The 125,703-nt window shown below is 40.4% G+C and overlaps 2 protein-coding genes and 1 long non-coding RNA gene across 5 annotated transcripts; 1 reads left to right on the top strand and 2 right to left on the bottom strand.

Moving 5' to 3' along the window:
* Positions 1-53,796: 53,796 nt before the first annotated feature.
* On the bottom strand, positions 53,797-56,750 carry LOC120230330 (cytochrome c). 3 transcript variants are annotated; one of them, XM_039229896.1, is made up of 3 exons: positions 56,518-56,750; positions 55,174-55,350; positions 53,797-55,060 (listed from the first exon to the last, which is right to left on the bottom strand). In XM_039229896.1, exons 2-3 carry the CDS (start codon positions 55,340-55,342, stop codon positions 54,912-54,914), a joined length of 318 nt encoding a protein of 105 aa, XP_039085827.1. In that variant the 5' UTR covers positions 55,343-55,350; positions 56,518-56,750; the 3' UTR covers positions 53,797-54,911. The 3 variants fall into 3 exon arrangements, with proteins under 3 accessions (XP_039085827.1, XP_039085828.1, XP_039085829.1); XM_039229897.1 differs by having other exon boundaries at positions 56,429-56,521; XM_039229898.1 differs by lacking the exon at positions 56,518-56,750 and adding an exon at positions 56,325-56,408.
* A 7,477-nt stretch (positions 56,751-64,227) lies between these two features.
* Positions 64,228-106,620, bottom strand: CUNH7orf31 (chromosome unknown C7orf31 homolog). The gene is made up of 10 exons (XM_039229895.1): positions 106,451-106,620; positions 105,623-105,775; positions 94,810-94,986; positions 84,366-84,437; positions 82,288-82,317; positions 79,053-79,234; positions 75,419-75,507; positions 69,073-69,247; positions 68,692-68,783; positions 64,228-65,269 (listed from the first exon to the last, which is right to left on the bottom strand). Exons 2-10 carry the CDS (start codon positions 105,754-105,756, stop codon positions 64,451-64,453), a joined length of 1,770 nt encoding a protein of 589 aa, XP_039085826.1. The 5' UTR covers positions 105,757-105,775; positions 106,451-106,620; the 3' UTR covers positions 64,228-64,450.
* Positions 106,621-110,862: 4,242 nt separating this feature from the next.
* Positions 110,863-112,911, top strand: LOC120230331. The gene is made up of 2 exons (XR_005527978.1): positions 110,863-111,194; positions 112,764-112,911. It is a non-coding gene; the product is annotated as an uncharacterized LOC120230331 (long non-coding RNA).
* The last annotated feature ends 12,792 nt before the right edge of the window (positions 112,912-125,703 follow it).

The raw sequence follows: 125,703 nt of genomic DNA on the forward strand, positions 1-125,703 counted from the left end.
GAATAGATTGTTTGTCTAAATGTCAAAGGACTCTCTATAATTTTTGTAAATATTCCTCATGCCCAGAAAACAGCAGTTGGTTGGAGACTTTGTAATTCACAATTGCCTCTGTCACTCTAGATATAGCTTAAATCTTTGATTATACTCAGTTCCATACATTTCTGTATACTGTCTTATAGTATATGTTCCAATCATTTCATTTAAATATTTAAGCTGGAGTCCCCCAAATATGGTAATTTCCTGGAGAAAAGGATTCTTGAATCTGTATGTAGACAAAATAAAACCCAGGCACCCACCTGGCTCTGTCTCAACAGGGAGTTGCAGACTGATTCCAGCAGTCAAGAGTAATTATGAGTAATTCCAATCTTACTGGCAACTCTCAAATATCGTTAAAGTGGATCCAAATCATAGCCTATGGTGACAGTTCTCCAAATGTTCTTTCCCTAGTCACCTGCATTACCTATCCTTCTCAAAGTCTGGCTAAGTGCCGTCCTCCCTGGAGCTCTCTCTAGTCTCTTCCTTTCCAAAGCCAATCCCCATCCTTGCTTCTCTGTTCTTCCCAGTGGATTGCCCCCAAGCCACACTTTGGAACCCTAGAGTAGGGAGCAGACAAAGAAGGACACAATCCCATCAGACAACACCAGAATAAACCTAGCAGGAGGGGAGAAGGCATGAGAGAAGGGACAAAACCTAGATAGTTCTGCTTAATATATATTTTTGGTGCATGTTAAATAAACCTACCATGACTATATTTTTCAGATGGACAAATTATATGCACAGTCTACAAGTGGCCAGCATAGTGAAGTTGAGATTATTTTGGAAAATCAAGGGAGAGGTCTTTTGTGGTCTGTTTCTTAAGAAGAGGAAGAAAGTAACGTTTATTGAGTGCAAGATACTGTGGAATGACCCTTTCACATGTGATTTTGTTCGGCGGGCATGGCCCCCCTGAGAAGAACATTTTATATGTGAGAAATGTAATGGACATCTCTGGTGTATCTGTCCATCTATCTCCTAAGGAGTCCTGTGCTCTCCAGGGATTGTCCTGTCAAATTACCCGTCCACAAAGGGACTGGCTTCTCTGGCCAGCACGGACTGGACCAGAGGTCTGAGCATATGACACAAAGCGGGCCAATGAGATATTCTCTTGCAGAAATTTGGAATTGCGATTCAGAGAAGGAATTGGAACTTGTAAGACAATTAACTCTCTCCGAGTGGTTCCTGGTGCCTAGAGAATCATGTTTGGAGGATTGCTGTGGTGGCTCAGGTGGCGTGTTGAGAATTCATAGTCAACTCTAGAAGCTGGGAGAAAGTTCACGCCCCTGCTTACAAAGGGTGAGAGAGATGGAGAAGTCTGGTGGAGGTGAGGTGGGTGGGGAAGGGGAAACTCCGGGGCAAACTTGATGATGTGTAGGGACAAAAGAGAGGAGCCCTTGATTTGCATGCTGCTGGGAAGCTTTGGGAACATAGAGATTTGCTGGGTAGTGTACAGGGTGACCCCTTCTCTCTCCTTCCCTTGAACTCCACAGTACAAGTGGTTGATTTCCAGACAGCAGGTTGTTTTCCGGAGCGGTGCGCAGTTCGGTGTCAGGGGTGGGACAGGAACAGGGCATGGAGAGGGGACAGATGGCATTTGGGCTGAGTGGTAAACTCAGGGCTGTGGAAGGGCCATGTGGAGAGCCAGGAACGGGTAAAGCCGGATTGCAGAGAGAGAGGAAATCTGACAGGAAAAGAGAAATAAAGGTGAGTAACAGAGCAAAAGACTTGCTTTGTGGTGGTGTTTCTTTAGTCCCAGGTCTTGGTTCGAATTACTTCCTGCCCTTGCCTTCTGGGTGACATATTGTGTACTTATTATAAAAAATATTTTTTTAGTTCAGCCTAGCTCAAAGTTAGGTACTGCTGTGGCCAAAAATCTTCATAATTACAAGGAATCTATGGTTGCTAATGATTAAATTGGTTGAGAAAAGTCCTGTGGCTACTTAGTGGTAGGGGGTGGGGTTCAGAACCCCCGGGGCACTCTCCCCTCACACTCTGCTGAGTGACACTGGCCAGATCATTATCCCACAAATGAAACAAGCTCACACCCAGCCTGGTGGGGTCCCTTCCCCCTGCCCAGAACAGGCTTAAAGGCCACTCCCTCATCTCATTTAGGTCTCAATTCAAGTGTCATTTACAGATACCTACCCTAACAACCTCACCTAAAATAGTCACTCTCCCGGCCCTTGCTCTGTGTTATTGTGATTTTTTTTTCACTAACGCTCATCACTACCTGAATTTATGTTACATAGTTATTTCTCTATCTGCCCGCACCAGAATCTCTTGGAGCTGGGATCAACTTAGGTTCACTGCCATGTTTTCAGTGTGCTGACTAGAAGAGTATTTGACTTACAGAAGGCACCCAACAAATACTTGTTGAACCAGTTCATTAAACTCTGTGATCTGTTTGGGGCGCCCAGGTATTGGTTAAGTGTTCAACTCTTGATTTCCACTAAGGTCATGATCTCACCATTCATGGGATCGAGCCCCATGTTGGGCTCTGTGTTGACAGTGTGGAGCCTACTTGGGATATTCTCTCTCTCTCTCTGTCCCTCCCCCACCCCCACTCTCTCTCAAAAATAAATAAACATTAAAAAAAACTATTCCAATCCGTTTCTGACTTCCATTCTATTTTCATGGCCTCATAGTGCATGATACATACATTTTTAGAACCACTCAGAAAACCTCTGCTGGATTAAGGATGACACTCATGTCTGAAGGACATAGTGAAAGTTGACTCATCATCACAAAGGGAAGTGCTGGCTATTTGCAGGGACTGAAGGGACAAGGGAAGCTGAGGCAGCATGCTCTGGCCCAGCATTTACATGAACCAAAATGAAAGCTGATAAATTCATCTCCAGTTGTTGTCTCCTACTTCGTTCCCTGGCCTGGGCAAACAAAGCTCCAATGACAGTAAAAATACTCTTGTTCCCATGGTACCACATGTTAAATTGCAAATGACATCTACTTTGCTCTTGGGTTAATGTTATTGTCTGGGTCCATTCCCTAAGCTTGTTCACAGTTATCATTCTCACTGTCCTGAGTGCATGTGTCAACCTGAGACAGGTTCTGGCTTGCTGAGGGTACCCTGTCCCTCCAGGAGGAAAGCTCCTGGGGACTTACTTGGAAGCCAAGGGAGGAGGCAGAGGAAATAGCCATGCTCTCTTTCATCCAAGCCTCTCCACGTTCTTTCAGTGTATCACTCTGAAATCACACTATCAAACAGGGAGTCACTTGGTTATGGCTTGTAGATCTTGTCCCCCACCCCTAACACATAATGGTGGCTCCTAACTTGTTAAGCTAACACATGTGTTGTTTAATCTGTTGATTAATTTGTACCTGTACATTACTGTTAATGACCCTAATGTCTTCACTTTCACAGCATTTAATAAGTAAGATATTCACCATGATTAAATAAATGGCTGGTTTGGGTTCTTCAGCTAGTTAGTGTGGCAAGGCCAGAATTCAAACTCAGACTTCTAGACTCTAAGATCAGGGCTCCCTCCACTGCACCTGCCTTTCTACCTTTACATTCAAAGGATGGTGTTGCTATAAAAATTATTTTCATAACTATGTTGTATTGCTAAAAAAAAAAGCAGAGTTCTTAAAGGCCACAAATTCAGAGAAATCTAAAGATAAATCAGCAGCCTATAAAAGACAGTTGATAGCTTTTATTTGGTAAATTACAACACTAAGTCAGACATTTCCCCAAGTTCGAGTGATAGCTCATTTCTCCTGAGAGCTGAGACTCATGCAAGGAAAAGATGGGGCTCAGATTTGCAAATCCCAGATTTGCCTGGGAGGCAGTGCCTGGAGACTTCTTAACTAGCAGCGTGGAGTCAAAGTCACCAACTGGTTCAGCTCCACGAATAGCAAAGGGCACTTGGCTCCTTAACTAATTCCTAACCAAAATTAAAAACCTGGCATTGGAATGGCTGGGCAGATGTCATTACTTTACCAGACTCCTCATAGAAAATGAAGTGGTGAATTCAGTAATGCTTTACCTAATTCCAGCAACTTTAAAGATGTTAATAATTAATTCCAGTGTTCCCTCCCTTCCACCACTCACTCATGCCAGACAAAGGGGAGTTAATGTTTGCTCAAACTATCCAGATAATTGCTTATTCTTTCCACTTGCCTGAGCATGTTCTAAAAGCATAGATATCAATTACCACCAGGAAGTGGTTTTCCCCCTACCTCTTTGTTTTATCATTTTTTAAAAGTGTAATGTGATCGGAGGGGTAGTCCAGTGCCCAGAGGCTGAGACGTGTAAACAGATGGGATGGCAGAAGGAGAAGGACCCCGACTGTATATGGAGATCTTTAGGTGAGAGAAAGGGTTTACAGGAAAGAAAGACAGCAGGAACAAATGTCCTTACACTTTGCCTTTAATTAATTAATTAATTTATTTTTATTTTAGAGAGAGAGATTGGATCTTAAGCAGGCTTCATGCTCAGTACAGAGCCCAAATAGAGAAACAAAAAGCCAAGATAAAACCACACACTACGGCTTACTTTTCTCACAAATGAGCTGGGCCTTATTCATAACAGTAGAGCGTCAAAGTAGTTGCCTGCGCTATGACATGAGGTGGGCCAGTGACAAAGAATCATAGGTATGATTCTCTATTTTGAAGTCTTAACTTCATGTCTAGACACATGTTCAGGGTTTTGAGACTCTGGACTCTATATCCTGGTAGATGAAGGAGTCTGTATTCTGATAGACGATCAGAAATAAAGGAAGAAATGGACAAAGAGACAGTAATACAAGGGGTCATGATGAAGTTGGAATGTAGACCTCTAGGGACATGATCAGAATGATTAAAAATCAGCAGGCAACTCATAGGGAGGATGAACAATGATATCTTGTTATTTTGCCAGGAAGAGCCTACACAAACAAAAAACCTATGAACTACGAATACTGTATATCACTAAAGAAATAGTAAGATAAGGAAAATCTCAGAATAAGGCCAGGTCTTTAGATTGGATACATTTAGACTGAATACATTGAGATACAATAAAACTAACTATGCTGTCTGATTTTTCTCCTTTCGCTACAAAGCTGCACTTGGTAACTACCAGATTTTGTGACCCCTGAACCTCTTCCTATTCCCAAGATTCTATGATCCTGCTCTATTTTGTAAAGCAGTTTGTTTTCTATAGAAGGTGCCAGGTGATTGACTTGCCATCGATCACCACTAAAGAACCCTATTGGCAGAGGGAAAATTGCTCTTTCAAAGGAAAGAGGAAAGGTAGTGGCCACACCCTCATCCCCTGCAGACCCCTTCAGCGTGTCTGTGCCAAATGGGCGTAACTTCCTTTGGGTGCAGTTCTTTGGACCACACTGAGCACCTGACCCCTGTGTAATCAATGTCCAAGTTCGTCAGAAGCTTGAGGTCAGCCCCGGTGCAAGAAACATTGCCTAAATAAGGATGGCAATGGCTCCATAGCCTCTCATTCTTTTTGAGAATTTGACTATGGGATACATGTGGAGAGCATTTAGTTTCCAATTGTTTAGTGCGGCACTGTTGTGAAGGTGAAGATTTCCTGATGCCAAGGGAGGTAGCAACTCTCTGAGTGGCTCACATCTGCAGTGTGGCTTTGTGAGTGGTTCCTGAAAGCCTAATCTCGAGCTTACTTTTCCCCTCCCAATGACTTGATAAGTGTAATGTCTGCAGTAAGCCCTTTCCTGCTTGAACTGGTTGGAGTGGATTCTGTTCTCTGAAATGAGCCCTGACTGATACAAATGTAATTTCTGCATTAAAGGCATTGCAGCCTTTCGGGAAGAGAGGCGTGTGAACAAGTCTCTGAGGATATTGCTCTTATTCAGGTGCATACAGAGTACACTGGATGTGTAGAAGAGCAAATATCTAAACTTGAGGGTGCAAAGGAATGATTCACTGAAGACAGAACTGAAATCTGAAACATCCAGGAGGTTAGCAGAAGCACAAGAAAAGGAGGGCATGGCAGACCAAGGAAATGGCAAAGATACAGATGAGAGTGTCGAGTTAGTTGGGTTGAGGGGCAAGGACAATGAGAGAAGAGGCTGGTCTGGTTGCAGATGCATGTGTGTTAGAGATATAAGAAACTATAGACCTGTTCTAGTATAATCTAGAACATAGATTTTATTTTACATATCCAAAAACTGAAGCCAGAGAGGTGACATTGACTAGCTCAAGACAAAACACTGGCTTCAATGGCCACGCTAGAGCACATGCTAGAGTCTTCTGAACTCCCAGGTCAGTGTCCTCCCAGGTATTACGGCGTAGACTCCTAAATATATTGTGCAGTGGTGAGTGTTATAAACAACAGAACAGAGAAAGTGGTCCAAGAGCTGAGAAAGGTGAGGCTGTTTAGAAGCCCCTGTGAGTACTGTGAGTCAAAGCAGCAAGAATTCTCTGAGTTCACTCTTTCGTGTGGCAGATAGCCCATCGCAGGAGACTCTTGGGGCACATTCCTGTCAATCAGCCCTTTGCCTAATGTATGCTTCCGGTGGTCTGTCTAGGTCAGTCATCATGGCCGTTCCGTAAACCAAAGATGCCTTGGTACCCTGATCACTGGACATAAAGGAAGAAGAAGGGAGAAGGCTGACTGTCAGTAGAATCACTTAGATCTGTGCTCAAAGCTGCTTTTGGAAAAACATTGTGGGGATTATCCTCTCTCCTTCATCCTTCACATCCAAAAGTCATTTATCAATGTCTTCAACATCCATCCAACCATCCATCTGTCCAACCTTCCATCCCTTCATCTATCCACCCACCTGTTCTTCCCACCACTTATCTGCTCAGATTTCTATGTGTCTATTTATTCATATATCTACAGCTATAATGTCACATCCTCACCTAGTGCTTCTCCTATGTCAGGCAGTGCATTTTATGTGAATCAACTCACTTCCTGTAATCTTCACATCCCTGTGATGTATTTTTTTAAATAAATTTATTTATTTTGAGAGAGAGAGAGAGAGAGAGAGAGAGAGAGAATGAGTCCAGGAAAAGCAGAGAGAGAGGGAGAGAGACAGTTCCAAGCAGGCTTTGCACTGTCAGTGCAGAGCCTGATGCGGGGCTCAAACTCACAAACCATGAGATCATGACCTGAGCCAAAATCAGGAGTTGGTTGCTTAACTAACTGGGCCACCCAGGCACCCATGTGATGTATTGTTTTTATCTCCATTTTACAGATAGGAAATTAGACACAGAAAGATTAAGTAACTGGCCAAGGTCACACAACTCCTATCTGTCTACCTTCCTTAGTGTTTACATCCCTTCTCTTTCCTTGAAGGGTGAATCATCCCCGTGATGACAGAGTTTGTTGCTTTTATTTCTCAGTTACCTCTCCACCTGTCTCCTTCCACATCAGTTCGGGCTTCCTCCCCAGTCACCTGGCCAGCTCTTGATTTGGGATGATTACAATAGTGTTCCTGCGAGTCACTCTGACTCCAACCTCCACTTCCTCTCCCTCCACACTTTACATGTTTCCAGGGCACAGGTAGAGTGATCTTTGTAAACAGTGTTTCTCCAGGGAGCTGTTCTGAGCATCAAGGATGTCTGGCAGGTCTGGCCTTGGACCACTGTTAGCAGAGGCACCCCTCAGTCATTGTGAGAAAGGAAATGCCCCTACATGTTCAGACATCAGTGTTGGGAACCTCTGTTAAAAACCCTACGTAAGATCATCTCTCTTAAACATACTTAAAACCCTAAGGTGGGTTTTAACAAACAAGTATTAAATAAATATTTGTTAATCCCTTCCTATGCCAAGCACTGGGCTAGGTGGTGGGATGATATCAGTGAACAGCCAGTCACGGCCCCATCCTCATTAAGCACACTATCTAGAAGGGATGTCAGATGTTGAACAAATACTCACAGATGAGTTCAATGTGGCACAGAGGTGCAGCTGGTGGGGGTGAGGGGGCACTGAAAGCCTGAAGAGTCAGGAAAGAACCCCTGAATGATCTAAGATTTAAGCTACAACCCAAAGGGCAAGTAGGAGGTACGGGGCACAGCGGGCATCAGGGACAGGTAAGCGTTCTGGGTAGAAGACCCGCATGGGCATAGTTCTCAAGGAAGAGAAAGGCATGTTGAGTCCTGCAACCAAAAGTCTGGCGAGGCCAGGGAAGAGCAGTTTGGTGAGATCATTTGCCAATGTGGAGATAAACAATAGATTCAGTGTTTGACCCAATGACTTAGAGGCACCAAATGCTACCTACGAGATGGGAAGGAGATAGATGGGTAAAGGACAAGGAAGGAATTGTTTTATTTATACATTCATTTGTTGCATTTTTAAATTTATTTGAGTGGAGCAAAGTACAGTAAAACCTTGGATTGCGAGTAACTTGTTCTTCGAGTGTCCCACAAGACAAACAAACACTTGTAGTAGATTTTAACTTGATAAATGAGCAATGTCTTGCGATATGTGTAGTATGTGACACCAAATGTCACATGATCACAACTGAGCCAATGGTTCTTCTCTCTTTCTCATTCTCTCTCCCTCTCTCTCTCTCTCTCTCTCTTTGTGGGATTGTGGGTGATCATCTCTAATACTCGAACGCTTGGTTTCAGGCCACAGTGTTTGGCAGAAATTAGTGATTTTTCAGGATGTCAGATGCCAAAATACACAACTGGCACTAGTGTATTTTTTGTCACTTTAAAGAACCTATGGACAGTCCTTTGCTTTTCCATACAAGAGTAAACTTAAGAATGCTTTACTTCATTCTAGGTCAGGTTGCCTGCAGATATAGACCCTTTCTTCTGCTGCCTTATTGCCAGTTACATTAAATACAGTATATGACAAGAGCTTGTGAATACTGAACTGTAGTCAACATCTGTGTGACATACAATGACCCTCATGCAGAAAAAGATTCCATTGAGTCAAAAGATAGCAGTGATTCTGTTAGTTTAGTGATAGTCAAAGGTGTCCTATACAATAACCCTCCTCTCTCTTGTCTCCCTCACACCAGCCACGAAGGTTTTCAAAGGTAAGTGCAGGTTAATTTATTTTTCTTTATATTTTGTATTTTCTGTATTATTTCCTACTATATTACAGTACTGAAATCATTTTTATATGAATATTTTTGGATTGTGGAACAAATCATCTGAGTTTCCATTATTTCTTATGGGGAAATTTGCTTTGATATACAAGTGCTTTGGATTACAAGCATGTTTCCGGAATGAATTATGCTTACAAAACCAAGGCTTTACTGTACTTCCTTTCTGCTCCCAGCCATCTGCCTTTTGTCCAAGGAGAGTGCAGTCAAACTCAGATGGGTGCCTAGAAGTGGGGGAGATAGAGACAGCATGTTTCCGGTAAGAGGAGAGAAACCAGAAAAGAGGAGGAGGGTACAGACACAGGAGAGGGGGAGTCACTAGGGGTTCTGCTGGATGGGAGACTGAGAGCAGCAATCTCAGTGATGCCTCAGGTCCTTACAGGCTCCTAGGGACAGAACTGGTGGGAAAGTCTTATCACAGAAATGAATTGTGCCAATTATTCAATTACCTGCACTTATAAAAATTGGTGTGATGCTTGGTACCTGCAAGAGGAGACCCAGGGAAGCTGTAATTCAAAACTGAGCTAGATTAGCTGAGCCCTTTGATGAGAATCTCATTGACCTCTCCCTTCATTTAGCTGACCTCTGGCCATCCCTTAAGTCTCCTTTTAGGAAAATTGATTTCAGCTTCACATAATTATGCAGAGGGTATCAACATGTTAGACGCTGAATTCTTTTTTTTTTTTTTAAGATTTTATTTTTTAAGTAATCACACCCAGCATGAGGCTCAGACTCATGACCTTGGGATTAAAAGCCATATGTTTTTCCAATTGAGCCAGCCAGGTGCCTCAACTCCGATTTCTTTTTAAAAAGGGAAAGACAGGGCACCTGGGTGGCTCAGGTCATGATCTCATGGTTCATGGGTTCAAGTCCTGTGTTGGGCTCTGTGCTGACAGCATGGAGCCTGGAGCCAGCTTTGGATCCTGTGTCTTCCTGTTGCTCTCTGCCCCTCCCTCACTCACCCTGTCTCTCTCTCACAAATAAATAAATATTTTAAAAAAGAAAAAGGGAAAGACAGTAGCTTCTTTATATCTCATGGCCCTTTGGCTTATCTACCTTTTATAAAGCTTATCATATTATACTGATTTCTCTTTTCATGTTATCATTCCTGCTATTCTGCAAATTTTCCAAGAGCATCCTTATGTTCTCAGTGCCTACCACAGGGCCACTTATAGTGACAAAATACCACTGTTTAGTCAAATTATTTAATGAATATGTGAAATGTATTTAAGGGGAGGAAAAAAAAACCCAGTGTGTAAATATTGGCTATAACTATATATTGGGAAGCATGTGTCTTTAGCAAAATATCAGAAGAGCACATGGAGTTAATTCATAAAAAAATGAAATGTATTGTGGGGGGTTCCCTCATAAAGTTATGTCCATTAGGAATTTTTAAAACTTTTTCTTTTGAGGAGCGCCTGGGTGGCTCAGTCAGTTAAGGGTCCGACTCTTGGTTTTGGTTTAGGGTGTGATCTCATGGTTTGTGAGTTCAAGCCCCATGTTGGGCTCTGTGCTGACAGCATGGAGTTTGCCTGGGATTCTGTTTCCCTATCTCTGCCTCTCCCCTACTCACTCTCTTTCAAAATAAGCAAACTTAATTTTTTTTCTTTTGAATAACTTGAAACACAAAGTTGTCCACAAAGGGGGCACCTGAGTGGCTCAGGTGGTTAAGTATCTGACTTTGGCTCAGGTCACAATCTCTCAGTTTGTGGATTGGAGCGGGGCTCTATGCTGACCAGTCGGAGCCTGGACCCTGCTTCGGATTCTGTGTCTCCCTCTGTCTCTGCCCCTTCCCCACTCACGCTTTCTCACTCTCTCAGAAATAAACATTGAAAACAAACAACTTAAAAGTTGCCCCAAAAGTGCAGAGAGTTCACATATAGCATTCAAACTGCTTCCCCACTGTTATCATCTTATATAACCTTAGTACTTATATAAAAATCAGAAAATTAGCATTATTATAAAACTGTTAATTAAATTAGACACAGTTTTGAATTCTACCCACTTCCTCCCTAATTTCTTTTTTCTGTCCCAGAACCCAATCCATGATCCACATCACATTTAATTGTCATGTTTCCTGATTTCCTCCAATCTGTGCTCATTCCATAGACTTTCATGACCTTTACACTTTTGAAAAGTACTGGTCAGTGATTTTGTGGAATGGCCCTCATTTGGGGTTTGTCTGATGTTTAATAGATTGAGATTCTACACTTGGGGGAGGAATCTCACAGAAGTGTTGTCTTTCGTATCCTCCGGTAGGCACGTGGTGAGCTTTCGATAACATTTGACTAGAACTTGGACTCAGTGTGCTAATACTGCTTCCATCACCCCAGACCTCCTGGTTGGTGGCAGTATATGTCCGTCAGTGAAACAAAAGAAACAAACCATTACTTTTAAGAGCTGTTCAGGGGCAGCTGGGTGGCTCAGTCGGTTAAGTGTCTGACTCTTCATTGCAGCTCAGGTCTTGATCTCAGGGTTGTAAGTCCAAGACGTGTGTTTGGCTCCTCATTAGATGAAGCCTTACTGGAAAAAAAAAAAAAAAAAAAAAAAAAAGCAAAAGCTGCTCAAATGACAAATTCTTAAGGAAAAAAACAACAACTAATAACTATGTGGAAAATAGCCAACCTGAACTTAGTGGTGGAAGTATAGTTAGTGATGAGGCATAGAGACCATGCAGCAGCGAAGTTCTGGAAGCCACAGAGGACAAGAGGCTGATTAAGAAGCTACCAATCTATGCTAGTTCTCCCCAGACAGGGACAGAGTTAAATTGGGGTGAAAGGTTTTGGGGGCATAGGAAAATAATCACTTACTGCTTTCAGTGGAATTCTTAGGGTCAGAAACCTATTCTTTGGAGGAAGGAAAGGATTAGCAGCTGGCTATTCTTTCTCCTTGAGAAGCCATTGGAAAGAAAGAGAGGGAAAAGAAAATAAAGGCTGATAGAGTTTGATGGAGTTGACTCTATCAACTCTCCTTGTGAAATTCTAACGATATGCCTCCTGGAAAGGAAACTAATGGGTAGTTAGTCATAGGAGAGCCCTTATCTATGAAAACTTTTCAGCAGGATGTACTTGGTCAGTCTAGGGTGGCTTATGGTAAACACACCTGGAGTCTAAGAATTTATGGGACATCGCTCCCTGGAAAATGACCTGGAAGCGATGTAACTATGTGAGTATTGCACGGAGGTATTTCATGACCCATGTTATTCTTTTTGCTGTAGTGATGACAACGGCATCACTTGGAGATCTCCTATGTTAAATCTGGGCCAGAGAAAATTCTAATATAGTAAGAGAGGACCCACAGGGCAGCTTTCATGGACCGAAGGTCTCCAGGATTCACCTGTACCTCATAATTACTGGTACTCTTGAAATTATTAGTAACTATTATTACTGGGCAAGATATCTATCTTCTGTGAGTTTGACTTGATAATCTGACCCTTTGTGTTGTCTTATCTTGAATATCCAAGTGTTATACACAGTTTATATTTTCTTTATTTCCCTTAGTTTTTAGAAATCTCACTTTAGGTGAGATATTTATAAAATCCTTGTGCCTGATACATAGTAAAGTACTCAATACTATTAGTTTATCCTCCTTCTTTTTTAATGTTTATTTATTTTTGAGAGAGAGAGAGACAGAGCACGAGCAGGGGAGGGGCAGAGACAGAGAGGGAGACACAGAATCAGAAGCAGGCTCCAGGCTCTGAGCTGTCAGCACAGAGCCTGATGTTGAGGCTCGAACTCACAAACTGAGATCATGACCTGAGTGGAAGTTGGACGCTTAAGTGACTGAGCCACCCACATGCCCCTAGTTTATCCTCTTTCTTGTTCTTCAGATGTGTAGGCTTGTCTCAGTTACACTGATGGAAAACAGGAGAGGGCACCGTGTGGTAGTGGCATGTGGGACAGAGTTGAAAGATTTCACAAGTACAAATGCTCAAGATGAAGGACCTGTTGAATACCTATACAGCCTTCCTTTCCTTTTTGGAGATTTTTCTCTAACAGGAGCTCTTCACTTGTTCCTAGAGGAGCTCCAAAAAGAAGCCCCGGGAACACTCATGGTAAGGCCATAAAGGTCATGAGTGCTCATGGCTCACTCAAGGTCAGGGCTCACTCAAGCAGTATGCCTTTCCTGTTAATGCCTCTCACTGTGGAGTACAGCTCTCAGGTCCACAAGCTCAGATACCTGATTTGTTAGTGCCTCAAAAGAAAATCCATCTTTTACAGACAGACTCACATCAACTAAACTCACGCAAGCTAAAGCATACAAATGTAAGCATGTTCTTATTTATATGAAAGATACAGGGAACAGCAGACATCTGTATCCTCTGGCTGGCATATTCTCTATAAGCAATCTATTTGGAAAACCATAGTAGAATCAGAAGGTCACTTGGTGAGCAGGCATTCATTCTGAAAAATTTATTTAGTGCCTTTTAGGGGGACCAGAAAGCTTTGGGAACAGAGGTTACAAGCGTCAACAATATTTACAGATCCCCGCCCATGGAGGGGGTACATTCCTAAGAGGAGCCGAGAAACAAGTAAACAATGGTTAAAACTATCCCCAGATAGAGATAAGTACTATAAAGAAAATAAAACAAGATGAGGAGATAAGGTGTACTGGGTGACATGGGAAGGCATGTTAGCTGGGAAAGCAAGACAAGAAAAAGCCAGCCACGTGAGCTGGGGCTGGGGAAACAGTGCCAAGGTCCTGGTGCAGACGGAGTTGGCAAGTTTGAGGAACAGAGAGAAGGCCAGTGTGGCTATAGGAAAGTGAGCAAGGAGCAGAGTGGTGGTGACAAAGTAGAGAAGGAAAGTGGAGCTGAGTTCTCACAGGGCTCCGAGGGCTACGATTAGGAGTTAGAGCACTGTTCTCTCTGCCGTTGGAAGCAACTAGATGACTTCAGGCAGAGGACTGACTTTATAAAGGATCCTACAGCAGGGGGGCGGACAACAGATGGGAGGGCAGAAAGGAAGCAGGGAGACCAGTTAGGAGGCCACTGTAGTGGTCCTGATGGGAGATGATGGGGTTTGGGAAAGAGCCACGGTGAAGACCAGAAGATTTGAAAAACATTTTGGGGGTGCTGCTGATGGGGCTCCTTGACTGGAGGTGTAGGAAAAGGAAAAATCAAATATGCCTCCTGGGCTTGGATAGTCAGACAAAGGGTATTAATGGCACATGTTGTGACTAGTGTAGATACCTGTCCGTATTAGCCTGCTGAATCCTTCTTTATGCCTGCCTTCAAGACCAGAGAGATGAGCCAAGACTGTTGTTTTCCAGGCACAAGGGGGTGATGGGCACTGCTTGTGCTGCCTTCTGATCCTCTTTCACTGTGCATCCATCCAATCCATCCGACCAGTATTTATTAAACACTTCCTGCATGGCTAACACTGCTTTAGGTCTTGGGACTGAAGCAGGAAGGAAATAACACCAGCAAATATCAATAGTTTGTTGGGAGAGTTTGTGCTCTTTGGAAGAAAGTCACTCGCCATTCCTCCCTTCTCCCTCTTTCTTACAGCCTCCCCACTGAGCTATAAAGCTTTCTTGGGTCAGCCCTCCCCCAACCCACCCTCCCATCCAACCTTTCCACCTCACTCCATCCTCAGCAGGCTTATGCAGTCAGTTTCCCCAAGACCTTCTGTGGGACTTCCCCACCTCCAGCTGGGGTCACTCAACTCTCATGTCTTCCCAATCTAACCTGGCAAACCACAGATGGGTCATCTTGCAGATGAAGTGAGGGTGGGTTTTCTTCAGACACAATCTAAGGGATGAGCTGAGAGACTGCAGGAAGCAGCTGAAATCACCATGAGTTCAGGAAACCAAGGGAATCCTAAAATACCTTTATCTCTGTGTCCTTAAAAAGTCTGTCTCTCTCCAGGTGCCTGGGTAGCCCAGTCAGTTGAGGATCTGACTTCAGCTCAGGTCATGATTTTACGGTTTGTCAGTTCGAGCCCCGGCTCAAGCTCACTGCTATCAGTGCAGAGCCTGCTTTAGATTCTCTGTCCCCCTCTCTCTCTCTGCCCTTCCCCCACTCTCAAAAATGAATAAATATTAAGGAAAAAAGAAGCCCACCTCTCTCATTATCTCCTGCATCCCATCAGAGCAGTGATTGGTACTGACCAGACCTCAGCTTATTTATAGAATGGTCTCTTCCGGACACTTGTCCCTGCCCTCTCCTCATTCTTTATAAGAACAAATCACTTTATATTTCTACAACATTTTTCAAGTTGAAACATGCTTTACCTATTTGACAAAATGTCACTTCATTTTTAAATGACCTTGGGGAAGCAGACAGTGCAGATATCAACGTGCCTGTCCTCTGAACATGCAAATGGCTTGTCTGATGTGGCCTTTCAGTCTGGTGTTATTATGACTGTGGTCACATTACCCCTTTGCTTAAAGCTTTAAAAACAATGTGTTCTTTAGTAATCGCTATACCTCTATTAACATACATATATGTGCTCTATCTAAATATGGAAAATGCCCATAATCTGAATGTGTGTTGCCCATGCTTGCTTTTCTCAAAGATACATTCCTGGAAACTATCTGATAAAGCTGATCCAAGTTTCCCGTAGAAAAATGTAATCTCTGAGAATTATGTTGCCAATGACCCAGTATCAGCTGAATCACAGATTAGAATCAGAGTGCGTTGGAAAAGCAGTGTGCTATCTATTAGAAACTTCTAAAGCAATCTGATTTACCACTTAAAGTGGTAAATAATGGAATTTTAGAATGAGAAGGAACTGTGAGGTCATCTAACACAGTTCATTTATTTTGCAGATAAGGACCCTAAGACCCAAGAGGCAAAATGAACCCCACAAGGTCGTATATACATACATACATACATATACATGTACATACATGTATACATATATATATATATATATATATATATATATATATATATATATAAAAAGTCAGAAGGAAGCTTCTGGCTCTTACCTGGAGATTTTCCCACCACTCCATTTAGTGGTCCCCTTTTAAAAGTCCCAATTTTACCAGCACTGATTATTCGAAGAATCCCTGTGTGAGGGGTGAGGGTGGGGATAGGGAATGAGGGTAGGGTTCTTCTTTCAACTCCTGGGTGTGTTTTTTTTTTTTTCAAATCTTGAGATATAAATTGTATACAGAGGTTTTAAGCAAATGGATTGATGAATTTTGACAAATGCACATACCTTAAAAGTCATATCTCGTGGGGCGCCTGGGTGGCTTAGTCGGTTAAGCGTCCGACTTTCGCTTAGGTCATGATCTCGCGGTTCGTGGGTTCGAGCCCCGCGTCGGGCTCTGTGCTGACTGCCAGCTCAGAGCCTGGAGCCTGTTTCAGCCTGTGACTCCCTCTCTCTCTGACCCTCCCCTGCTCACGCTGTCTCTCTCTCTCCTAGAAATAAATAAAACATTAAAAAAAAAGTCATATCTCGCAGTCGAATTGATGGGTAATAGGGTAGATGCATAATTTTATGAGAGTTCCAGCTTCTCCACATCCTTACCAACACTTGTACACTCAGTATTTTAAATTTTAACCAATCTAGAAGCTGTATATATCTGCTTGCTACACTTTTAATTCTATTTACATTACACTTTTAATTTCTATTTACCTGATGATTAATAAAGTCGTCCATCTTATTATGACCAATGTATGTCATATTATGACAATGTATGTACTATTAAGCATACATAGAATAATTTATAAATTCAACCAAATGAATAAACAAACTAAAGACTGATAATTTTGTTAGTTTCCTTAGACTTAAGGGCTTCTGCAGGAAAATTAGGGTATTCTGGTTTTCTATGCATGAACTCTTCAGGCAAGATTCAACAGATGATTTCTTTCCTGTCGAACAAATTATTTGTAGCAAGCAGATATATTCAGGAGTGTGCCATTAGTGATTCTTTCTAAAGTGGTTGTCCTAGCAATTAAATATTTAATGATTTCAATAAGGGCATTAGTTATAAAAATTTAAGAGGGCATAAGTGGAGTATAGGGAACATGTGGCCTTTGAAGTCATAGAGAATTATATCTTGATCCTGACTCAGGTTTTGTTTTTCTCACCTGTAAAATGGAGACAAAAATACCTACCACATCAGTTTTTTATTGATGCTCTAACAAATTACACAAATGTGGTTGCTTTAAAACAAACAAATTTACTTATCTAGAGGGCAGAAGTCCCACATGGGTCTCACTAAGTTAAAATCAAGATGGCAGCAGGGCTGCCATCCCCCTGGGTCTCCTTGCCTTTTCCAGCTTCTTGAGGCTGCCTACCTTCCTTGGCTGCTGGCCCCTTCCATTTTCATTCATGGCTTAACACGTGTTTCCCCAGGTCAGGATCCTGAGAGAACAATGGCTACCATAATAGCAACCAAAGGGCCTTTCTCTGGGGAAGCCCCAGCCTGCAGAATTTTAGGACCTCCAAACTACACTCCCATCCCCACAAGAGCCTGTCAGTGCCAATGGAGACACAGGGCAACGCACAAGCTATCCCTGCTGCAGACTACATTTCTAACTGCTGCTCCCCAGCTGTGGCCCCTGCCTGTGCTCCCTGGCAAGCAGCACCTCCCTCTCCCTTCTGCTGACATGCTGGCAGGCTCAGCAAAGCTGGTGACATTAGGGCCAAGTCCTGAGCCAAGCCACAGTCAGACCCATGAACACCTACCTTCTCCAGGTCTCCACCTGTTACCTGCTGGGGCCCCAGGAAGGGGTTTACACCATCTCTGCTCCTGCCCACACGCCAGTTCTGTAGGGTTGTGTGGCCCACCCAGGCCTGGTGCCTCCTGAGTTCCCTGAAGCCATGCCTCACTATCGTTCCACTCCTCTGACCACACTGCGTGAGTCTCCAGAGCACCATTTGTACCCCCAAGGCTGCACATGTGCATGTCAATGACAACAACATTCCAACAGGGGGCAGCGTGGAGCCTTGAGGAAGGGATGCTTTTTGTTTTTGAGTATAGTGGCAGGGGTACAACATACTGATTCAACATCTTTATACATCATGCTATGCTTATGAGTGTAGCTGCCATCTATCACCAGGCAGCGCCACTACAATACCAACTAGGGACATCCTGGAACATGAGAGGCAAATTCAGTCCAGTGGATCCTGTGCTTTCTATTCCTGATATCAGCCCAAAGGCTGGGGAGAGCAAGTGCTAGCTAGCATCAAAAAGCATGAAGGTGCCCAGCATGCCCTCCCACCCAGGTTAAAGGAGAGGAGTGCCCTTGCTCTGCCGCCCCTCCAAGGATCATCAACCCCTTTTTGTCCCTGGAGAAGAAGGCCTGTGTCTGGAATGCAGGTGGAATGACTGCCTCACATTCTCCCTTTATGCCTGCCCCCAGCTGCTGCAGGTGCTACCTCTCAGATGTATGGGGGTCAGGGGTTGGTTTCCTTTGCCCATGTAGCAGAAATTTCTCCTTTTCTGCTCCGTGACTCCATAAGGCATTACAAACAAGGGGTGCCTATCCAGGTCTTAAAGAGTGACATTCAAGGGCCCCTTAGGTGGTCTGGAAGGTGCTCAGAGTGAAACCAGAGGCGTGAGAAAGCTCAGGCTGTCTGTTTGGAGAGAATGAGTCACACTGAGCAGAGGGAGTGAAATATTAAACAGTTTAGCCCAGAGCACTCTGATAGTTTAAATGCCAGTCACTGCCCCAGGAAGCAGGGCTGCACCATGTGGGGTGGCAGGAAGTCGCAGACACTAAGGCTTAGGTGACCAGGGCCAAGAAGACTGTCACCACAGAGATAACAAGTTGTCGGTGGCCCGTTATGTCAATTAGTGGTTGTGTGGGTTGGTGGAACAGGTGACACCAGTGGAAGACGATTTCTGAGAAGGACACAGTGTCTGTGGGCAATGAGCTGGTTAGTGACTGCTAAAGAAATCAGCGATGAAGTTAAGGGTGAAATTAATGATGAACTGACCATGAGTGGCAAGTCAGCAAACATCAGCAGAGATTTCCACAATGGAAAAACTTTCCAGACCCTCTTCCTCCTTTCTTCCCAAGACTAGGAGTGGATGAAGGGGCATATGTGCACACAGTGCATATGCATGCGCATACTCACTGAAAGTGAGGGTTCCATGGGATTCTTCAATCTTATGTCATCGACACTGTCGTCAGAGAGCACTTTTAGGAAGATGCCTGTGTTCTCCATTTCCGAGCTTCTATAGAATGGAGCAAGTCTCAGCTAGCCACCGCTTTCCAACCACTGCTTTCTGGAAAGATTAATAGTTCTAACAGTGATATAACAAAGTATAATAGTGGTAATAGTGATATAATAATATCATCTGACTGCACTCTAAAACCTTTCCTATGCATTATCCCACCTGAAGCTATCAGTATTAGGGTGCTGTGGAGAAAAGCAAATAAAAGTGTTGCAAAGTACTTTGTAAATAATTAAATATCTGTCATTCATCCCAGTAGTATTCTTTTTTTTTTTTTACAATAGCTTTTACATTTAAAAAAATACCATGAACTACTTAGGGGTAAATCTCACAAAATACGCACAAGATGTATATTCCGAAGATTATAATATTGTTAAGATAAACTGATAAAACCTAAATAAATGAAGACACTATATCTGAGCTTTGAAATACTCATCAGTGCTAACATACCATTTCTCTACGTGTTGATTGAGGGTTTCAGTGGAATCCCAAGCAAAATCTACAAATTGATTCCAAAAGTTATATGGAATTGCACAGGATCTAGAAAAACAAAAAACAACTTTGGAAAAAATAAGGTTGAAGAAGTCCGATGTTCTTTTTTTTTTTAATAGTTTATTGTCAAGTTGGTTTACATATAACACCCAGTGCTCATCCCCACAAGTGCCCTCCTCCATGCCCATCACTCCCCTTTCCCTCTCCCCCCACCTCCATCAGCCCCCAGTTTGTTCTCAGTATTCAAGAGTCTCTCATGGTTTGCCTCCCTTCCTCTCCCCCACTATTTTTCCCCTTCTTCTCCCCCACAGTCCTCTGTTAACTTCCTCCTAATCCACCTATATGTGCAAACATATGGTATCTGTTCTTCTCTGCCTTACAGAACACCCTCAAGTTCCATCCACGTTGCTACAAATGGCCAGATTTCATTCTTTCTCATTGCCCTGATGTTCTGATTTGAAGCCATAACGTCAGGCTACAGTTCTGGAGATAGTGCTTTTCCGGCATCTGCTTTCATCCCTAAGAGGAAAGGAGCCTTAGGCAATGTTAAGGGCTTTCACCATAAATAAGCCAGCTTAAAATCTGTTAACATCAGTCCTCCCTTTAAATTGTCCTGCCTTTTAAAAATGTTGCTGTGCTAAACCAAAAGGAGTAGAGGAAAGGTTTCAAAGCAAGTGGATAGAAAAGGCTTCAAACAGGCTCCTTAGCCAGGAACAGAGTGCAAGATTAACATTTAATTGCACCAACTCCTTCACAAAGTCATTTTATGACATTGGCTTTTTTCTTGACCTTTTAGCCAATACACAGAGTCATGCTTCTCCTGGGGGGACCCACGCCCACCTCACCTCAGGCCATCTCACCCTTTGGTAGGAAACTTTACCCTGGAGATATTTTTTTCCATTACCCTTTTAACAACGGTGTAATTAGCACATAATCTAAAAGGTTAAGAACCACCTACATCTTGATTTACTTGTTATCCAAAAGAATAAGCCAGGTACAATAGTTAATTTTTGTTGCTTGCCTTCAGGCTCTGAGATAATTCCACTTACCTTAAAGTTATGCATTTGCAGGTTAGTGGTGGCCCCCTGTCTTTAAACAAGTAAAGGTAGTTTGTACTTTTTGTCATTTTGCTTTTTGGCTGATTTGATATTTGCCTAAAAACCACTGATGTTTACATAATAATGGGCAAATTCCCTTACCCACAGGAATGTTACATATATGAAATGGGTTGACTTGAGGATGAAAAGAGAGAAAGGATTCCCCTAACTGTGGACCCCAAGTTGCAGAGGTCAAGGTAAGAGGGGTAGGACTTTCCGGGGCTGTAGTCAGTAACCTTCCGTGGACCCAGGCGCTTTGGCCCTGATGGGATGTCTCTGGGCAAAATGTGTGTGTTTACACCTAAAGAGATATGTCGTTAAAGGGCTATCGTGTTGGCCTGAAGCACCCATAGTGACCCAGGACCCACAGGCATGATGATGATGAGCAGTTATGAGCTCATCGGTGGTTCTAACTCATTAAAGCCTTTTACTTGGGTAGCCGGATATCATATCAGACTATACTGTAAACAGATATCAGTGGTGGAATCTGCCCAAATCACCACAGATGATTGGACAGTGGCTGGAAAGAGGGTATCAGATGACTGGCTGGCCCATTTATGTTAAAAAAAAATTTTTTTTTAAATCTTATACATTTTTGAGAGAGAGCGTGAGCAAGACAGAGAGTGAGTGGGGAAGGGGCAGAGAGAGGGAGACACAGAATCTGAAGTGGGTTCCAGGCTCTGAGCTGTCAGCAGAGCCTGATGGCCCCATGTGGGACTTGAACTCATGAACTGTATGATCATGACCTGAGCCAAAGTCGGACGCTTAACCTACTGAGCAACCCAGGGGCCCCTGGCTGGCCCATTTATAGGGATCATTTTTATTCTGGACAGGAAGCTTAGAAAATGTTTGGGGTGACAATTTAGGGATATTATTAGTGAGTTTGTAAATCATACCAAAAATGGTTGTGAATTTATAGGAAAATCAATTACAATTGTTTCCAACTGACTATTAGCAATAACTAAATATTTAAATGCAATACATTTCTTTGATTTTGTGAGGATGTTTGGTAAGATGCTATCATAACTGTGGATGTTGGCTGTTGGAAGTGTCAGTGTCAGAGAGGATTTAAGTGTTGGAAGCATCTGGGGTGCCTGGCTGGCTCAGCCAGTAGAACATGAGACTGTTGATTTTGGGCTTGTGAGTTTGAGCTCCACGTTGGGTACAGAGATGACTTAAAAAATATATTTAAAAAATAAGTAAATAGTTGGAAGCATTTGTGTGTGGCACTGAGAGTACATGGGGAATACATGACATGGCTGGCTGGCTTCTGTGGCTCAGGCACAATACAGGTCACCAGCAGGCAATGTTCTGGTTAATGCTCTAGATCGATATATCCTGGCAAAGCCGATTCCAGCAGTCTGTCCCCACTTATAGCCAGCTGCCCTTCCATCCATTGTTGTAGTAAATATCTACTGAGTGGCCTTTCTATCTCAGCTATTGGTCTGGGTGCTGGAGAGAGAGCACTCAGCAAAGTCCTAACCTCATGTACCTTTTTTTTTGTAGCAGAACAGAGAGTAAACAAATATGTCAACATATAACCTAATGTCAGGAGGTGATGGGTGCTCTGAAGAGAAATAAAGCAGGGCAGTGGGGAGAGGCATGTCATCTTAGATAGTATGATCAGGGGAGGCCTCCCTCATGAGGTCACCTGGAGGTCAGGTCCTGAAGTGGGAAGAGGACTCTAAGTGTATGTGGTCAATGAAAAGTCCAGTAGTGGCTCCTGAAGCTGTCAGAAAACCCCTGTGACATGAGGGAGGGGACTATATGAAGGAGCCCTAGGAGCTTCAGTGGAAGAGAGAACCAGGAGTGAGGTCAGGGAGACCTAGGCAGGCCATGGTAAGACATTGGATGTCATCTTCAGTGGAATGCAAGCCACTGAACTTTTTATTGGGGGAGAGACCCAATCAAATGTACTTTGTTAAATCGGTTTTCTGGGAAAAGTTCCCTTTGTTTGCCATGCAAAAAATGGCTTGCAGGTGGTGGGTAAGGTCAGAGCAGCTGGGCCATTCCTACTTGTAAGATGGTAGTGGCATGTTTCGTGGAGGTGTGATAGTGGAGATGGTGAGAAGTGATCTGTTTTGAAGCTGAAGCCAGTAGAGTTGTTGGGTTGGGTTGGATTGGATTGGATGATGGAATGTGAGAGAAAAGAGCACAGAATGACCCTACTGTGTTTGACCTGAGCAACTGGGTAAATAGAGATGCTTTTCACTAAAATGAGTAAGACTTGAGAAGGAGCAGCTTTGAAGGGAAAGGTAAGAGCTAGTTATCGATAGGCTAAGCTTGAAACACCTGTTCAATGACAAAGTGGGAATGTCAAACAAGCAGCTAGATATGGAGGAGGGGGCTGAGGGAGAGGTCAGGGATAACATATTAATTTGGGACTTATAGAGTATAGATGGTATCCAAAGCCACTGTGCTGGATGAGATCACTGGGGGAGAGGGCACAGCTAGAGAAGATGTCCATGGCCCAGCACTCCCCAGTGAGGGATCATGGAGACAAGGGGGAGTCAGCTAAGACTAAGAACAAGAAGCCAGGGAGGTCAGAGGCAAGTCAGGAGAGTGCAACCTGGAGATGAGAGGGTTTCAGTAGGAACTGGAGTGTGATCAACCCTGACCAAGTACAATCAGGATCGATGAGGACTGTGAGTCAACTGAACATTGGCAAAAGAGGGTTTTTCAGGCTACACAGTGGGTATAAACATCATGGGGAAAAAATGGGAGAAAATAGAGACTGTGAATATAATAAACTCTTGAATTTTCCTCTGAATAGGAGCAGAGAAATCAGACAGAAACTGGAGGTGATGTGGGTCCAAGGGAGGACTTTTTTAAAAATGGAAGATATTGTAGCATGTTTGTTTGCTGATTTGGATGATTCAGTAGAACAGAAAAAAATGTGATGACGCAAGAGTCCAAATGAATCCCAAAACAAATAACCCAGTTACTCAAAGCTTTTGGATTCCAAGATGTATGCTCCCTTCCTTCTCCATCTGCTTCACTAACACCAGGAGTATAAATTGGTAAGGGTCCCAGATCTAGAGCAGGTAGATGGTAATCATAGGTAATACATGTACTCAAATGTTCAGATTTCTCTTGTAAGTTATAACCTTATTATATCTTGACATTTAGTAACAGAATTATACATTTATGTTTACATTCTTCAATCTGTTCCTTTTAAAAAAAATCTCTTAAAACAACAAGAAAAACAGTGAATTGGACCCTTGTGGGTGGATAACTCAGGTTTCAATAGCGACACCTAGTGGCAATAAATAGCGCTAGCTGAAAAGAATTGAATTCCTGACAGGCAATTTTCCATTTTTTTCTTCCTCAAGTGATAGTAACTGAGACGGACCCTTTGTATTGAATAAACATCCATAAAGTTTCTTGAAGTTGTCTTAAAGGGAAATTCCCAGAGAAGGGAAAAAGCCACTTACCTTGTGAATAGGATGGCGGTGGGGGTTCAGAGTCGTAATTTAATTAAGTAATAAGAACAAACTCTTCTGAGTTTAAATGCTCTTTGAGTAATTTGGGGTATTGGGGTCTCCCCTGACCTGAATTTTTAAGGAGTAATTTGGGCTGTTATGTACAATTGATATGCTAGGAGGGTTCGAATAGACTCTGGTCCATAGAAGAAGGTCTAAAGTTATACTGAACTATGGAGTAGAGGCATAGCAGGTGTTCATTTCTGATGAATTTTGGTTGGCTCTTCATTTACAGCTCCTCTCAAGAATGTAGAGGAGTGCCACAGTCAATTTTAAAGGCAGGGTTAAATTTCATCTTTTTTGCCATTTGCTTGGTGCTGCAGAATGTCCTCAGATACGAGAGCTCATGCAATTTCATTAGTGCCACAGACACATCATATTGTGAGTCTTTATTTTAAATAATGAAATGAATAAACTGCGCAAATAGATGAAAACATCCAAAATGATAAAGGGAGAAACTCACACAGCTGAAAAAATGTTTCTACCCTGAAGTATTTACCATAATAATATCATAAAAGACCATGACACATATGGGAACATTACAGGGATTAGGAGATGAGTAAAATTCATGGGTTGGATATCAACTTCTCATTTGGATTCTGAGGCAAAAGAAGAACATGAGGCAGAGTGCTGGTAACTCTCTAGATTTGCAATAGTTTGGTTTTCAAGTACTTTGTGAAAACAGATTGCTTCCCATTCTAATCCGGCCTGGTATGTGTTTTTGTACTAGTTTCATTCTTGGCATTTTTAGTATGTAGGGGAAAATTTGTGTTTCATTGGAAATTGTATGTTGTTTATACTCTAGAGGATATCCCTCTGGCTGTTAAGGGATTCTGATGACATGGAAGCCATTTTGTAACTTTGTAAATTGTAGATTACTGACAGTAATAATGCAGCAGGAATGCAGAATAATTCTTGTGTATACATATGCAAATTCTGTTCTGTTTAGTAGAGGCTCAATGGACTTTCTGCTCCTACAGCGAAAGGGGTCAGCTTTGCCTCTATACGTATATTCGTTTCAATATTCCTGCTCTTTAAATATTTCATTAAAAAGTTTCTTTTAATGTTTATTTATTTTTGAGAGAGAGAGAGATAGAGCATGAGCAGGGGAGGGGCAGAGAGAGAGGGAGCAGCATAATCCGAAGCACGCTCCAGGCTCTGAGCTGTCAGCATGGAGCCTGGCTCAGGGCTCAAACTCACAAACTGTGAGATCATGACCCAAGCCAAAGCCCTATGGTTAACTGACTGAGCTACCCAGGCATCCCTAAATATATAAATTTTTTTTAACTTCTCTCTTAAACTCATTGTAAGACTCTTACCAGTTTCATGAATAAAATCAACACATTTTCACTGCATATCTATATTTATTGTCATGATTCTGCCCTATTTTGAAAATTGTCTGTTGAAATGATCACTTTTGAAGTTACCAAATTATTTTGAAAATAGTATTTTTGAAAATTATCACTTTTTCCATCTTTAAAAAAAATCTTATGTTGCCTTGATTTTATATTGCCTTACTATATTTTATATAGATTTTAAGTTGCCTTAAATCCTTTCTGAAATAAGTTGGGGTATAAATGAATAAAGAGTAAGCGCTTAAAAATCAAAATGTTTAGGTGATCTCTAAAGTTCCTTCCTTGATATTCTATTCATCTGGGAAAAAGAAGTTCAGAGTAAACCTTTTTTTCTGATACAGTTTTTCTTTTGTTGTAGTAAAATATATGTATAACATACAATTTACCATTTTTTAAGGCATAGGCTTTTCTTGAAAGAGAGAGAGCCAGTGAGCACTGGGGAGGAACAGAGAGAATCTTAAGCAGACTCTATGCCCAGCACAGAGCCAGGGGTGGAGTTTGATCTTAAGATCCTGAGATCATGACTTGAGTCGAAACTATGAGTCAGCCTCTTAACCGACTGAGCCACTCAGGCACCCCTTAAGGCATATGCCTTTAAAAAAGGAGGGTATGAGAGTTCCCTGAGAAAATAAAATTGATCCAGGAAACAGTGGTGTATTAGCCATGTGCCAAGTTCAGAATTTGAACCCTGCTGATTTGCCATTGTGTGCTCCACCAGTCCATTTTCATTATTTGGAACAAAGGACGTTAATAACATGTTGCAATTGGGTAGATAGAGCGTGGGTTACCGTACTTCCTATTGTCACTGTTGGAAACTACAAATGCTTGACTTAAATAAGTTTTTGAAAACAAAATTCAGCGATGAAGTTTCCTGTAATGACCATGCTACCTGTGACAATTGTTAGGCAGGGAAAAAGCAATCTGAGTACTCACTGTCATGCAGGATACTTGTGAGTAGAATTATATCCCAGTATATGCTTACTGTTGGTTTTGCTTTAGGAAGTTGGAAAAAATGAGGGAAGGACTCGTTTACAATTGACCAGGGTTTTTAATCATCGTGTAACTCAAGACAGAAAAAATGTCTTTGTGGTTTTATAAAAGACTCTGTGTTATATGATCTGTCAAAATTGAAAGTGCTTTCATTGCCTGGGACAGGCCCTTCATCATTGTTGTCATCATTGTCATTATTGATGAAGAAACTGAAGACACAGGATGGACAAAAGGATGCTACTATCCCTCTTGTCCTTGATGAAATACAAGACCAGACATTACCCCAAGCACATCTGCCCTGTTATTGCACTTCTGCCTGAAGGAGCATGTCATAATTATTCAAATAGTCCAGAGAACCAGGATCCCGGAAAATGGGGTGGATCATGAAGGGCTGGTGCTGTCCCCACTCCAGGCCACTGAATCTCACTGAACCTGAGCAGGTGGCTGTCCCCAAAAGAGAAGTTGTTCTGAATGCTTTCATTTCTTTCTTTGGGACAGAAACTGTGAACTAGAAGAGACACTCAGTCATAACTCTCAGAGATAAGGATGGATGAAATTTTTTTCCTTAATGGAAATATTTTCTTGTTTTTTTAAAAAAAATGTTAATGTTTTATTTATTTCTGAGAGAGAGAGAGACAGCATGAGCAGGGGAGGGTCAGAGAGAGAAGGAGAAACAGAATCTGAAACAGGCTCCAGGCTCTGAGCTGGCTGTTAGCACAGAGCCTGATGCGGGGCTCGAACCCACGAACCGTGAGATCGTGACCTAAGCCGAAGTCAGAAGCTTAACCGACTGAGCCACCCAGGTGCCCCAATGGAAATATTTTTAAAATAACCAGCACAATATTTTTATAGAGATGTTCTTCATAGGAAAATTGCAAACATTACAAATACCTTTCTGAAGAACAAACTCATAGTCTGTGTTTTGGGAAGTGCAAACTAATGTTGACAATACTTCCCCTGAGAAAAATACGTAACACTGAAGAAACTTCTCATTTGACCTATCATATAATAATATGTACATAATGTATTTGTATACCTCCATTTTTCTTACATAAATCATTTCCATAAAGGATCATTTGTGATTTGGGATTTCCTTTCTTGAAATAGGACCTGAGCTGAGCAGGCTCTATATCATGTCCAATACAATATTTTTTAGTGGCTCAGTTTTATCACCGTAGGATAAGAATTCTATCCCAAAGAAGCAACTTTAAAAATGAGAAAGTTTATGCACTAAGGTGTTCTATGTGTCACCATCCATATTAATGAAAGAAATATTAATGTAGCTTAAGTAAAAAGTAGCATTTACCTATTCAAGAAAATACTAAAGTCTTATTAGAAATGCTTACAATTATATATAATGTAATAGAAAGTGCTTATTAGAAAACAAGTGTAAAGGGTGTTTAGTTATAAAAACTAATATTTGCTCATTAAAAGTCCAAAAGCCAAATGTATAAAAACACATAAATCCTTTCCAACTTTTCTCCATTCTTCATACCTGAAGTAACTGAAGTTAATAGTTTATGTGTAACCTTATAAATATCCACAAACAAGTATAGGTGACTTCGTGGTTTGATATTTACAAATATAGGATTATAGTGTACATGTCGTTCAGCGATTTGTTTTTTCACTTAATAATATTTCATATATATCTCTCCAGGTCAACGGATATATTTGGATATAAGTTTACTTGTTTTTTTAAAAATTTTTTAATGTTTTATTTATTTCCGAGAGAGGGAGAGAGAGACAGCATGAGCAGGGGAGGGTCAGAGAGAGAGAGAGACACAGAATCTGAAGCAGGCTCCAGGCTCTGACCTAGCTGTCAGCACAGAGCCCGACATAGGGCTTGAACCCACGAACTGTGAGATCATGACCTGAGCCGAAGTCGGACACAACCTACTGAGCCACCCAGGCGCCCCTAAGTTTACTTGTTATATCAAACAGATTACAAAATACAGAACCTTAAATGAGACAGAGGTTTATATATCTGTGATGGTTAATTTTCTGTATCAATCTGACTGGACTAACACAGCTATTATAACTATGCTTCATGAGCATAAATATGAGATAAAGGTAAACATACTGGAAATGAATGGAAAGGTAAAAGTCCTCAGCAGAGATATACAAACTATATAAACTTTAGAACTAAAAACTATAGTATCTGAAATAAAAAATTCACTGGATAAAAAAATTCACTGGACGTTTAATGTCAGGATAAAGAAAAGAACCCGCAAACTTGAAAGTACATCAACAGAAATTATCTACTCTAAAGAGCAGAGAAAAAAAAGATTGGGAAAAATAAAAACCAGGTTCAGAAACCTGTCAAAAGGTTGAACAACACATTTCACTGAAGTCCCAGAAGAAGAGGTGAAAAAGTTGGCTTAGACAAAAATTTTAAGGAAAAAGATGGCTGAAAACTTCTCAGAGTTTAGTGAAAGCCATAAATTTAGAGGTTTAATAAGTTGAGCCATCCCCAAACAGGATCATTCCTAGATACTTCATAGTCAAATTTCCACAAAAAAAGAAAAAAAATCTTAAGAGCAGCTAGAGAAAAAGGACACATTATGTATGGGGTGGGTGGGTGGTGGGTGGAGGGATCACTATGGAATTCTCATCAGAAACCACAAAGTTTTTCTCCTCAGAAACCACAGACAATAGAGGAACATATTTAAAGTGGTAACAGAAAAGAATTGTCAATCTAGAATTGTATAGCCTGACAAAATTACCTTCCAGAATGAAGATGAAATAAAAGATATTCTTGAAGGAGGAGAATGAATGGACTTTTGGCCCTACTCTGAAAGACATGTGGGGGCATCTGGGTGGCTCAGTTGGTTAAGCTTCCAACTCTTGATTTCAGCTTGGGTCATGATCTCACAGTTTGTGAGATCAAGCCCAGCATCCGCCTCTGCACTGACAGTGTGGAGCCTGCTTGGGATTCTCTCTTTCCCTCTCTCTCTGCCTCTCGCTACCTGCTCAAAATAAATAAATAAATAACTTTTTAAAACAATTGAAGTCATACAAAGTGTGCTCTCTGAGCAAAATGGAATTAAGCTAGAAATCAATAAGAGAAAGATGTCTGGAAGTCCAAATATCTATAAATTAAAATTTAATAAATATCTCCTGAGTGTTTCACCAAAGCTTTAGCAAAGCAAATCCCCGTGTATGAGAGTGTTTGTTCCCTGGAGAGAACTTCTTTTTTCAAAGGTGGTTTGCAGGACAAATGAGATTCAGGACTAATCTCTGGTACAAATACCTTAGAAGAGGAGTATATTAATAGAAATAGCATGGCATCTGGGACACTTGTGTGACATCAAGAAAAACACTTTACCTCTTTCTCACTTCCCTGTAGCAGAGTCACTACAGAACTCTAGAGTCTGAATATTGGTCTTCCAATTCTGATGTCATCACTTACTCATGTGTGATCCTAGGCAAATTAATTAACTTCCCTGTGCTTCAGTTTCACCACCTGTGTAATAATAATAATAACACTAATAATAATTCAGGTCAGTATATGTGGTGGTTTGTCTGGGACAGTTCCCTTATGTTTGTTTTTCACCTATAATTAGTAATAGTGTCCTGGTGTTGGTAGTAAATTACATGCTCACTGCAATAACAGTACCTGTATATCACCGAGTTGTTGAGAGGGTTGAATTTGTTATTATGCATGGCATTTTAGAATGGTGCAGGCAGTCAGGCTCATATCCATTCCTCCAGTATATTTGAGTGCCTGCTGTGGTCCAGGTGCTTTTCTAGATACTAGGCTATAATGCAGATACTGCATTCAGAGTCTGGAGCCTGGCATAGGGATTAAGAGCACAGACTGTGATGCTAGATTACCTGACTATGAATCCTTGCTCTACTCTCTATTAGCTGTGTGACTTTGAGCAAGTAATTTTAGTGTACACCTGACATGGGCTGTTACAAAGTTTGAAATGGGTTAATAGTTGCAAAGCATTTAGATCAATAGCTGTTAGATGGTCAGTGCTATATAAATATTTGTTAAATAGAACTTATATTCCAAATGTTAGGAAGATTTAATGCACTAGTATATGCAATGTTTATATGCATTTATACTGGATATTTACCTTTTATTACTACAGTTATCCATTCTGGTGTTTTTCTCAAAACAAAGGAAACCTCTAAAGGTGAACTGATGGCTCCTCCACTTTTAGACAGTAGACTTCAAGGAACTCGTAGAAGACTTTTTTTTTCTAGCTTAAAAAAATACAGTCGTGTTTGTATTCTCGCAATAACCACAGTATTATTAATATGGCTTTTATAGGCTCAAAGACCTTCCAAGGTCACAGAGCATTGCGTCTTTTGATCAAGACTTTGGACAAGCTATTAAGGTGAATGTTGCTATTTCAATGTTTCTAGAGGACAGCAAGCAAGCTTCTCAATGAGTCCAGAACAAGTTCAAGTAACACATTATCAAAACCAACATGAAGAAGCTAGATTGTTCTGTTATCAGAGATAGAAAAGCTGTAATAATGAAACCTTCATTCAAACACAGGCAGTCTAGCTCCAGAGAACACGTACACACATTGCAGCAATAGGAAGGGAAGAGATCCTAGAGTTGACTATAAATACAATAGTCAGCCCTTACCTTTCATGGGGTGGGATAACACAGCCTCCCAAGCGTGCCCTGCAGTCTAACTGTATCTGCCGCAGTGTTTAAGGACCCTTCCCACCCACCAGCTCCCTAGCTTTGATGGATTTTCTCCATCACTGTTTCCAACATCCATACGCACAGAAGGTAGTTTATTTTCTGTTAAGAGACTCCAAATATTTCCAATGGCTAATGCTTGTGGGTCTAATTCAGGATTTGCTGGCTGAAACCCAACTACAATGACATTTATATGCCATAATATACGCAACCGATGCACTCAGCAATGCTCCCTCCTCACCCCCAGCCTCCTGGAATGTGCAAAATGTGCTTGTTAAGTATCATAATCCTTTTTACTTGGAGTGTCTTTTCTCCTGGAGCCCTGCAAGTGCTCTCTGCTAATGGCCTATTTTTAAGGATCTCCTTGAGACAGAAAATGGCACCCAGGCCTTAAATCTAATAGAATCAGAGCCTGTCCCCATTTTCAACATTTCTAATATGCTCAGAAAGAGGCCCTGAAACATGGACTCCTTTACCTCTGGTTTCTCATGGGCCTTAGGGAAGTCCTGATTTGGAAGACGTACCTTTCACTTAAGCTTAAGCTGCTTTTGCTGATGACATCTGACCGTGAGCTGCTGTTCAGTGTCCCCGAAGTGGGCCATCAGCTTTTGACTCATGTCCTAGGCTTCTCTGGATAAATGTGTGGTTTTTCGTGGCTCTAAACGGAGAAGAATAAAAAGCGTAGACTAAAAATTTCAGAATTGTAAAGAAAGGGAAGAATCAGACATTTTTCTCTTCAAATACTAATCATTTTAGATGTGTAATTTTAATGATGCATTTCTCCTGCTTTACAGTTCTTGCAAGGAAGTCTTCCTTTCCTTTCTTCATTCTATTCCTGGACTCCCTTCCAGCTATTAGCTAAAGCCAGAGGTGAAGCCCCATTGAGTAAAACTGCCAGGAATCCTATGATTCACTCAGTGGGTGTTTCTGAATAGTTAATCTTGTGGTGGGTGTTATTTTTACTACCGGTTATGAGTCTCAGACTCTTGAAATGCCAGGCAAAAGCATTTGAGAGAGGAGACAAAGGATAAAAGGACGAAGAATCTGAGAAGATGTGCTTTTTCCCCAGAAGCCCTTTCTGTCTTCACATCACGGGGAATAGCAGAATCATCAAAAACCCATTTATAATTAGTGGTAGTGAAAACAGGAGCTTTGGGGAATATCAGTCCTGAACAATGTCAAGAGCAGCAAATCCTTTTTTTGTTTGTTTGTTTTTTGAAGTAGGCTTCACGCCCAGCATGGAGCCCAATGTGGGGCTTGAACTCATGACCATGAGATCAAGACCTGAGCTGAGATCAAGAGTCAACCTGAGCTGAGATCAAGTTGGATGCTTAACCAACTGAGCTATGTAGGCATCCTAAGTGTGGCAAATCTTGATAAATTTTGCAAAAGATACAGGATTTTAAAGAGTTGAAATACAGAATGTCATACATTAGTTGCTAAACTCATGTGGCTCTACGTAAGGTAATTTTTAAAAATGAATGTTATAATGTTGTAAGAGAAAATTCCCCTTAAAAAGAATTGATAGATAGATAGATAGATAGATAGGAATGATCTTTTATTCTGGAAATTGCCAGAGCCACATGTCAGTGATCTACGTCACACTGATTAATGCCTGATGAATGAGAGAAATTCAAGAGTGAGGTATTCAGTGTTGTCAGTGAACTGGCCACATTGGTCTCAAGGATTTTCCCCAGGCGGTTAAATTCTTACTGTCACCAAATGTAGCCACCAAGAAGAAACTTGTACTATCTCTGTGCTTTACCAGGGGCAGAGGACCCAATAAGAGTAGTTGTCCCCAGTTATCTGAAACTAGAATGTTCTTATGAAAATTTCCTAAAGTGGTAATGGCATAAAATGAGGAGGCAATTACCTACCATTAATCTATATGGAAACTTTATTAAGCATTCCCAGACCAAAAACATAACCTCTCTTAGGCTTCTCTAATAACTTAGGATGCATCTTGCTAACAGATGCACAAAGTACATCAAGATAAAGCACAGATGCTCACAGACACAGTTCAAAGCCAGGCGGCTTGCTGCTGAGATGTAGCTCCCAGGGAAGGAGCTTGGCGGGGCGACTCTCACTGCCTCTACAAGCCTCACTACAAAACAAATGCCAAATACTATTTTCACTTTTCACCCGTTTTCCTAAAAGCAAAAATCCTCTCAAGATTACTTTTGGTTAGAGAAAACCTTCCTTCTGTAGCTCTTTCATAAAAGGGGTGTCATGTGCATTCCCGAACAGTGGAAGGGACCTGTGTTAGAGCCGGGGCAGGAGCTATGCGTGAAAGGGCTTGTTTGTGAGCTAGCATGTGAACTCACAACAGAAGCCTCCTCTGAGTTATTTATTAGGCTCGTCTTCCTCCTCAGCTCCCGCACATCCAGGGATGCAACTTGGTTTTCTCCCTTTTTGCAGTGAAATCCATCCAATTTGCCACGGGGTATTTATTCATTCTGCATTTGCTGCTCAAATGCAGGCAAATCAGCCCATTTACCTGCTCTAAAAATACTGTGATTTAAGGTTATGCTAATAGAACATATGACTCTCTGGAGCTTCCTGGCATTCAGAAGCGGAGGAACAAGTCATGCCATACTTAATAATCAGGTTTTTATTATATAGCTCTGTACTAGCTTTGGCAGTACATTTATTAAGTAATTTTTACCAGCATCATATTAATTGGCAAGCAGCCTTGTTTGGTGGGGAAGACATGTTTTCGAGTAAAGCACAGCTGTATTTTAACTCTACTCAGCAACTCTGGGACCTCCAGAGAGGAACACTTTGCCCCTCTAACCTATGTTCCTCAGTAGAAAATATAAGTGATGCTACCCAGCTATGGAGGAGTGAAAGCGATACCATATTCAAGTTCTTGGTAGAGTGGCTGGTCCGAGGAACACACTTTGAGAACCAGAGCCTAGTGCCTACTGTATTTTGTTTTTTTAAACAGGACGATAAAACTTCTATTCACACTGATGGCTCCTGCTTTTATTTTTCTAACACTACCAGAATTTAAAAATTCTGTCTTGACAAAAATCTCCTGTCTTCAGTTACTAAGGTTTTTTTTCTCTGTTATGAATGGAATTTTTATAAATTTTATAAATTGCATTTCTTCATGTAGCAATACAATTGATTTGTGTGGATTTCTCTTATATTCTGGAAATCTCACTAATTTTAATTTCCTGCATTTTGTTGTTGTGCTTGTTAACTTGCTTAAGTATACAAATCATTGTGTAACAGGTACATTAGCTGAAAGCAAGTACAATCAGAAAACAATTTTATTCTTTCTCCCACTACCTGTTAAATCACACTCTTTCCTTCTGCCTCTGGACAAAATCTGTGATAGGTCTCATGATTTCTCTGGTCCATCTTTGGTTATTAAAAATCTTTTGATATTAAAAGTCCTTAACAGTTGTTTGGGTTTGGCTCCAAATCTATCAAATCTCAGGCAAGCCCGAGTGCCCGAGCGGGCTCCTGTAGCGCCCCCTGCTGGGCCGGGTGTGACTTCTTTAATTTCTGCATCTCGGGGACAGTGGAGGGTCCTAGGAGAAGGGTCATTGGTTTCTGTGTGTGTGTGTGCATGTGCATTAGAGACTGTAGGCTGGAAACTTTACCTTCTGGTATATGACTACTTATATATTTTGATGATTGGTTCAGCCCTACTGGTATAGATTGGCTTGGGATCATCCTCATTCATTTTTTTTTTTTTAATTTTTTAAATGTTTTTATTCATTTCTAGGAGATAGAGAGACAGCGTGAGCAGGGGAAGGCCAGAGAGAGAGGGAGTCACAGACTGAAACAGTCTCCAGGCTCTGAGCTGGCAGTCAGCACAGAGCCCGACGCGGGGCTCGAACCCACGAACCGTGAGATCATGACCCAAGCGAAAGTCGGACGCTTAACCGACTAAGCCACCCAGGCGCCCCGGGATCATCCTTATTCTTAAGTAATAACAAATTGACTGGTCACGTCCAACGCCAAGTCACTGATTAAAATTTTATCTCATATAGGGGCGCCTGGCTCAGTAGGTAGAGCATGTGACACTTGATCTCAGCTCATGAGTTCAAGATCTACATTGGGCATGGAGCTGACTTAATTAAAACAAAAACCAAACCAACAAACAAACAAAACTTTTATCTCATATATTAGCCACAATGCTAAATTTCATTTTAATATTAAAGCCTTTCCTCTACCCCAGATGAGGAAAGATGGGAAAATCAGCTTCTCTCTTTCCTTGACTGTACTTTCTGCTTCCCTCTTTTCCAGGCACCAGGATGTCTCTGGCACCTCCACGGGTGACGGGAGCGGGGGGGGGGGGGGGGGTGGCTGGGAGACAACTGATAAGAGCCAGGAAAGGTGCAAATTCATAGGCACAAATGTAATCTGGTGCTGGTGTCTTTGATGTTGGCAGTACAGAATACTGTCTGTAAAAAGTAGATAGCTACTGCCTATATTTCTAAGACTAACAAATCAGAGTGTATGTTAATAGGGGCTATAGTTATGATACAAGTGGCAGGCAGGATCAAGTGTCGATACTGCCACCAACTGGGCACAGAATGTAAGGCAGCACTTTCTCGGAGCAAACTGAACAATAGTTTATGCTTTTAAGGAAAGACCAGTAAAGAAGAATCGTTAAGGCAACATGTATACACCTTTTTTTTTTTTTTATATTTTATTTATTTCTAGGAGAGAGAGAGAGACAGGGTGAGCAGGGGAGGGTCAGAGAGAGAGAGTCACAGACTCTGAAACAGGCTCCAGGCTCTGAGCTGGCAGTCAGCACACAGCCCGACGCGGGGCTCGAACCCACAAACCGCGAGATCATGACCTGAGCGAAAGTCGGACGCTTAACCGACTAAGCCACCCGGGCGCCCCTGTATACACCTTTTAAAAGCAGTTTGGTAAAAAGATGGAGAGAGAATAAAAAGTAGCTAAAATATGTGTATATATATTTACAATAATCTTCACTGATCAAACCACATTACCAAGAAATGCAAAACATATAGAAAAAAGAGAAGAAAACAGAATCCCTTCACCCTAAAACAAATATGGTTAAAATTTTGGTGTATTTTTTTTTTTAGTATTTTTCCTGTCACAATAATAATTACTAGGTAGGGGCGCCTGGCTGGCTCAGTCCTAGAGCATGTGACTCTTGATCTTGGGGTTGTGAGTTCAAGCCTCACATGGAGTGTGTAGATTACTTAAAAATAAAATCTTTTTTAAAAATTACTAAGGGGGTGCCTGGGTGGTTCAGTCGGTTAAGCGTCCAACTTCGGTTCAGGGCATGATCTTGTGGTTCGTGGGTTCCAGCTCTGCGTTAGGCTCTGTGCTGACAGCTAGCTCAGAGCCTGGAGCCTGTTTCAGATTCTGTATCTCCCTCTCTCTCTGACCCTCCCCTGCTCATGCTGTCTCTCTCTCTCTCGGAAATAAATAAAACATTAAAAAAAATTGTTTTTCATTAAAAAAATTACTAGGGTGCCTCAGTGGCTCAGTCGATTAAGTGTCTGACTCTTGATTTTGGCTTAGGCAGGTCATGATCCCATGGATCGTGGGTTTGAGCCTTGCATCAAGGGTTGTTCAGAGCCTTCTTGGGATTCTCTCTGTCTCCCTGCTCATGTGCTCACTCTCTCTCTCAAAATAACTAAACTTAAAAAATTACTAGGTGATATTTAGCAAGCTCATACTATATGCCAAATACATTTTAAAATGTTTTAAAAATATTCTCTCACCAGATGAATAATAAAATGGGGTGTATACAACAATAGAATATAACTCAGCCTTAAAAAGGAAAGAAGTTCTGACACATGCTATATCATGGATGGACCCTGAAAACACTATGCTAAGTGAAATAACCAGACACAAAAGGATAAATGATCGAATGATTCCATTTATGTGAGGTACCTAGAATAGGCAAATTCATAGTGACAGGGAGTAGAATAGAGGTTGCCAGGGGCTAGGGGACTGGTTTCTGATGGGAGCACTAAGACAGTTTTGGGAAGAGGTAATGGTGATGGCCACGCAATATTGTGAATGTACTTAGTGCCACTCAATATTTTAAACATGATTAAAGGGTAAATTTTACATTATGTATATTTAACCACCAAAGTATGTTCTCATTCAAATCTCCTAACAATCCTACAAGTTATACAATAGATGGATTCGACTCAGGCAATCTGACTACAGATGTCATGTTTTTTCCCCATATTTTTAAAAAGAGAGAGAACAGTATAAAGGAACCTCTGCGTACACATCACCCGGCTTTAACAGTTACCTGCTTACGGCCAATCTTGTTTGGTCTGTTCCCCACGCACTCTCTGTCCTACACCTATGCTATGTTGATGCAAATCCAGACATCATACCATTTAATCTGCAAATACTTCAATAATTTTTATTTTATTTTTAATTTCAAAATTTGTTAAATTTGGATTATTTTTAAATGTTTATTTATTTTTGAGAGAGAGAACGTGAGTGGGGTAGAGGGAGAGGGGGCCACGGAATCCAAAGCAGGCTCCAGGCTCTGAGCTGTTAGCACAGAGCCCGATACAGGGTTTGAACTCATGGTTCGTGACATCATGACCTGAAGTGAAGTCAGATGCTTAACCAACTGAGCCACCCAGGTGCCCCTCCAATTGCCTTATAAATTAGGACCCAAATAAGACCCACATATCACAATTGGTTGAGGTTTCTAACTTTTCTAACAGTAACAGTAAGTTCTCCATCTTTTGTCATTGTTCTTACATTATTTTGTTGTTGTTGGTTGGCTATTGTTTTTGTCTGTGATGTGTGTCATTTGTTCTGTGGTTTCCCATAGTTTGGATTTTGCTCATGGCATCTTTTGGAGTGACTGAATGTGCTCCTTTGTCCCCTGTATTTCCCATAAACTGATGGTGGGATCTGGAGGCTTCCCCAGTTTCAGGGCCTGCTGTTTTGGCAAGAAGTCATAGGTAGTGCTCTAAACTCTCATCAGGAGGCACAGAATATCCAGACATCTGTTGCATTTTTGTGCTGTTAGCTGTCATTAATAATTACTGTCCAGACCATTAATTCACTGAGGATTAGGAAATGATGGTGTTCTCTCTTAATGTATTAGCTAGAATACTTTTATAAAGGAAAATGTTCCGGGGCACCTGGGTGGCTCAGTTGGTTGAATGCCCAGCTCTGGGTTTTGGCTCAGGTCATGATATCATGGTTCCTGAGTTCGAGCTCCACGTTGGGCTCTGTGCTGGCAAGTGTGGAGCTTGCTTGGAATTCTCTCTCTCTCTCTGCCCCTCTCCCACTCATTCTCTCTCTGCCCCTCTCCCACTCATTCTCTCTCTCTCTCTGTCTCTCTCAAAATAAATAATAAAAATTTTTAAAAGAAATAAAGGGACCCCCTGGATATCTCAGTCAGTTAAACGTCTGACTTTGGCTCAGGTCATGATCTCGCTGTCTGTGAGTTCAAGCCCCATAGCAGGCTCTGTGCTGACAGCACGGAGCCTGGAGCCTGCTTCAGATTCTGTGTATCCCTCTCTCTCTGCTCCACCCCTGCTCATACTCTGTCTCTTTCTTGCTCAAAAATAAAGACTAAAAAAAAATAAAGAAAAATTTTCCTTTACCAACTTTTTGGTTACCAAGGTCCAGTTTGTAAAGGAAGGGCAGGGTGAATACCTGATCATTACCAGTCCTTAAAACGGTGTCAGTTTCTTGACAGAGAGCTTTGTTTTTCTTAATATCATTTTGAGCTTATGTACTTAAACATATTTGATGCATTTCAATCTGTTGTAGTTACCGTGGTAGGCCATGTCCCATGGCCATGCCCCGATCCCAGGAACCTGTGGACATGTTCCATTACATGGCAAAGATAAGTGAAAGTAGCAAATGGAATCAAGGCTGCTAACCAGTTGACCTTAAAATAGGGAGATATCCTGGCTTACTTGGGTGGACCCAATGTACTCACAAGGGTCCTTAAAAGTAGAAGAGAGAGGCAGAAAGAGGAAGTCAAGGGTCATGAGATGTGAGGGCTCTTCCGTTGCTAGTTTTGAAAATGGAGGAAGGTGGTCATGAGTCAAGGACTGCAGGCAGTCCCTTTGCATTCCTGGGAACATCATGCTGGAAAAGGCAAGGAAACAGATTTTCCCCTAAAACTTCCAGAAAGGAATGTGGTCTTGCTGACACCTTGATTTTAGCTCAGTGAGACCCAGGTTGGCCTTCTAACCTATAGATCTGCAACTTTGTGTTGTGTCAAGCAACTAAATTGTGGTAATTTGTTATAGGGACAATAGAGAACCAGTACAGTTACCATCCTTATTGATGCTCATATTGAGTCATCTTTGGCCAGTGCTTCTAAATCCTTGAGTCTTCTTGCTTTCTGGAATGACAAGGTCTTCCCGGTCCACCTACTGGTATTGCTCTTGGAATTTGACTTCTATCTAAATTTATCTTGCTCTCTTGACTGTAACCAGTGATTTTCAATCCGGAAAGTCCAGTCCTTACCATTTGTGTCTTTCCTGAAGAACTTGATACTTTTCATTTCTTTCCATCTATCCTCCCCTATGATATCACCACAGAATCCTGTTCCATGCTCTTTTTGGGTCTTACTTCCTAACCGCCTAAGGCTGTCCTCAGGCCTCATTTCTTCTTTCTCCACACTGGTGCTAAGTCATCCCATCCATACAGTAATCTCCGCCCATTCCCCATGCCAGTCGTTCCTAAAACTGTATTTCTCTCCCTCATCTCTCTTGGTACCAATACAGGACCCCATTTCCAACTGCTCGTTGTTGATAGTAATCACCCATACAAACAGTCAGCACCTCAAATTCATGGCAAAACCTTTACTACCATTGCTCCCCTCTTCTCTTTTCCATTTCTGCTAACGGTTCTCTCTGACACTCAGATTCAAATTCAGGGTGCTGTTTTAAAATCTTCCTTGTCCTACGACCCTTCTAAAATAAGAAATACAACTACTGCCTAATAATTATAATATTTTCACTTTTGTGAAGTAAGAATTTTTAAAATTTTGTCCTTGAGTGTCCATTTATGGACAAAGACACACCCCCACCCCATGAGAAGCCAAATAATCATCAGAGATTGCTTTGTAAGCATGGAGAGCATGGGATTAGATGGGATTAGATGGGATTAGATGGGAGAGCATAGGGATTAGATGGTTTGAAGAGTTAATGGTGTCCAGCTAGGATGGTGTCAGTAATGTGGGTCTTCTATGGAATTGCAACCTTTGAAGTTTTTGCTAAGCATCCCTCTTTACTGAAAAAGCTTAGAGGACTTCGGCCAATGTTTCTGCAACTTTTCTGTGCCCCCATGCCTGACCAACCTTCTTTTGATTTCCTTAGAAATACTAGCATCTTCAATTTGGTGGCAGGTGAATCTTTCAAGCATATAAAATCACAAAATTAACTGAGATGGGTATCTGCTAAACTAGAAGTAGACATAGCTGTAAGTCTCTGTTTATTTCATATAACCTTTAAGAAATATCACTTGAGACCTACTATTTATATGCATGCCATGATGGTAGATGTGGGCCTTAGTGGCCTGTACATCATTGTGGAGCTCAGCGCCCTCTTGTGTTCACTAGAATGTCGAGCACAGCGGCTCTCCAGGATTTGCCAATCTATTTTGAACCACATCTCCTAGCTTATGGGGAATGTCTGAATGTGTCTGTCAGTTCTTTTGTTGGTTTTTAAAAGAAAAATTTAAGGCAGGGCTTGAACTCACAATCCTGAAATCAATACTTGAGCTGAGATCAAGAGTCAGATGCTTAACGGATGGAGCCACCCAGACATCCCTATGTACACAGAGCCAGCTCTAGGAAAAACTGAGGACGTGAAATTCTTCAGCTCCTTTATTTTCTCTTTCATCCTATTCTCTCTCCAACACTTTCCTTTCCCCCATTTTATAGCCTTCAGAGCTCCCAGACCGTATTTGATCCTGTAACTTATTAAGTCATCTGAATTTATGTATTTTTATGCTTCCAAGAAATATTTTCATATATTGGGCATCAAATTATGTTGTATAGATAGATAGATGGAACCAAAGGGAACTCAGTCAGCTGCATCAGATAATGGAGAGCACTGGGTGATGAGGAAGAGGGGAGCTGGGAGGCAGTTCTAATTCTGTGACCCCCAATAATGCCCTGTATTATGAAAGAGTCTGGAAAATAACTAAACACAGATGGGTGGAATGATTAGACTTTAACAGCCAAGGGCTTCAAACCTCCATGCCTATACTCACCAGCTGTGCAAACTTAAGACAAATTATTTAACTTTCCTGAACTTGAATTTTCTAATCTGTAAAACAGTAATAATAATACCTACCTCACAGGACTGTTAGGAGGACTAAATGAATAATGTATGCAGCATATTAATAGTATACAAAATGTGCATAAAAATTCATATTGAATGAAAGAAAACATGCATAAGCCAAATATAACAGTCAAAGCCAAATCAGGACAATGTGAAATTACATATTTTTGTAAAGATGTGCCCTGAGTGATTCAGAGAGAGAAAAGAACTCTTTTAAATGACTCTGATGAATGATTATTTAAAAATTAAGTGCCATGGTTCTATGCTCCAATGGGAAAAGCGTTTAACCTCAGAAATGAGCTGGCTTTTTAGCCAAAGGCATGGAACTAACCATGAAGAAAGGGAAAGAGTCACAAACTCTTCCAGAATCTCAAAATGGCAATGACAGCTACAAATTAATGAATAGGACATTCATACCCTAGCTCAATGTTAAGTCTCAAACAAATATCCAGGATACACTAAACAGGATTAAATTATACACAGTCATGGAATTCTTCTGGTTCTCCCTTCAGATAACTTTAAAAAAATATTTATTTTGAACCCTGTGACAAGCCAGTCACAGGGCCTGGCAGGCCCATTACCACCTTGAGAATCTTGAGCCAACTAAAGGGTTCCTTGCTAGACTGTTTTTGGATTACGAGAAGACCACCAATTAGGACAGAGGTGGGCACCTGGAAACCTACGAAGTGGCTTGGTTTAAAAAGCTCCACTTATCAGGGATAATTAATAAAGTAATTGGATTTTCTCCCTCAGGTAGTTGAATGGGAAAGAGCTAGTTGATAACAGGTGTAGGCAAGACATAAAAGAGAAGCAGTCTAACACAGGAGTCATATTGGTGGCAGCATGCTAGGTTAAAAATACATCAACTCCTGCTGGAGGAGCAAACATGCTAATCTGGCCCCCAGAGCTGCCTTAGACTGTGAATGGTGCTGTTCTTAGAAGCTGGTACGATCGCAGCCTCCTTCATTGCAGTGAGTTTTTTTCCCCTATTACCTGAGATAGTGTGAGACCTCTGGTTCATGTAATCGAAGAAGAGTAATCAGCAGCAGCGTGGGGATTAAAATTAAAGGAGACAGTTTCTGCCATCATAGAACTTTAATTGTAGTTGGGGGCGTGGGGGCACCTGGGTGGCTCAACGGTTAAGAGTCCGACTTCAGTTCAAGTCATGATCTCACGGTTTGTGTGTTCGAGCTCCACATCGGGCTCTGTGCTGACAGCTCAGAGCCTGGAGTCTGCTTCAGATTCTGTCTCTCCCTCTCTCTCTCTCTACCCCTACCCACTCATGCTCTGTCTCTGTCTCAAAAATAAAAGCAAAAAAAAATTGTAGTTGGGAAGATCATGCATATTAATTCATGGAACATTTGTTTCCTACTGTTGAATTATATATAAATACACACACATATTATATATATTATTATATATATTATATATAATATATATACACATTTTAAAGTTTATTTAATTTTGAGGGAGGGGGGCAGAGAGAGAGACAGACACAGAATCTGAAGCAGGATCCAGGCTCTGACCTGTCAGCACAGAGCCTCATGAGGGGCTCGAACCCACAAACAGTGAGATCATGCCCTGAGCCTAAGTTGGACACTTAACCGACTGAACCACCCAGGTGCACCTGTCAAGTAGTATATTAAGTGCTAGGGATACAAAGATAAGTAGAACACAGGCCCTCTGCTCCAGAGGCTCAGAGACTCCGGTGGGAAATGGACAGTGTGAAGGGGATGTCCAGCATGCAAACAGAATGGGGAGGTGCAAGTCACCAATGTGCCATGAATCTGGATTTTTTTCAGAGATAACAAAAAGCTTTCAATCTTCTTTGTGTGTGCCACTGACTAGTACTTAGGCGTAATATTCTTCAATTTTGTGATCAGCGTCTAAAAATGTTCTGTGTGTCATTGCATTTTAACTATTCAGTCAAGGTGATGGACTGTTCTGAGTCACCCACAGTCTCACTTGGGGGTGATCATGATTACTAGACTGGGTTGAGGTTAGAAACTGCATGTGGCATCAAACACTGAGAATTAGAGGTCAGGGGGCAGAACTGCATTGGAAAGAGTAAGGGCTTTGGACTCAGAGACTTGAATCTGAATATTAGTTCTATCACTTATTAATGAACAATGTAACACCTCTCAGCTTCATCTCCTGATAGAGAGTACTCAGTAATTCCCCACCCTGCATGGGACTGTTGTGTTAAATGAGACCAAGCACAGAAAACACCCACACGTATGCAACCTGAGAACAAAATATCAGAACTATAAAATAGCTAGTGTTAGTGTTTTCAATCAAGATCTTTGACCCTGCCTACCAAAGTAGTCACATATTGACTCCTTTATAATTAATAGAAGAGAATACAACCTACAAGAGGGCTATTATTAAAGCTTTTATTTCAGGAATAATTTGAAAAACAGAAGGCAATGTATCTACAAATGTCAAAATGAGCCTTCTTTCATGCCTGATTTGGATCTGGCAAAGCACTTACCCAAGAATTATCAACAAGGAGACAGGAGGATTTAGAAAGCAGGCAATCCTGCTTTTCAGAAAAAAACAAAGAAAACCTAAGTGTTATTCACTCTGGCCTGGGATGCAGAGTGAAGCACCTGGGGCTTGGTGGGTGGGAACTAAACCGGGGTGAGATACTGTTAGATTGTGGGGAAAGAGAGAGAATGTCAGCCTCTGTCTTTAAAGCAGGGCTTGGATGCCAGCAGGCAAGTTCTTTACTGGGGCGGGTCACAGGACAGAGAGAGCCTGGGGAAGCAGCTGAGGAGGCCTGGAAGGCACCTCTCTCTCACACGTGGAGCTGTAATTAAGTAGACTGCAGTTATACTGTTTGAAGATAATGAAGAAGCAATCAGGTCTTGGAAAGATAAACTCTGGGAGAAGGGAGAATTTCAGATACAGGTAAACCCACAGTGTGTAGCTGCATTTTCCTTTTGGGCAATTACTCATTCTGAGTCAAAAAGCCCAAGAATCCAGGGGAAGGGCTTGGGCAGAGGGTTTCTACTAAAAGGCAGAGAAAGTCTTCAGTGATGAAGAAACAAAAAGTAGAGAACAGAAGGGTGAATGTCAGTAAAAACGGGCAAAATGTGTACCCAACACCCTGCCCTTAACACATCTGCCAAATTTTCAAGCTGACCAAAGCTAAGAAGCCAAGGAGACAACGAAGAGCACAATGGAGTTTGTATGTCTGTTCAAGACTCACCTTGGGATGAGCCCAGTCAACCCCCAGGCTCTGCTGGAACCAACTCTACTCTCAATCTTAGCCAAAAAGCTGAGATGTGATCTTCTGGAACCCTACAAGGCTACACTTTAACAGCTGGGTTGAACCAGATGTAGGTAGATAAAGCCTTTCCAGATTTTCAGCCTAGCCTTGAGCCAACTCAGTCTCTAAATGGATCAAGATAATCAGCCTCCTTGCAAAGAAAGGGTGAACTTCGAGAGGAAGATATTACCAGAGCCCACTAGAATTTTTAATACTCCATGTTAGTATTCAATTAAAAATTACTTGGCATGCTCAGAGAAAGGTCAAAAGGACTGAAAACTGAGAGGGGAAAAAAAAGACAATAGATCTATAAGTGACCCAGATATTGACACTATTGGTCAAGGACTCTGTAAGTCTTACAATTAACAACAACAACAAAAAGGCATACCTTGAAAATATAAAGTGAACATTTCAATAAAGTGAAATTTATAATAAAGCAAGTCAAATGGGTGTTTGGTTTCTTAGTGTATATACAAGTTATGTTTACATTATACTGTAGTCTATCAAGTGTGAAATAACATTAAGTCTAAAAAATATGTGTATGCTTTAATTAAAAATACTTTATTGCTGGGGTGCCTGGCTGGCTGGCTCAGTCGATTAAGTGTCTGACCTGGGCTCAGGTCATGATCTTGCAGTCTGTGGGTTCGAGCCCCGCCTCGTGCTGTGTGCTGACAGCATGCAGCCTGGACCCTGCTTTGGATTCTGTTTTCCTGTCTCTATGCCCCTTCCCTGCTTGTGCTGTTTCTCTCTCTCTCAAAAATAAACATTTTTTAAAAAACTATAAAAAATACTTTATTGGTAAAAAAAAATGTTAACCATCACCTGAGGTCTCAGTGAGTTGTAATGCTTTTGCTGGTGGAAGGTCTTGCCTCAATGTTGATGGCTGCTGTCTGATGGGGTAATAGTTGCTGAAGGTCAGATGGCTGAACAATTTTTCTTTTTTTTTAAGTTTATTTATTTATTCTGAGAGAGAGGGAGAGCATGAGCAGGGGAGGGGCAGAGAAAGAGGGAAAGAGAGAATCCCAAGAAGGTTCTGTGCTGTTCAGTACAGGGCCCGACGCGGGGCTTGAGCCCAGTAACAGTGAGATCATTACTTGAGGCAAAATTAACAGGGGGACGCTTAACTGACTGAGCCACCCAAGTGCCCTGCTATATCAATTTCTTAAAATAAGACAACAGTGAGGTTTGCTGCATCAACTGACTCTTCCTTTCATGAAAGATTTCTCTGTAGCATGTGATGCTGTTTAATGGCATTTTACCCCCTGTAAAATTGTAGAACTTTCTTAAAAAAATTTTTTTAATGTTTATTTTTGAGACAGAGAGAGAGAGACAGAGAGAGAGAGAGCGAGCAGGGGAGGGGCAGAGAGAGAGGGACACAGAAACCAAAGCAGGCTCCGGGCTCTAAGCTGTCAGCACAGAGCCCAATGTGGGGCTTGAACTCACGAAGTATGAGGTCATGACTTAAGCTGAAGTCGTACACTTAACCAACTGAGCCATCTAGGCGCCCCTAAATTTGTAAATTGGAGTCAATCCTCTCAAACCCTCCCGCTGCTTATCAGCTTAAGTTCATGTAACATTCTAAACGCTTTGTTGTCATTTCAACCATCTTCACAGCATTTGCACCAGAAGTAGATTCCATCTCAAGCAACCACTTTCTTTGCTCATCTGTAAGAAGCAACTCCTTGTCTTTTCCTTTGCATTCACAACTTGGCTATTTGGTGTAAGAGATCTAGCTTTTGGCCTAGCTCAGCTCTTGAGATGCACCTTCCTAACTAAGCTCAGTCATTCCTAGCTTTTGATTTAAAGTGAGAGACGTGAGATGCCTCCTTTCACTTGAACACCTAGAGTCCATTGTAGGGTTATTAATTGGCCTAATTTCAATACTGCTGTCTCAAGGAATAAGGGGCCAAAGAAGGGGAGAGACAAAGGAACAACTGGTGGAGCAATCAGAGTACACACATTTATCAATAAGTTCTATATCTTCTATGGGTGTGGTTTCTGGGGCCCCAAAACAATTATAATAGTAACATCAAAGATCACTGATCACAGATCACTGTAACTAATATAATATGATAAAAATTTGCAATATTGCATGATATACCAAAATGTGATAGACATAAAGTGAGCAAATGCTATTGCAAAGATTGTGCCAATGGAGTTGCTTGATGCAGGGTTGCCACAAACCTTCAATTTTTTTTAAATGTTTATTATTTTTGAGAAAGACAGAGCACAAGTGGGGGAGGGGCACAGAGACAGGGAGACACAGAATCTGAAGCAGGTTCCAGGCTCCGAGCTGTCAGCACAGAGCTCTACATGGGACTAGAACTCATGGATCCTGAGATCATGACCTGAGCCAAAGTCTGTTGCTCAACCTGAGTCACCTAGGTGCCCCACAAACTTTCACTTTGTAAAAAAAATGTAGTGTTTGTAAAGTGCAATAGAATGAGATATTCCTGTAGATTTCACTAGGGAATTGGAAATTATAATGATCATGATTGGAGTTTAATATGTGAGGCAGGGAGACTAGTTTTAAGACTACAGAAGGCTTTCTCAACCTTCTCAATACAGAAGGCTCTATTCACATTTTGGGCCAGGGATTTTTGTGGTGGGGGCTGTTCTGTGTACTGTATGTTCAGTAGCATCGTTGGCCTATACCCACTAGATGCCAGCCGACAGCACTCCTACACAGTGGTAACAACCAAAGATGTCTCCATCTCTGGAGACAAAAACATCCCCCTCCCCTCCTCAAGGTGGCAAATTCACCCCCAGCAGAGAACCATTGTGCTACTTTAATAGTACAAATGGAAGATAGTGCAGACAAATTAGGAACTGATTTGAGTAATATACAGAAATGAAAATACAAGGTGGTAAGTGAAGGATGGTAGAGTGGGAAAACTGTAGGCTATACGACTGATTTCATATATTTCATAATTTAGATTATATAATAATCATGATAGGAAATAGAAAAGGATTGGGTTTGGGGGAAAAGTTATTGAATTTATTTTGGGATATGTCAAGTTTGAGGTGCCTGTTTATCAGTTTCCTACTGCCACTGTAATAAATTATCTCAAACTTTATTATCTTACAGTTCTGGAGGTCAAAATTCCAAAATGGGTCTCAGTGGGCTAAAATCAAAGTGTTGAAAGGGCTGTTTCCTTCTGGAGATTCCAAAGGGGAAACCATTCCTTGTTTCTTCCAGCTTCTAGAGACTGCCAGCATTCCCTGGTTTGTGGCCACATAACTTCAATCTCTGTTTCCATTGTCACATTGCCTTCCTCTCTAACTCATCAAGCCTACCCAAATAATTCAGGATAAATTCTTCATCTCAAGATCCTTGACTACATTTGTCAAGTTCATTTCACTGTATAAGGTAGCATTCATAGGTTCTACGGCTTAGGGCATGGACATGTTTAGGTGGCCTTTATTCATACTACCACTGTGCCTAGGGGGTAAACCAAATAAAGATGTCTAAAAGGCAGTTGAGTATATGGGTTTTGAGCTCAAGAGGGATTTGGACTTCACAGATTTCATAGATGAAGATAAAAAGTCACTGGCATGTGTGTGGATACGCTGGGGGCGGGGGGTGGGTAGGTAAGGAATATAAAGAAAAAATATCAAAGGCACAACTGTGGGAGCACTAATATTGCATAAGGGGTGGGCATTAGTTAGGATTAAAATCAGCTGCATACAACAGAAATGGAAATAACAATGGCTTAAATAAGAAGGAAGTTTATCAAACTATTAAAGAAGCCTGGGTTAGTGTGGCAGCTTGACCACATCACCAATGTGCTAGTTTCTTCTTTCTGCTCTGCCATCCTAAGGTGTATGGCTTCCATTTTCAATGGTGCAATGTAGTTCAAAATGGCTGCCCGACTTCTGCCATCCTATCTAGTTTCTAGACAGGAAGAGAAGGGGTAAAAGGGCAGTCCTTCTAGCTGAGTCAGATCTTTCTAAAAAAAGGTTTCCTGTTAAGACCCACCCAAATGACTTCCACTTGACCCACTGACTGCACCCAGGGAAGTTGGAGTATAAAATTTTATAGGTATATTACCATCCTAAAAAAAAAAAAGTCAAGGTTCTGGTCCTAAAAATGCAGGAGAGAATGGGTATCAAGTACATATAGAGTAGGCTCTTTGAGAATGGACAAAAACAAAACCCCAAATACCCAAAAAACTCTACAAATGAGGCTGAGAAGGAATGATCAATAAAAGAACAAAGGAACCAATGGTGGGGAATTTGGAGCTGTGTCCTGAAGGGCAGTTCCTTGTCAAAAAGTTGTTGGATTCAGAAACTGCCCCTGTATGAAGGCCAAGGGGATAGGCATTGGCTGTCCACTTTGAAAATATATTCTGCTGGAGAACCAGCATCGGTAAAGGGGACTTCTCCAGCTTAGGTCTATTAGAAAATTTCACACCTTGCCTGAATTCTTTTGTATCTTCTAATAGAGGCCTTGGTTGTGAACTGCCTGATCAACTTCAGGACGGAGAATAGGAGGAGAGCTACCAGAATTTTCAGGCAGGTTATCTACAATAAGAATATGGCATATGGAGGCTACATTTTGTTTTATTATGCTATAAAAGAGTACTGGAGTCTTTACCTGACCTTGATTTACAATAATAATAATAAAAAAAAAAAGACCCTCCTTCCTTACATTATCTTGAGAGATACCACGTTGGGAAGGGGCAAATAGGCAGGCCCTTCTGGTTTTTCCACTAAGCGTTGGTTCTCCAAAATCCCTTTCCCCTTAATATTATGTACATACCAAGAAACTAAGTATCTTAACCTACACTGACTCAGGAGACTCACAAATTAAAAGTTGTTCCCACAGATCTCTTCCCATACTATCTCTAACCTGGGCACCTAAATGTTTGTTGTTTGGTTAGAACAGCGATGTGTTTTTATATCACACATGCCCCATCCAAGATTTATACAAGGCGTTGGTTTCCATTATCAACATTCTTTAAAAGTACAACTATGGAATATTGTTCAAGACACGTTAGCAACCAGTGTACCAAGACAGGACAGAAGCACTAGTTTCTCAGACGTGGGCCTTGCAGGTGGTACCCTACTATGACCTGGATTAAGCCTCCAGATAAATCCTGGGAGGTGCAACAATGGAGGGCTGGAGTCAGCCTACTCAACATTACCCTCTAAACTGCCTTTAATGCACATAGTCCCATCTTGATGTCTCCTATCTTGTTGAGATTACTTTTAATGCGTCAGAAGCTGGCCAGAACCAGCATAATCCCAGTAAATAGAGTATTAACTATGTCTTTGTTAGGTTACTGGAAAAACTAGACACACAAGAGTGTATGAAAATTAAGTGCCCATTTAACCTTTTGACCACATGTCTCAGACCTCTTGGAAAAGCTCTCAAGGTAAATGGAGTTGGATATTGTACTTCATGGATTCTAAGTCCTGGTCACTAATGAGACATCACCTGGTGAGTTATTAGAATTAGGGTCAGAGTTATGAATACAAATCTCTAACTCTAGGCACTTCTGTTCCATTAGATCACTTCAGTTAGAAGACTCATCTTGGTCCCCCTTCCATGCAATCTGTCCAGCTGTTAATTATACTGCCCACCTAATTCAAAACTAGCTAACATTGGAGTGTTTAGAGTGCAAGGCAATATCCCAAGCACATTTTCTTGTTTAACCCTTACAACCCTCAGGGATAATGTAATTAATGCCAGTTTACAGACTTAAGGCACAAGTGTTACTGTACAGGATTCCATCAATGTCAACAGAGGGCTCAGATCCTTGGGCTGTCTTCTTCCAACACTCACCAGTAAAAAGTATAAAAAATTTCATCTGACAACATGATATGCCCTAACTCAGGGCTGGTGACTTAGAAAACCTGTAGATTTCCCTTTTTATTCCTAAATTGTTTAGATTTCTAAAAAAAAATTTCTTGGTCCAGATGTATTGCCCATGCCCAGCTACATTTTCATTAAACTGAGTAAGAAAAGCTGTACCTTCCAGAACTCAGTGTTACTTGTTGTGTTGGATTGTAGCTCCCAATGTGAAGTTCCTGCTCTGAAATGAAAGCAAGCATTTAGCTCTTCAAATTTCTATGGAAGATGGAGACAGAAGAAGGTTGGGAATGGGTGTTACACGGACCATGCTGGAGTAAGTTTAACATGGGGAGCTTCTCTTGATGTGATTGTGAACATTCTGAATCATCTGAATAAGAACATGGCTAAAGGTGTGGGTGGAGGACAACAAAACCCTCCCTTGTAGCCAGGAAATAAAGAACAGATATCTGAAATGGGAGGGAAGGCCATCCACTGTGCGAACAGGGGAGAGGGGAGAGATAAGCTTGAGGAGCATGATTTTGTAAATTAACCGCAAAGGAACAGTTATAAAAGAACAGTTGCATAGGGTTTTTGCTACTCCTGTTGAATCAGGGATGTGTTTACAGTGGTGCCAATCAGCAGATGTGTGTGATTTTCTTTGATAATGCTCAGATCAGATGTGGAAGTAGAGAAAGCAGAGAGCTGGGCTGCTTTCAGGCTGGTTATGTGCAAAACAAATACCACAAAAAGCAACAGATGACAAAGGTATTGAATGCAAGCAATGCAGTGATTGAAAAGATACACTGAGGGGCACCTGGGTGACTCAGTCGGTTAAGCATCCGACTTTGGCTCAGGTCATGATCTCATGGTTCGTGGGTTTGAGCCCTGCATCAGGCTCTGTGTTGACTGCCAGCTCAGAGCCTGGAGACTGTTTCAGATTCTGTGTCTTCCTCTCTCAGAAATAAAAACATTTAAAAAATACACTGAAAAGCTGGCTAAGGAAGGAAACCACAAGGGAATGATCAGGGAGTGGGATTTTGAGGAGTTCAAGGAAACAGAGATAAGAGAGACATTAAGTAGTATGAGGTTGTATAATGGGATTTCAAATTTCAGAAGTGGAGAAGTTCTGAATCAATGATAAGTTGTAACTATGAGAAAGTAGCACTGAGAAGTTAAAATCAAGTAAAAAGTTTTCCATGGAGGAGGGCACTTGTGAGGATGAGCACTGGGTGTTATATGGAAACCAACTTGACAATAAACTATTTGTAAAAAAATAAAATAAAATCAAGTAAAAAGTTTTGAGGTTATAGTGGCAATAAGGACAGGTCATTAATTCACTTTTCTGTAGCCATTACCAGTATAATTTTTTTCTTCAAAAGAGTTGGGTTGGAGCACGTAAATTCTCAGCAAATGTAGTGAAGGTCCAGGAGTACAGGAAACAGTCCACAAAGATGTCCTCAATCTCACACAGGTAGTTCTGTCTGTGAGGGTTAAGTGTAATGATCTGGAAGGTGACAAGACCAGTGATCTCTGCTGTGGACAGTGTGAAAAAACAAGCAGGCTCCAGCTGTGTGGGCTGCAGAGGTTTAGAGGTCCGGAGAATGTGGTTTTTAGTAAGAAAAGAAGTGTGAGTTCTGGAAAGAGGCTAATAGATGACTTGGTTTATATGGAGTTTTAGAAGACACTATAAAAAGGCAGGGTCAGTTTATGCGATCCTACTCCAAGGCAATGACTCTGTGACTTCTGACAGCAACAACTTCTCTGAGCCTGTTTACTTAGATACAAAATAGAGACAATAATTGTTCCATATAACTTACAAGGTACTGAAATCTGAATTATGGGGCTAGAATTTGGGCAAAATATCATGCAAAGAATGTATGTGTTACCAACAGATACAGCTACATGTGCATATTCTGTGATGCCTGTGTTTTATTCCACATTGAGTGTGAAACCTAAACCAAGGGAGATTAAAATAAGAGCAGTCAAATGTTGTCAAAAGTCTTCATCATCAAAGCTATTTGATCATCAAAGCTATTTGAGAATAGAAAGACATGACAATTAGGTCACTGTTAACATTGGAAGAAGTTAATTTTCACTGTGACTTTCAAGGAATTTTACATGAGCGTATAATGAAAAGTACTCTGGTGCTCACCAGTCAAGAGCTTTCACAGATGGCAATGTTCAACAAGTTCTTACAAGGTAGCCATTTATGGCTATTTGTAAATTTAGCCATATTTCAAGGGCTTAATTGCCACGTGATTACTGGCTACCAAGTTGGATAGCACAAGTACAATCCATCATCACAGAAAATTCTATAGGACAGTGCTGTTCTAGAAAATCCACAGCGGATTTTCTAGATGGAACTTGGAAGAAAAACCCCTTAAAAAGCATCTGGCTCTCAGGGTGCCTGGGTGGCTCAGCTGGTTGAGCGTCTGACCGGAATTTGGCTTAGGTCATGATCTCACGTTTTGCAGAATGCAGCCTCGTGTCAGGTTCTGCACTGACAGGGCAAAGCCTACTTGGGATTCTCTTTCCCCCTCTCAAAATAAAGTGTTTTTATCCTATTTATTTCTGAGAGCATATAAACCTCCTAAGTGGGAATTTCTTTTGAGTTAGTTGTAGGATCGTTTATGTTATGTATCAATCACCAGAGGTACTTACTGAGTATAACTGGCCTATAACACAGCAGGTTCAGTTGATGTCAGAGGCACAGAAGTAAATCAGCTCCCTAGACTCCATGTCTTCCCACATTGATCTAGAATTCTTACAAGCTAAATGGCTACACTGTTTCTGAATACCACTAACTTTTGCAGTTACCAAGTTATAAAGGTGGTTACCTCTGAATTACAGCAGGCCTTCTTTTGCATTCCCAAATTGTTTCTGCAGGTTTCCCAACTTCTTTGCTTACTTATATTTCTCCAATGATGAAAGATTAAATTACAAATAGCTTTGCCAGGCCTAACAGGCTATCTAATCGTCCCCATCATCTCTGAAATCATTGACAGGGCCTCTTCCCTTTCTCCTTATTTGTCCCCAGAGATAGCTTATCAGTTTCTTTCACTGAGAATTTCACCATCCATAAAATCATCCAGGGCCTCTCTAAATGTTATAGCACGGACCATGTATGAAATAACTTGCACAAAAATTATACAATCATATGCCACAGAACTTTGACCAGAAGCATGTTGTTTTATCTACGTTTGGTATAAACTCTCCAGGGTTCATTCTGGCCAAAGAAACTCTAAGGATGAATTACTGAAGTGTTGTTCTAGTTTAGGCTGTCCTAGAGGGATAAGTATACAATCCAGTACTATGACTAGTAACACTGCTCCGTCAGTACTTAGGACTGTTGTACTTAAATTTTGGCATCAATCATTAAATCAAGCACATTAGAAAAATCATGATCTGTGATTTTGTTTTTAATTTTCTTAAGCCTTATCACATAATTTAAAAATCTGTGATGATATATCTCCTTTACTTTAACCCCTCTAAAGAGTTGGCAAAAGCACCATTACCAATCATACATATATGGTAAATCCACAGTTGTATTTGTGAATAGCTGTTGAGAAGACAATCTTGAATGATAACTTCGTAAAGAATTCACAAGCCAAATCTGCTTCTATAACCTATCACACTGAATTTTAAAAGCATCTGACCTTACAGATCATCTGTAAAATGTGAGAAGTGTTAATATTCTTTATTTAATTTTATACATAAACCACACTAAAATGCCTTTCATTAAGCAAAAGGCAACATTTAAATGCAGGGAATTTTAATTAAATTGGCATAGTTAAGACTAAAAAGATAAAGTGGACGTTGCCAGCTTATCTTCAGCCCTTGCCTTTAACAGGCTAACAAATACAACTTGAAACACAGCTGATGTCTTGCTGTTCTGATATAATGGATTTCCTCAGTATTTAAATATATTAATATAACCAGTTATATAAATCTAAATATAAAACCAATCTCCTATATAAGTTTAGACATGGCATTTACCATCTCTGAAAAGCTTAACATCTAATCAATTCCAATCATATTTTTTGAAGGGGAAAACAGTGACAGCACTTGCTGAACCAGAATTACTATCAAAGTTCAAAAAGCCAATCATATTCATTTAACCACAAGCCAATCTCATTTAAATCAGAACTGTCCAAAATATTCTATCAGCCATTCATGATCTGAATTCTGGTGTATGAGATCAATTTAAATATGGTACACATAAAAAAGTCGTGAGACATTTTTGTTTTGTAATAAATAAGGCAACAGCCAACTATTACTCGTTAGTAGCTTTTTTGAGATAAGCTATCAAGTCTGCCCTTTCCCCTGCCTTCTTAATGCCAGCGAAGATCATTTTTGTTCCTGGGATGTACTTCTTGGGATTCTCCAAATACTCCATCAGTGTCTCCTCTCCCCAGGTGATGCCTAAACAAGGAGGAATGTATTGTTAAGTATTTCACACTCCTGATAAGGGTTTTACCATTGGTTATAGTCATGCAATTTGTGCTTCTGTCATTTTACAACTGTCCCCGCCTTACCTTTGTTCTTGTTGGCATCCGTGTAAGAAAATCCAGGGGCTTGACCCGTCTTTCGCCCAAATAAACCATGGAGATTTGGCCCCGTCTTGTGTTTGCCTCCCTTTTCCACGGTATGGCACTGGGCACACTTCTGAACAAAAATCTTCTTGCCTTTCTCAACATCACCCATTTTTAAATCTAAAAATGAAAGACTCAATTTATTACTTATTTCCTTCAAGTAAAAGTCCCATGGAAATCAGTGGTCACTCTAGTGACTTACTCATCCACTGCGAATCTATGATAGGATATTAAGCATCCAGATAAATCCTGTTTTCTTATTAGTACACTTGCAAGACTCTTCAGTACCAAAAACACTAGTTGGAAGGAGAACTTCCTTAAAAGCACATCTACGCTTGTCTAAGTGACAGAATTAAAACCCAAGTAAGCAAAGTGGGAACCTAGTTCAAATCCATTTCGAAAGTTGAGGTCAAGGTCACAAAAAGTCACAAATCTAAATTGAAAACCATGATTATATTAAACTCAAACTACGGAAATTTCAACTTTTAAGAAAGCCTAATTATTTATTTATACCACATTTCTAAGTCACGTCTCAGAGAGATCAAAATATACTAAGAAAGAAAGAAAGAAAGAAAGAAAGAAAGAAAGAAAGGAAGAAAGAAAGAAAGAAAGAAAGAAAGAAAGAAAGAAAGAAAGAAAGAAATCATGGTTGATCCTGCCTGCTCAGATCACTATAAACTGCTTTGCTGTTGTGAGTGGGAGGGCAGAAGGGGGCTTAGCGGTCTCGCAGGGACCCTCGCTGTGAGATCTCTGGAAGCGACCACGAGGTCACCTAATCAGGTCGGTTTCAAGGAGACTGATGAAACCTACCTTCCCGAGATGCTTAGGCAAGTTAAGGGGAGAAGCGACAGGTAACCAAAAAGGAAAATGACCCCTTTCTGGAGGAGCAGCAGTTTTTCCTCTCCTTAAAGGAGCACGTGAGGCGCTGCGCACCGACCCTCCCATTCCCGCCCTCATCTCCTGTCGGTCGCTTCTACATCCCTACAGCCCCGACTACAAGAGCTGGGGTCAGTAAGATCCCCAACCAAGTCGCCTACGGCTCTTCAGGGTCCTGACCGAGACCGTCCCCCCAATTAATTGGGGCTCCGCCCCACCTCACGCCGTAGCCCACGGGGTTCTGGCTGGTTAAAGTCCGGGGTCTTCACTCCCAGGCCTGCTAGCCCCGCGTGGGCCCCACTGGCAGGACCCGGGCACTGACCTCAGGCAAGCCCGCATACCCGCCAACACAACCGCGTGCCCCTACGGCTGCGCTTCCCGCCCGCTTCGGCCCCCCCGCTTTGCGCTCACCGCTCTTTGGTCGCGCGCGAAGCGAAGGTGCCCGCTCCCAAGCCGGACGTCCAGCTCTCTCAGTCCAAGGACACGCCGGTCCGCGCCTAAGTACCGGTGTTGGTGCAACCGAACTCGTTTCGCCCCCTCGCGGCGCGAGTGCGGCTGTGCCGCCTGATACGCAGTGACGTCACCGCATCTCATTGGCTTCAGTTTCCGGGGCCTGCGCCAACGACCTGCGCGTATGCCGGCTAGCAGGGTAGGGTGCAGCGCGCGAGTGCCCTTCTGCTCGCGGCCTCTCTTGCCGGCAGTTACGACAGGCCACTGGATGTACGACACCGAGGAGGTGCCGGACAGGGCTGACGTCACTGTGCGGCCTTTGTGTGCATGCGTGTGCCCCCGGGGAGGGTGGAGCGGAGTCGCGTGGTGGACTGAGGGCGTTATCCTGCTAAGGTAACTGCTCCGGTGCTCGTTGACGTAATGCGCCTAGAGGGGGGCGTTTTGCCTGCCCAGAGGGGAACGCCCCATCTCTGTAGTACGTAAAGGTCTCCTGGCTACCGTGTCTTCAGCTGGCGACCTTTACCCAGCTACTGTCGTGGTTCCACGGCTGGCGCCAGCCGCACCCACAACGGATAGCCTGGAACCAGGAGATACAAGAGTTGGACCTGAGCTCTTGACGTGTTCTTGTTTCGCCTCCATTCTGATACTTTGAGCCCTTTCAGAACGCCCCTTGATGGATGCCCCAAGGCTGAGGAATGGGGGCAGGTGCAGCAGCTGCGGCAAAAACTAGATTGTAGCCCTGGCCCCTCACCTGCCTGCTTGCTCTCTGCCGACACCCGTCTCTCCCTTGCGTCTATGTACAGCCCAAGGAACTGTGCTGCACATTATGTGCAGGCAACAATAGGACACATTTTTACATGGTTAGAGAATTCTTGGAAATCTAGAGAGGATTCGCATCTCATTTAACCTAGGATTGAATGTCACGTTCAAGTAAGATATGGGGTTGAGATCCCATTAGAAATACAGGTTTGATAACCTAGTTTCCAGTTATACTTTACCTCTCGAACCAGCTCCCCTTCCTGACATGCTCAGTTTTGTCACTGGAAAGTTTCTTCTTGACTCTCGTGGCCCCCTAATTCAGACCCCGAGTTCTGAATGAATTTTTCCTCCTTTCTCATATTCTAGTACTGCCACATTCATTCAGTCAGGTGTTTATTGAACAGACATTAAGTACCCGGCGTAAATCACTGAGGATTCTTTTTCTTGTGGCACTTACGTTCTGGCAATCTTCTTCCTGCTCCCAATGTAAGCAATAGATGCTAGATTACCTCACACTCCTTCCAAACCACTGGTACTGTGGTTTCTGCCCCAGAGCACCCATCTCCCTATAGGACTGGATTATTATTATTTTTTTTATTGTTTTCCGTGTCCTGACTTCCAGTTCCCCTTTCTCACATTGCACACACTACTGCCACAGAAGTGTGCTGTGAAATGGCAAAAATCACATTCAAGATCTTTTGTGGCTTTTGAAGGGACCATTTAGGTTTATTCCTGAAGTAGGGTCACTTGGCTAACCAAATACTTATTACTTACTTTAAATAGTCTTCTTTTTCCTTAAAAATTTTATTTTTAATCTCTACACCCAGATTTTAATCTCTACACAACCCCGAGATCAAAGGTCACATGCTCTGCCAGGTGAGCCTGTCATGCGCCTCATGGCTAACCAAGTTTTTAGAAGACCAAACTTAGCCAACACCTTGCAAATTTAGCTTGTTCATTTGAAGCCAAGTAATGATAGTGTCACCCATATTCCTCAAAGGAATATCTGGTTCTCAAATAAGTATAGTCCTATCAAAATCTGTTTTGTTCATGACATCAGAAGTTGTTCTGTAGTCTTTGTTCGTAGAGGCATTGACTCATGGCAAATATTGTGCTGATACTGCAGATCAAATAGATGTAGCATTAAATCATTTGGCCAAATGAATTGATTGACGTCATTTAAAATTTATTCCCATGAAGGGGAGATTAGAAAACAAAGTTCTTAGTACTTTTAATTAAGGACATTGTAGATAGTCTTGTTTTTGAAAGTAATGGGAAGATGAGGAAAAAGAACAACAAAGTAAACACTTGGCTGTAGTAAAGCAGATATCATAAATTATGTGTTATATAATATCTATGTATTTAGGTTTGGAAGAGACTCCTAGTATGTACAATTCACTCAGGATACCTGAGAGAATTAGTTGGGAACAATAACATTTTACAGTTGTTCTCTTTTATATTCATATGTTATATCTGTCCCATCTACCTCCGTCTTACCCAGTAGGATCATAGTGGCTGGTAAGGAGTATAACTATTACAAAATAGATGCCTTAGATTTTTTTCTTCCAACAATAGAATGGATGCCATACTTTTAAAGTCTCTTCTGATGAAAAAGATCTAATAAAATCCCACCCTTCTGCCAATCAAAACATATAGAAGTCACAAGAAAGAAAGGGCAATCTCCTGGTTGAAGGCAGGGGTGGGGTGGGGAACAAGAAAAGCAGTGTGATAAGCTTAAGCTCACTTTAGGACCGCCTTAAGACCTTTGCTGAAGTAAAAGAGCTTTAGGAGCAGCTCAGCAGAATGAAAGTAAAGCTCATAAATTTGACACTAGGGAGATGGAGAGGTAAGGTTGGCTGAGACCCCTGCAAAATGATGAAACACACCTGAAGGATAAAATACAATTTGCTTCCTGGAAAAGGGAAGCACCAGGTTAGTCTTTTTTTTATTTTTTTATTTTTTTTTTAATTTTTTATTTCTAGGAGAGAGAGAGAGAGAGACAGCGTGAGCAGGGGAGGGTCAGAGAGAGAGGGAGACACAGACTCCGAAATAGGCTCCAGGCTCTGAGCTGGCAGTCAGCACAGAGCCCGACGCGGGGCTCGAACCCACGAACCGCGAGATCATGACCTTAGCGAAAGCCGGACGCTCAACCGACTAAGCCACCCAGGCGCCCCAAGGAAGCACCAGGTTAGTCTTGTCTGACTTGGCCTTAAGTACTGAATGGGAGGAAAAAGTATCCTCTGAGGATTCATAACCACAGGTTGGCCCTCATGCAGATTTGATTTTACTCTACCTGCATGGTTTGAGAAACCTCTAGCTGACAAATTAATACAGTAGTTGCGGATGAGCAGTGTGTTCTGGTGTCTCGCAGAAGAAAACAAATCTGCAGAGGAATATTTTAACCCAGGCCCTCGGGACTCCCATACTCCTAAGAAGTGGCAAGCATGAGATCATTATGAAAAGCAGCAAAGAGCAAAGTTACACCACAGTGTTGGAACTATTAGGTATCATTGGGGAAGTAAGCATTTTACTGAGAAAGAGATCTCCTTGCATCACTATATTAGGAAAGAAAACGCGTTCATTATTGAGTAAGCACAATAAAGTGGTTGTACATATGTCGTCCACAGGAAACTACCAAATCGGAATAAAATCTCACACAATTACAGCTAAATTAATTACAATCCTTTTATACCATGCTGTTTTTAGCTAGCATAGAACACAAGGCTTTAGGATCAATAGTAGCCTATTTCCCTTTTGGCTCCACGATTATTGTTCATTATTTGGATTAATGGTAACCCTTTTGCCATAGGAGAACTTAACCACAGTTTATGGCCAGATCCTTTTTGGTTGAGGGTTGTTGTTTTTTTTTTTTCCACATTCTTTTATTTTAAGTTCACTCAGGAATTGGGGTAGCCATTTGTTTAATTAGTTGTCCTCATCCAAAAGAATAATAAAGCTTATTTTCCTGAGAAACAAATAGTTACACCCACATTATGCTCCTAAGGTGAATCTGTATCTTCCTACATGTTTACCTACCAAAAAGGATAAAACCCAGACCTCTGAGAGACTCTTACACTCTTAAAGGCTAGAGTGAGGACTCTGGCCCTTTAGATTTTCATAGGAAGAACTCTTAGAAGGGGAAAGAAGAGAAATGGTCTTACTTTTTTTTTTAAGCAGAAAATAATTTTTATGTACCTTTACAATGTATAATATGAAATAACATTTAAAATATTTAGACAAAAGCAGAGAACAAAAGCATTTACATAGAACCAGAGACTATCCAAAACAACCAGGCCGATTTTAAAAAGAGCCAAAGCTAACTTGTAGAAATAAAAATGATAGGCATTGAAATAAACTACATACAGTATGATAAGCAAACATTTATTATTTTACAGCTTCTCTGGAAGCAGCTTATTTGGGTTTTGGTTCTGGCTCAGAGTTTCTTGTGAATTTGTAGTCACACTGTTGGACAGAGATACAGTTATCTGAGGGCTCAAATAGGAGTGGGCTGGAGAATTCAATTCCGGTTCAATTCACATGGTTGTCAGACCTCAGTTCCTTGTTGGGTCTTGGCTAGAGGCCTATGGAGGGGACTGCTTACCCCATGGAAGCTTGCTTCCCAGAAACTGAGAGATAGAGAAGCTAAGATAAATGCCAATCCTTTATAACCTTTTATAAATCGTAGAAGTGACAATACCATCACTTTTGTTACCAGTTATGGATTGTGGTACAAAGTAAAAGAAGCCTTCACAAGGGTGTAAATACTAGGCTGCAGGGACCATGGGACACACTATTAGTCGTTAGATATATCACTCTCTCTATCTGTATGTAGAAATGTAGGTGTCTTGGGGTGCCTGTGTGGCTCAGTTGGTTAAGTGTCCAACTCTTTGTTTTGGCTCAGATCATGATCTCACAGTTGTGAGGTGGAGCCTTGTGTAGGAGTATGTGCTGGGCATAGGCATGGAGTCTGATTAAGGTTCTCTATCTCCCTTTCCCTCTGCCCCTCCCCGGCTCCTGCATGCTCTCTCTCAAAAAAAAAAAAAAAAAAAAAAAAGTGTATCTACAATATCAATTCAGGGCTTGCAGAGGTTGTCGAACCAGATACCTAGTAAATGACCCTAGCTTTAGGTCAGCATTTCAAAGGCCTGCAGCCTGGAACTGAAGGTGAACTGGAAGAAACACTGATCCTACAAGGTCTGCTGCCCGACTTTTTTAGTGGTCAGCCAAGAATACCTCAAATTTTTGAACTTGGAATAAGGAATTCTGTTGCCTTCAGGCACCTAGCAGAACCAAATCAAAATTCAGGAAGACAATAATATCAGTCTAAATCTCAAATGATTTCTACAAATATTTATTTTTAATGCATGTTTATTTTTTGGGTGTGGAAGAGACAAAGAAGAGAGGGCAGAGAGAAAATCCCAACCAGGCTTTCCATTATTGGCACAGAGCCTGATGTGGGGCTTGAATGCACAAACTGTGAGATCATGAGCTGAGCTGAAACCAAGAATCAGATGCTTAACTGACTGAGCCACCCAGGTGCCCTTACAAATAAAGGTTTTAAGGTGTTAAGCAAAGGAAGACAGATAATTCTTAACTCCATAATATGAAGGAAAACTAGCAGAAGAATGAAGACATAGGGATTTCAGATTTTAAAAATTTCAAACTAAAATATTTGTGTTCTAAATGTGAAAGCCATGCTTGAATATTTTAGAAGGGAACTGGAAAGTATATATATAAAATAAAATGGCAAATTTGAACAACTGTCAAATAGAAATTTTAGAACTGAAAATAATCAAAATGAAGAAGATACTAAGATAATATATAATGTACTTAAAATTTTTTTTAATGTTTATTTACTTATTTTGAGAGAGCGAGATAAAGCATGAGCAGGGAAGTGGCAGACAGAGAGGGAGACACAGAATCTGAAGCAGACTCCAGGCTTTGAGCTGTCAGCACAGAGCCAGATGCAGATCTTGAACCCATGAACCATTACCTGAGGTGAAGTCAGACACCTAACCGACTGAGCCACCCAGGTGCCCCTGTATAACATACTTTTAAGTGGACTCCCATAAAGAGAGAAGAGAGAATGGGGTAAAAGAAATATTTGAGTGAAAGATATCAGTCCATTCCAATGATTCCTAATACAGTGTTAAAAAAAAAAAAAAAAGAAAAGAAAAAAAGACAATAACAATGTAAAAGCAAAATGAGAAAAACACTGACATTCCAAGAACTCTTAAACTGACTACTGAGTTCTCTACAGCTACAATGGAAGCCAGGGGACCGTATATGAATATCTTCAATATACTGGAAGAAAGTAACTGTGAAATTAAATTCTTTATCTGACAAAATATCTCTTAGGAAAGAAAGAAAGACATTTCAAACAAAAACTGAGTTTGTCACCCCCTTATCCACAATGAAGGAAATTCTAAAGGGTGTTCTTTATACAAAGAATGATTACAGATTAAGAGATCAAAGATGAAGAGAAAAAATAAAGAGCAACAAAATAGGTTAATATGTGGCTGAATCTAAAGGAACATTGTTCAGGGGCACCTAGGTGGCTCAGTCAGTTGGGCGTCTGACTCTTGATTTTGGTTCAGGTCATGATCTCACAGTCATGGGATTGAGCCCTGAGTCAGGCTCCATGCTCAGTGCTGAGTTTGGAGCCTGCTTGGGATTCTCTCTCTCCCTCTCCCTCTCCCCCTCCCCTGCTTGTGCACACTTGTATGCATTCTCTCTCTCTCTCTCTCTCTCTCTCAAACAGTAAAAAAAAAAAAAAAAGTTGAAAACTTAACCAACTGACCCACCCAGGTACCCCTAGTCCAAAATAGTTTGAAAGGAGGTGTAATTAAATGACATGATCATGAAATATAAAAATTAAAAGACATCTCAACAGAACACTCATAGAAATTCCTTAAGAACTTTCATGATAAACTATGTCTAAAATGTGCCTGTTGGCACATTAAATGAGTTGGCTTCCATTTGGCGCAATTAGCTAAACTCTTGGTAGACACCTTCCAAAACTGACATTTGGCTTTAGAGTAATTGATATCAAGCCATCTGCTATGGTGTCCATGTTTGTGTCCCCCCCCAGATTTCATGTGTTGAAATCCTAACCCCTAAGGGTGGGACCATTAGGAGGCGATTAGTTCATGAAGACAACCATCATGAATGGGATTGGTGTCCTCATAAGGGGATCCCTTGCCCCTTACAAGGTTATAGTGAGAAGGTGGCTGTCAGTGAAGAAACGGACCCTTCCCAGACACCAAATCTACCAGTGCTGTCACCTTACACTTCTAGTCACTAGCACTGTGAGGAATCAGTGTTGTTTATAAGCTACCTAGTTTATGGTGTTTTGTCTTAGCAGCCCAAGCAGACTAAGACACCATCCTTTCTTGCCACAGTTAACTCACCAGTTACTAATTAAGGCCATTGCCAGATCCTCATAATAAAATCATTTTTTTCCTGCATTAAAAAAATGGGTATGTTTCTCTATCAGCAGGTTAAAGGAAGAGAAATATCCAGCTTTGAATGTGTGCATGCACAGCATTTTGGGTTTCATTTTTTATACCGACTTATTTTGTCCACATTTACATAAAAAAAGGGCCCATATATTTAATTTATTAAAGTAATGCAATTTATAGAGCTGCCCATTTCTCAACTAACTGGGCATTTGAGTTTTGTCTTTTATATTTGATGTTTGTACAAACAGTTACAGAAGGGGACAATGTTCACATATTTATTTTATTAAGGGACTATAGTTTGTATAGACATCTGTCAACTACTGGGCATTTGAATTTCAAATACTAAATTTTTGGAAAACAATGTAAACTTTGTCATTGTTTTTCGTGATTTTGGAAAATTACCTTGTATTGTAATTTGAAAATAAGATTAAAGACTATAAATTTTTCTGGTTCTAATATTTTATTGCCAAATTGTTAAACTTTTCAGGAAGTAAGAACATCCCCTTTTCTGGGGTCCTCTAACTAGATACTAACTTAAATTCCTGAAAACGTAAACTTCATAACAAGGTCATTACGGCTATTCTAGAAAACAGAATCCAACAACATGGAAGAAATTCAGTTAAATTTTTACTTTTCTTGCAAGAGGCTGGGTTTTGAAGGAAAGAATGAATATCTCAATTATAGAAATAATAGGAATTATGGCCATAGAATTGGTGTTTCATTCCTGAATGCTCCTTATCCCTGAGGTCTTTATGGTCTTCTAAAATTGATTTATGGAAACGTTTTTGTGCACCAGTTTTTGAAAAAGAGTTCTTAAGCCCTAGCAGGTCAGTCTGAGGCTTCGCCACTCCAGCTCTAGGAATCCAACCCAGAATGGGTCTTGTTTCCTCGTTGTTTTCTGTGTTAAAGGTCAACCTTTCTTCTGGCTTACTTAAAAAATGTTCCAAATCAAAAGCTTCTAAGTCTGGTTTACTTTCTAAAATAGAAGGCTTACTAAAGCTAACAGAGTTTTGACACATAGTACACGGGTCCCGTATGGAAGGTTTAAGACGCTCATACTGAAGGTAATGGTTTGGGCTATAACAAGATACAGGTTGGGGGTTTAATGCCAGCTGTCTCCAGTACAGATCTTCTATCTTTTTAGTATCCGTGATTTTTGGAAATGTTTTTATGTCGCAAACGTTAGTCAGGTCTCTTGTTGGGTAACAAGGTGAGGATGCATAGGTAGATAGCAAGCTTTGTTCCTTAATCTTGTCTTCAATTTCCTGTTTTTTACGGGCGACACCCGCCAGCGTGTTATCACTAAGTCCCATCATTTCTGTAGAACTGGGTACAAAAGTGTGAAAATTACATAAAACTCTGGGGGTACAGTCAGGACAGGAATATGGTCTTTGCTGAACAGTAGCCTCCAGGGGACGTCGGTTCTGAAGCAGTCGAGCAATTCGTCCTTCTAGGGGTCTTGGAGGTTTTAAGACAGGATGGAATTTTTCTTGCTGTAGTGGTGGGATAAAAAGGAGAAAATCAGTTAATCTGGCATTGTGAGGGTATCGCCAACAAATGGCAGGTCAAATTTGTAACCATTTTCACTGAGTAAATGTAGAATGGGTGTAGGAGTGCACATTGCAGTGTTCGCTTATTCATTTATTTATTTATTCATTCAAGGACACTGATATTTGTGTCCTAATAAACATATTTTTCTCTTCCACTGGTTTTTGCTAATAGGGAAAAGAGGTTGGCTATAGAAAAATTCCTCTGTGTAGGAACTCTTTGCTTTCACACGTTCAAAGATATAAAGACTCACAGGCCAGAATTTCTGCCATCCCCAAACAGATGATGTTGATGGTTGTGTGTGGTTATTTAAATCTCAGTGAAAGCCTTCCAATACAAAGGCTCTTAATTCTTGGTTGAATTAGAATCAGCTTTGGAGCTGGGGAAAATGAGATTCCTAAGTTTGATCGACTAAGACTGTGATTCAGAGGTTCCACAGTGGGGCTCAGGAATCTGCTTTTTTTTTTTTTTTTAAGTTTATTTATTTTGGGAGGGGTGGAGAGAGAGGGAGTGTGCACAAGCAGGGTGAGGGGCAGATTGAGAAGGAGAGAGAGAATCCCAAGCAGGCTCCACACTGCTGGATGTGGGGCTTGAACTCGTGAGCTGTGAGATCGTGACCTGAGCTGAAACCAAGGGTCGGATGCTTAACTGACCGAGTCACCCAGGTGTCACAGGAATCTGCTTTTTTAACAAACATCTTGGGTGATGCTGAGGCCAGTGATGTGCTGTACTTTAACAGCGGTCTGCAGAGAGCTTGTCATATCTGTGCTTTTTGAGATACTTTACAAATATGAATCATGTCTGCTAACTGCAAAAATAGTGTATTTAAAAGTCTATTAATAGCTATATGTCTGGGGGAACAGAAAGAAGAGGGAGGAGCTGATTAGAAAGGGACACGAGGAAACTTTTTGGGATGATGGTAATATTTAATGTATTGATAGGTGTTTGGGTTACAAAGGTGTACGCGTTTGTCAGAACTCAGTGAACATACACTTAAAATATGTGCAATATTTTGCCTTAAAAGAAAAGCTGCAACAGATCGAACTCTGTTTCATGATATGCATGCTGATTGTTTAAGGGTGAAGTATCCTAATGTCTGCAATTTCCCTGAAATGCATAAAACATAATAAAGTGTATTGATGGATGGCTGGAGGGATGGTGAGATGGATAGATGATGTGTTAAAGTAAGTATAGCAAAATGCTGATGGTAGAATCTAGGTGGTGGGTGTATGGATGATAATTGTAGAATTATTTCAGCATTCTGCATCTATGAAGATTTTTAAGACAGCATGCGGAAGAAAAACTAAGAAAGAATGGATATAGAATTGATAGCAGAGGCAGTAAAAATGAGAATGGTGAGAAAACAGTAACTAGTTTGGATGTAGAAAACAAAACAGACTTTGGAGTATCTTCCTGGATCCTGATTTGCTCAGAGTTGGAGGAATTTCCATCTATTACTAATAAATCTGTTGTAACCTTTAGCTAATCAGGTTTGAGTAGCTACTATGAAGAAAAGAAGAAACCCCAGCTTTTTAAAATATTTTGTTAAATTTGTCATAAACAAAAAAATTCTGGGGTATATTATATCCTCCTTGGATAGGACCCCTTTATGCAAGAAGCAGTTTTTTGTGTCCTTATTTCATTCTACTACAACAAAATACTTCATATACTTATTACCACTAAAATATGCCTTCCCAGAGTCTGTTATTCATGTCTTAGTCAGAAACCAGCAAGAGTCACTAAAACTTACTTTCATTTATTTTTTTTTAAGTTATTTATTTTGAGAGAGAGAGAGAGCACGTGCACACGTGCACGAGTGGAGGAGGGGCAGAGGGAGAGAGAGAGAGGGAGAGGGAGAGGGAATCTCAAGCAGGCTCTATGCTGTTAGTTTGGAGCCAGATGCAAGGATGGAACCCATAAACTGTGAGATCATGACCCGGGCTGAAACCAAGTTGGAAACCTAACTGACTGAGCCAGCCAGGCACCCATAAAATTTTTAAACTTTATTTTAGGCATATTTTATCTTATTATTAATACAAATTTAGTTGATTTACTTGCACAATAATTTGGCATATAATATACTTGACAAACATTCTTTGTATAACTGTACATGTTATTTCTTTTTAAAAATGATAAAGCTGTTTCCTGAGGGGCTGGAGTCTACAGGGTCAAATCTGTGGAAATCTGGATAGCTGATGAACACACTTGACAATGTCAGAGTATATGTATAGTGCTTTCTAAACTTAGAGAATATTTGTTGCAAGTGAAAAGTGAAAAAAAAAAAAAAACGCTTCAGTGAATGATGAAGCACAGTCTGGTAACTACTTGAGGTATTACGATTTTTTATCACCTTGTGAAATACCAGAGCTAATGTAACATAAATGTGTTCAGTTCAGTCTAAAAAGAGTTCATATTGAAATATAGCCATTTTTTGTGCATCATTCCACAGTTTATAACTTTGGAAATACTAATTTTGTTTTAAAAAATTTGTATCTTTAAAGGATAAGATCTAGGCCCCAAATAAAACAACATATATGTATATTATTAAGTTATTTTATTTCATGTGTATATAAGTAAGCCAACAGACTATAGTTTCTGTCATTAAGGGCTTGATCATTTCTTTCAGGCCATTTCACATAATCAATTAAGAAACTTGTATTAACATTTGCAGAAAATTTATTGGCTTTCAATTGTAATTAAGCCAACTCTCACTTATTTTGGATATCAGGCCTTATCTCTTCAAAAGCAGTGGTAATGTATAAGATATACAAGTACATAAATATTCATAGAACTTATTAAGAATCACATTAAATTATAGGGTAAGTGTTTTTAAACCTATTCCTTTGTAAATTTTAGCAAGAGTAGCATAGTGGAAAAATCTTAAAAAAAAAAAAAAATGTCAGTGGGCACCTGGATGGCTCAGTTGATTAAGCCTCTCCACTCTTGATTTCAGCTCAGGTCATGATCTCACAGTTCACAAGTTTGAGCCCTGCATTGGCTGCACAGACAGTGCAGAGCCTGTTTGAGATTCTCTCTTTCTCCTTCTCTCTCTGTCCCTCCCCCATTCATGTGCTCTCATGCTCTCTCTCTCAACATAAATAAATAAACTTAAAAAAAAAAAAAACCCTCAAAACACCAGCACTGGGAATAGGAAAAGAAACCTCGCTTGTTCTTTGAAATAGTGGGCAAAGGTATTTAAACCAATTCAAATCAATTCAAAACTAACTTCTATGATGAGTTAAATTTTTCCTTTGTTAGCTTGGTCACCAGTAATCATGAAGCAAATAAAAAGTGGGTAAAGCAAGAAGGAGCCTAACACCTGGATACTTTCCCCCTAAATAACTGAGAGTTAACTGCAGTTACTTACAGGCTCTGGGTCAAATCCTGTCTGTCCAGTTAACTCTGCTACTTCCTTTTCATGGTAATCATCCAGTTCAAGGGGGTTCATGGGCCCCAGACCTTAATGGAAACATCACATCTTATTAATTTGTTAGTGGAAAATGAAGGATGGATCTTAAATGACCTTTTATAGAAAAACTTACCCATTTCCCTTTGTACTATAATTAGAATGAATAAATTGAAAACAATTTTATCTCCCAGTTTCCCGCTAAAGCTTACCACCCACCCTAATTTCCATTAGTACTCAGGGTAAGAAACAGGGAAAAACATTAGAAGATGCAAGCTTGTAACAGCATTTGTCAAATGTTCTAATTTTGTTCTTTTTACTTGTATTAAAGTAAACCCATACCTGTAAAATCATGAGTGTATGAAGGGATCCAGTGGGACCTCTCAAGATTTCTTTGTATGTTGGCTTCTTTTAGAGAGCTAATCGGGTCCCACGAATTTAAAGAAGTGTTAGGAGCGAAGGTTTTAGGAGGTTTTGGGTAGAATACTGGCTTGTTCTTTTCAACACATTTAGGGAACTAGAATATGAACATCAAAGTTTATTGTTATTAATGCCATCTAGTAGAATAAGGGCTGATTCACTATCTTAGCAAGAAGGGGCATAAAGGAAGTTCTAGGCTTAAGTCAGATATGATTTTTTTCTTCATTAATCAGTAATATTCTGGAACTCAACCATATTTAGAGTTAAACACAGTATTTTATCAAAAGAACGATGAGCTCTTTTCTAAAAGCTTTTTGCTTTAGCAGGGACTCTGTCTGATAATGTACCTTGGAGAAATGTCCCGGAGAATACTCTACCTCCAGTAAAATTTTATTAGAGAAAAAAGTGTTCTGAGGTACTCCTTTGGGTAAATTCAGCCAAAATTGTGTGTCTTCCTCTTCTCTTTCCTTGCCTGAAATGGCACCATTTGATATATTTTATGGATTTCTAATGGAGTTTAAGTCACCCAAATTCAAATAAAAATTTTCCTTCTATCAATGTAACTGTTTACAATGGAGTTTATTTTGTATTTTCAAAAAGGGGTATATGTAAAAGTAAATTAATGAATGAGTTTCATTGCAGTCTGTTTGGCTATTTAGAAATTCACCTTTTTCTCAGATTGATGATAGTCAGTAAATATGTACTGAGCACTTATCTGTGCAAGGTAGTGGCAGGGAACAGGGATGGATCAGAAACAAGTCATCCAGGGATGTGTTGGCTAAAAGGGGAGATAAGGAGTGAGCATAAATGACTGTAAGATGGTAAGTAACTGTTATAAAAGAGGTTAAGAGAGAATTATTTCTAAGTTCTGAGAAGGGAGAGGTTGATTCTATCTGAACAGGGAAATAGGGCAGAGAGCTGAGAAGAATGGAGGAGACAAGAGCCCATGTTACGTCATACGCCATACAAGGCAGGGCTCAATCCCAGGAACCTCAAGATCATGACCTGAGCGAAGATTAAGGGTTGGCCACTTAACAGATTGAGCCACCCAGGTGCTCCTAAATAATTTAATTTCTAAATCAAGCAAATAAGTTAAATAAAATATGTCCCATTCTCCTATTTTGACAAAATACCTGCATGACAACTTGGAAGACCGAGTTCAAATTCAAACTTATTAGACTGCAGTGGGACACAGTGGTTCAAAAAGAGCTAGCTGCTGGCCCCTGGCCTCAACATCGCTTACTGCTTTCTACCTACCCCCAATTCCATCCCAAATGATGAAGTGCCTTATATATAAGGGTACCTTGGTCCTCAAGTTCAAGCTCCACTATACCTATTACCTCTACTTACAGCAAACAGCCATCACTTGGCAACCCCTTTGGCCTAGTGGTATATACTGGCTTCAAGCACTGTCAACCCCTGGGAGGATGGACCTGGAGAAGAGACCTCATGAAGGCCCTAGTACTGCATTCAAAGCCATTTTGTTAGGGAATTCTGCAGTCTCACATCGGTCTGGGGTGGGAGCTTGTGGAGCATGGGCTCTAGATGGACATATCCTCTTGTTCCCATAAACATCCTGTCCCAGAAGGAGGGGTATAGCCAGAGGAAGGCCAGAGCTGGGCCCTAAAGGCATGGGTCCTTCTAAAGTTCCTGGGCCTAAGGATGATGCTAATTTTAGCAACTCTGTGAGGTTAGAGTGATCCCAATTTTCCATATAGAGAATAGTCATGGTAAAAGGCACTTGTTAGAAAACTGTCTCAAGTATTCAATAACCACTTCTATAAACCTTTAATATGTGGTTTGCTTATTCAGGGCTAAAGAAAGCCCTCTCTGTTCTCTTTATAATGATTTGCAAAGCCAGCTTATAAATAAGGACTTTTTTCAAATATTGTTCTGAGGGGCTAGATTAATCTTGTGTGTTAATCTAGTTTAAGTAACAGCAGTGATCTACTGAAATGCAGGCAAGGTCACAGAGGAAGAAAATAGGGAATGTGAAATTTTTAAAAAAAATTCTTTAAATGTTTTATTTATTTCTGAGAGAGAGAGAGAGAGCGAGCATGAGCAGGGGAGGGTCAGAAAGAGAGGGAGACACAGAATCCGAAGCAGGCTCAAAGCTCCGAGCTAGCTGTCGGCACAGAGCCCAATGCGGGGCTCGAACCCACGAACTGTGAGATCATGACCTGAGCTGAAGTCAGATGCTTAACCAAGTGAGCCACCCAGGTGCCCTGGGAATGTGAAATTTTATTGTAACCTGTGGTGGTATGGGAAGAGTTTAAAGAGTTAGGGATATCTGAAGCGGAGAGTTGGCCAATTTTCAGTAGAGATGGAACTCTCCTAGGAATGAGGAATATATCTCTAAGAGGGGGATGGGCACTTTGGATTAGAAAGATGGCAGGTGGTTCAAGAAGGAAACCACACTCCTCTGTAAGAATGATGTAAGTGGATCCTCTTTGCAAGGGAAGCCAAAGTCTTTCCAAACATTTACAGATAAGGAAAACTGGATAGTAGGCTCAGTTAGGCTTTCAAAATGGTTTGTTAAAATATTTCAGAAAGTCCAGGGTTTAGGGAAGTTTATGGCACTTGACCTCTGTGGTTATTATATTTCACCTTACTCAAAAGATGATTACAAGGTAAATGTCATCCTAAAGAATATTTTCGTATTGCAAAAGCTAAGACCAGATGCTTTAGCTCTTGAGAAATAGAACAAAAAAATCTTTGGCCATTTGAGGCAGTGACAAAAGCAGTCCAGAAGAGTCAAATTATTGAACCTAACTGTCAGCCATTCATAAAAGGAAAATGAATATTCTGATTGGCATAATGCTAGAAATGGCCAGTGAGAAGAGGTCACTGAGGAAAGAGAAAGGTAGCAGGAGAGACCACGGCTAGAGTGAGGACAGTGCAATGATCAGTGACTCTGGTAGGGAAAACTGGGCTAGGCCAAAGAGATAAAAAGTAGGGCAGCTCTGGGAACTGGGTGGGAAAGAGGTACCTAGATTTCTGTGACTCTTGAGGGCACAGGCTTCATATACATGGAATGTAAAAGGATGAAAGCAAAATGACATTGAAAATACTATTAAAATTAAGGCCCAGAACTTAGTTTTTATTTTTTATTTTTTTTAGTAGTTTATTGTCATGTTGGTTTCCATACAACAGCCAGTGCTCATCCCCACAAGTGCCCTCCTCCATGCCCATCACCCCCCTTCCCCTCCCCCCCACCCCCATCAGTCCTCAGTTTGTTCTCAACATTCAAGAGTCTCTCGTGGTTTGCCTCCCTCCCTCTCCTCCGGTTTCCCCCTTTCTTCTCCCCCATGGTCCTCCGTTAAGTTCCTCCTAATCCTCCTATACGTGCAAACATATGGTAGCTGTTAGAACTTAGTTTTTAAAAGGTTAAACTTTTATTTAGAATATTCCCCTTTCCAAGACCACCCATTTCTTAATGTTCTCAGTCAACAAAGCTTTATAATCATTCAAATAATAACATTGATGGAAGCTTGCACTTATTATAAGCTTGCTTTCTGCTGATATGGTGCAGAGTGCTTTTACATGCATTTCATTCTCAAGACAGCCCTATAAGGTGGAGTTCATGATTATTCCTCTTCTATCTATGAGGAAACTGAGGTATTGAAGAATTAAACATATTATCCATGGTTATACAGTTGATTCATTTTATTTCATTTTTCCTTTTCTTTTTTATTTTTTTAAAATGTTTATTATTATTTTATTTTTGAGAGAGAGAGAGAGAGAGATGGGGAGGGGCAGAAAGACAGGGAGACACAGGATCCGAAGAAGACTCCAGGCTCTAAGCTGTCAGCACAGGCTAGAGCTCAGAAACTGTGAGAAGTCATGTTTAACTGGCTGAGGCACTCAGGCACCCCTATAACTGCTAAATTTTAGAGCCAGGAGCTGAGCCACTTTAAAATTTATACTCTTTTTATTTTTGAGAGACAGAGAGATAGAGAGCGAGCAGGGGAGGGGCAGAGAGAGAATCCCAAGCAGGCTCCATGCTGCCAGCACAGAGCCTGAAGTGGGGCTCGAACTTACAAACCATGAGATCATGACCTGAGCTGAAACCAAGAGTTGGATGCTTAACCAACTGAGCCACCCAGGCGCCCCTGGAATTACTTAAGTTCTTAGTGTCTCTCTGCCTCCTCCCACCCTCAGAGAATGCTGATTATAATTATGTAATCAATTATAATTCGGGCGGGATACAGCCTGGGAACTGGGATTTCTAAAAACACCCCAGGTGATTCTAATGTGCAGCTGGGTTGAGAACCACTGCTCCAACAACAGGAAATGTAAATACTATACAAGAAATTCTCCTTTAACAAAAATAGAACATTGCAGATAAAGTTGAAGACCCCTTGGCCACTCTCCCCAGTGAAGTGGTGAAAGGCAGAGGAGGACAAGGACAGGTATTATCCTAAAGGAGGAAAAATAGATGAGTCATGAGACTCCTGTCATCAAGCCCAGTATCAATTTTATTTTTCTTTCTTTTTCTGTCCAGCAAAGTGCAAAACTTGATTAGGATTAGGGATACACCAGAAGAATAATGGAAAGATTAAAAATTAAGATTAGAAGAGATTAAGAAAGTTGGGTTAATCGTTGGAAGAAGAGTCAGATAAATCAAAAATATTTACATACAAAGTGATGTAGGGAATATAGAAATTATAAAATATTCCATTTTCAAAGAGCTTGTAATTGAGTTGCTAAGATAGAAGATACATGTAAAAAGTTATTGGTTATAATAATTGTAGAAACTCAGAAGAGGGGAAATCACTTCTGTTGGAGTAATAATGCTTATAAAGTATAGCACTTTCTATTTTTTGAAGTGCTTTTATAGCCTTCGCATAATCCTCCTATCCTGTGAAGTCTGTAGGACAGATTTTACTGAAATTATACAGGTATATTTTATTAATGTAAGCTCAGAGAAGAGAAGCAATATTTCTAATATCACCAAGAGAACAAATGACAGGTATAGGAGTAAGCAGGTCTCCTTATTTGGTTCACTATCTGCTCTGCAACAGAAACAACAAGGGTTGAGCTGAGCCTTGAAGAAAGAGCAAGTTTGGGATAGGCAGACAGGCCATGAAGGGTGAGCATTCCAAGAGTGGGAGATGGCCGTCCACCTGTTCAAGGACCAGCGAGCTGAGCCAGGCTGCAGGAAGAAAGTAAGGCCAGCCTTGCGATTTACACTTGGGTAAAGGAGAGCTAATCAGGATTGTTGCAGAGGGCCGAGATATGAGGACAGCCGCATTTTCATGAGCAGGAGGAAGTGAGGGAGATTGAAAGAAACTAAACCCCAGAACTGGAGACTTTGGCTGTAAGAATGTTTAATGATGGAATTGTCTCTCGAATGACTTCTCATATTTCTGGGTTACTTTGATATAGATTTTGCTTGCAAGAATTAAAGAGGTCCAGTATGATAGATGATTCTTTAAGGATTTTACCTGATGTGTAACTTTACAAAAAACAAATAGGAAATTGTGTACTTCCTAGATGACTGTGTGACACTGCAGTGACCACACTGGCCTGCTACAATGGTTATCCCAAGTAAAATTCAAATGTTTCTAGCCTTACGTAATTATTTCTTGCCTACCTCATAGATTTTTTTTTTAGTTAAAGAAAAACCCTTTTTTTAAAAATGTTTTTATTTATTTCTGAGAGAGAGAGAGAGAGAGAGAGACAGAGACAGAGTGAGCAGGGGAGGGTCAGAGAGAGAGGCAAACACAGAATCTGAAGCAGGCTCCAGGCTCTGAGCTAGTTGTCAGCACAGAGCCCGATGTGGGGCTCGAACCCACGAACCATGAGATCATGACCTGAGCTGAAGTTGGACACTTAACCGACTGAGCACCCAGGCGCCCCCCTCATAGATTGTTAAATGCAAGAAGATAATATATGGAAAACACTTGGCACTGCCTCTCACAAGCTAACTGGTTAATGAATGTTGGCTATTATAATTTTCTTTTTTTTTTTTTAATTTTTAATAGTTTATTTTTGAGACAGAGACCGAGCATGAGTGGGGGAGGGGCAGAGAGAGAGGGAGACACAGAATCCGAAACAGGCTCCAGGCTCTGAGCTGTCAGCACAGAGCCTGATGATGTGGGGCTCAAACCCACGAACCGTGAGATCTGACCTGAGCAAAAGGTCATTTCAAGTTTTTTTTTTTAACCAGGTAGAAAATAAAACAGTCCATCTTTTGGATTTTCATAAATGTATAGTGTAAAAACATTTTTCACTTTGTTTTAAACACATATTTAAAGATACTTACATCATAATATACACCCTGACCTGGCCAATTCAAGGCTTTCTTCTTTGAATCCATTGGAAGATCAAGCAGTTCATATCTGTAAGGATTACCTGAAATTTTCAGGAAGAGTGCTGTTATCCTGAATATGCAAGAACAGCTTTCTATGAATGGGATTTTGGAGTGCAATAAACAGAAACAAGATGATAGGAGGTAGAGCGGAATGAGGCACATTTTAGCTAGTGTATTATAGCTTTGTTTGAATTCTTTTTTTTTTTTTTAATGTTTTATTTATTTCTAGGAGAGAGAGAGAGAGACAGCGTGAGCAGGGGAGGGTCAGAGAGAGAGAGGGAGTCACAGACTCTGAAACAGGCTCCAGGCTCTGAGCTGGCAGTCAGCACAGAGCCCGACGCAGGGCTCGGGCCCACAAACCGCGAGATCATGACCTAAGCAAAAGTCAGACGCTTAACCGACTAAGCCACCCAGGCGCCCCAGGTTTGTTTGAATTCTTGTTCCCCTTAATGAGCAGGCAGCACATGGGCCACACAGAGCGAGACTGAGTCTCTAACCCAAGTGTTGCCAGCAGTCTGAAGGGGCACAGGAGCTGCCCCTTTCTTGGTAACAAAAGGGATTCTCAGGTAAGTTATAACTTTTATTTTTAAAATTTCCTGGATCTTCTTTCTGGTCTCTGAAGGCTTAGCAAATACATTTCTTTCTATACTACTCGTTTTGGGCTTTCCCTGCCTAAATATCAAGAAATAGAATTAGTATTTGCTTACTAAAAAGGTACAGAGAACATTTAAAAAAATTTTTTTAATGTTTTATTTATTTCTAGGAGAGAGAGAGAGAGACAGCATTAGCAGGGGAGGGTCAGAGAGAGAGGGAGTCACAGACTCTGAAACAGGCTCCAGGCTCCGAGCTGGCAGTCAGCACAGAGCCCGATGCGGGGCTCGAACCCACGAACCGCGAGAGCATGACCTGAGCGAAAGTCAGACGCTTAACCGACTAAGCCACCCAGGCGCCCCAGACAGAGAACATTTTAAAGAATGCAGCTTCTTAGGTATTAGTGGTAGTTTGATAAGCTTTATCAAATATAGCATGGCCTCCTCTGGTCCTATAATAAGTTCCACATGAAAGAATGCTCTGGGGCACCTGGGTGGCTCAGTCGGTTAAGTGTCTGATTCTGGATTTTGGCTCAGGTCATGATCTCATGGTTTGTGAGTTTGACGCTGGCAATGTGGGGCCTGCTTGGGATTCTCTCTCTCTTGCTGTGCTCCCCCTCCCCCATCTCTCTCTCCTTCTCTCTCTCTTAAAGTAAATAAACTTAAAAAAAAAAAAAAAAGAATGCTGTGAACATCCATCCTCATATGTAATAAGAACAAAGGCTGGAATATATTGGACATTTACTGTGTGCTAGTACTGTACTAAGTGTTACATATATACTCACATTACTATGAGAAAGGTACTAGCACTTCCACTTTAACAAATAAGGAAACTGAGGCACAAAAAATAAGCAATTTGCCTAAGATCACACAGCTAGTAAGGGGAATAATTCAATCTCAGGCAATCTGGTACTAGGGTACTCAACCCATGTACTATGTCTTTCTATTAAAGAAGAGTTAAAATAAGTGTAAAAAAAAAAGTAGAAATCCTAATGTGGTAGTAGTTTTTGGAAAGGTCTTTTTTAAAACCTTTAAAAATATTTATTTATTGTTGAGGGAGAGAGAGAGAGAGACAGAGCATGAGGGGGGAGGGGCAGAGAGAGAAGGAAACACAGAATAAGAAGCAGGCTCCAAGCTCTGAGCTGTCAGCACAGAGTCTGACCTGGGTCCATGAGCTGTGAGATAATGGCCTGAGCCAAAGTCAGATGCCCCTGGAAAGGTCTTTTATAAGGGTTATTACAATATACTCCTCTTTTAAAAAAAAATTTTTAATATTTATTTTTTAGAGAGAAGTAGACAGAGTGCGAGTGGGGGAGGGGCAGAGAGAGAGGGAGACACAGAATCTGAAGCAGGCTCCAGGCTCTGAGCTTTCAGCACAGAGCCTGACACAGGGCTTGAACCAACTGCAAGATCATGACCTGAGCTGAAGGTGGAGGCTTAACTGACTGAGCCACCGAGGCGCCCCAATATACTCATCTTTCTAAAGTCCTCTCAGAGTGACTAACTGGTTAGGACAGGTAGATGCTTGGAAGAGTGGACAATTATGCTGGTAACTTATTTCTTTAATCTGTGACCTACAGCTGCAATGAAAAGTGTTTTTATAAATTCTGCACACATTTCTCTGATTTCTTGTTAACTCCATGCACTTCATGTAATTTCAGAAATTATCTAATTCAGGGATTGAAAAAAATAAATTAACTTTGACACTTTGCCTAATAAGATCATACAAATTTCAGTTGCTTGGCATCCTATCTTGTAGTTCTTTTGCACAGCTCTGCAAAAATTTACATGTATATATGTATGCATATGTATCATTTAGCATTGAGTGTATTCATATGTATGTATGTCTCTCTATATCCATGTATTTGATACAGATTTTACTACCTTTTATCAATGACTGGATTGAGAAGTAATAGAAAAATTCAATATGTGGTACACATAATGGAATCATTATATGGGTGCAGAGTAACAAAATAGTGACTGCTAATACTTATCTCTGGTATCAATGAAGTAAGTGCTAATATTCCCATTTTATAGATTGGGAAGCGGAGGCAGAGAAGTTAAGCTTTTCTATGGTCCATGGGGAGTAAGTAGCAGAGTGGTAGAGCTAGAATTCTTGCCCATGCCATCTGACTCCATAGTCCATGCTTTAAATACTCCACTGTGATGTCTCTCAGAATATTACTATCTCCTAGTAAGGTACTGAGGTTGATATTAATGAGAGCAAACATTTGGGTCCAAATATTTATGTATAGCGGAACTGCATTATAGGACATTTCTTGGGTCTTCCCTACCTCACAGCCTAAATTCATTCAACAAATGTTTTTCTCTGCCTAACATGCACCTTTTCTGTGACCTTCAGATACCTCTTTTCTAGTATTTTCAGTCTTTCCCAAGATGTTTCTTCTCTGTTTTAAGGTATCTGGTGTGGGAGAACGTTGATGACTACTGTATGGGCTTACCAGGGGAGTATACCACATCTGAAAGATGCCCCAAGGTGTTAAGAGGACATAAATAAACTGTCCCTGTTACTTCCCAAGTCTTATTTTGATGACACTCTCTCAATTTCATCACAACTGCTACACCTATGTCTAGACCCTGATGCTCTGAACCAAATATTGTCTCTCATGCTGATTACCTGAGCTAGGATGAAATTTTTAAAAGCTAAGCCATAGGAGAAAGCAGGAAGGAAATAAAAATAGAAAAAAACAGGTAGAATAAAAACAGCTAATTCTACAATGTTTGCTTTCTGCTTCTAGTGTGGAAGGCTTTGTATAAAGAAGAAAAGTTAAGAGCACCTGTAGAAAATCTGATTTACTTGGTTTGTTCTAGATGATTCTAAAGCACAGCTACAGTTAAGAACAACTTTCATAATCTACTGTGGGTCACATGTTTGTGTCTTGAGTCCTTTGCCCTACTTTCTTTGATTTTATTAATTGAATAAAATTCAAATATGAAAAGAATTAATACTGTTCTGATATCAAATCACATTTTACCTCTTGTTTTCAAAATTGTCGTATCATAAGCCTTCGTTGGCACAGTGGGAGGAAATGGCCGTTGGCTTCGGGCTTTAATGCCTGTGTAGAGATCCTTAGGTGATGTAAAGGTTGGGAACATGGCACCACGAGAGATGTGTGTGTGGTAGGGATGTTCAATCGGATATGGGCAGCAGGTTTCTCTGAGATTCAGTTGAGCAAGCAAAACAGAACAGAAAGAAATGCAATTGAAATAAATTAATCATCAAATATTTATTGGGATCCTTCTTTGTGGCTGATACCGTTCTAGTTCTGAGGATACGGCAGTGAGCCAAGGTCCCTATACTCCTGGAGTTAGCTTTCTGGTGGAATATATGCCACAAAACATGACATTTTCCTAATTTTGCTAGACAAATAAAATCAATTTTTAAAGTAAATCATAACTGAATTCTTTATCTGTGAATAACTTTCACAACTAATGCAGAAGATACATTAAATCTATAGTTTTTAGAATGCTACAGGCAGAATTTCTAGTTGCTTTCGATTCCAGCCTCTTGTTTTAAAAGGATCCCAGTACTTTATTCTATGGAATCATTTCTGGGCATTCAGCTTCAGTATGCAAAGTAATACCCAACCATCTTGCCTTAAACTTTCAACCTGGGCCCTCTGTTTCTTTTAAGCAGTCAATGAACAAAATATACTGCCTGTTTATGTACACAGTACTGTTTAGAAATCAAAAAGCCAAAAATAGCTGATAAACTGATGGGAAAAATAAAGCCTAACAAGTTAAAAAGACCATAGAGATATAATTTTCCTACGATTTGAAAAACTAGCAGAGTTCTTAAAAGAACTAGCAGAGGTTTAAAAAACACTGTGAGAGCTGGTAGCTAGCAAGCGGCGGCGGCCCAGCCCCAGATGTGGGCCCTTGCTGCTTACTCGGCATGCTAATGCAAATCCATACTGAACTCAGTAGCCTTGGCTTCGTGATGGGCTCTCTGAAATCCCTGGCAGTCCAAGATTCTTAACAACCTCCTGGTCTCTCACAGATACCAAAAGAAGTTAAGGTTGATTTGTAAGAGAAAAAGTCTAGACCTCAAGCAAAAGCCATTTATGAAGGCCAGCTCGTTGTGTTTTTGTGGAAAGATTTGGTTTTCTTCCCTTTGTCACAAACTCCCTCAGTTGGAACACATTTTGGGATTGGGTATGGTATCATTTTGTTGCGAATCACTAAACACTTTCCTGATTTATTTACTTTGCTTAAAAAAACACCACATCAACAGCTATGTGTCTTTTCTGGTACAAGGCACAAGGTCATCAATTCCATGATGATGTTAGAACACAGAATCAAGACATAAATTCCTGAACTGCAACTCACTGATGTACTTCAGAATCATAAAAACACTGGCTATACTTCATTTTATATAAGACACAGTGATTTCCATTTATTCTAAAGAAACATTTCCATTCTCCCATTCAGTGGATTTTATAGTTACTATCTCCCTCAAATTAACTTTCCCTTACAAATTTGCTTGAAAATAAGTGATCATTTATAGTTTGAGCAAGCTGTGAATAAAATAGGAACAAACACATTTTTGCTCATGGAGAGTGTCCAGTCCACTTAAGTCAGTAAAGGACAGAGTTTACCAAGGTCTAGTAAAAAGCCCATGTTCTAAGAGAAGTTTTCGTACATTCAGAGCCTTTGGGGCTTGCCTCATTCACCTTCAGGTGAAGTAGTCGGGAAGCAGGGGACCTGGGTAAGAAAGATAGAGACCCTGGGGACAGTAAAGAATGAAATGAGAAAGTCCAGGGCTCAAATATTATGCAACAAAGACATTGAGTCACAAATCATACTAGAAAGAATGGCTGAGTAAATACAGTATAATTGTCTCAATCTGTGCTAATTAACTTATCTGGGAATAAGATTAATTTTGAGTTTCTTGGATTTTTGCCAGTTATGTGTCAGATTGAGAAAAGATGTAAGAACTGGTGGCAATGGGGAATTAGTGGGATTAATTTTGAACTTCCAATGCCATTTCTCACAGACATGATGCAGTTTAAGGAAATGTGGTATGACCATTTCATAAAATGGTCATGTCTGTCCCCTGTCCTTAGAAAATATCTCAGTGGTTAAAGTGGGATGTCCTGAGACCTTGTAACTACTATGTGAGCAGGAATTATACTCAAGGACATTGCCTTGAACAGTTGTTAACCACAACAATAACTACAGCAATAAAGCATTGATGTTCCCGGCTTTGTGCTACCTGCGTTATCTCTCCTTTATCAGAGAATCCTTCACCACGCTAAATGCTAGGATGCACCCAGAGGCCAGGGCAGGGTGGCCCCATTTGGTACTAATCTGATGCTGGCTGATGACTTCCTGACAAAAGCATTTGGTTTTCATTGTATCTTGTATCTTGTTCATCACAAAGACATGACCAGAAAGTAGAGACTGACTTCTTAATTTAGAAAACAAATTCTAAAGGCCCAGATCATGTTAAATTACAAAAACAGAACCAAAAGAAATTTCATAAGCCATTTTTTCCCCTGGAGATTGGGTCCCCCTAATAAGAAGGAAATTTGCAAAATGTGTATACATAGTTACTGGGTCCTTCTAGTTTTGTCTGTGGTCAGGATTTTGCTTTGTGAAGAAGGGATAAAAGGTGGAAGTTAGGAAGCCAGGGAGAGGCCCCAGTTAATTCTGATCATTTGGGATTGAGGCAGAATGCTTTTCCCCCCTCAGATTCTAGAAACTATTTCCTAGTTAATAGTATTAAGTTATATCTGGTAATGACTTAACAAAACATATTTTACTCTAAAACTCAAAAGCTATGGACTCTGTGTCTTGAGTCTATATATAATATGAGATTTCATTTAATATCATATATATATTACAAAGGCTGTTTTTGTTAAAAGATCTGAATAAAGTATGGATTTTAGTTAATAACAATGCATCACTATTGGCTCATGAATTTGTATGTAACAAATACACCCTACTAATGTAAGATATTCCTAATAGGGGAAGCTGGGTATGAGGTATATAGGAACTCTGTACTGTTTTTCAAATAATTCTGCAAATTTAAACTGTGCTAAATTAAAAAGTTTATTAAGAAAGGATTAGCAGAGTATATAATTCCAACCTCTTCACTTGTTAAAGTCTTTCATGAAAAGTCACGTTTGTCCTTACACCGAGACATAGATTGCCAATTATTTTTTACTTGATTATAACGGGAAAGGAAAATGTGAAGTATATACTTACTGTACTGTTGAATTAGGTGGTTTGGGCATCCTAGAGTAAAAATAGGAAATAAATCCTAATTTATATTAAAGACTTTTCAAAGCTTACATTCCTATTAGAAATTTACTTAAAAATAAAAATTTGCTTACAGTGTCCTTAAGATAACATTCTCGGTTGACTTTCTGGAACACTTAATATTGACCAGTCAGAGATATGATATCCTCATGTCTCGGGTCTGTTGATCAACCTAACTTCAATCCTCCCACTCACTACCCATTTTGCATTTCCTATTTGCGGGCAAGGTGCAGGACTGATGGCTCCTGATGATAATGTGGCTCTCCTTCTTACTGACATTCACCTTCACAATCAGGCAGTAGCCCAAGTGCTTGGAGGCAGCCCGCCACTGTGCATGTGGTGCAATTCCATGACCTAAAATGACCTCAGTGTGGCCTGGTGGGGACAAGATACAGAAATACTGTGTGTGCTTTGTCCCTTTGCCTGGGATTGCTGATCTCTCATGATCAAAGTGTTGCCCAGTTGACAGAAAGGCTGGAACAGATCTGAACATGTTTCTGCAGGCATGTCTTCTCTGAATCAGTTCATCTGAAACTTGTGTCTTTACTAATTGCTCAGAGCCCTGCCTGCCAAGAGATAATACTGAAGCCCAAGAACAGAGTCCACACTAGAGGACTGTCACCTACTTTTATTGGATTCAACAATTAGTTTCAGCCTCTGCAGATATTTCTGAAATATTTCAGGCATGTAAAGTGAATAGAATGTTACCTGTTGATAGCAAAGGTCAACAAAATGGAGTGTACCATTGAAGTTTTGTATGTTTATTTAGAAAGTGGTATGTAAGCTATATTATGCTTTGATTCTACAGTGTATTATCAACACATAATTCACATGAATCTTGACAGGTTTAGGTCTTTCTTTATTTGGACTCCAAGTTTGCAAGCTTGGGACTAAAAAACGAAAACAGAAAACATGTCTTCCAGTTTATTTATGGTTGCTTTGGGGAAGGCAGGGGCAAAGAATATTAATAATCCATCACTCAGGAATCCTGAGTTATTCGATTGATTATTATATGTGAAACATTAAATCAGCATCTAAAATTTTTCTCATGTGACAAATTTAGCTATGATATTGACAAGTATATACCTAAAATCGATTGGATTCAAAATGGAAAAAAAAATTTAAAAAGGAAAGCTTTTTAAATAGTTCACAGTTGGAAAGGCTAAAATGAAAATTAAAAATGCTCAGAGACTCTGTTCCTTGACCTAAACCAGTCCATTATTTTACTGCTGGACTCTACATTTACTTTTCAAAGTGTACTGATCTCAAAGGGATAAAGAAGACCTAGCCGTCACAAATTTCACGTCTTTTTGGCTCCCTCTTGTGGCTGACCTCTATATTAACTTCTTATCTGCACAGATTCCTCACAATTCTAATAAAGGTAAAGAAGGGATATTTTCAGTTACTTCAGTGTTGTCGGTATTTTATTCTTATCTGAAAATGAAAAAGTATGCTTTTGTAATACATATAACAAACTATTTCAGAGAGGAAAGATAATTTAATATGCTGGAAACTAATTCCTCTAAGCAAAGATCAATTAAAAAATATTCCTTATCCGAGGAGACTTAGGGAGTAACTTGGTTATACATTATTTGTAGATTGTCATAATGAACCTCTACCCTCATAATACCCTGACAAAAAATTTTGCTGAGAGCACTGGGGCATTTCCAACGAACCTTTTAAGAAATGTAACAGATTATTATTAGATAAACTAGGTCAAAGGCAGAAAAATGGACCCAGATGACTTGTGTGAATTCTTTCAAACATTACAATTCTGTATTTCAGATTTTTTTCTTTACTTGTTTAAGTGCTACAAACTATAAGTGAGTTTTGGGTTTGTTTTTTTTTAAATTTTTGTTTCTTTGGTCTCGGTTTCTTTTATTAATGATCTCTGTTGGAAAAAAAGAGAACACTTTTGTATTTCTGAAAGTTCCCATTTAGGGGCTTTTTTATTTCTCACATAACTCATTTTCACTTAAAAAAGTTATTTGGCCCATTATGAGGAAAAGAAACCCCAAACTTACAAAGAATCATTTCCATAGATGTCACTTTTTTTGTTCTGTGTCAAATAATAGAATTGTTCAATAGGAAGTTTTCTGAAAAGAAAAGATTAAATTGAACATCTTTTTAAATTAATATAGTGGTGATCACATAGTAAAAGGATAGACTAACATAACCATGTATATATGGAAATTAAGTACGTGAGTGGCATTTTAAGTCACTGGAAAAACATTTGCTTTTCAATAAACAATGGAGGAAAAATCACTAGCCATTTGGAAAAATGTAAATTTCCATTTCATACTATGCATATACATAAGTTCAGATGGATTAAAAATCTAAATAATTGGGAAAAACATACAAATATTAAAATAAAATATGTAAGAATGTATTTTTTCTTTAAGGTGGGGAAAACATTTCAAATAAGATTTTTCTTTATTTATTTTTTGTTTGTTTATTTTTTTTTATTTATTTCTAGGAGAGAGAGAGAGAGACAGCATGAGCAGGGGAGGGTCAGAGACAGGGAGTCACAGACTGAAACAGGCCCCAGGCTCCAGGCTCTGAGCTAGCTGTCAGCACAGAGCCTGACGCGGGGCTCAAACCCACGAACCGCGAGATCATGACCTAAGCGAAAGTCGGATGCTTAACCAACTAAGCCACCCAGGCGCCCCAAGATTTTTCTTTTAAATTCAAAATCCAAAAGGAAATTTGATAACATCAGAAGAAAATCTTTGAAGACAGATGGAATAAAAAAGCTGAAATAAGGGTGCCTGGGTGGCTTAGTCAGTTAAGCATCCGACTCTTGAATTCAGCTCAGGTCTTAATCTAAGAGTTGTGAGTTCAAGCTCCACATTGGGCTCTATGCTGACATGAATCCTACTTAAAAAAAAAAAAAAAAGCTTAAATCAAAGTTTGAAGAAATGTTTGCAATAAAGAAAGATATGTAAAGAATTACTATCTAGGATATAATTATTAAGAACCATTAAGAACCTATAGCTAAAAGACAATGAAAATGGACAAAGAATTAGAACAGAAAAGGGAATATAAATGACCATACAGAAGGAAACATAAACATAAATACTCAACCAGAGAAATGCATTCTGATAATCAGATAACCTTTATACTTATTCGCTGGGCAAAAATTATATAGTTTTATAATATAACACAGTTGGCCAAGAGTGTGGGTAAATAGATACTTTACACACTACCATGAAAATATAAAGCATGTGGGCATATCTTTAAAATTAAAAATATTCATATATTGTGACCCATAACTTTCACTTAGGATTTTCCCTAGAGAAACATTTGTGCATGAGCTCAAGGAGGCCTGTACAACTGTATAAGAAGGATATGCATTACATATAGTTAATGTCAAAAAAAGGGAAACAGTATAAAAATGGCTAAATAATCTATGATGCATCTATATTGTAGAACACAATGAGAAGTTAAAATGAATTAGATCTGTGTTTACAGTCTTTAGATTGTAGAGAGTAAAAAAAGAACCAAGTTGCCTAATACTCTACATCCAGTGATTCCACACATAAACCATATAATACGTATATTTTCAGTGGGTACATGTATAGTTATATAAATGTGCAGAAGGTGTGAAAGGATGCACACCAAAATGATAACAGTGGTTCCTTCTAGGAAGGAAACCAGAATTGGTGGGGCAGTGGTCAAAGGAGACTGGACCCTGTCTTTGATTTGTTTTAGAAAGTCATATTTTTAGAGGACTTGTAGGTTCGCAGTAAGAATGAGAGAAGGTAGAGAGATTTCCCATATACTGTTTATCCCCACATACAGCTTAGCCTCCCCCATTATTACTATTTCCCACTGGAGTGGTATATTTGTTACCACTGATAACCTACATCGACACATCATTATCACCTAAAGTTCATGGTTTACATTAGCCTTTACTCTTGGTGCTTATGTTTTAATATACATTGTAGTGCTCAAGTGTTGCTTGGGCTCCCGGTATCTTTTAAACACCCATCTTTTATCTCATCTACCCAAGACAGATTCTAAAAAACTTGCTTTCTCTTTTAGAATGGTCCTAGAGTAGTGACAGTTATTTGTTACCCCCACGAGAGTCCCAACCAAGAGAGTCCTACAGTTGAAGATGTGCTTCGTAATTAGGCAAACAAAGTGACCAACTCTGGCAGTGTCAGTCAGGCTTTCTCCAGTCATTACAGTGCTTGCTAGGTGGCTTTATAAATTATCATGGAGGCAAGACAGAGGTTATGGGTAGATTCAGCAACGTGAACTTCTCCTCATCAGATCGACCTGGCCACATTTGAGTTTGCCAGCAGAAGTGACTAACCCTAAGTATTTCAAATGTTTGTTTGTTTATTTGGAGAGAGAGCATGAGACAGAGTGCAAATGGAGGTGGGGCAGAGAGAGAGAGGGAAAGAGAAAATTCCAAGCAGGCTCTCTGCTACCAGCACAGAGCCCAATGCAGGGTTTGAACTCACAATGAGATCACGATCTGAGCTGAAATCAAGAGTTGAACACTTACCCGACTGATCCACCCAGGTGCCCCTAACCCTAAGTATTTCATAGAGAAAACTCTCCCTGGGTGTACTAGTCAGCCACCTGATGGGGAGTTGATTACATCATGAAAGAGATGATTTATCCCCTCAGGAGTAGACCCTTCTAAAGATGGATTTCCCTTTCCTTCTCTGTATACTTCTGCCAATTACATCACCAGTGGACTTCCTGAATGCCTTATTCACTGCATGCTATCTTAAAAAGTATTATACTTTTGATCAAGGAACTTAATTTACCACAGAAAAAAATAAGGCAATGATTGCATTTCAAGGATTTACTGATCTTCTCAGATTTATAGAATGTAGAATAGCCTAATGACAATTCATTTGTGGCTGCAGCTTGTCCTAAAGAGTGTGGTACATGCTCTGAACCAGTGACCAGTAAATGGTTTCTCTCATGGCCAGAATGGATGGTCTAAAAAGCAAAGGGTGGGAGTGGTACCTCTTACTGTTACACTTACTGTTACACTTGAGAAAAATGTTACTTCCTTCCCAGCCATTTTGAGTTTTGCTGGGTCTGAGATCAAGGGAGAAATGCTTCCTTCAGAAGACACAATGTGCCACTGAATTGGAAGCTGAACTGACGATGTGGCAATTGGAGGCTCCTTATGATTGGGGAAAACAGGCAAGGAAAGATCATACCACGTGCACTGGGATGAAGGATCCTGAATGTGAAGGGCAAGAGGATTGCTGCTATGCAATGGATATGTATATAATTATATTACTATATATGTAACTGTATTATGTGTTTATATAATGTATTCTATATACTATATGTTTTATATACTATAATATATAATTATAACAAAGATTATAACATGTTTATTATATTTATATATTAACTAATTTTATTTTTTCACTCACCCTTTTCCTTTATTTCCTTATTATTCTACATAGGGTGCTTGGTGATGGTTTACTTCATTAAGTGTTTACCTGTGGACTGTCAGGACAAGATTATGACTGAACTAGACAGGAGAACATCACCCAAGGATCTTGGACTTGGAGCTGGATGCAGGAATTGATGAGACTCAGGGTTTGCCCTTTTGGAGAGGTGAGTGCATTTTCATGAAAACATCTTACATTTTCTTACATTGGCAGCAATTCTCAAACTTGGCTGCATGTTAGAATTACCTGAGGGATTTTATTAAAATACAGATTCTGTCTCAGTCAGTCTGGGGTGGGGTCCAAGATTTTTCATTTACCATTTCCTAGATGATACTTGATGCTTCTGGTGCATGGACCCCATGTTGAATAGAAAAGCTGTAGACTGTTTTTGCTGGTATTATTTAGTGTGACAGTCGACTGGCACAGATGGCTAACATCTTTGCAATACCCTCTCTATATTTTGTTAGTTTTCCACATTTTAAATAGCCCACTTGCCCAGGAAGAATCCAGGAAATCCACTTTCCAGTCCCCTGAGCAAGCAGGGTGCAAGTGTGTACCCTAAGTTCTGCCAGTTATCCATATCTGCACTAGACTTTGATTTGAATGTGAGTAGCCTAAAAACACAGGCTTCAAGAGGGGCATCCATATTGCTAATAAGGTAGCGGCTGAGCTGCTCACTTTTAGCAAAAGCTCTTCCCCTGATGAGACTAGTCATGAGAATGAGTCTGGCTATTATTTCTGGAAGCTTAGCACTTAGCCTCTTTCTCTAGCCCTCCCACAGTTTTGTGAGTTAACTTAATATCCTCTAGGGGATCCTCTTCTTAAACTATTCAGAACCGATTCTATTTTCGCAACTGAAAATCTTGACACATACAAATGGATAACTTGTGAAATTAACATTTAATTTGAAAAAGAACAAAAGTGGTTTTTCTGTTAAAAAATCAAATGTAATTTAATTTAAATGAGATAATGTCTATAAACACTTAGCACAATGTGTGGCATGTACAAGTACTTGATTAATGCCATTGTTTAAAAAAGATTGTTTTCTTGTTTTTATGGAAATGGCACCATCCTAATTATAAAAGTTTAAGTAATTACAAAAAAGTACATATAAGTACTACCACGTAAAACATGATTCTAGATGTCTGTCTCTCTTTAAAAAGTAGATGTAAGGAAATAAGAATGGAGGAATGGACAGCTCTAGTCAGAATGAAAGATTCAAGAATAGAAGGAATGTTCATTCAATTTCTAAAAGAAAATTAAAATTTAAAATTAAAATTTTTTAATGTTTTATTTATTTCTGAGAGAGAGAGAGAGAGACAGAGTGAGCATGGGAGGGTCAGAGAGAGGAGATACAGAATCTGAAACAGGCTCCAGGCTCTAAGCTGGCTGTCAGCACAGAGCCCGATGTGGGCCTTGAACCCACGAACCGTGAGATCATGACCTGAGCTAAAGTTGGACGCTTAACCGACTGAGCCACCCAGGCGCCCCTAAAATTTAAAATTTTAATTAGCATTTAATAGATGCCAATGTAAAACTTCAGGAATTCCTGAACCATAAATATATTTCTTCACTACATAGACTTAAATTTCGAAAACATCTGTGTAAAAATAAGAAAACATTTTTGAAACGTTTAGGATGTTGGAGTCATTATTATTGTTTAGGTAATTTTGACTGTCAGGCGTGAGACCCTGTTTCGCTCACTTCTGCTTTCTCTCCCTGATCTCTCCATTTTGGTTGTTTTGTCAATCTGTACTTTGCCAAGGTTTATAACATTTACCTGACTGTATGATGATAATTTTCCCAATCATGTGAATGGATCCAGGGCTCATTATTTAATGTGCAGACATCTCACGTTTGAATGGATTCAGTGTTTATCATCAACCCTTTTATCACAGTATCTCTGTTCTTGAGTTGTTTACTTTGATTTATTTTTTGGTTTGTTAAATTTCATTTTCAGATTTTTTTTTTTAAAGAAGGGCTCATTGGGTGCTGTTTCTCTAAATTCTGTAGGCTTGCGATGTCTGCCTATATGTAGTCTTTATGCTTGATCTATAATTGTGCTGCCGTATCTCTGGGTCATGTTTACTTTTACTCAAAACTTTGAAGATAGGTCTTCTGGGGTTGAAAGCTGCTGTCGATGCTTGAGGCCAGCCTCCTTTTCCTCCTTGTAGGTGCCTTGCTTTTCCTGCTTGAATGTTGATAGAACTCTTTTCTTATGAATAAAATAATATTGGGGCACCTGGATGACTCAGGAGGTTGAGCATCTGACTCCTGATTTTAGCTCAGGTCATGATCCCAGGGTTGTGGATCAAGCCCCACATTGGCTCTGTGCTGAGCATGAAGCCTGCTTAGGATTCTCTCTTTCTCCCTTTGCTCCTTTTCCCTGCTCACATTCTCTCTCTCTCTCTCTCTCTCTTTCTCTCTCTCTCACCCCCACCCCCCCGACTTGCTAAAATAACCAGGTTGTATCTCGGTGTCAGTACTTCCACTCCAGTTTTTGCCATTTATATGGTACATTTGTATGGTTTTCAGATTCAGTTCTCAATTTCGAGGGAATTTTCTTCTGTATCTCTGAGTACATTTTTCTGTTGGATTTACTTATTACTTGTTTTACTTGTTAGATCCTCTACAAGTAGTGGGACATCAGTTTTCCTTATGATAATTAATTATGCTTCTTTTTAATAGCCATACATTTTTATTTTATTGCTTTAATATCCTTATCTTTTCCCTCTGCCTTCTCTGTGATTTATTGTCTTTATAGCATTATATCAATTTTTAGTCACATCCATTCTGTTTCTTGCTGCTGCTTTTTTTTTTTTTTTTTTTTACTAGATTTGTGAGTGCTCTTGTGTAGTTGTTTTTCTTTTTCCCTTAGCTCTGTGGTCTTTTGTTTTATCATATTCTATTGTTTAATCATCATGTCTTTTATTAGGTTCAAATAGTTACTTAGTCCCTTTATAGAGAATGTAGTTTAAAAAAAAAAGAGAGAGAATCTACTTTTGTTTCCTGGACTATGTTTTTTTCTTAGACTAGTTTCTTAATATGTCATATTATAATATATGTAATATTGACATATTGATATATATGTAATATATACTAAAGATATGTCATATTTTTAATTTTCTCTTCCTGGTTTACAATATTGCCTCATCATTTCTTCTCATATCACATGTATTTAATTGGACAGCTCTGTCTAAACACAGCTATTTGCTCTGATCTAGTGTGAGTAAATTCTTGATTCTGTCATCTGAAATAAGTTTGCCTTTCTGTCTGTGCTACAAGCTTGATGACTGAATATTATTCTCTCCATATGTCTTTAGCCTGATGGCATGGAGGTGGCAGAGAGTTGAGTGCCGAGATTATGTCAGATAGAATCCAAGCCTCTTGGGTACTACTGTCTAAGTTCCTGTTAAATGTCCTTATAAGGCTCATTCCCTTCATTTAGGGAAGTAGCCATACCCACGGCTTCTTATTCCCTCAAGTCAACACAGTATTCTGGAAGAGCACACATTCTGCACAACTTCATCTCTCTTGAGATCTTGTTGTTGTTTTTAAAATAGGGGCTTCTAGTGTTGAGGCTTTTTTTAGTTCTAATAGGATTACCTATTAGGATTGCTCAGTCTTTTAATCTTCTCTTCAAATTGGAGAATTACTAGGATTTTGTTGACTCACCTTGTCTCAGTTTGCATTTGGAATGTAGAGATGGCATTAGGCATAATGCCTCTCAACCAATAATGTGTCTTCTCTCTGGACCTGCAGCGCTTTCAGGGAGGGTCTGGAAATATGTGTGGCTGGTTTTATTTTGGTTGTCACAAGGAATGAGACTGGTATTAACAGGTTAAGGGCCAGAGATGCTAAATATCTTGCAGCATATGGATGGGACAAAGAACTGTCCTGCTCCAAATGCCCTCTTGAGAAACAAGTGGTTAGGAACTGGAATAAACGACATAGAATTTTCTTTCCTTGGCACATTAAAATTAATGGCATAAAGTTGTTCTCCTTTTAGTGTTTGGGGGCTACTGGTAAATTTTCTCTTTATTTCTCTGTTAGGTAAAAGGAGAGGGATAGTCTGTGATTTTGCTTTATAAGCATTAACCTCCAAGCATTACCACCACCACCACCACTACGACTGCTATCATCATTAAAGGGTGCTAGTTAGCAAGAGTTTCAAAGTATTCGTTAGTTCACAGAGCACTATATATCTATTTAACAGCATTTTAACATTTTCCAGGTTGTTAGAGGAAGATACATTTCCTTTTTCTTAAACATAGTAAAAACTTTGATACTTTACCAAACTTATAAGAAGAAGTGTTTATGGAAGTGAAAACAAAGCTATAAATTTTTATTACTTTGTAACTTCATTCTAAGTGAATGGATGCTGAATTAGGTGATGACCATTTCACTGAAGCTTGATTAAGTAGATATTGTTAAAGGTCCTTTAAAAATGTTTTAATTAGATATAGGTTTTGTCATGAAGTGCTAGAAGGAATACCGATGTTGGCACGGACATTACCTTGGAACATGCATATATAAATGCATATGATTGTATTTCCATTAGTGAGCCATGTTCTTTTAACTTCTTAATGTCAGATGACATACCATAGGACCTCTCTCTAGACATTTTCCTAAGAAGGATTTAATTTCAGGGCGCCTGGGTGGCTCAGTGGGTTGTGTGTCCAACTCTTGATTTTGGCTCAGGTCATGATTTCACAAAGTGATACTGAACCCCACGTCAGACTCTGCACTGACAGTGAGGAGCCTGCTTGGGGTTCTGTCTCCCTCTCTCTCTGCCCCTTCTTCCCTTTCTCTCTCTCTCAAAATAAATAAATAAACTTTAAAAAAAAAAAGCAGCAGGTACTTTCAGTTTACAAAGTCATAAGAGTGGAGGGTTGGTAAGGAACAGGGGTCATCCTGTCCCCCACGAGGATGGGGGTGGATGTGTGGCACCAGAACACCCCACTGAAAATCCCCCTTTAGGGAAGGTGGTAGGGTGTGATTGTTAGAGCGAGCTTTTCTATGGATCGGGATGAGACCTGACTTCTCAGAGAGCTGGAAAATACTCTGTTATTAAACCAAGGGCCCTTTTTGGGAAGAAAGGAAACTATTGTGACAGAAGTTGTTCCCTGTTAGGAAACAAGTAAAATCTATTCCTTAGTTGTTTGCCAAGTGATGTACATTATATTAGAAAATAGAGCTTTGTCCTAAATATATTTTGAAGAGATAAATACACCAAAATGATAACATTTAACATAAAAGGTTGTGAAGAGAGTAGAGTACAGGAACCTGCATTTCTGAGCTGGGGGTGATGGGCATTCTTAATGGAACAAGTACTTTATCTCCCAGTTGGCCTAGGGCTGCATTCAGGGAGGCACCAAACACAAACTTCTCATTTCAAACTGGATTTTCCTTAAGAAACCTGTCTTTGGGCCTTCTTTTTACATTCTGGACTTCTGTGAGTACAGTTCTGATCCTTTTAGAATGTTGTGCATTTTTTCAATATGTAAATTTTGAGGACAGTAGATGTAGACTCCCTAAGAGTTGTAACATTATGTAGTATCTAGAGCAATGCTTGCTATACTCAAAATTGCTGAATAAGGAAAATTGCTCAATAGCTGGAGTAAATGATGAACAGAATGGACAGATGAAAAAACTTGGGCTTTGGAGCCAATAAATCTGGACTTCGGTCCCTGGTCCACAATGTCATAGTTGCGTGATCCAGGGAAAGGTACTGAATCTTCTGGGTCTCCATGTATTGTAAGGCCAGGATAACAGTGTGGCTACTGTACAAAGACGATATAAGTCTACCTGTATCATATCAGAAAGTAAGTTCCATGAGAGTGGGCACTTGAAGAAATCTGTTGGATGAATTCATGATCTTGAGGTACTTGCTATCTACAATATGCCAATATTTGCATCTTTCCAATTGGACTGAGGGCCTTTTCATTGTCTGCTTTTTATTCAGTAAGGTCGTCAGCTGCCACATGCCATTATTGTTGCTGTTTCTCTTTCTACCTGCAGCTGGTCTTTCCCAATTTATTTTTTGAAACTGCTTTAGAATGAAAAACTAGTTAGCTAGATTGTTAGTAAACCAGGTAAGCAGGATTGTTAGGTAAAGCAGGAGGAGGTAGGCTCCGTGGGAAGGTTTGATAGATTGTACTTTGAGTAAATTTCATAGTTTTTTAAAATCTCATATTTTTAGTAAATAGCTAATGTGACATTTAATTTGCTGCTCAGATTTTTTTTTAAATATTTTTTATTTATTTCTAGGAGAGAGAGAGAGAGAGAGACAGCGTGAGCAGGGGAGGGTCAGAGAGAGAGGGAGACACAGACTCCGAAATGGGCTCCAGGCTCTGAGCTGTCAGTCAGCACAGAGCCCGACGCGGGGCTCGAACCCACAAACCGCGAGATCATGACCCAAGTGAAAGTTGGACACTTAACCGACTAAGCCACCCAGGCGCCCCTGNGACGCTTAACCGACTAAGCCACCCAGGCGCCCCGCTGCTCAGATTTTTTTTTTGCTTTCTTTTCAGTTTTAATATGTTTTGAATAAAGCTGCTGAAAGAGTGACTTTAAGAGTTACAAATGATTACTGAACTATTTTATTACTTGAAAACAGTGCCCAGTAGATTCTAATGACTACAGATTGATGAACAAGTTAGAAATCAAAAGTTCCAAAAATCAACAGCATCTGTACAAATGAGGCCAGCTATTTGCTCAAGCAAAAACATCTTTAATTTAATGTCTCACAGGAATATTCCCATTTAGTTTTAGATAAAATGTGATTAGCAAAGGAATTAATCAAAATTTCTGATCACAATAATTGAACATCTCTAAGGAGAGCAAAGACATCCATAAACACAGATTTTTTAAATTGATTTCACAATTATAAATTATATAATTAGTTTTTCCATCTGTGTCTTTTCATAAACAGTAAAAGAAATGTTTGGAGGTAGATTTAAGTTAACAAGACATACAATAGAAACAAAGAAAAATGCAAACTAAAGATCTTTATATGAAGGGCAGAAAGTTTACTTACCTCGGCCAGGTTTCTCCACCAAATCCATAATGCTGATGTCCTTTGCCCATGACATGAGGAGGTTCACATTTTGGCCTGTGCGTCTCAGGGAGTGAAATGGGTATTACCCCACCATACTCTCTTTCTGCACCCCATGGAAGTCTACATTGTTGGAGCGACTCCCTTAATTCCTGATACCTGTGAAAAAAGAGAGAGTTTTGAAATCACTTCAACATGGAATACTATGGAATGCTATGGCTGGAATGTCTGTGTCCCCAAAATTCATGTGTCGAAATCCTAATGCCCAATGTGATGGTATAAGGTGGGGCCTTTACTGAGTGGAGCCTTCATGAATGGGATTAATGCTCTTACAAGAGACCTCAGAGAGCTTGCTAGCCCCTTCCTCCATGTGAAGATACAGCAAGAAGGTGCCAGCTACGAACCAGGAAGAAGGCTTTTACCAGAATGCAACCATGCTGGCACCATGATCCTGGACTTCAAGCCACCAGAACTGTGAGAAATCAGGGGCACCTGGGTGGCTTAATCGGTTAAGCATCCGACTTTCGCTTAGGTCATGATCTCGCGGTTCATGGGTTCGGGCCCCGCGTCGGGCTCTGTGCTGCCAGTTCAGAGCCTGGAGCCTGTTTCAGTCTGTGACTCCCTCTCTCTCTGACCCTCCCCTGCTCACGTTGTCTCTCTCTCTCCCCTAGAAATAAATAAAACATTAAAAAAAAAAAAAAGAACTGTGAGAAATCAGTGTTGCTTCTAAGAAGACGCCCAGCCTGTGGTACTTTGTTATAGCACCCTGAACACACTAAGACAAACAACTAAAATTCCTGTAGCTTTAAAATTAGTTTTAGATTACATTTTTAAAACACAGAATTCTCAGTGTTGGGTAGGTTATGATAGATACTGGTTACTGAGACATCATCGAATTACTGAAGGAATGAGGTTAAATTTTTGAGGGCCCACAGAGATGATAATGATGATGATGATGATGATGGTTTGCAGTTGTAGTCCATGTGTTTATTTCTTTTAAATATCTTTATTTTTTATTAAATGTTTATCTTTTTTAATGTTTTATTTATTTCTGAGAGAGAGACAGCATGAACAGGGGAGGGTCAGAGAGAGAGAGGGAGATACAGAATCTGAAACAGGCTCCAGGCTCGCTTGAGCTAGCTGTCAGCACAGAGCCCGACTTGGGGCTTGAACCCACGAAATGTGAGATCATGACCTGAGCCAAAATCAGATGCTTAACCGACTGAGCCACGCAGGCACCCCTTAAATATCTTTATTGAGATATAATTTACATACCATACAATTCATTCATTTAAAGTGTACAATTAAATAGTTTTTAGTATATTCACAAATATGTACAACCATCATCATAATAATTTTAGAACATATTCATCACCTCAAAAAGAAACCTTGTGCCCTTTAGCCATCGTTTATTTCCCTACTTGCCTGTCCCCGCCCTAGCCCTAAGCAACCACTAATCTACTTTCTATCAGGTCTCTATGTTTTTATATTGCCCTCCTAGTGCATGTGAAGTAGTATCTCTTTGTGGTTTGGATTTGCATTTTCATTATGACTAATGAGGTTGAGCATCTTTTCATGTGCTTATTGGCCATTTTGTGTATGTTCTTTGGAGAACTGTGTATTATTCAGATCCTTTGCCATTTGTAAATTGGGCTTTCTTTTTATTTAAAACATATTTTTAACATGTATTTATTTTTGAGAAAGAGAGACACAGAGCACAAGCAGGGGAGGGGCAGAGAGAGAGAGAGAGAGGGAGACACAGAATCTGAAGCAGGCTCCAGGCTCTGAGCTGTCAGCACAGAGCCCAATGTTGAGGCTCGAACTCACAAACCTTGAGATCATGACCTGAGCCAAAGGGATGCTTAACCAACTGAGCCACCCAGGCACCCCAGGCTTTCTTTTTATTATTCAGGTGTAAAACTTGTAGATAAAGCCCCTTCTCAGATATATGATTTGGAAGTATTTTCTTCTATTCTGTATGTTGTCTTTTTATTTTCTTGATAGTGTTCTTTGGGGTACAAACGTTTTTAATATTCATGAAGTCCAGCTTATCAATATTTTCTTTTCTTGTGCTTTTTGTGTCATATCTAAGAATATACTTCCAAATCCAAGATCATGAAGGTTTACCCCTGTTTTCTTTTAATAGTTTTTAGGTTTTAGCTCTTATCTTTAGGTCTCTGATCGATGATTTAATTTTTTAAAACTTTTTGTTGTTAATTTTTATACATGGTGTGGAATAAAGATACAGCTTTATTTTTCTGCATGTGGAAATCCGGTTGCTCAGCATCATTTGTTGAACAGAATATTCTTTCCCCATTGAATGGTTTTGGCTATAGATTATCTTTCAATTTTTAAAAAGGGAGAGTCCTGCAAAGGAGCAGGAGCACTTGCTCCTAAGCTTTATCTAGAGCTCCTTTAATAGTGGTTCTCAAAGTGTGGACCATGGACCAGCAGCATCAACATCTCCTTAAAAACTTGCTAGAAATACAAATTCTCAGGCTCTGCCTCAGACCTAGGAATCACAATTTCTGGAGGTGGGCCCCCGTAATCTGTTTTAATAAGCCCTCTAAATGGCTATTATGCATGCTAAAGTTTTCTTGTCCCTTATAACTTTGCCATTCAGTGGGCTGGAGATGTGGAAATTTCATAAATTGGCCAGTAGCGTTTACTGATCTTGATAACTGGTAATTCACATGGATTTTTCTGCTCTTTCTTAACAAGGAAGTAGAGGGCAGGGACTCTAACAAGTTCACTCTTGTAACCATGCACTATAGGACATACTCAGTGGATGTCTGTTGAATGAGTGCATGCATGAGTGAAGCCAGAGAGCTGGATTTATTTCCTGGACTGTAGCCTGTGACAAGAGAATGGAAGCGTCTGCCTAGAAGAAGGCCTCACAAAACACTTCAGAATATGCGACAAAAAAATCTGCTTCCTAATCAGTAAGGATTTAACGACTTAAGTCCCCAGTAATGGCAGTCTAGATTATTTGGAATATCCTTCCCACTGACACCAACCAAAAGTGCCGAGAAGGGAGCTTCTGCGGTGATGAATACATGGCAATGTGGGGAGTGGTGCAGTCAGAGAGCTTGGAAGCTCTGGGTGCCTTTCCACATAGCTGGTCCCATGCATCTCTGCCACCTTGCTGTTTCAGAGCTTTATCCTTTTATAATAAGCTGGCCATCTGTTGCTAAGAGATGAACAGTATAATGTTGTAGAGAACAAAGAACATTGATTCATCACAGTTTCCACAGCACAGCAAAAAGGACAAGTCATTGTAGACAAGGACTCTGCCATACTCACCACAGTGTCCCCAAGATACAGATAGTGTCTTGCAAATATACGATGCCCAACAATATGCAAATATATGATGCACAACAAATATTTATTAACTAGGTGATTTTCTGGAGAGCAGACAATGACATGAAGATCTTGAAAAGGGAATCAATTACACTTTTGGGTTAAATTTTCTTAGAGAAGTTGAAAATCTATTTCTGTCTGATTTTATTGATTTACCTGAAGGAAACAGACTAAAAACAAAACAAAACGCTGAAAAAAAAAAAAAAAGAAAAATGTCTTTTTAAAAGTGACTAGTTGTTAACAAGATAGGAAATACCAGAGCTCAATAAGAGGGAAAATAGTAAGTATACACTTACATATACACAATACATATATACATATATATACATCCATACCTATACACACAATGGAATATTACTCAGCCATCAAAAAGAATAAAGTCTTGCCATTTGCAATGATGTGGATGGAGCTAGAGTATATTATGCTAAGCGAAATAAGCCATTCAAACACAAGTACTATATAATTTCACTCATGTAGAATTTAAGAAACACGAACATATGGGAGGGAGGAAAAAAGAGAGAGGGGGAAACAAACCATGCAAGACTTTTAAAGATAGAGAACAAACTGAGAGTTGATGGAGGGAGGTAGGTGGGGGATGGGCTAGATGGGTGGGGTGATGGGTACTAGGGAGGGCACTTGGTGTGATGAGCACTGGTTGTTGTATGTAAGTGGTGAATCACTGAATTCTACTCCTGAAACCAATACTCACTATATGTTAACTAACTGGAATTTAAATAAAAAATTAAAAAGAAAAAAAGGAAAATAGGGCTCCTGAGAGATAAGCAAGCATAGGAGCCACTTTTGCCTTTAAGGCAGTGCCAATTGTTGCCAATTTCATTTTTGTTTTAAGGGTGCTGTGGGGTGAGCGGTACAGAAATCAGGTGAGAAATCTAAAGAAGAATATCTCCACAATAAGCTCCAAAAGATTACTCTCTCATATTAAAGCTAAGTGAGAAGTAAACCACCTCTCTTGGTGTCTTCTGCCCAAATTTGCATCTGCCTACCACCTGACCTTGGATTTCAGTGTTCCGGGATAGGTACTATACCCCCAGGCGCCTTGCAGGACCAACAAGATTCCTTTCTGGAGGAAAAGCTGTTGGAGGAATGAGTTCTAAAGAATGAGTCAGACATTTAGGTGGAGGAATGACACGTCAAAAGGCCAAGAGGTTAAAAAGGTTATGGAACCGAACATTCCTGACAGCGTTGGCTCTAGAACACTTCTTAGGAAAGGATCTTTTTTTCTTTGATAAAATATTTTGTTAGGCCACTTGACACAGAGGTAGAGACCCTATGAATATGGGTGTTGGTAAGATACCAAGCCACCTAAGACTGACTAAGCTGCTCTGCCTTGGGAGGGATTTGGTGTTTTGCTCTTGCAAGAGGAAGATGAAAGGTAAGTAGAGTACAGGGAGATGAGGAAGGGAGAAGCCAGCATGATATTAGGAGGCTGGAAACCACTTGAGTGAAAAGCCAGTGAAAAACGCTGGTGACAGCTGAGTTCAAGGACTTTTAAGAATACAGAGGTTATGACTAACGAGGGGCTTTAAGTTACGTGTTGTATGGTGTGATGTGAATCTTCCTCTTGACCCCTAACTGAGCAGGGAAGTTTACTAGGCTCACAAATGCTCTGTGTGGGTGAGGTCTTTGGAGGAAACTGAAGAATGACTGTGTTTCACATCTGGGTCAAAGTGTTGTTGAACAGAAGCAGCATAAGTGGAACCAAAGGAAAAACCAAAGCCAGAAAGTCAGTAATGATCACCTCCACCCCTATCTGGGAATTTGGAAAATTTTGAGGAAGGCTTTCAGAAGGTTTGAGTGGAACTTACCTAGATCTTAAGGGCTGAGCAAATGGGAGTTGAAATTTGGGCCAAATCAGCAGATATATACAGAATTCAGGAATTTGAAGCACAGTGGAGAAGAGCTATGGTAAGAGGTGAAGCAAGAGAGGAAAACAAGAACCAGAGCCCCCGGGCCTTATAAGCCCTTTGGACTGTATTGTCTGAGCAGACAGGAGCCAATTAGAAACATGGGAGAGAGAGAGAGAGAGAAAGAGAAAGAGAGAGAGAAGGGTTTGGACTATGGAACTTCTTTGTACCAGTATAGTACTTGGCTTAATGCAATTCTCTGTAAATATCTGCTGAATGGAATGAAGAACTAACACTGTCTTTTCTAAGTGGAATGGTTTATCTTATAAAGTCACTAGATAGGGGTTGGCAAAGCATGGCTTATAGGTCAAATCCTACCTGCTGCCTGTTTTTTTAAGTAGAATTCTGTTGGAATGCAGCCACAACTATTCATTATATACTGTCTACTGTCTATGTCTGTTTTTTGGCCTGCAACAGCAGAGTTGAGTAGTTTGACAGAGATTATAAAGCCTAAAGTACAGTTGACCCTTGAATAACATGGGAGTTAAGGGTGCTGACTCTTCATGTAGTTGAAAATCAGGATATGACTTTTACTCCCCCAAAACCTAACTGTTAAGTCTACTGTTGACCAAGAAACATTACAGATAACATAAACAGTTGATTACACTATTTTGTTTAATAGTGTACACACATGTGAACACATATATTTTGTATATGTATTATGTACTGTATTGTTACAATAAAGTGAGCTAGAGAAAGGAAAGTGTTATTAAGAAAATCATAAGGAAAAGAAAATACATTGATATTACCCTACTGTATTTATTGGAAAAAATCTGCATATAAGTGAATCCATGCAGTTCAAATCTGTGTTGTTCAATGGTCACCTATATTTACTGTCTGGCCCTTTACAGAATAAGTTTGCCCACCTCTATACTTGCTAGTCAAGGAGAATCTGGGTGACCACTGATTTAGGGTGCTGTAGAAGTAATGGCAGGATTCAGCTCTCAGACCTCTGAGGCTTTCACCAGCTTTATGGCTATGATCAGTAGACATGGTTTCGAATGCATGACAAGTGAAAAATATTTAAATACATTTGATTAATGACAAGCTAAGCTTTAATATCTAAGTTTCAAAAAGTTATATTTAAATTAGATGAGTCAATTTCTCAGTATCTGACCTCCATATATTACATTGTCCTAGGAAGATGAGCCAGTAGAAAATGTTAATCAGTCATTTGGGTTGGCATCCATCTAAAGCCAGTAAGTTGTAGGAATCCATTTAAAATAAAAGGCAAATGCAGAAATAAGTCCTATTTCTCCTTTATTTTAGTGTCTCACATTTCCCCCTTAGGTTTAATATTGACAGCACTTTATAGAAGGAATGAATTAACATAAATATTGAAGTTTAGGATTAAATAATATGGAAGCTTAAATAATACATGCTTCCATAACAAAGAAAATAATAAACTAGTAATACTGCAATCTGTGACCACATAAAATTAAATATTTACTTGTTTTCGAGAAAGATGTGTTTCCTAAGGATGAACCAGCATCTTGCTTTGGAGTCACTGTGGAGTTTTGAGCATTACATTCTACTTGAGGTAGCTGAATTTAGCCAGTAATTATTGGAAGGAATGATTAAAGGAAGCTCAGAACAAACATTTTCTCATTTTTAGTTGGCAGAAAACTAGTAGTAACAACAACAACAACAAAAGTTCAAGGATCTAAAAGCAGTGGGATGAATTCAGAAACAAAATGAGAACATATGATGAAATCTTAAGCAATTCTCAAGGCACTTCTCTAATTGATGTTTGTTTGCTTAATGAGCTAGAGAACTTGCTAGAGATAAGAAGTCAACTGAATAGAAAAAGGAGCTAGATATCTGTCATGATTCTGAATAACTATATCAGCCATTCTAAGATTTTCAGTGGAAGAAATACAAAAGAATACCATCTGTTTATTAATATTTTTAAAGAAGGTCAAGTCAGAGTATATATAATAGTGGCTACTATGCTTCTTCTAAAATACACCAGTGAAGGGGCGCCTGGGTGGCTTAGTCGGTTAAGCGTCCGACTTTCGCTTAGGTCATGATCTCGTGGTTCGTGGGTTCGAGACCCATGTCGGGCTCTGTGCTGACTGCCAGCTCGGAGCCTGGAGCCTGTTTCAGTCTGTGACTCCCTCTCACTCTGACCCTCCCCTGCTCACGCGGTCTCTCTCTCTCTCTCTCAGAAATAAATAAAACATTAAAAAAAATTAAAATACACCAGTGAAGAAAGTAACTGAAATATAAAAAATAACTCGCCTTTGGTCAGTGGGGAAGCTAGAACCAGAGTCCTGGTTTTCTTACTGTTTTCAGTGCTTTCTACTAGCCCAGTGGTCTCAAAAGTAAGCCGAAAAACTTCTAAAAATGCAGATTTCCTAGACTCACAGCAGACCTACTGAACCAGAATATCTCCAGATTGAGCCAGGACTCTCTATTTTTAGAAAGCTGCTCAGGTAGTTCTGATGTGTCCTGTGTGCATACCAATGCTGGATAACATCAGAGCTAGGCTGCCTATTCTGAAAAGAAAAAAGTACACTGATGTGAGGAAGTCATTTTGTATTACTATTAAAATTGTGGAGTTCAGAATAAACTATGATATTTTAAAAGGCGTCCTCTTAAGTACATCCAAGTTTAGAAAAGTAGACTGCTGAGAGCTAACATATGCTAGGACTCATGTTCAGCCTTATCATATTGAAGGGTAATCCTTAATGGTCAGGAGCTTTTTGTTGTGTTTTGCTCTTGAGATACCTTGAGGTTTGAGTTGGGAGTCATAGACTGAACTTCCTCTGAAGAAGTAAGCCTCAGCATTGACAGAGTAGAGGTGCCAATGTTACCATGATGACACTTTTCAGAGCAGTTCAGAAGAAAAAGAGAACTTCTACTTCTGTACACTGCCCAGCTGCTTTTTAAGAGGAGGTTAAAAAGAGAGGTTCTGAGAATGCATGATCATCCCCACTTTCCCATTTGGGGGCTATGATAGGAAAGAATTCTCGTGGAATAAAAGGGAAAGCAAGTTTTAGTTATTAGGAGTCAGGAACATGGTTATACCTACCTATTGCTTCAGCCAGTACCTTATTGCAGTTTGCAGGTAACTGAACATATGTTATATTTAATTTTATAGGCAGTTAATAAAAGCATTATATTCTCAGAGTTGCTTCTCTCCTTTTTTTTTTTTTTTAAAGTTTATTTATTTTGAGGTACACCTGGGTGGCTCAGTTGGCTAAGCGTCCAACTTTGGCTCAGGTCATGATCTCATAGTTCATGGGTTCAAGCCCCGTGTCGGGCTCTGTGCTGACAGCTTGGAGCCTGAAGCCTACTTTGGATTCTGTGTTTCCCTCTCTCTCTGCCCCTCCCCTCCTCATGCTCTGTCTCTCTCTGTCTCAAAAATAAATAAAACATTAAAATTTTTTTTAAGTTTATTTATTTTGAGAGAGAGAAAGAGAGAGAGCAAGGGAGGGGCAGAGAAGAGAGAAAGAGAATCCCAAGCAGGCTCTGAGATGTCAGTACAACTCAGGGCTCAAACTCACAAACTGTGACATTATGACCTGAGCAAAAACCAAGAGTTGGATGCTTAGCCAGCTGAGCCACCTAAGCACCCCTCGAAGATGCTTCTCTTAAATTTCATGTCAGTTGAAAGGTTTTGGAGCCAATTACTAACCAACCATAGGACCATTTAGGGCTTATTAGATAAAAATTTCAGTGAAAAGCCATATATAAGTGCTTTTGAGGAGATAGTGAATTCGTCAGATATGACAGCCTTAAATTCCTATTCAGATCCCTTTTGGCCAAATATAAAATTTTATGTTGCTGCTTTTGAGTCAGGGACAGTTTTCTATCCCCCAGATCATGAACAATCTGCTAAGAGTTTCCTCTGACTCAGAGAAGCCCTGCCTAATCTGATGACTGTTGGAGCTGAGTAGGAATTTAGGGCTGACAGCCATTTTTGGGAATTGGGTAACAGAAGAGTACATGCAGCAAAGACTGAGTCAATAGAAGTGAACTGAGTCCTCTTTCCCACAAGTATGAAAATATTCCTTTTCATTTAATGAAAATATCAGTTTACAGAAATATGTTAAATATGATCTTTAAATTAAAAAAACGGAGAAGACACATATCACGGTGTTAATGGTGGTTATTCTGGATAAAGGAAGTACAGAGGTTTTCTTCCTTTTGTTTTAATTTCATAGCTTTTCTTTTAGAAAAGTGGAAAATTTGTTTTCTTTGAGGATTTCCATGATTTCTAAAGTATTTATAAGGAATGTATTGATTTTATAATTAGGAAAAGAAAAGCTTCTTTTTTAATATAAAGAACATATTTACAAACCAGACTAGATCCATGGAAGTCTGATCAAGATGGTGAAAGCCCAGATTCACGAAGGAAGAGTAAAGTTTGTAGAGAACCAGTGTTTAGTCTGGCAAAGAGAATTCTTACAAAATCAAAGGATCTGTGAACTCTTGAAGGGCTGCTGTCATGGAAATGATAGATTATTCTTATTTTGCATGGCTTTGGAGAGAATAATGAAGATCAGCAGGCAGAGATTATGAGGAGGAAAAATGTCCTCAGTAGAAAGAAATTAATAATCAATAGCATTCAAAATTGGGATGGACTGCCTGTATGGCAGTGATGTCCCATCTTGGAAGTATAAACTGAGGTTGGGTGGCTTTCTGTATGATTTCTTTTTTTTTTTTTAATTTTTAAATGTTTTATTTATTTTTTGAGAGAGAGGGAGAGAGACAGTGCAAGCAAGAGAGGGAGAGACAGAGTCCGAAGACAGTCTCCAGGCTCTGAGCTAGCTATAAGCATAGACCCTAACGCAGGGCTCGAACCCACAAACTGCGAGATCATGACCTGAGCAGAAGTTAGATGCTCAACCGACTGAGTCATCCAGGCACCCCTCTGTGATTTCTTAAAGAAGGAATTCTTAAAGGAGAGATTTGACTAAGTGAAATTATAAATAAAACTAAAGCAAACCAAATAAAATAACCATAAAGGCTATTTTATTTTTTTACTGTCTAAGTGTTTTGAGGTTTTTTTTTTCCCTTGAAATGATTCAAATAAATACAATACAGAAAGCTGGCACTAAGATCTTAGAAAGTTACTTGTTTGTACCTGTTGCTTTATATGTAAAATGGTGGTAATAATAGCGACAATAATGATACTGATCTCATAGGGTTGTTGTGAGGATTAAAAGAATTGCCACAGTAATCAATCAATATGCGTTAGATGCAATTTAAATAATAATCTGTAATTAAAGTGTTACAGGAAATTTGGGAAAGCTAAGATTTAGATAGCAACTGTGAACAACAGATTCTGGGAGTGTTTTTCAACAGATGGTGTTAGGGGATGATAGGGAACCACTACACTACTCCTTATAAAATAAAAAGTTTGAAACAGATTAATTTTCGAATGAAGGAAGTGATCATTCTGGAATTTTAGTATGTAGGGGATGAAATTGATGTCTGCCTTGTAAAAATGTACACCAAGTTACTTTTGATCAAGTTCCTCGGTTGTCTAGTTTTTGTTTTACCTGTCCTCGGAGGCGGTTGGGCGAGCGGCTGTTTGTAACGGAGTGTGCAATTCATTAGAGTAAAAGGTGTTTGACAGTAGGTCAGCTCCTTCAAGCTCTCTGCAACAGTAGTGCCTGCGATGAATTACCTCCATGTTTCTTGAAAGGCACAGACTGGAAAAGAAAAGGAGGGCACACTTGGTTCCCATAGTCAACTGACTTGGTCACTATCACATTGACCCTCCCTCAGGGCAGGCAGGAAACATACTTTATACTGCTGAATTGTTCAACTCAGCACTGCGTAGAAATTAGGGGCTTCCTTCCTCACCAAGAGACCATCTGTGGACCCACATATATCACATCAGTAATGAATAGTAACTTAAATTCTATGGAAATTAATTTCAAGGGAGACATCCACAAAGTGGAAGATATTCTTAAGTACAGTCTAAACACTAGTGAATAACATGTAGATTCATATCCATACAAGGCCACTCCCCAATGGACATAGACTGAGATTAAGTTTTTGTCTTGAAGTTTACCATAACTATTTAAGAAAATTCAGCTTACCCCTCATCCCATCCCCACCCCATAATATTTCTAAAAAGCAGACAGAATCATGCAGCAGAATCAGCAGCTGTGCTTCTAAAGGTTTCAGGGATCCGGAATGAGAGAAGAGCTTTGAGAGAGGAGGAGAAGCAGTGGTGCAGCTTGAGCAGGATCCCAAAGGGTAAGAATCCCACCCCCTCCCTCGGACTTGGAGGGGGAAGCCAACGAGGCCCCCTGGCTGGGACCGCGCTCCTCCCAGGCTATTAGCGTCGTGCCTAGCGGTGACTCGGGGTTCAGACGCACCTGGTACATCAGCCTGGGGGCAGCCCCGGATCGAGTCTCCCCTTGCCCTCCCCAGAGCTGGTGGGCCTCTGCGGGGCGTGGAATCCCGTCGTGGTCCGCACCTGCGGGCCCAGAGAGCTTGCGGGTTACGGCAGGTGCGGGTGGGGAGAGAGAGAGGGACGGCGAGCACGCCAGGGGTGGGGTTGAGGGTGCCTGTGACGGTGACCGTGACCTTGGCATTAGGTAACGCATTCTTGCGGAGGGGCAGGCGGCTCTTAGAAGTTTCGCAGGAAGGCAGCCCAGGAACCCTGCGACCGGCAGTAATCTGAAGCCGGACTGTGGACAAGACGCTCAGTCTTGAGGTGAAAGGGGCTCTTCCGGCGCCCCAGGCCCTCGGCCCCGCCCCCAGACGTCCTCTGAAATAGAACTCCTATTTCTTGGTTGGCCTGTTCTAGGGTTTTCCTCCGGCCCAAGAGTTCCTGAGTGTGGACTGGGCGGAGCGCGGGCTAAGGGCCAGGATGGAGGACAGGAGACCCTGGTGGGGGAGAGCATCCGGCTTATCTAACTCCTCCTTCTCCCACTGCTGGAATGGGAGTTGCGTCCACTTCGAAGGTGGCTTCGCTGGATTCTACACACGCTGCTCCCAGGATTGTCCCCTGTGGGAGCCTTGGCTCTTCCTTCCCTGGGTGGGTGTGGCAGTGGCCAACGGGCAGGTCGGCCTGGGCTGTCCTACCCAGTTCCCAAGGTCCTAGCCCCACCTCGAAGACCTCAGTTACCCGCATCCCTCCCTCCAGCCCCGTTCTCCCAGAAAGTAATGTGAACCCTGCACAGTTTCTGCACCTACAGAGACAGGAGTTTCTGTGATGGTTGAGAACTGCCCCCAAAGGACGGGGATGTGGGAAGCTTACATTTTGGGAGAGGCTAGAACTGAGCCTGTAGGAACCCAGAAGGATGTGGAGGTAGAGTGATCACCTTTGAGAAGAGAGTTGTTCTCTGACTCTTCTAAAACAACTATTTAATCAGCTGACCAGAGGGTATTCATTTTGTGCTGTGCTTTCTAGGTATTAGCTGACATGAGAGAAAGAAAAGTGCATTGGAGTCAGCAAGGTCGTACTTTTGTATTCTTGGTCAACTTCATAGCCCCTCTACCTCTCCCCCAACTCCACTAAGCTTGCAAGAGTAAATACTGCTGGAGACAGAATTGTGAATTAGGTGATGTTTGCCTTTAACTTTCACCCCTTTATACATCTTCCCCCCTCAAAAAACTTCTCTTGGAAGTCTATCCTAATCTTTTTTTGGGTTTTTGCTGCTCTGGGGTTTTTAGGATTTCTTTTTAAATTCCTTCCCATTAACTTCCCTGTCATATTTCATGTGCCCAGCCTTCCAGTAATTTCTATATCCCACCTTTCTCTTGTGCTTGACCTTTGTTACATTTCCTCATGGCTTGTTTCTTCCTGAGTGGTAATAACTGAGCACAATAGATGTAATCAGTGATATCTGCTGAAGCTGCATCACTAGCTGCGGGTTTGTATGCATGTGGATGGTTGTGATACCAGGGAAGTTACAGCCACAAAGGGACCAGGCTGTGTGGTGATAGCCTCCAGGTTCTGGTGGGTTTGAAATTTTATTTTCTGTCAGATGGGTGTAAAGAGTAGGAAAATAGCATCACTTATTTTTAACTTTGTTATCTCCAAATAAAATTTATTGGCAAGAAAAAAATTCATTGTCAGATCTTTGTAAAACAAATGTTCTCGTTGAAAATGCTTCCCCATCTGTAAGGTTCTTGAGGTTGTCAGAACTAGATCTCCTTGACCACACTCCTTATTTTAGGGTTTTGTGACTTAACCCACACTGCCTCAGTCATCAGGTAATGTATATGTGACCCCAACAAAAAGTAAGCGCCCTCCTTGGGATGCTCAAAACAACTGGTTTCTTAGGTGTACCACCACTTTTCGTGGAGTCAGTAGCCTCACATCACCTTCCTGCTTCTCCTAACATATTGTTCTCTCCTTCACCACTTTATTTACCTTAATGTATTTTTTGAGCCACCAGTAATGCTGGTAGCAGAGAAGATGAAATTTGGGAATGAAAAAAAGGTATGCATAGAATATTGTGCCTGGGCTAACAAAAATTCCAAACCACTAAACTTAGACCTTTCACCTTCAAGGAGATAATATACAGGAAGTATATAATAATGTAAATTATTAGCTATACCCTATAACCTTTATTTTACATCTGTTGTAGAGACTTTTAACTAAGTGGTATTTGATAATGAACCAAATAAAGTTTTGAGGGATCTCGTATTTCTTGGCAGATATGAGTATTAAAAAAAAAACCCCCAGTTTTACTGATATAACTGACATATAAAATTGTATAAGTTTAAGGTGTACAATACAACGACTTTATATATGTATATATCATGAAATGACTGTCACAGTAATTTTAATTGTCAGCATCTATCACCTCATATTGTTTCAAAAAAGAATTTTTTCCTTGTGATGAAATCACAGGCACCATGCAACATTGTTCACTATAATGGTGTGCATTATATCCCAGTACGTATTCATCTTATAACCGGAAATTTGTACTTTTTGACCACCTCTGCTTGATTCCCTTACCTCTCACCCCCTGCCTCTGGCAACCACAAATCTGATCTCTTTTTCTATGAGTTTGGTTTTTTTAGATTCCATGTATAAGTGAGATCACACTGTATTTATCTTTCTCTGTCTTCCTTAGCATAATGCCCTCAAGATCCATACATGTTGTCATGAATGCAGGATTTCTTTTATTTTTTTATTTTTTAATGTTTATTTATCTTTGAGAGAGAGAGAGGGAGAGAGGGGCAGAGAGAGAGGGAGACACAGAATCGGAAGCAGGCTCCAGGCTCTGAGCTGTCAGCACAGAGCCCCTCACGGGGCTCAAACCCACGAACCACAAGATCATGACCTGAGCTGAAGTTGGATGCTTAACCAACTGAGCCACCCACGTACCCCCATGATTTCTCTTTTATGGCTGAGTGCACGTGTACCACATTTTCTTTATCCGCTAGTCTGTCGATGGACACTTAGGTTGTGTGCATGTCTTGGCTATTATATATAATGCTGCAGTGAACATGGGGTGTAGATATCTCTTTGACATGGTGATTTCATGAGCATTTAAAAAAAATTTTAATATATTTTTTAGAAGTTTATTTATTTTGAAAGAGACAGAGACAGCAGGAGTAGGGGAGGGCAGAGAGAGAGGGGGAGAGAGAATCCTAAGGAGGCGCCACGCTGTCAGCATGGAATCCTAGGCAGGGCTCAAACCCATGAAGTCACAAGATCATGACCTGAGCCGAAGTTAAGAGTCAGATGCTTAACTGACTGAGCCAGCCAGGCACACATCATGAGTACTTTTCAAATGGAAAAAGTTTGAGTATTGTTCCCTGCCTAGAAGATAGGTTGGGAAGTTCTTTCAGTGACTTTAAAACATACATTAAGGGGAACATGGGTGGCTCAGTCGGTTGAGCATCCGACTTTGGCTCAGGTCATGATCTCACAGTTCATGGGTTTGAGCCCTGTACGGGCTCTGTGCTGACAGCTAGCTCAGAGCCTGTAGCCTGCTTCAGATTCTGTGTCTCCCTCTCTCTCTGACCCTCCCCTGCTCACGCTCTCTCTCTCTCTCTCAGAAATAAATAAAAACATTAAAAAATTTTTTAATAAAACATGCATTAAAAAGACTGCAAAATCTCATTGATTCCAATGTATATATCCTCCTTAGTAGGATGATAATTAAAAATACATATTCTGCTGGCTTTAAAATTAAACTGATTACAAATGAGTTTAATGACACTTTAATATTAAATTGAGTACTTTTTGCTTTGAGTAGCTAAGGAACTGTATATTCATTCAAATGACATAGATGCAGATATTTATAAAATGTGCTTATTTAGTAAATAATCCCTAATTGCCCAGGTTGTCCCAGTGCTTGAAATCTCTGGGGATATGGAACAGGAAACAGTTACAATCAATGTGGTAGGTGCTGCATTGGGAAGCAAATACGCTTGCACTTCTTGCCTCAAGAATTATGGAAATAAGTAATGTTGGATATTTTCTTTCTGGCCTCTGGTGGATGACACGCTAAAGATGGCCCCCAATGAGCCACAGCTCCTGTGGTTAATGCTCAATGAGCAGTTCCCACCTACTTCTGTATGGGCTGCTGTGTGACTCAGGTTAACCACTTGAATGCAGTAGAAGTGGGCTCTGCCAATCCTAGACCTAGTCTTTTTTTTTTTATTACTTTTTAAAAAATGTTTATTTATTTTTGAGACAGATCATGAGCCAGGGGCTGGGGGGAGAGACATAGAGAGAGAGGGAGACACAGAATCTGAATCAGGCTCCAGGGTCCGAGCTGTGCACCTTGAGATCATGACCTGAGCTGAAGTCTGATGCTTAACAGACTGAGCCACCCCAGGTGCCCCCCTCCTCCCACCCCAGATCTAGTCTTTAAAAGGACTGGCAGCTTCTACTTTCTTGCTCTTCGGACACTTACTTTTGAGAGGCCTGAACCACCATGACATAAGTATGACTACCTTACCGGAAGGATCCTGTGGAAAGATTACATGAAGAGGGAGAGAGAGAGATCCTGTTGTCATAATGTCCCTGTTATCTGAAGAGATGTCTCCAGCCTCTCCTGTCATCCGACTGCAACCACGTGAAGAGGCCCCAGATGAGATCAGCGGAAGAACTGCCCACATGATCTCAGGCAACCTACAGAATCACAAGAGGTAATAAAACAGTTGTTCTTTAAAACCACCGACTCCCAGTATGGTTTCCTATGCAGCATTAGATAACCAAGCACTTGTTATATAAAGTTTGTACACGTTACACAGTTTGTTTTCTTTCTTTCCTTTGTAAATATTAGAATGTTTTACTATTTTAATGTTAATTAGAATGGTGGTGGTTGACGTTACAATGTAGTATTTAGGATGCAGAATATTTTGATGGTGTTGTAACTAAATGAGGAGAGGAAATAACATCATCCAAAAATAGAAATGGTGACTGTTAGGACCTTCCGGGGAGTGGGGGACTGAGTGATAGGATGTTCACTTGTATGAAGAATAATTTCATCATGTAGGTGGTAGCATGTCATATTATTGTTGCACTGGTGTTTAAATATGGGTAGAAAGGTGTCTGTGGATACTGAAGAGTCAAAGGAGTGGAGCGTAGGCTAGTTGATGCCACAGTAACACATAACCACCAAATCTAAGTAGCTTAAAATCTCACTGGCTTGTTTCTCCTTATGCTCCATAAACCAATACTGCAGGGGCCTCTGCACCTTGTCATTCATGGCCACTGTCTCCTAACTCTGCCATTTCAACGTGGGGCCTCAGGGTTTGCATCAGCAGAAGGGAGTGTAGATGATTAAGCACCAGCTCCTAACTGTTTCTACTTACAACTGATTTGCAGGAATTTAAAAACATTCTTATGGCGAAAGGAGATTGCAGGGCATGGCCTGTGGTATGTCATGTTCTTGTGTGCCTAGAAAAAGAGGGAGCTGGAAATGTTAATGAATTCTAGTAACATAAGTCACAGTGTTCATCTAGTACCTTGCCTCCCCCCAAGTTTTACCTTCACTATATCATTCTCTATACTACCACCTGGGAGATTTTTGTAAAATGCAAATCTGACATGTGTCTTGCTTGAAATCCACCATGGACCCCTGTTATTCACAGCATGAAGGCTGACTTCTGATTTTGAAAACAATTTTATTAATCTAATCTGTCTTTCTCATCCCTGTCTCACCGGCAGCCCGCTCTTCAATTATATTGAGCCTACTTGCAATTTTTTCACTTAGCCTTTTTTTCTGGTCTCCCTGCCTTTTCATCTCTAGTTCTCTAATATCAAATTTCATTGTTTTTGGTAAACCATATCTATAATTCAGGGTTCAGTAAGGAGCAAAAACCATTATTTGAGCAGGGTAAATTTAATATAAAGGATTATTAGCTAGTAGAAGCTGGTTAACTACTAAAAGAGGGAGATTTAAACTTCTTGGAAGACAGAGTGGCTATCATAGGTACACACAGCCTTCAGATGGAGAAGAAACTTGCTAGAGGTGTAGATTAGCATGTTCTCTAAAGTGATCTGATCTTAGAGGATGTGAGTTGGCCAGACTAGCCTCTGGAAGTGGCCTGCCATGGCTGGAGGGTATGATATTGCTGTTGGTAGAGAGAGAGAGCAGTCTAACAGCATAGTTGGAAGTCTTCTAGGTGGATGCCAGGCTCTGGTGATGAATAATAATAATAAAAGATCAGTATCTAAAACTCAAGTGTCTCACTGTTATCATTGCCTTGCAGGGTCATTTCAGTGCTCTCTATTGGTGAAACTTAAAATTCTGCCACCTGATAAAGGAGAAGCTTTTGCAGGATCCAAGTTCAGTATCACAAAGTGCAGGGCAAAGAAGAATGGATTTGGAATGGAGAGCCAATAAATTTGTAACTTGCACATTTTAGTAATGGTAAATTATTTAACACATACTGTGTACCAGGTGTGGTGATAAGAAGTGTGTGTGTGTGTGGGGGGGTGTGTGTGTGTGTGTAGGTGAAGTAGATATCGTCATGACATATACAAAAAATGATCCATTTTTGTCTGGACATCAAAGCTATGTTCTTCTCTGCCATCCTGATATTCCTTTCTTTGTAGAAAGTTAAATGTGCCCTTTTAGGCATCACAATCCCAGACTTTAGCCTCTACTACAAAGGTGTAATCATCAATACAGTATGATATTGGCACAAAAACAGACACAGACAAATGGAATAGAATAGAGAACCCAGAATTGGACCCACAAATATATGGCCAACTAATCTTTGACAAAACAGGAAAGAGTATCCAATAGAAAACAAACATCTGTTTAGCAAAGAGTGCTGAGAGAAATGGACAGCAACATGCAGAAAAATGAAACTAGACCACTTTCTTACACCATACACAAAAATAAACTCAAAATGGATGAAAGACCTGAATGTGAGCCAGGAAACCATCAAAACTCTAGATAAGAAAGCAGGTAACAACTTCTTTGACCTCAGTCGCAGCAATTTCTTGTTCGACACATCTCCAAAGGCAAGGGAATTAAAAGCAAAAATGAACTATTGGGACCTCATCAAGATAAAAAGCCTCTGCACTGAAAAGAAAATAATCAACAAAACTAATAGGCAACCAATGGAATGGGAAAAACTATTTGCAGATGACATATTGGATAAAGGGCTAGTATCCAAAATCTGTGAAGAACTTAACCAAACTCAACACCTGAAAAACAAATAATCTTCTGAAATGGCAGAAGACATGAATAGACACTTTTCCAAAGAAGACATCCAGATGGTCAACAGGCACATGAAAAGATGCCCAATGTCACTCATCATCCGGGAAATACAAACCAAAACCTGAGATACCACACCACACCAGTCAGGGTGGCTAAAATGAACAAATCAGGAAACTATGGGTGCTGGTGAAAAGGTGGCGAAATAGGAAATCTCTAGCATTGTGGGTAGGAATGCAAACTGGTTCAACCCCTCTGGAAAACAGTATGGAGGTTCCTCAAAAAATTAAAAATAGAACTACCCTATGAACCAGCAATAGCACTGCTAAGAATTTACCCAAGGGATACAGGAGTGCTGATGGATAGGGGTACATGTACTCCAATGTTTATAGCAGCACTTTCAACAATAGCCAAATTATGGAAAGAACCTAAATGTCCATCAACTAATGAATGGATAAAGAAGATGTGTTTTATATATACAATGGAATACTACTTGGCAATGAGAAAGAATGAAATCATGCCATTTGCAGCAATGTGGATGGAACTGGAAGGTATTACACTGAGTGAAATAAGTCAGTCAGATAAGGACAGATATCATATTTTCCCTCATATGTGGATCTTGAGAAACTTAACACAAGTCCATGGGGGAAGGGAAGGGGAAAAAATAGTTACAAACAGGGAGGGAGGGAGGCAAAGCACAAGAGACTCCTAAATACAGAAAACAAACTGAAGGTAGATGAGGGGGTGGGGGAGAGGGGAAATGGATGATGGGCATGGAGGAGGGCACTTGTTGGGATGAGCACTGGGTGTTGTATGGAAACCAATTTGACAATAAATTATATTTTAAAAAATGTGACCTCTTATCTTCCCCCTTAGTGCTTGGCTCTGAATTAGAGTACTTATATTATAGTGCCTTTTGGTTTATGTGTCTACCTCTCTTAGTAATATAGGAGACCTTAAAAAGCAAGAATCATATTTTTTGTTTCATTTTGGGTTCCCAGTGCCTACCTTTAATACTTAGTACCTAACAGGCACTTAAATGCTCATGAAAAGAATAATATTTGGATGTCAATGCCAGTGGGCTAAATAATGCTGGAAACATATAGGTAGGTGCTGAGTAAATCTGTTGAGTTGGGATGAGTATTTGCTAATGAATTAAACCAGTCAGGTCATGTTGAGTGTTGGGAATAGGGAAAGCCTTTTTTGTTTTTATTTATAGTTTGGTTTATTAACACCATAAGGTAATAGGAAACTGTCAATTTAAAATCTCTTTTATATTTTTGTGCATAGGAAAGCTTTGATTCCTAAAAAACACTTGGCTCATTGTATAATGGTTACAATTTTAGTTCACTGACATGGATATGTTCTGATGTTGGCCATTCCATTAAATCTCCATTAGGTTCACATTCTACCTCTGGCACTTTTTCTTTCTTTCTTTTTTTTCTTAAGTTTACTTATTTATTTTGAGAGAGACTGAGACACTGCAAGTGGGGGCAGGGCAGAGAGAGAGGGAGAGAGAGAAATTCAAGCAGGCTCTGCACTCGCAGGCTTGAACCCATGAAACTGTGAGATCATGACCTGAGCAACTTAACCAACTTGCTTAACCAACTCAGCCACTCAGGTGCCCCTACTTCTGTCAGTTTTTCAAGTAAGACACTTTAGAATCATCCTTTGGATTATGTTATTGGTATTTAAAGAGTATTGAGTTTTGTTCTAGCAGGAGTTAAATAACCAGCATATATGAGTCTTGGTTTTAGGCTTTGTTAGGGGTGGTCTATTTCATTCCCCTCCCCCCAACTCTTTATAAAATGGCCTTAGCTGAATGGCCAGACTGTTTACCAATCTAAGTATAGTAAACAGTTGTAGGGTATGCTATTTGTTAGTACATGAAAGAAAATTATGTGTTTTCTAAAAATTATGTATCTATCTATATACACACATAACATTTCTTATATATGCAAAGTACTTCTGGAAATATGCACAATAACCTGGCCACATTACATCGGTTGACTTTGGGAAAGAGAACTAGTAACTGAAACTCGGTGGAGGGAGAGAGGTGTTTTTTCATACTCCTTTTTGGTATCCTTTGACTTTTGAACATATTACCTATTTGCTGTAGATTAGATTTTCTGGAAGCAAATGCTGAGAGGGAGTTTGGTGTACAAGATGTCTGTTAGAGATCAACACCTGTGGAAGGGAGGAAAAGAAGAGGACTGCACATAGTCTGTCTATGTCTTGAGCCTGACAAAATCTTGGCTAACCCTCTGGAGAGCTTTGGACCACATATGGCCTGTCGTTACTTTCCTTATCCCTGTGTTTTGTTGAGAGTTTGGATGGATATAAAATCCCAGTGGTGTGAAGGAAGGAAAGTTATTCCTAGATTAATAAGTCTTCAAACCTTCCAAGAATGTCTCTCAACTTGTTTCAGTGATATCACCCACCTCACCCATCTTTGAATTCAGAGGTACCTAAAAATTTTTTTTTAACATTTATTCATTTTTAGGAGACAGAGACAGAGTGTGAGCAGGGGAGGGGCAGAGAGAGAGAGGGAGACACAGGATCCAAAGCAGGCTCCAAGCTCTGAGCTGTCCACACAGAGCCCGATGTAGGGCTCAATCGAACCCTTGAAATGGGAGATCATGACCTGAGTCGAAGTCTGATGCTTAACCAACTGAGCCACCCAGGCACCTCCACAGATACTTCTTAACTGATGCAAATACTATAATCATGCTTGTTTGTTTGTTTGGAAATTTGACAACATATAGAAAAAATCCTAGAGCAATTGAAAGTAGTTGCTTTTGAGGAAAAGAAATTGGAAGTACATGAGGTTGGCCTTGGGACAGTTGTTTTTCATTCAACTTGAGCTCTTTTGTGGGTGAAAGGGGGGCACTATTAAAAGCATACTAGGATAATAAACCTGAATTAGAACTATCCCTGGAAAACTGGGATGCAGTTACCCTAATTACAAATCCTGTAAAATTCTTTTGACTTCTTAAAGTTTGTATATCTATTTCTTTCTAAACATATAATTAATCTTTAAAGAAGACTCATAAAGTATGGAAGCCAGTTAGTACAACTTGACAATCAATGCAGAAGTGATGTCTGTGATATTCCTGGTGTTTAACCATCCAGTCTTTGCCCACACACTTTTCCACAGCCCGTATCAGTCAGATCCATTACTGGGCAGCTATACTTGTTAGAGGCTTCTTTCACACTCGCCAATTTGTATTTTGCACCGATAGGCAATACTACAGAAACCTTTCTCTTCCCTGACTAGCCTCGAGTTTAGAAGTGCGTTGCTTTCATAAGTCTAAGGGAGGTGACACCTCTACCCTGCCCCACCCCTCAGCTTTTCTATACCACTGTGCTGCACTTATCAGTATTAAAGTGATCAGTGCCCATAGACCTGAAAAGTGGGGAGAGCAGATTTGCTTAGGGTAAGAAACAAGACTTCAGAAATGATTTAGTGTCTTGAGTAAGGTCATGCATAACCCTACAAGGTAAAAGCCTTATCCGGTTTGATTGGCAAGTGAAAGGCTCATGCATCAGAGAAATCTCTGACTTGAGTGATGTATACACCCTGGCTCCATGCCTGCCCCATTCCTCTCTCAGGCTGCCACCATTGCCCTCCTGTCATCCTATGATGTAGGACATGGCCAAGATTGACAAGAGAGACAAGGTTGAAGGGGCAGTTGTTAAAATGTCACCCACTCAGACTGAAATCCAAATGGCTTAATTTAGCATGCTGCATTTTAATTAATGAGAGTGAAAAAGTGAAGAGGTTGTGGTTTCTAATCAAACAAAGTAACGCTTTAGTTACTGAAATGCAAATGGCTTAAATGGGAGGGAAACAAAAGTTAATTAGATCAAAAGGATATATTAAGAGGAGACTAAAAACATTTTTGCCAGAAGTCGATCTACAGTTGGTTTGTGCTCAAAGACGGTACATATAGATATTAAACAGTTTAATGTAAATATTTTAATATTTGATCACTTTGGGACTTCAGTGACTTTCAATTTTATAATAGATACAGCCTTTGTATTTCATTGCAGATGTTTTAACATGGAGTCTTGCTGCTTCTCAGTGGGCACTGTTTGTTGTTTTTTACGTACTTACCTTTTCCTTAAGGATGTGTGGATTCTCTGTTGCTAAAAGTCCTTAACTCATAGCTAGACTGAGGCTGGAAAAGTTTACTTTGGCTTCCTAAAAACTGTTGAATTGAGGTGATTTATGTTAGGTTAAAGTTGTTAACTGAGTCTTAAGTGTGCAGTATACTGTACAGTATAAAACAAGAGGCTCTTAAGGACTTTTTGTTGTGGTAGTGGTGGTGGTTATTGTTTTGGTGTAAGAATTTAAAATTTATTAAGGGGCACCTGGGTAGCTCATTCAGTCAAGCATCTGACTCTTGATTTTGGCTCAGGTCATGATCTCATGGTTCCTGAGATCGAGCCCTATGTCGGGCTCTGTGCTGACAGCATGAAAGCCTGCTTGGGATTCTCTGTCTCTGTCTCTTTCTTCCCCACTCTAGTCACTCTCCCCTGCTCTCTCTCTCAAAAATAAAAACTTTATAAAATGGAATGAAATGAGTTATGTTCAGTGTGGAGCGTTTTCTGCCCTCTAGTGGTTAAAAGTAATTTTGCAGTATCAGTTATATTTTAGTGCTTTAAATTAGATGAGAAAAGCTACACAATATTTCATGGTATTTTAAAAGCTGTTTGAAAATTATATGGGTGCATTTCTGTAGCTAATTACTATAGTTGAATATTTTAAGAAGGAGAAACAATAATTTTCTGTTTTATTAACCATAATATATCAATTACTGGAGATCTGGTGAGAAGTAAATTTTGAGATATTTTTTTTTCAGGATTAACGTAATATTTCTCTACCTCTATGAAGAGAGTATTAATTTGGCATTGATCTCATTATGATTTAATCCCGCTCCTGATTCTAACAGCGATTTTTCTGTTTTACTTCTTTCATAGTTCCTATATTAAGGAAGAGAATAGGGACGCCTGGGTGGCTCAGTTGGTTAAGCGGCCAACTTCGGCTCAGGTCACTATCTCGTGGTTCATGGTTTCGAGCCCCGTGTCGGGCTCTCTGCTGACAGCCAGCTCAGAGCCTGGAGCCTGTTTCAGATTCTGTATCTCACGCTGTCTCTCTCTCTCTCTCTCTCAGAAATAAAACATTAAAAAAATTTTTTTTAAGAAAAGGAAGAGAATAATGGGTGATAATACTTTCCACTTCCTAAGCATAGGATTATATATACTATCTTAGTGTTATATTATCAGAGGAAAACTTCATGATATATGAAAGACAAAAATAGGCTATTAGGAAGAATGTGCTAGAGCTCTGAGGTTCAAAGAAAAGTGCTATAAAAGAGCAAACATATGAATGATTATTCATCATTCCTCATTTCATAGGATAATTAAACTAACCAAACTCTTCATTTTCATTACTGTTCTGAAATAAATATCTGCTCATACCTGAGTGCTAAAAGAGTCCTTTACTGTTTCAGGTATTTGCAGAGAAACACTAGCTCTGGCCCAAATAAAACACATATATGTTATGAGCTGGTGAGATGATAAAGTAGATTAGGAGGAAAAAAAAGATTAGCAACAATTGCCCCCTTTCAAGACCAGGTTAAAGGGAATATAGAAAAAACAGAATGATCTGGTGGAAAATGTGACATTCCTAAATCATATAAGAGTTTGTTAGAATTGCATCTCTAAAAACATCAACCTTATAGGAATTTTTGGGGGTAGGCAATCATGCTAAAGCTTTGGATGTGGTGATTTAGATATTAATAGTATGAATACAATTGGAGAATAATGACAGACTATTTAAAAAGAAACGTTTGAAATGTACTTAATGCCATGAAATTGTACACTTAAAGATGCTTAAAGTAGTAAATTTTATATTGTGTACATTTTACCACAATAAGAATACATTAAAAAGGTTAAGAGAAATCTCCCTGATTTAAAAAAAAAATTAGTGTTTATTCATTTTTGAGAGTGAGAGAGAAACAGAGCAGGAGCAGGGAAGGGGCAGAGAGAGAGGGAGACACAGAATCCAAAGCAGGCTCTAGGCTCCGAGCTGTCAGCACAGAGCCCGATGCAGGGCTCGAACCCATGCACCATGAGATTATGACCCAAGCTGAAGTCTGACGCTTAACCAGCTGAGCCACCCAGGCACCCCTAATACTTCTAACAACAATGAATAAAATGTGTAATATCTAATAAGCATTTCGGAACTCAGGGCCAGATTAATACATAATAAGTTCAAATAAACATTGGATATAATAAAGAGGGATGGACATTCAGCACATAATATTTTCCTAGTTCCAGCCTGACTCCAAAAAGCAAAGTGATTAGTGACAGCCATCAGTCTATGTGAGAGGAAGGGGAAGGCTTGAAACACCTGGATATACTTATGATTATGTTGGTGAGCTAGGGCAGACTTCCTTCTGATTTATTTTAATGCCTTTACTGCTTTGTCCCAGTTCATGAATGAGATCTGTGAGAGGATGCAAATAGCCCAGGGAGGGAATGATCTATGAGGATGAGTTTACCTACCATTACTTTTTTTCCCCACTCCACTTGCCAATGATCACATTTTTTTTAAGGTTTTTTTAAATTTATTTCTAGGAGAGAGAGAGAGAGAGACAGTGTGATCAGGGGAGGGTCAGAGAGAGAGGGAGTCACAGACTGAAACAAGCTCCAGGCTCTGAGCTGGCAGTCAGCACAGAGCCCGACGCGGGGCCCGAACCCACGAACCGCGAGATCATGACCTAAGCGAAAGTCGGACGCTCAACGGACTAAGCCACCCAGGTGCCCCAATGACTACATATTTTAGCAGCTCTCTTGACCAGTTCATTCTCCCACTGAAGCAGAAACTGGTAGCTGAGTTTCATCATCAACAATAGCACTTGGTCTGCTACAGGGAAAAAAATAATTAATGTTTCTTTAGGGTTTATTCTGTGATCTTTTTATCCTTTATAGTCATTCATTAGTGATGAGGTAGGTACCTCCTTACCTGTTCTTAAGGTAGATACTTTAAGGAACAAGTAAGTGAAAGCTGTCCAAGAATCTGTGGTCTTTTTTCCTTCCTTCTTTCCCTTCTTTCCTCCCTCCCTCCCTCTTTATAAACTCTATATGTAAGACACTCTGGATTTATCCCTGGGTTCCAATGCACTCATGTTTTCTTCTTTGAAGCTTAATTCTACAAATGTTTCCTGAATGCTTACAATGTTTGGGGGCTGGATGGGAGGTGGTTGTGTGGTGGCGGATAGAGGAGGAAGAGCCCAAACTTTGAAATCAGATAGATCTCAGTTTTACCCACTTGTTAGCTTATGTTTCTTCAGAAAGTTCTTTCGGAGCTTACTTCTCATATATAAAAGTGAGCATCTGGGCACCTGGGTGGCTGAGTCAGTTAAGCGTCTGTCTTTGGCTCAGGTCCTGCTCTCGTGGTTTGTTTGTTCAAGCCCCGCATTTGGCTCTGTGCTGACAGCTCAGAGCCTAGAGCCTGCTTCAGATTCTGTGTCTCCCTCTCTCTCTCTGCCCTTTCCCCTGCTCATGCTCTCTCTCAAAAATAAATAAACATTAAGTTTTTAAAAAATGAGCATCACAGAAATAGTTAAAACAGCATTAAATGTTAAAACAGACATAGTTATCATAACAATAAGTTGTCACTATTATTGTCTTGGGGAGAGCTACAGAAACGTGAAAGTTTGTGTTTCTAGGAATAACATGTATTTTGGATGTTCATTAAATAACAGGGTAAGTTCCAAAGGAAGAGTGTCACATAATGTCTGTAGGAGGAGCGTTAGGACAAAAAAAGAAAAAAAAAAAACCACGCATGAAGTACGTGGAGGCCGGTGCTCTCACCGTTCTTGCCCATTTCATTTTGTTGGTCACACTTAGGTGAACACTGACCTTTCATTTTTCTCCCTGAGAAATTGGTCCCAAAGTCAGTACATTTATTTTTCCTTTTTGTATTTCTCAAGGTCATTGTGATAGTATGATATATGAAATGTGGACCCCAGATCACATGGAAGTTATCTTCCATGAAAATCATTGATGTTGTCAACCCCAGCTTTCCCCTGAAGCCCCTACACTTTGCTCTCTAACAGGCTGGCTGAGCTTTAGGCCACGACCAGTCCAAATGGAATATCCTTAGGAAAGAAGGGATGGACGTGTTGGAAGAGAGGAGGAGTGGTATAGAATGGGGGATGTTTGGGGGGTGTGCCTAGGAAATCACATTGAGGAGAAGAGCATAATTACCATGTCACTTCCACTTTATGCTACTGTAAAAAGTCAGAATTGGGAGGAAGATCAGGTTAAACCACTTGAGCGATTCTGATTGTTTTTAGCATTATGTTCTCAGCACTTAAATGTCCAATCAGGTAACAGTATTCATTTATAAACTGAATTAGATATTAATTTCAAGTAATTCTAGAAATAAAAATCTCTATTGCAGTGATTCTTAAACTTTATGGGGATCACAGAAACCACTGAGAATTTATCTAAGAACTCTGAACTCTTCTTCAGAAAAATGTACTTATATGTCATGATTCAGAGAAAGTGTCATTTTTAAGAGCTGTAAGCATTCCTCATAAGGAGAGATCGATCCATCATTGTTGCAAAGGATGTTAAAAATGGTTTTATCCAAACACCAAAATCTAGCAGACGTAAAATTGCAAAGCAAGAGTACCATTTGTGGACTCTGAAGGAAGTGGCTGGAAAGAGGTTCTACTAGTCCCTAATTCCCTTACCCACTTGGAGACTATAAAGGGATAGGATTTGGGTGTATGAAGAGATTTCTTTGGAGAGCTTTGTTACCTCATTGTGAATGCCCTCTACCCATGCCCAGGTGTCAGAGATTACTACCTTTCTTACTCTTCAATGGCGGGGGTGAGGGGTGGCTTCCATATGATGGGGAAATATGTTCCATGTGGTTGAGAGAAACAAAGGACTGGTACCAAACTCTAGGCCAAAAAGCTAAAGCTTCTGGAGAGAGGTGTGTTGGAGGGTTTCCAGCATAGAGGGTGAACTGTGTGTGACCAGACTTTGGTAAAGAGAGAGCCATTTCGAGCTCTACTGAAGAGGACCATCAGAGGAGAAATGGACATGTGTATAGTGGGTGCCTGTGTCCTAGGGTGAGGCCAGCTTGGGGATTGAAACATATCATGGGAACAGAGAATTTGGAGTGAGAGGGCCAGAAAAGGGTCCCAGAGGTGAATCCATCCATCCCAGTAAGAACTGTCCCATCCCCTTGCTTCTGATCTCAAGTTGTTTTCCATCATAGTTTAATCCAACAAAGCAGCCAGAGAGTGAGGAAGCAAGTGAGGCTGGAAGAGAAGCAGAAGTTGAGTACATTTCTGACCTTGAACTCAGGCCTCACATGGGAACAGTGGGGAATGAATGGATGGATGGCCGAACACAGACTGAAATGCTGATTACAATGGAATTGACTGCCTTGTTGACTTAGAGCAACCAAGGGTCTGACATCACTCAAGAGCTGCAAAGTTCATGGCATCTGTCTACGTTTCCCTCCAGAGCCAGGGCAAAATTGCTGTATGCCCTTATCCCTGGACCTTACATTTTAAAGCAGGTATGGGATACAAAAATAAATTTTCATTTTGACCATATCTCACAAGTTGTGCAGTTATATTGATACCCAGTGTAGGACATAAGCAGACCACCCCCCACCCCCCATGCCTATGTTCCAGGCTGGCCCTTGGGTCTCATGTGGAAAATTGGAGCTGGTCTGATTAATAACATGGGGAGGGGCTGAATACAAGAACTGTGGGAAGAAGAGCCAGAAGGGCCAAGTCTGAGGGAGCAGGACAGGCTATATAATTTGAGGGGCCCAGTGCAAAATAAAAATACAGGCTCCTTGCCTATTTCAGAGTCTGTCACTCCCTCTCTCTCTGACCCTACCCTGCTCACGCTGTCTCTCTTTCTCTCTCCTAGAAATAAATAAAATAAAAAAAAAAATACAGGCTCCTTGTTTAAGATTATTATGAATTTTAAGTAGGCAACAACAGAGCATTTAACCAAGTGAGGGCCATGTGTGACTGGGTGTTGTACACCCATGAGGCTACTCTGGGATGAGGCACAAAGATCAGAAGAGGAAAGGAGCTTACTAGTGGTCCAGTTAAAGAGATACTTGGGAGAAGAGACCCGTCTAATTGAGACTTTTTTAGTGAAATCCTCTGCAATGTGATCCCCTTCTCAAGACCCCACAAATCCTTAGCAAAATAGCACACTCCCTTATGTGAATGGTTTCTTGTGGAAGCTGGCAAAGGGGCTGCTGAGTGGTAGGCGGCTAAGACAGAGTAAGCCACGTAGGTAAGGGGACAGTTGATGGCTGGTTATTTACATAATAACACTTTCTATCTATTTCAAGGGTTTAGGTAAAGAACCCACGTTATATGACAGGAAATTTCCCTATGTCATATAGTAACAAGGGATCAAATGGCCTTTTGTCTATTTCCTTATTAGTGTATCAGGATGTTGCATGATATTTTCTCTGTTGCTCAGAATTAATAACTAGGGACCAAACTTGGATGTACAAAGGTGTTGCAAAATACCCAACATTATAATGAAAAATGTGGATGGGGGACCAGATACCCTTTAAGGGCTTATAAAGAGGTGATAGAGCCATACCAGCCCCTGCATTGGCCCGTGCCCTGCCCAGCTGTGTAAGAGAGGTTGGCCTGAAGGAGGCCTGCTGCTCTTCACCCTGAAGCCAAGCAAGAGAGGCTCCCAGAAGATTCCTCACAGAGAACAAGGTCACAAAGCAGACCCTGGCAGTTCGCTTTTGACTGGCTGTTTGCTTAGGCAGTAGACTTACTGATGGGCCCCTGCCCCTCCTAAGCAGGGCAAAGAGGGTTGGGGACAAACAGGGGCAGCAGAGGAGCAGTCGAGGGCCAGCAGGCAGTCCAGCCCTTGGCATTCGAGGATGGCTGCAATTTCTATGGATCAAGTGGACCCTGAGAAGGTGGCTGGCTCTAGCCTTTCTTTCTGGCAAAAAGAAGCTGTGGGGAATACAGGTGAGATAACAGTAGTTGGAAGAGATGGGTCTCTAAGGTCAGTGACCTGGGCAAGTGAAGGTCCCTGTAGGGCTTCCTGAAGAACTCACCTGTAGAAGCAGTAACATATGGAGAGGACGAAATGGCTACTCTTGATGCCCTACCCCTATCCCTCCTTTGCCCATTCGGACACCCTAGACAGGAGATGAGAGAGGAGAGCGTTTTCCAGAGGACTACCATTTTGCCTCTTACCACCTTACCTCTGAGATGAGGAAGAGAGGAAGAGCAGAGAGATGCCCATTTCTCGCTTCTGGTGCTTCCAGCCACCAGCCCAGCCAGCAGTGGGGGAAGGGAAACTACTTTGGGTATGAGGTTGGCACCTTCAACTGGACTGGGTTTTTTTTTTTTTTTAATTGCAGTTATTTAACCTACAGTATAATATTAGTTTCAGGTATACAGTTAAGTGATTCAATACTTCCATGTAATACTTGGCGCTCATCACACGTGGCCTCCTTAATCCCTGTCACCTATTTCACCCGTTCCCTCACCCACCTCCCTTCTTGTAACTATTGGTTCATTGTCTTATAGATAAGAGTCTGTTTCTTGTGGACTTGACTGAGTTTTTTAATATCAGGAACTGACCAAAGAAGTTATAGAATCTATCCAGGGTATAATTAAAGGATCACTACCCAGCAGGGAAAGGAGATTCAAAACAGCCCAGCTGGGGGCAGCATAGGAGAAAAATAACACTATTTCTTATTTGCACCCTATGGATTTGAGACTGTTCAATAAACCAGCTATATCTGATTAAGGACTTCATGTTCTTATGACTAAAGTCGAGTAACTGTGCATTTGTATTGTGCTGTACTGTATTTATAAACTGTTAGTTTAGGAGTGACCAGATTTTTTTCTGCAAATCAAAAACTTGAAATATTAAATGAGGAGAAAAGA

The sequence above is a fragment of the Hyaena hyaena genome, unplaced genomic scaffold (genome assembly GCF_003009895.1).
Source record: "Hyaena hyaena isolate Hyena2069 unplaced genomic scaffold, ASM300989v1 scaffold_40, whole genome shotgun sequence".
Taxonomy (NCBI): domain Eukaryota; kingdom Metazoa; phylum Chordata; class Mammalia; order Carnivora; family Hyaenidae; genus Hyaena; species Hyaena hyaena.

Bases quoted from the DNA above. Each gene is read 5' to 3' on its own strand.
- LOC120230330 (XM_039229896.1), bottom strand. From the start codon at position 55,342: ATGGGTGATGTTGAGAAAGGCAAGAAGATTTTTGTTCAGAAGTGTGCC. The intron at 55,061-55,173 runs GTAAGGCGGGGA...CTCCTTGTTTAG, and splicing joins GGATGCCAACAAGAACAAAG to GCATCACCTGGGGAGAGGAG.
- CUNH7orf31 (XM_039229895.1), bottom strand. From the start codon at position 105,756: ATGGAGGTAATTCATCGCAGGCACTACTGTTGCAGAGAGCTTGAAGGA. The intron at 79,235-82,287 runs GTAAGTATATAC...ACTGAATCTCAG, and splicing joins CCACCTAATTCAACAGTACA to AGAAACCTGCTGCCCATATC. The intron at 69,248-75,418 runs GTAAGTATCTTT...TTCATATTCTAG, and splicing joins GTCAGGGTGTATATTATGAT to TTCCCTAAATGTGTTGAAAA.